General features: G+C 41.7%; 3 protein-coding genes across 6 annotated transcripts; 1 reads left to right on the forward strand and 2 right to left on the reverse strand.

Moving 5' to 3' along the window:
* Nucleotides 1-333: 333 nt before the first annotated feature.
* pum3 (pumilio RNA-binding family member 3) lies at nt 334-36,883 on the forward strand. Of its 3 annotated transcripts, none has more exons than XM_055632804.1 (18): nt 334-452; nt 7,487-7,609; nt 8,976-9,137; nt 12,208-12,343; nt 13,263-13,338; nt 14,053-14,146; nt 15,918-15,984; nt 17,625-17,799; nt 19,673-19,776; nt 21,263-21,341; nt 24,675-24,773; nt 27,455-27,508; nt 28,268-28,348; nt 30,378-30,520; nt 31,669-31,891; nt 33,201-33,288; nt 35,384-35,474; nt 36,661-36,883. In XM_055632804.1, the coding sequence occupies exons 2-18, from the start codon at nt 7,510-7,512 to the stop codon at nt 36,803-36,805; spliced, it is 1,917 nt and encodes a 638-aa protein (XP_055488779.1). In that variant the 5' UTR covers nt 334-452; nt 7,487-7,509; the 3' UTR covers nt 36,806-36,883. The 3 variants fall into 3 exon arrangements, with proteins under 3 accessions (XP_055488779.1, XP_055488778.1, XP_055488780.1); XM_055632803.1 differs by lacking the exon at nt 334-452 and adding an exon at nt 1,914-2,018; XM_055632805.1 differs by lacking the exon at nt 334-452 and adding an exon at nt 3,882-3,903.
* A 12,549-nt stretch (nt 36,884-49,432) lies between these two features.
* Nucleotides 49,433-57,395, reverse strand: kcnv2a (potassium channel, subfamily V, member 2a). Its single transcript, XM_055630666.1, has 2 exons — nt 55,898-57,395; nt 49,433-50,365 (listed from the first exon to the last, which is right to left on the reverse strand). Exons 1-2 carry the CDS (start codon nt 57,206-57,208, stop codon nt 50,090-50,092), a joined length of 1,587 nt encoding a protein of 528 aa, XP_055486641.1. The 5' UTR covers nt 57,209-57,395; the 3' UTR covers nt 49,433-50,089.
* A 17,224-nt stretch (nt 57,396-74,619) lies between these two features.
* vldlr (very low density lipoprotein receptor) lies at nt 74,620-101,263 on the reverse strand. 2 transcript variants are annotated; one of them, XM_055632806.1, is made up of 19 exons: nt 101,044-101,263; nt 91,010-91,129; nt 87,938-88,060; nt 86,722-86,844; nt 84,729-85,100; nt 83,788-83,910; nt 83,594-83,716; nt 82,467-82,586; nt 82,258-82,383; nt 80,831-81,002; nt 79,645-79,866; nt 79,403-79,521; nt 79,188-79,327; nt 78,605-78,746; nt 78,066-78,215; nt 77,262-77,360; nt 76,727-76,804; nt 76,298-76,467; nt 74,621-75,792 (listed from the first exon to the last, which is right to left on the reverse strand). In XM_055632806.1, exons 1-19 carry the CDS (start codon nt 101,108-101,110, stop codon nt 75,757-75,759), a joined length of 2,625 nt encoding a protein of 874 aa, XP_055488781.1. In that variant the 5' UTR covers nt 101,111-101,263; the 3' UTR covers nt 74,621-75,756. The 2 variants fall into 2 exon arrangements, with proteins under 2 accessions (XP_055488782.1, XP_055488781.1); XM_055632807.1 differs by lacking the exon at nt 77,262-77,360 and having other exon boundaries at nt 74,620-75,792.
* Nucleotides 101,264-144,179: the final 42,916 nt, after the last annotated feature.

Raw genomic sequence — 144,179 nt, forward strand, 5'->3', positions numbered from 1 at the left:
CGAACTAAAATTGTGATTGATTTGAAATTTGACGAAACGATTTGTTATTTTTATCGGATAATATTAAATGATAGAATAAATAGTTTGAGACGTGGTGGGTTTTATTCTCCGAATATAATAACATAATCGCCACCAGGTTTGAGACTCTGTGACAGGGAAGGGGGTTGTCAGCCGGGTACTCTGCCCGAGTTACCTGGAGCCAGTCGGACCATGAATCTGTAGCACCAATCCCGCCCTCGCGGGGGGGGGGGGGGCAGCGCTGGTTGGGGTTCATTTCAATGCGGACGTCGCCGCTCACGCGCGCCACCTGGCGACAGAGAGGGGGAGGGGCGGGGCGGGGCATGACGTCACGGCACGTCGCTGTGAGTCGCGACCCACACGTCGCCGGCGCGGGAGCAGCGTGCTGACGTCAGAAGGAGCGCGACGGTCGACGAGGCCGACACGCGGAGCGGGTGAGTGGTGGCGGTGGCACTGGGGGGGCCACGGGCACACACACACGGGCACACACACACACACACACACACACGGGGTTAGTGGACACGGACACACACGGGGACACACACACGGGGACACTATAGTGTAGACGCACACAGGGACATATTGTGTATATTATATAGTGGACACACACACAGTGTAGTCTAGTACAGTGTGGACACACAGGGTAGTCTATTATATAGTAGACACACACACACACACGGGGGGTGGATACATCCCACACACGCACACACGGGGACACACACACGGGGACACGGGGACACGCACACACACGGGGACACACACACACACACACGGGACACACACACACGGGGACACGGACACACACACACACGGACACGGGCACACACACAGGGGGGGGGGGCACACACACGGGGACACACACACGGGGACACACACACACACACACGGGCACACCACACACTTGGGACACGGGCACACACACACGCCTAGGGCACACACACGGACACTGGGGGGGGGGAGGCACACACGGGCACACACACACACACGGGGACACGGACACACGGGTACTAGGGGGGGACACACACACACACGGGGGGGACACACACGGGGACACGGGGGAGTTCACGTGGACTGGGGGGGGTGGACACGCGGGGGGGCACACGCACACGGGGGGACACACACGCCTAGACACGGGGGGGGGGGAGGAAGCAACAAATGGTAGAAGGGATGGTGTCAAGGGGGGGGGGGGACCAGTGGCGAGTTCGTGAGGGTCTGGGTGGGAGGGGAGGCGACAAGGGGGGGGGGGGGGTAGAGGGATCTAGAGAGAAGGGAGAGTACGGGGATCCAGACGGCGGGGGGAGTGAGGGACTGGAGGGAGGAAGGTGGTGGAAGGGGCCGAAGGGAGTGAGCTGGAGGATGGGAGATTGGAGGGGGGGAAGTGACAGGGACTGGAGGAACGGAAGGGGGTAGAGGGGACCCAAGATGATGGTGGTAGGTGTTGTAGAGAACCTCTGACACTCCTGCACTCAACCTCTGACAATCCAGAGAAAACAATACAAGTTTTGTCAACATTTTCTTATAACTAATACGCTCTAATCCTGGCAGCATTGTGGTGAATCGCTTCTGCACTCTCTCCATAGCCTCCGCATCCTTCCTGTAATGGGGTGACTAGAAATGCACAAAATACTCCAAATGCGAACTAACCAAAGTTTTATAAAACTGCAATATGACTTTCTGACTGTTATATTCACTGCCCTAACCGATAAAGGAAAGCCTACCATATGCTGCCTTTAGCTCTCTACTTGTGTTGCCATTTTCAGGGAGTTATGAACTTGGTCCATAAAATCCTTCTGCACATCGATGATGCTAGGGTCTTTTCAGCGTGAAAATGGGGCATTCGGCAAAACTGGCCCATGCCGAGCAAGATGCCAATCTAAACTAATCCATTTGCCTGTGTTTGTCCAGATTTTAGTATAGGGGGGTTGCATGGAAGGTCACTGGGTCATAGGGCTCGACGCACGGAGCCGCTAAATCCAACTGGAACACATCCGTCACTTCCGGTATATGATATTAATGCTAGAAATGCGTACTTTCCTACGTTAAAAACCGCCAAAATGTTGAATTTTTGCGCTGAAAAAAATTGTGGGAGTCGGGGTAAGTGTGAGAGACATGTACCCAACTTCAGAATTCCAAAAGTGAAGCGAAATGAAGGTATAGAGAAGCGAGAACTGAAGGGACTACAGCAGCTAAAGTGCTTGGTAAACATTGAAAATATTGGGAATTGTCACGTTTGCTCACTGCATTTCATCAAGTAAGGCATTATTAGTGTTTTTTCTTGATTCCTTTGGTATCTAAAAATTCTCAGAAGTGATAAATGTGGCTGTAAATTTTTCTTTAGATGCGTTTTCATTTTGTATGTAAAAACCCACGAGAATCACGGGCGATTTAAAAAAATTACAGCCAGATTTATCACTTCTGAAACTTTTTAGATGCCAAAGGAATCAAGAAAAAACACAAATAATGCCTTACTTGATGAAATGCAGTGAGCAAACGGCCAATGTTCGCCAAGCACTCTGGCTGTTGTTGTTCTCTTCAGCTCTCGTTTCAATCTACCGTCATTTCTCCTCACTTTTGGAATTCTGAAGTAGGTTAAATGTCTTTCATGCTTATCCCGATTTCCATAATTATTTACAGCGCAAATATTGACAATTTCAGCGGGTTTTAACGGGCTGCTACACTGGAAACAATGGTCAGTGCTTACCTGCAGTACGTCGCGTGTAATCCATTTGGAGTAGCGTAGCAACAGTACGGGTCATGGGTCGTGACCCGACTGCCGTGAAACCTCCCTATAGGAGCAGGGAGGTTTTACTGCAGTTGTACAGGGTCTTGGTGAGACCACACCTGGAGTATTGCGTACAGTTTTGGTCTCCTAATCTGAGGAAGGACATTCTTGCCATAGACGGAGTACAGAGAAGGTTCACCAGACTGATTCCTGGGATGTCAGGACTTTCATATGAAGAAAGACTGGATAGACTTGGCTTGTACTCGCTAGAATTTAGAAGATTGAGGGGGGATCTTATAGAAACGTACAAAATTCTTAAGGGGTTGGACAGGCTAGATGCAAGAAGATTGTTCCCGATGTTGGGGAAGTCCAGAACAAGGGGTCACAGTTTAAGGTTAAGGGGGAAATCTTTTAGGACCGAGATGAGAAAAACGTTTTTCACACAGTGGTGAATCTCTGAAATTCTCTGCCACAGAAGATAGTTGAAGCCAGTTCATTGGCTATATTTAAGAGGGAGTTAGATGTGGCCCTTGTGGCTAAAGGGATCAGGGGGTATGGAGAGAAGGCAGGTACAGGATACGAAGTTGGATGATCAGCCATGATCATATTGAATGGCAGTGCAGGCTCGAAGGGGACTACTCCTGCACCTATTTTCTATGTTTCTATCCTTCTGAACATTTTCTATTCATGCTCCTGTCCAAATATATTTTAAATGTCATGGAGCTCTACAGCACAGAACAGCAAAGATGGATTATCTTGCCCATACTGATCAATGTAGCATACTGGGCTAGTCCCATTTGCCAGTATTTCACCTATAACCCTCTAAACACTATACACAATCTAAATGAGATTAAAAAAAAATGTGATTGTATCTGATCTGATTGCTTCCATAACTTTACCTGACAACACATTCCAGATGCAAATGACACTCTGAGTGGAAAACATTGCCTCTGAGGTCCCTCTTAAATCTCCCTATTCATCTTAAGCCTCTGCCCTCTAGTTTTAGAATTATCTACCCTGTGTAAAAAAGACTGAATGGTCACTTTACTGATACCCTCGTGATCTTGCACATCTCTATTAGGTCACCCCTCAGCTTCTACACTCCAAAGAAAAAAGTTCCAGCCTATCCAACCCTTCCCAGTAACTCAAGCCCACAAGCTCAGGTAATATCCTGGTGAGCAAAACACAGAGTGCTGGAGTTGCTCTACAGGTCAGGTCGTATCTGTGGAAGGAATGGATTGGCAAAGTTATGGGCTGGGACCCGTGACTAGACCTGCTGGATTACTCCAGCACTTTGTGTTTTGCTTGAGATTCCAGCATCTGCAATTCCTTGTGTGCAACATCCTGGTTAATCTCTTCTGCACCCATTCCAACTTAATGATATCCTTTCTGTACCTGAGTGACCAGAACCTCACATAGTACTCCCACATGTGGCCACACTAACTACTTGTGGTGTGCCAACTTTTACGCCCAAAGTTTCTTCCCAATGAAAGCAAACATGCCAAATGCTGCATTCGCCACACCTGAGTTGCCACTTTCAGAGAACAATGACCCTGTACTCTCAAATCTCTCTGTCTGCAACACTCTCATGGGCATTTGCTGTGTGTCCTGACCCGGTTTGACATACTGAAGTGCAGCATCTCACACATGCCAGAGTTAAATTCCATTTGCCATTCCTTGGCCCACCTTCTGAACTGATTTGGATTCTGTTGTAAACTGAGATTCACTGTCCATTATACCACCAATTTTGGTGTTGTGAAAATTTACTATCAATGCCCACTGGGGTGCCCTGGTCTCATCAATCCTCATAGTGACCTCTTCAAAATATTCTTGCAAATTTGTGAGACGTGATTTGCCGCATGATCGGATTCTACTCGATCTGCCAATTCTCAGCCCATATCTATAACTGATGTATCTTTGGTAGCCTTCTGTTAAGGTCATTTGGGTAATGGTAATTTGCTTTTGCAGAATTCACAAATCATTCCAAAATTTGAGATACAGAATAAAATTAGTTCTTATGAAATTTATGTGGGGGGACATTCTTGATCACTGCATCAGTGAAAGAGGACCAGGTTAGGTTGCTGGGGTTAGAGATGCCTTTGAACTTGAAGCTGTCAACCATCTCTGCAGTAGCTTTGTGATGAGGACAGAGTATAACAACCAACTCTTCTTGCTGACGTTAAAGACTATATTGTTCTGATATCATAACACAAAGTTCTCAATCTTGTTGTTGATCCGGCTGACAACAGTGGTATGATCAGTGAACTCAAAATAGAGTTGTTGTACTTGGCCACATGGTCATGGGTGTACAGAGAGTAGAGCAAGGGACTGAGCATATGCATCCCTGAGAAGCCCGAGTGGTGATGGTCCAAATGGAGAAAGGTTACAGCCAATTCTACGCGACTTGTATCTGTGCTATCAATTCTTTCTTATTTCAAGTCCCCATGCATTCAGATAAGGAACCTTTATTTTGTCTTTCTGTTGTTTTTCTTCCATTGTGACTATTTCTCTAACCCATCCTGGCAGTTACCCATTCCAACACTGAACTAAAAACAGAAAATGCTGAAAATTCTCAACAGGTCAGGGAGCATCTGTGGAAATAGCATCAATGTTAATCTTCATTGGAAAGATCAATGGTTCAATGGTGCTATATTTGTGACATATGTAACTGCACAGTTAAATTCTTTTTGCATATTATACAGGCAGGCGCCGCCATGTTTTGCCGTAATTTCCAAAGTCCCGTCGGCCTGAGTGCTCTCAATGGCAGGAGCAGACAAAAGATCCAATACAGGATCTTCACCAAAAGCATTATCTCTTTCGACATGTCTGTACTGCCGTAGTTTTATGCCATAGAGTGATACAGTGGGGAAATAGGCCCTTCTACCCAACTTGCTCACACCAGCAAACATGTCCCAGCCACATGTCCCACCTGCCCGCATTTGTTTTGTATCCCTCCAAACCTGTCCTATCCATGTACCTGTCTAACGATTTCTTAAATGTTGGGTTAGTCCCAGCCTCAACTCTGGCAGTTTGTTCCATACATCCACCACCCTTTGTGTGAAAAGGTTACCCCTCAGATTCCTATAAAATCTTTTCCCTTTCACCTTAAACCTATGTCCTCTGGTTCTTGATTCACCTACTCTGGGCAAGAGACTGTGCATCTACCCAATCTATTCCTCTCATTATCTTGTACACCTCTATAAGTTCACCCCTCATCCTCCTGTGCTCCAAGAAATAAAGCCCCAGCCTACTTAACATCTGCTTATAACTCAGACCCTCTAGCCCTGGCATCAACCTCGTAAATCGTCTCTGCTCCCTTTCCAGCTTGACAACATCTTTCCTATAACACGGTGCCCAGAACTGAACACAATACTCTCAAAGCGGCCTCACCAACGTCATATACAACTGCAACGTGACCTACCAACCTCTATACTCAATACTCTGGCTGATGAAGGCCAATGTGCCAAAAGCCTTTTTGACCACCCAATCTACCTGCAACCACCTTCAAGGAACTATGCAACTGTACTCCGAGATCCTTCTGCTCTACAACACTATCCAGAGCCCTACCGACCTCTCTGTCCTGGGTCTCCTCCATTGCCAGAGTGAGCAACACCGGAAATTGGAGGAACAGCACCTCATATTCCGCTAAGGGAGTCTGCATCTTGTGGGCATGAACATTGAATTCTCCCAATTTTGTTAGCCCTTTCTGTCTCCTCCCCTTCCTCAGCCCTCGGGCTGTCTCCTCCCATCCCCCAGCCGTCGGGCTCCTCCTCCACCTTTTTCCTTCCTTCTCCCCGCCACCCCCTATCAGTCTGAAGAAGGGTTTTGGCCCGAAACGTTACCTATTTCCTTCGCTCCATAGATGCCGCTGCACCCGCTGAGTTTCTCCAGCATTTTTGTGTACCTACCATTCACTATGCAGGTTTGACTTCCCAAAATGCAACCCCTCACATTTCACTGTATTAAATTCCAACACCTGGCTAATCGATGAAGATCCTGCTGCAATTTTTCACAACCATCTTCACTATCTGCAAAACCACCCACTTTTGTATCATCTGCAAACTTGCTAATCTTGCCGTGTATGTTTTCATCCAAATCTTTGATTTAGATGACAAACAGTAATGGCCCCAGTACCAAACCCTGAGGCACATCACTAGTCTCAGGCCTCCAGTCCGAGAAGCAACCTTCCACCATCACCCTCTGCTTCCTTTCATGAAGCCAGTTTTCTATCCATTCAGCTAACTCTCCTTGAATCCCATGTGATCTAACCTTCCAGAGCAGTCTACCATGCGGAACCTTTGTCGAATGCTTTGCTGAAGTCTTATTTTAGATTTGCAGCAACTGCCCTTTTTTATTTTCTCTACCTTTCTTTGTACATAAAGTCAGTGTTACCTGCTTTAGTTTTAGAGCAGTTTTACAATCCAGCAGCACAGAAGCTCTAAGTAGTTTCCAATGTAGACTATATCTGGGGAATGTGTACAAACGTTGCTTTTACTCTACGGTTAGAGTTCCATGTTCATTTAATTTTGTTTGGTTTTGTTGCTAAAGCTGTTGTTGCTTCATTTAGTGCCAGGGAAGATTTCAAAATTAATTTTGGTTATTTTCAATTTTACAAGTATAATTGTGCCATTTTTGTGCATTTTTGCATTGATTGTATACTTTAAAAAATGTATTGTTATTTTATAATATTGCAAAGCTTTATGCTGAAGTATTAATTCAGTGCTGTTTTCCCCTTTGTTCTTTCAGGTTTCTGTGAGCTCAGTGACAGTATGGTGCTTAAAGGTAAAACGTTTTCTGGAAAAAGTGGAGGTGCCCCATCTAGGAAGGGCAAAGTTAAAAAGTTTGATGGATCTAAAAATGTTTCAGCAGGTAAGACCTTGATGTCACTAGAAACAAATAGGTGAATCAATCTATCCAGTTTTATTCCAGAAATCAAACGTATATGCTCCCACATTTAGAGCTAATCTTCAAAATAATATCTCTACACAGAAAAATGCCAGCTGTTTTCATGAACATAAAGTATCAAAAAAATGAAGTGTCCTGAAAAAGCCTCAATAGTTGCAGCAGTGGCACTAGAGGTCAGGAATACAAACACACAACGCCTTTTATTTTAAAGGCATATTCCCATTCTTCAACTACTATTGCCATTGTCTAGTTCTTCAATTACTCACCAGTTTCCTGCTCAAAATATACCTAATTCCTAAATCATCACATCATTCTCCGACATTTCCATGATCCCACCACTAGTCACATCTTTCCATTCTGCTTTTTATAGAGACCACTCCATCTGCAACTCCTTGGTTCACTCCATCTCACACAAACCAGCCCCTCCCCAGGTCCTTTTTACTCCAACAGTAGGAGATGTTATACCTGTCATCATACCTACTCCTTCACATCCATCCAGGGACCTCAGCTGTCCTTCCAGTTGAGACAGAGGTTCACTTGCACCTCAGATAGATACAAAATTCTGGAGTAACTCAGCGGGTCAGGCAGCATCTCTGAAGAAAATCGATGGGTGCTGTCTGAGGAAGGGTCCCAATCTGAAACGTCACCTATCCATTTTGCTGCCTGACCACCTGAGTTACTCCAGCATTTTGTCTACCTGTGGTATAAACCAGCATCTGCAGTTCCTTTTTATTTCACGTGCACCACATCTAACTCGTCTACTGCATCCAGTGTTCCCAATGTAGCCTCCTGTACATTGGTGAAACTCTGTGACTGTTTCATGATACATCAAGCATACGGCATTTCCTGGTTGCTCTCTAAGGCCCAGCATTGAAGTCAGTATGGGAATGGGGAGAGAAGTTAAACTTTTAATTCTGGGTGTCCTCCATTGCCAGAATGAGGCCACACGCAAACTGGTTGAACAGCGTCCTTGTATTCCGCTTGGGTAACGTACAACCCAAAAGAAAACATTGCATTCTCCAATTTTAGATAACCCGCAACACCCTTCTTTGGGCCATGTCAGAGCTTGCGCTTCTCATGAGCCTCTTTCCTTGCTTCATCCTATCCAATGAGTATTATCAGGTTTTTTTTTAATGCACCTTCACTTTGCTATAATCTTGTATAGATGACATGTTGTAATAACTGGCCACAATAATTCATAGATTGAGATAAATCAGTCGTTAATGCTTTATTTCAAAAAATGTAATGTTGAAATTTGTAATTAGATTTTTTACAGCAATTACAGGCATCTGCATTAATGTCCTGTTATTTTGATTGGGTTTTGTCACAGATGAACCTGGGAAACACAATTCAAAGTTCAAATTTCAAAAGTTGGCGAACAAGGCAAAGTTTCATGGCAAGAATTTGGCAAACCCGTGTGGAAAGATGGAAACATTTAAGGGAGAAAAGCAAGCTGCAAGAAAAAGGAAACAATTCGGTGGAAATGAAGGTGGTACGTAGCTTTTAGTTTAAGAAAAATGTAAGCTTCATTTTTTCACATTTTAAGCAGTGTGCAAAAGTAATCATGGAAATTATTGCTTGGATTTCTGATAAATTTAAGCCATTTGTCTAATCTACATGTAATATGATCGTAGCTACAATTTATCATTAGGTAAGTCAAATTTTCTTCATCATTTTAGGCAATGTTTTAATATTCTATATCAATCCGTGCGGTGGCCGTGTTTCTAGAAAACAAGCTGTACAAGCTACAGGTTAAAACAAACATTTGTGTTGATTTATTTACTTTTCTTTCATACAAATTCCATGAGAGTGAATATTATTGTATCTCAAATTTCATGATAGTGATTTGTTAATTCTATAGAGGCGTATTTCTGTAACCCAAATGGCTATAATGGTTCATCTGCGATAAAATGTGAGAACAGATTCAGATTCATGAAATCTAATCATTTGGTTACAGTAAATTGCAATGTTTAATGCTGATTTGACATAAAGTAATCAGATTTTTGCCCTTTTGATTTTTTCAATATTTTGATGCATTTGGATTGATAGTTTTGCTTCAATATAGACAATAGACAATAGGTGCAAGAGTAAGCCATTTGGCCCTTCGAGCCAGCATCGCCATTCATTGTGATCATGGCTGATCATCCACATTCAGTACAGCGTTCCTGCCTTCTCACCATATCCCCTGACTCCGCTATCTTTAATAGCTCTATCTAACTCACTCATGAAAGCATCCAGAGAATTAGCCTCCACTGCCTTTTGAGGCAAAGAATTCCACAGATTCACAACTTTCTGGGTGAAAAGGTTTTTCCTCGTCTCTGTTCCAAATGGTCTACCCCTTATTCTTAAACTGTGGCCTCTGGATCTGGATCAACATCGGGATCATGTTTCCTGCCTCTAGCGTGTCCAATCACTTTAATAATCTTATATGTTTCAATAAGATCACCCCTCATTCTTCTTAATTCCATACAAGCCCAGCCGCTCCATTCTATCAACATATGACAGTCCCGCCATCCCGGGAATTAACCTTGTGAACCTACTCTGCACCCCAGCTATAGCAAGAATGTCCTTCCTCAAATTTGGAGACCAAAACTGCACACAATACTCCAGTTGTGGTCTCACTAGGGCCCTGTACAACTGCAGAAGGACCTCTTTGCTCTTGTACTCAACTCCTCTTGAAGGCTAACATGCCATTAGCTTTCTTCACTGCCTGCTGTACCTGCATGCTTACTTTCATTGAGTGATGAAGACGGACCTCCAGATCTCTTTGTACTTCCCCTTTTCCCAACCTGACACCATTCAGTTAATAATCTGCCTAACTGTTTTTGCCACCAAAGTGGATAACCTCACATTTATCTACATTAAACTGCATCTGCTATGCATCCGCCCACTCGCCCAACCTTTCCAAGTCACTCTGCATCCTCATAGCATCCTCCTCGCAGTTCACACTGCCACCCAGCTTGGTGTCATCTGCAAATTTGCTAATGTTACTTTTAATCCCTTCATCTAAATCATTGATGTATATTGTAAATAGCTGCGGTCCCAGCACCGAGCCTTGCGGTACCCCAATAGTCACTGCCTGCCATTCTGAAAGGGACCCGATAATCCCTACTCTTTGTTTCCTGTCTGCCAGCCAATTTTCTATCCATGTCAGTATCCTACTCCCAATACCGTGCTCTAATTGTGCCCACTAATCTCCTATGTGGGACCTTATCCACTGGCTCTCACTTGTACATTTTCCTAGTTACATCCTCAAAAAATGCTGAGCCTTGCTCCTGCATTGTTTTTTTTGTGGAGGGAAATGAAAACTGGAAGGAAAATTTAATAGAAAATAGTTCCAGGTCACTCCTGGTAAAAAAAATATTTTGGATTTGGTTGTTACTATGTGTTTAAGCTGGCTTATTTATTCATTTAATATTAGCATTAATCCTTTTTCTTAAAACATTTTTATTTTTTCCTCTTAAAATTGCTGTCTTTATCAATCAATCAATTAATCAGTTTTATTCGTCACTTGCACATAAAGTGCAAATGAAATGAATTTGTCAGCAGCAGTACAATGAAAAAGAACACACAAAAACGCAGCAAAAAAATTTAACACAAACATCCACCACAGCATTCATCACTATGGTGGAAGGCACAAAATTTGGCCAGTCCTCCTCCATTTTCCCCCGTGGTCGGGACCTCAACCCTCCGCAGCCGCCGCTGCGGGTGTCCAGATGAGTAGACACGGCAAAAGTCCAAGTAAGTCCGGAATCGGTGCCTCCCCACCGGAGACCGCGGCTTCAGGTTGGTGTAGGCCGCAGGCCGGCGGTCGGAGATTTAAAGTTCCCGCCATGCCGCAGCCAGAAGCACCGCGGACCGCAGGGCCAGAGGTCGAAGCTCCCCTCCAGGGGTCCCCGGCGGGGGACCCCGCTCCTGATGGTAAGTCCCTGCCCCGCCGGCGGGCCGGCAGTCGGAGCTCTTCTCCCGAGTCCCCAACAAGGGATCCCAGGCCCAGGACGTGGCGCCGGCTGGAGCTCTGCAGAACTCGGCTTCAGGCTGCCGCGGGCAAGCGAACGGAGAGCTCCACGACGAGAGTCCACGCTGCACCCGCAGCTGAAGCCCCGGGCGCGCCTCCAGGAAAGGCTGCACCAATCCTCGATGTTAGGCCACGGGGGAGGCGACATGGAAAACGTCGCCTCTCCGTGGAGGAGGCGACCAAAACGGTTTCCCCCTTATCCCCCCATACAAGACACACAAAGAAACATCATTGGAATTAAAGACTTTGGACATCGTCATTAGTTGTTTCGGCAATCCCATTCCCCCACTTATTTTCTCGTAACATATTCCTATCATAATCCCATAAACCCCACTCTGATTTTGTTCCTACTCACCTATACTGCTGAGCCACAGGATCACCCAGTAGATTATAGATTGAGCGTGTTAATGACATGGTATGGTGTATGGTGCACCATCCGTCGATTTTTAAGTTAATGTGATAATCAGTGCGTGGTATTTTAATATATTGAAGCTGTTATTTCTGACGGACATCATATGAAACTAACATGATTTTGTCATCTCAGGCACCATGAGTAAGAAACCTAAGTGGGATGATTTCAAAAAAGAAAAGAAAGAACTAAAACTGAACAGACAACAGGACAAGAAAAGTAATTATGATGTAGTAATACGATCAAAGCAGATCTGGGAAAGTGTAAGAAGGTATTTTCAACAAAGTTCAAATCAAATTTATTTCTTAAACCTGCAATAGTTGAATGTGCACTTACAAAAGCAATGTAGCCTTACAGAAAGCAGTCTTAATGGCAGGTTGAATACTACATTCCTCATTTCACTTTAATTCAAATAGGTTTTATACCGTAGATCCATTTTTCGTCACTTTTTGAGATATCATTCCTGAATATCTGAATCAATTCAAGTCCACCTATGATTTTATCCTCAATGAATAAGCACATGAAGGAAAAAAAGGTACGGGCGGCACGATGGTTCAGCGATAGGGCTACTGGCTTACAGCGCTAGAGACCCAGGTTCAATCCTGACTACGGATGCTTGTCTACGGAGTTTGTACGTTCTCCCTGTGAACTATGTAGGTTTTCTCTGAGATCTTTGGTTTCCTCCCACAATCCAAAGACGTACAGGTTTGTAGGTTAATTGGCTTGGTGTAAATGTAAATTGTCCCTAGAGTGTGTAGGATTGTGTTGGTGTGCAGGGCTCGCTGGTTGGTGCGGACTCAGAGGGCTGAAGGGCCTGTTTACACGCTGTATCTCTAATCTAAACTAAAACAAAACCAAATATCAGCTTTGTGGATTCAGCTCCAACTCCCTCAGTAGATTATAATTTTTTCCATGGTTGCTGCTTTTATTGAGGATCATTATTCGTATATTCGCTGGATCAACATGCAATTTAAATGCAATAGGACAAATAAAAATCTGTCAAATATAATAATAATTTTAAACTAGCAATATCATCTGGTTTTGATGAAGATTCATCGCCTAAATTCATCACTGCACCTCACTTCTCAGCTTCTATCTAACTGAGTATTTCAAATGTTTTCTGTTGTATAATTTTAAGTGACATTTAAATTGATTTCTAACACTTAAAAAAAATGTTTCTATTCTTTCAGAAAAGACTGCAGTAAAGAAAAGAAAGCAGAACTTATGAAAGAATTACAGAAGCTTGTCCATGGAAATATTAAAAATGTATGCTTTGTTTACTTTTAACCTTTCATTTCTTGACAATTAGTTAAGATCATATCTGTAGTGTTGAACACATCTCAGATCTCTTGTACCATACGTAGTATCAAAGTATAATTATCTTTACAATTTTTAAACTGCAGTTTGACGTGTATCATTACAGTAGTTTTTCCACCAATTATAGGCCAAATACATGGTGTACCCTAAAAATAACATTCCCTACATTTCATCACCGATTAATACAATGGGGCAAAATTTACACAAAGTCCACGACAAATGGATATCTTCTTAATAAGACAGGTCTTAAGTGGAGGCTATGGGGTAGTGCCCCATGCAGCAGGAGCTGCAGGATTTGGACTCCTCGTGAAGTCTAACAGGGCATTGTGAATCACCTCAGATTTCAGATCACTCTAAGTGGAACAATGCTTGCTGAGGTCCTGCCAGGTTAATTTGGTGCAGGTATAGCAGGAAGTAGATTGCTGTCACAAGAAACCCATTGGCCAATGTGATTCCCAAAAGTACTTTACAAATTGCATTATGTTGGGAAGAAAATGCAATTGAAAGTGCAGCATTGGTTCCCTTTTTGAATCTTACTGGGAAATGTATGTTGACATCTTATTCATTCATAATAATCCACCTTCAATAAATAAGAAATTCTGCTATAATTATGTGGCTGGAGATTTTTTTTTTAACATAAATGACTCCTATTATCTTTTCCAGATTGCATTTTCACACGATTCTGCCAGAGTAATCCAGTGTTACCTTCAGTTTGGTAATGAAGAACAAAGGCAAGAAGTCTTTGTGGAATTAAAAGGTACTTTAAAGCTTTGTGTGTTCTTCAATAACCTACTCTTTGACAATAATTTAAGAAGGAACTGCAGATGCTGGGAAATCGAAGGTAGACAAAAATGCTGGAGAAACTCAGCGGGTGAGGGCAGCATCTATGGAGCGAAGGAAATAGGCAACGTTTCGAGTCGAGACCCTTCTTCAGACTGATGTGAGGGTGGGGGGGGGGGGGGGGGGGAGACGGGAGACGAAAGGAAGAGGTGGAGACAGTGGAGGTGCAGAGGTTCACCTGTACCTCCCCTAACCTCATCTATTGCATCCGCTGCTCTAGGTGTGAACTGCTCCACATCGGTGAGACCAAGCATATGCTTGCCGATAGCTACGTCCAACACCTCCGCTCGGTTCGCAATAACCAACCAAATCTCCCGGTGGCTCGGCACTTCAACTCCCCCTCCCATTCCAAATCCGACCTTTCTGTCCTGGGCCTCCTCCATGGCCAGAGTGAGGACCACCGCAAATTGGAGGAGCAGCACCTCATATTTCACTTGGGCAGTTTACACCGCAGCGGTATGAACATTGACTTCTCCAATTTCAGGTAGTCCCTGCTTTCTCCTCCCCTTCTCAGCTCTCCCTCAGCCCACTGTCTCCGCCTCTTCCTTTCTTCTTCCCCCCCCCCCCCCCCCCCCCACCCTCACATCAGTCTGAAGAAGGGTCTCGACCCGAAACGTTGCCTATTTCCTTCGCTCCATAGATGCTGCCTCACCCGCTGAGTTTCTCCAGCATTTTTGTCTACCATTGACAATTTGCCAGGACCACTTGGTTCCAGACATGCAGTCTGGGTCCATATATTGATCAGAGAACTGAATTGCAGTGGTGATGTGTAAATGTGTACCCTTGACACAAGGCAACCTTTGCCCTAGTGGGGCATCAGGCTGCCCTGATAAAAGGCGTTAATCTTGGTCCATTGTCCGAACCCCAATCTTCTTTGCTTCATCAGAGCCATGTGGAGATGCTAATGATTCCACTAAATTTAGTTCCATTCGCACCTCCTTAGCAAATGAAGTTGCTTCTGTCTGCATTCAGCAAGATCTAGACAATGTTCAGAAACGTGTTGATAACCAGCAAGCAAAATTCTTTCCACAAAAGCACTGGGGAATGGCAATGTCTATTAAGAGATAGCCTAAGTACCTTTCAAACCCAGAGCGTCTTACTACCAAGAAGGACATGGGCAGTAGTTGCATGGGAACTGCAGGGCAGCACAATGATGCCGTAGTAGAGTTGCTGCCTTACCAGCGCCAGAGACCCGGGTTCGATCCTGACGGTGCTGTCTGTACGGAGTTCGTACATTCTCCCTGTGACTGCTTGATTTTTCTCCCGATGCTGCGGTTTCCTCCCACATTCCAAAGTCGTAGGTTAATTGGCTTCTGCAAATTGTCCTTACTGTGTAAGATACAACTAGTGTATGGGTGATTGTTGGTTGGCGCGGACTCGGTGGGCCAAGGAGCCTGTTTCCACACTGTATTTCTAAAACTAAAACCTGCGTCAACCTGACTTGGATATGTATTAGTGGTCCTTCATTGTCGCTGTGTCTAAATCTTGGAACTGTGGCCAGCAGCACTGTGCAAGTACCTTCAATAGAAGGACTGTAGAGGTTCTAGATTATGGTTTCCCATCTTCTCCTCAAGATCATTTAGGATTGGGCAATGAATCCTGGCCTAACCAGCAATGTCCAGATCCCAGAAATGAATATGAAAAAAAAATTCCTCTTGGGTTAATTTCACCTGATCATTTCATTTCAGAGCATCTGGTTGAGTTGAGCAAATCCAAGTATGGCAGGCATATTGTGAAGAAAATTCTAATGTATGGGTAAGTACAGTGTTGGAGATCAATTGCGAGGTAGTAGCAAAACATTTGCAGTTGGTTGTTTCTGCGGGTGCAGGATATATTTGTGTTCTTTGGTTTTAAAACACTGCATTAAATTGTGCTACAGACATGCTCTATCCAGATACTTCCCGACTTATGTAAGAGTCACGTTCCTTAAACCCTTATGCGTCGGATTTTAAGCAAGTCGGAATCACCTTAAAACTGGGTAGAAACAAAGAACTGCAGATGCTGGTTAATACGCAAAACGACTGAAGAAGGGTCCCAAACCAAAATGTTGTCTATCCATGTTCTCCAGAAATGTTGCCTGACCTGCTTGAGTTACTCCAGCACTTTGTGTAGTTTCACCTTAAACCTAGGTTCCAATTACCCTGGTCAGCTCCAGCGAGACCTTCTTCACCAGCAGCAGTAGTGTGTGGTTGACGCAGCTGTTGTTGCGACTCACTGGTTGACCCAGGCCGACAGCGCTTTCTTCGACAGGACGCGCTCAGTCACTGTGGGACTCCCTAACCGCCCACCAGCTACTGTTTCTTCCTGTCGGCCGTCGCTTTGTCCGCACTCCCCTCCACTGCCACCTCCACCTTGTCCTCCGGTGCCCAAGGTGGAAGATGTCAGTGACTCCGGGGAAGGAGGGGAGCGGCGGAGTGGACAAAGCGACAGCCGATAGGATGAGGCAGCAGCTGATGAGGGGAGGGAGTCCCACGGTGACCGAGCGCGTCCTGTTGTTGGCGGTGGCCTGAAGAAAGTGCTGTTGCCTAGAGTCTACACTGTGAGCCGCAAGAACAGCAGCATTAACTGGACGATGCAGCAGCTGATGAAGAAGGGATCACTGGTGCACCTTGTGGAAGCTGCCGACGATTCGGCTGGAGTTGCTCTGCACCGCCTCCCTCCTTCTCACTCACCCTACTCAGTATTGCTGGAAGAGCCGCGAGACCGGCGATACTTTTATATCTATGAAGCTGATGGGAAGCCCTTGCCATCTTCCCGTTGCAATGACACAGATCATTCAGGAAACGGGGCCATCTATTGTGAATTGTTTACGTAGGTCGTCGATCACATACGTCGGGGAGTGCCTGTACTTGAAGGTACACAAAAAAGCTGGAGAAACTCAGCGGGTGCAGCAGCATCTATGGAGGGAAGGAAATAGGCAACGTTTCGGGCCGAAACCCTTCTTCAGCCTGTACTTGAGTTGTGTTTGGGCCGTAACCGCAAGCTATTACTCTTGGTTAGGTGCTAACTTGCTGAATTATGGAGAATGGGAATGGTCTCTACCAGTGATTATTAGATTATAAGCATTTTTTAAATCACACCAGCAAGTTATACTCCTGAGAACCTAGGACCAATAGTTCAGATGCAAGTGAAGCAACTATGTTAGAAAGTCATTTGAAAGTACGACCTAGGCTAACAAATAGCATTTACATTTTCGTATTGTCAGAATTAGACAACTGTTATCCACGTTTGTTACTTTCAACTTAATCTTTATTCATTTCTGCCAAGTATATTTTTTCAAAGTTGATTTTAATTCATTTTTAACTATTTAGAACTGTGAAATTATGAAAGAAAATATGTTGTTGCTATGTGATTATAACATAAGCCTAGATTTCAAGTGCAATTTATTTTGCTAGAAATAAGCAACAAGTAGCAGAGGTAATTAAAAGTTTCAAAGGTGAAGTGAAGAAGTTACTGCGACATTCGGAGGCATCGGGAATTGTGGAGTACGCTTACAATGACAAAGCAATATTGGAACAGAGGAACATGCTGACAGAAGAGCTATATGGAAATATGTTCATGATATGCAAGGTACGTTTTAATACATTTGAAGTTGTCAGTCCAGAAAAAAAAATGTCCATTGTTTAATTCTAACTTGTTTCTAAACGTTAGCCAATTAGATTTTCTCCAAACTTGATTTTTTTTTTTCCTGAGTTATCATAGTTAAATATTTTGATCTATGTTATTGACCTGTGCAACCAACACCCATATTGGAGCAATTAACCCAAGCTAGTGCAGAAGATTTTTTTGCAGGATATCTGGATAAGAAAATCATAGAAATTTATGAGGGCCACTCTAATACATGTCTCAGGAAAAGCAGCATGTGACCTGGAAAGGGCTTGAATTTGTACGGTCCAGTCACTATTAAGTATAGAATGAATAAGCTAGTGAGGACTCACTGAAGCAAGTTACATGCCATGAACCACAGTCACTGAGCCTCCTCTGGATTGAACCATTAGAAGGGGGAAAAAATATTCTCCTGAGCATTCTTGCAGATTTTGTGAATTGGTCTACATTTTACACAAAGTGGGTGGAATCTGCAGGCTATTGTGCTTCTTTAGTTCAATTTAGATTGGCTACAGTCATAAATGTGACCAGTACAAAGATTAATTTTCCACATTGTACATGGAAAGGTTATAGTTTGTTGCAGATCATGATTATCACAATAGTGCCGCTTATTCTCATGGCGCTTAAATAACATTGTGTTTTTAAATGTGACATTGTCTGGTTGCAGTATGTGTATTCTCCTTATGATCAAAATTGGAAAATTGGCATCGGTAAGGAATTTTTGTTTATATAGTCATACAACATGGAAACAGGACCTTTAATCCCACTCGCCCTTGCCGACCATGATCCCTATCTAAGCTGGTCTCATTTACCCCATGTCCTTTTATACCTTTCCTATCGAAACCTGGACCTCATCTACTGTATTTGTTGTTTTTGGTGTGGACTTCTAAATATAGGTGAGACCAGGCGCAGACAGGGTGATCGATTCACTGAACACCTATGCTCGGTCTACCTTGACCCATGTGATCTCCCGGATGCCAAATATTTTAACTCCGCTTCCCATTCCGATACTGACCTTTCTGTCCTGGGCCTCCTCAATTGTCAGAATGAGACCACACGCAAATTGGAAAGCAACTTATATTTCGCTTGGGTTGCTCTCAACCCAACGGTGTTAATATTGATATCTCTAATTTCAAGTAACCATTGCATTCTTTCTCTCTCTCTCTGACTCTCTGCCCCTCCCCGTCCTAGTCATCCTGCTAGTTCCACTGTTTGCATCCATATATCCCTTCATTATCACCTCTTGCACACCCAACAACGGACCAATGTGGGCTCCATCTTTCCTCGCTCATTGGTGCTGGCTGATTTGTTCGGTACCTTTTCATACCTCTAGTTTCCCTCTCCCCTGACTGTCTGAAGAAGGGTCTTGACCCGAAACATTGCCTATTCCTTTGCTCCAGGGATGCTATCTGACCCGCTGAGTTACTCCAGCATATGGTGTCTATCTTAAAACTTTAACATTTGGACCAGCCATCTTCTCCATAAGAAGGCTCACCTATTGACACCAGTCACTTACCCTGCCCAGTTCTCTAAAAGTAGATCAAACTTGCTCTCACTTATATAGTTCGCTACATATTGCCTGAAGAAATGTTCCTTTATTGACAAATTCCACCACAATAGGCCCTTGGCACTATGGCAGTCCCAGTGTGACCTGGGCTCTTTTATCTCTGTGTATTTAATGGTCTCCTTGATCTGGCTATATTGCATTGAACAACAGCAAGTTTCCCTGCAGGAAGGAGAAAATAATAACTTCTATATTCAGTTTTATTCTGAATCTGATTAAGAAATATATATTTTGGTCCGTTTTATTACAACATTGTGATTTTATCTTTATTAGTCTTCTTTTTGTCCAACATTGGAAAAAGTTCTTGAGTCTAATCCTGATAAGCGAGAAGGAATAATGGGAGAAATTAAAGAGATCCTCACACCTATGGTACAAAAGTAAGATGACTATTAATGATTTTACATTATTATGTTATTTAAATGTCATTGAAATCAGTGACCCATCTGTATTGCTTTGCAAAATAATATTGTAACATATTAACGATGCAAGTGAAATTACTTACTGACATTTGCTGATTTAATCCTGTTGACCAGCTGATCCAATTTTACCTTGTCTGGTGTGAAGGTTAAAAAATATCTAGCTAATAGGGTCATAAGTGATAGGAGCAGAACGGGGCCATTCGGCCCATCAAGTCTACTCCGCCATTCAATCATGGCTGGTCTATCTCTCCCTCCTAAGTCCACGCTCCCTTCTCCTGCCTTTAATCCTGCCTTCTTTCCTTAACCCTTGACCCCCGTACTAATCAAGAATCTATCTCTGCGTTAAAAATATCCTTTGACTTGGCCTCCACAGCCTTCTGTGGCAAAGAATTCCACAGATTCACCACCCTCTGACTAAAGAAATTCCTCCTCATCTCCTTCCTAAAGGAACATCCTTTAATTTTGAGGCTATGATCTCTGGTGGAAACATCCTCTCCACATCCATTCTATCCAAGCATAATGTCCTTTGGACATAAAAAGGTTAAGGAAAAGGGAAATCCAGGAGTGCTCATTTCTATAACGTTTGGCTCTTCTGTATGTTGTAACCATCTATTTTTAGAGTTCTATTTCATGCTTTATTAAGCTAATAAGGAAATATGGCAATATAAGCCTATAAGTAAAATAAATCTGACCAGTCATTTTGTTTTCCAATTTTTTCAGTTTGCTAATGTGGCCAGTAATCGGACACACTCTATCACCTTGAAAATATCGTGTCAAAATAATCGTAAAGTTGTAGAAGTTTATGACATAGAAGGGAGCTATTCAGCCATTTGTATCCGTGGTGGCCAAAATACCTTAATGCACTTTCCAACTCCTTGAACACAGGAAGTGCTTAGCTAAGTGTTTTACTTGGTGTTGTGTATGTGACATCTTTGTAAGTGTCTTTTGCAAAATGTGATTTCTCAGTTCTTTTCCTGATACAAATTCATTTGTATTTTACTTATTTGCTATTTTACCAGCTCCCTGTTATTTACACACACACACACACACACACACACACACACACACACACACACACACACACACACACACACACACACACACACACACACACACACACACACACACACACACACACACACACACACACTATAGAGAGAGAGATCTCTCTCTCAACCCGAAACGCCACCCATTCCTTCTCTCCAGAGATGTTGCCTGTTCTGCTGAGTTACTCCAGTTTTTTGTGTCTATCTTCGGTTTAGACCAGCATGTGCTGTTCCTTCTTACACATAACCTTTCCCCTGATTGGTTAACAGGCAACAAAAAGCATTTCATTGTACACCGGTAAACATGACAATAAACTAAACTAAATGTGCCCAATATTCCATCCAAATTAGTGGCGCAGGTGTGGTTTAACCAAATCATTCTTTTTGGTGATTTCTAGAGAGGCAGTAATAAAGCACACATTGGTACACAAGGCATTTTTGGATTTCTTCACGTACAGCTCTGATAAAATGAGACTGGTAAGTGTTTTTTGCCTAACTAATCATGCAATTTTTTACGGTTACTCTGAATTTACATTTAATCTGGAAAGAGTGACCAAATTTGTTTAACATGCAATTTAAATGTGTTTTATATGACAACGTTCAATGACCCTTTGGTTTAATTTTATACAAATAAAATAATTTCAGATTGTGTTGGATTGGTTTTAATGATTTTGAAGCATCCCCCCCCCCCCCCAACCCCCCTCTGTTTCCATCCTGAAACAGAGCACCCTGCCGTATTAAACAGTCTATGGATATATAAATAATAGAAATTCTGAGTAAATAATAGACATGTTTTAATTGTGAACTGTTCCTTAAGTAGTGTTCAGTGATGTAATATTTATGGTTGTCTTTCTATGTTACACTTTTAAAATATTTGTGTGGCAAGTGAACGTCGACCATCCCTAAAGGTGCCTGAGGAGGTGCTGTTGAGCTGTATTCTTGAATCCCTGCAGTCTTTTTGAGGATATACAACACTTAAGTTGGGAGTTCCAGTATCTTGATCCAGTGACCATGAATGATCAGTGTTGTATTTCATTCAATATTACGTGCGATTAGCGAGTGCCTGCCACATTTGTCCTGGGCAGGAGAAGCATCGTGTGCAAAGAATCCTTGCATTTGTTTGGATGATGTCTCCTTCGCCCTTTCAGAACGTCCCAAAGTGCTTTACAGCCATTAAACAATACTTACTGTTGCAAGGAAATAAATACAGCCAGCGACTTAGATGAAATAAACTCTCACAGGCAGTAATGTACATAAAATCTTTTGTTTTAAGGACCATTAATTGTGATTTAATTTTTTTGTCCAAAAAATAGTGCCTTCAATGTGCTGCACTGGATTGTCAGCTGAGGCCTTTGTATTAAAATCTCTGAAGTGAAACTGTAATGAGAATATTCCTATATTATAATAGTGACTGCGCTTAAAGGGTCATTGTTATAAAGAAAGGCAAGTCCCTCGGGACATACTGATAGGGATATGAACGGCACAATATTAATGCAAAGTTGTCTTTTCTACCTGGGCGAGTGCCAGCTGTCACACCACAAGTTTGCAGAGTTGCTGCAATGGATATTGTCAATAATAGCCAACTATAGCCCTTTTCAAATAGAGACTGTTTCATTACACTCGTGGTTTGTACCCAGTACATTGTGAAAAGCTTTGAGGAGTGAGACAAGTTACTCATCACACAATACTTAGTCAACTGATGTGGGTGAGGGATGCGATACCGATTATACTTTTGAATGTTTGAAGAATGTGGTTGGACTCTTGGGGAATGGACTATAGCCAGCACGTGCCAGATATTAGTCCAAGTCTATCCTTGCTGCCTTATAGGCACTGACTACTGATAAGCTACTTCTTTGAGGAATAGTGAATCTCCTGGTCTGCACTGCTTGACCTCTGTGAACCATACTCTTGTTTCTTTGTTCCTTAATTTACCTCAGCTGCCGCAGAGTCTTCCTTTAGATTCCAAATGGCAGTTTAGTCAGGCTGTTTAATGTCAATATAGCCAAATAGTACCTTGACATCAACAGCAGTTATTTTAATCTCATCTTTGAAATTCAATGCTTTAGTCCAGTTTTACATTGGGATCCGATGCAAGTAGTCCAACTAAAATCCAAAGGGAACAATCAAGATTCAAGAGACATTTATTGTCACATGCGCCAATTGGTACAGTGAAATTTGGGGTCACCATACAGCCATAGGAATACACGTTTTTGTGACCTGCATGATATATTGTTTGTCAGCACCATCATCGCATTAGTGATTGAAAATAGTGATAGTGCTGTATGTAATTTGCTGGTTTTGATTTGATTGCTTTGGCCGTGCAATGAGCATTGAACAACACATCCAATCTTTCGCAATAATTTAAAACTTCGTCTGAGTCAATCCCTGCTTTGGCATATCTACTGCAGAAGCCCTCAACAATATCTCTTGTTGTGTCTAGTCTGGACTATTCAATCTTACTGGCAAACTTAGCTTGTTCTGATCTCCATAACATGAGGTTTAAAGCTCTACTAGTATTCTAATTCACAATCATCCATCATCCCTTGCGTTCTGAATTGCATTGTCTTTTAGTTAGACAGTGCCATAATTTCAAAATTATCATTCTTGTTTTGCATTCTGTACATGGTTACCCCTTTATAACATATATTTTTTATAAGAAAAGCAATATACTGCAAGGCAGTAAATCATTTAAACATTTTGGTTGCTTGGCAAGCTATGAATAAATCTAAAGTAGTCTCAAATGGTCATTTGATGAAAATGCAGTCTTAAATACTCAGAAATCCATTCTGAGCTTTATTTTGCAAATATTTTGTGTGTTTAGAAACATAGAACATAGGTGCAGGAGTAGGCCATTCGGCCCTTCGAGCCATTCAATATGATCATCCAACTCAGTATCCTGTACCTGCCTTCTCTCCATACCCCCTGATCCCTTTAGCTACAAGGGCCACATCTAACTCCCTCTTAAATATAGCCAATGAACTGGCCTCAACTACCTTCTGTGGCAGAGAATTCCAGAGATTCACCACTCTCTGTGTGAAAAATGTTTTCCTCATCTCGGTCCTAAAAGATTTCCCCCCTTATCCTTAAACTGTGACCCCTTGTTCTGGATTTCCCCAACATCGGGAACAATCTTCCTGCATCTAGCTTGTCCAACCCCTTAAGAATTTTGTAAGTTTCTATAAGATCCCCCCTCAATCTTCTAAATTCTAGCGAGTGCAAGCCGAGTCTATCCAGTCTTTCTTCATATGAAAGTCCTGACATCCCAGGAATCAGTCTGGTGAACCTTCTCTGTACTCCCTCTATGGCAAGAATGTCTTTCCTGAGATTAGGAGACAAATACTGTGCGCAATAATCCAGGTGTGGTCTCACCAAGACCCTGAACAACTACAGTAGAACCTCCCTGCTCCTATACTCAAATACTTTTGCTATGAATGCTAACATACCATTCGCTTTCTTCACTGCCTGCTGCACCTGCATGCCTACTTTTAATGACTGGTGTACCATGACACCCAGATCTCGTTGCATCTCCCCTTTTCCTAATCGGCCACCATTCAGATAATAGTCTACTTTCCTGTTTTTGTCACCAAAGTGGATAACCTCACATTTATCCACATTATACTGCATCTGCCATGCATTTGCCCACTCACCCAGCCTATCCAAGTCACCTTGCAGCCTCCTAGCATCCTCCTCACAGCTAACACTGCCCCCAGCTTCGTGTGCACAGTGGCATGCATAATGATATCCAGCGTAAAGTATTTATAATTGTAATGTCATTATTATATCAATTTGTAATGTATTTTCTGATTTTAGGAAATGATTGAATCAGTGAGAGAAGCAGTCATCTACATGGCGCACACACATGACGGGAGCAGAGTAGCCATGCAGTGCTTGTGGCATGGCACCCCTAAAGTAAGTCAAGCACATACAATCTTTTGGCATTTACTGTTTCAGCCCTTTTGGACTTGGGAAGCAATTAATTATTCTATAGAAGAATCTCATTGCGTCCAAGGATTAAAAAAATCAGAGGATTGTTCAAAAGGTGCTGAGTGCTCAAGAAAATATTATTATTTTTATATATTATTATAAATATATTTGATAAGGACCCAACATAGGAGATTAGTGGGCAAAATTAGGGCACATGGTATTGGGGGTAGAGTGCTGACATGGATAGAGAAGTGGTTGGCAGACAGGAAACAAAGAGTAGGGATTAACGGGTCCCTTTCAGAATGGCAGGCAGTGACTAGTGGGGTACCGCAAGGCTCGGTGCTGGGACCGCAGCTATTTACAATATACATCAATGATTTGGATGAAGGGATTCAAAGTAACATTAGCAAATTTGCAGATGACACAAAGCTGGGTGGCAGTGTGAACTGCGAGGAGGATGCTATGGAAATGCAGGGTGACTTGGACAGGTTGGGAGAGTGGGTAGATGCATGGCAGATAAAGTTTAATGCAGATAAATGTGAGGTTATCCACTTTGGTAGCAAAAACAGGAAGACAGATTACTATCTAAATGGCGTCAAGTTGGGAAAAGGGGATGTACAACGGGATCTGGGGGTCCTTGTACATCAGTCTATGAAAGTAAGCATGCAGGTACAGCAGGCAGTGAAGAAAGCGAATGGCATGTTGGCCTTTATAACAAGAGGAATCGAATATAGGAGCAAAGAGGTCCTTCTGCAGTTGTACAGAGCCCTAGTGAGACCACACATAGAGTATTGTGTGCAGTTTTGGTCCCCTAACTTGAGGAAGGACATTCTTGTTATTGAGGGAGTGCAGCGTAGATTTACAAGGTTAATTCCCGGGATGGTGGGCCTATCATATGCTGAGAGAATGGAGCAGCTGGGCTTGTACACTCTGGAGTTTAGAAGGATGAGAGGGGTTCTCATTGAAACATGTAAGATTGTTATGGGCTTGGACACACTAGAGGCAGGAAACATGTTCCCGATGTTGGGGGAGTCCAGAACTAGGGGCCACAGTTAAAGAATAAGGAGTAAGCCATGTAGAACAGAGATGAGGAAACACTTTTTCTCACAGAGAGTGGTTAGTCTGTGGAATTCTCTGTCTCAGAGGGCGGTGGAGGCAGGTTCTCTGGATGCTTTCAAGAGAGTGCTAGATAGGGCTCTTAAAAATAGCGAAGTCAGGGGATATGGGGAGAAGGCAGGAACGGGGTACTGATTGGGGATGATCAGCCATGATCACATTGAATGGCGGTGCTGGCTCGAAGGGCTGAATGGCCTACTTCTGCACCTAATGTCTATAGTCTATTTAACAGTTTACCTGCTTTAATTCTTCATTTAACATTTATTTACATATTTTGGATTGCATTTTTCGAATTTAAATTTTAAATTTCTTGTGCAAGGAAGAATAATACATTTTTATTTGCAACGTGTAACTGGGTAATAATCTGAGGAAATGATGAAGACCCTCCTGAAGGCTCAGTTGCGCCCCACTTTATTTAGAGCAGTAAAATTCTATGTTCAATTCCCAGTTTCTGTTAAGATAGTTATCTTTCAAGATGATGGTGAGCATGTGGAGATGGTGGTAGATCATCATAATTTACCTCTGATGCCTTGTTAAAGGTAGAATCAATGGCTTTCATTGGATTTAGATATCTGTGGAGTTACAGCGCCCTCCATAATCTTTGGGACAAAGACCCATCATTTATTTATTTGCCTCTGTATTCTGCAATTTGAGATTTGTAATAGAAAAAAATCGTATGTAGTTAAAGTGCACATTGTCAGATTTTATTAAAGGCCATTTTTACACATTTTGGTTTCACCATTGTCCCGTTCAACTCCCCTACCTCCCCCGCCCCCTCCCCCCAAGAGTGTTTCTGATCTGTCGGATAGGTGTTTGGGGATTTTTCTTTGTTATAGAGAGAATTCTTCTGTCATCCGCAGCGGAGGTCTTCCTTGGCCTGCCAGCCCCTCCGCGATTAGTAAGCACACCAGTGCTCTCTTTCCTCTTAATGATGTTCTAAACAGTTGATTTTGGTTGGTAGGCCTAAGGTTTGGCTGGTGTATCTAAAAGTTTTATTCTTGTTTCTCAGTCTCATAATGGCTTCTTTGACTTTAATTGGCACAACTTTGGTCTTCATGTTGATAAACAGCAATAAAAGTCGCCAAAGGTGATGGACTAGGTGCTGCGGGCAATCTTATTAAGGAGGCAATTAAACACACCTCAGCAATTACAAACACCTGTGAAGCCATGTATCCCAAACATTATGGTGCCCTGAAATGGGGGGACTATGTATAAACACAGCTGTAATTTCTACATGGTGAAATAAATGATGGGTCTTTGTCCCAAACATTATGGAGGGCACTGTGCATGTATGGGAATGTCTGGCAGCAACTCTTGATGAAATGCCTATTATCTTGTTTCAGTGTGGCCACTTGGGGTCATTGGCGATGCCATTCACATCATAGTGAATTCAGAAGGGGGGGCGAGGGGATCAAGAAGGTAGAATAATGTAGAACTGGAATAAAATCATATCACAAAATCTTGGGGGTGGGGGTTATGATTAATTAAATTGATCACTGATCAAAGTTGATTTACTGTTCTTTATAAAATGTTGCTTTCCCCCCCCTCAGGATAGAAAGGTTATCGTGAAAACAATGAAGACCTTCATTGAGAAGACTGCTACTGTAAGATGTGAATCTATTTGACTTTATAAGCCAAGAGTTCAAACCTTTTTTTAAATTTAGTTTCAAATTTTGAGGTGAAGTAGGAAAAAGTAAACATTGGTCAATTGCAGGATGATATCTTTATTACCCGTTATTTTATCAAAAATTACCCCATTGGTAATTAACTGTCTGAAATGTTAAATATTAAATAATAATGGGCCATATTTGTTTGTTGTGCTGAAAAATACTGGAAGATATAGTTTGCCTCTTATCTGTGAGAGATTAAGCATGACAGATCCTTGCCAATACTAATTTAAAATTAGTTGCCAAGATTGAGTATGAGAATCTGCTAAAATAATTTTCTACCCATGAGAATTTTCGCCCTCTTTGTTGTAGATTGAAAATATAGAATATGAGAAATTTTAACTCTAGATTTCAGGTCTTTTACTATTACAAGGCAAATAATATTTCATTCTGCCCTGCATTTTTATTTTTACTGCTTTTGTGGTAATTTTAGGGTTTGTTTTTAAGCATTAATATTTATTAGAGTACTAATTGGGTTACTCTTTCGGTGTTATTACAAATGGTGAGTCGAGTTAAGGAATTAACACATGCTTGAGGTGGGGTTGCAATTTTTATTAGCTTTTGTTTTGAGTTCTTGGCTTAAATCCAAATATATAATTTTGTAATTAATGTCAAAGTGGTTTGGAAGTAGATAATTATACATGTTATTAACTTCTGAAAATCTGGTCTACCATGCTGTTTTAAATTGCTTTACAGGGTGAATTCTCACATTTGGTTCTCACAGCGGCATTTGACTGTATAGATGACACAAAACTAGTAAAACAAATAATACTGTCGGTAAGTACTTGAATTTATTTCTGTGTGGGATAGAAATACGTTTTTTTAAATGCATCTCCCTTTGTAGAGGAAGAAAACCTTGTGTATTGATTTCATTTATCTTGGTGGAAATGAGACCTTCAGATAGAATTCAGTCTCACTATGGTCACATCGAAAAAGCAATTTGTAGCGAGTACCATGAGGCCACATGGAATTTGGAGGAACAGCAACTCATATTTTGCTTGGGTAGCTTACACCCAGTGATATGAACATTGAATTGTCTAATTTTAAGTAATTTATACCTATACTTCCCTCCCCTACCCTTTTTGCCCATTCCTCCACCCTACTCGTTTAACCACATTTAACCACTTGAGATCACACCTTTTCTAGCCAACAATGGGCCTACCAGGACCCCACGCTGCCCAACCTAATCGGTCCTGGTCTTTTCTCACCTCCGGCTCTTCACCCTCCCAACCCCTACTTTCCATCTGAAGAAGGATCCCGACCTGAACTGTCACCTATTTACCTCCAGAAATGCTGCCTGACCCGCTGAGTTGCTCCACACTTTGTGTCCACCATTTACAACTAGATTGCTTCCATTCCAACTGCTTGATTGCCAGTAGGTTGACTTCAAAATGTGCAGCTGCCCAACCAGAGGAATTTCTACCATATTAGTATTAGATTAGATTAATATTAGATTCCTTTATTGTCATTCAGACCTTTCGGTCTGAACGAAATTATGTTGCCTGCAGTCATACACAGAACGAATAAAAACAAAACATACAATAAACACAAATTAAACATCCACCACAGTGAGTTCACCAAGCACATCCTCACTGTGATGGAGGCAAAGTCTTAGTCTCCATCTCTTCCCTCCTTGTTCTCCCTCTGCGCTGAGGCGATCGATCCAGGCCGGAGATGCCGCCCTCCAGTCCAGCGGACCTCCGTGGTGATGTCGCTGCCGCCGAAAGCCGGAACGCCGTCTACGCTTTGAAAATATTTGAAAAATATATATACAGTAGATAATCTGCACACATTGAGGCAATGTAGCCCATCTTGTTTGTGCTGATGGAAGTAGTAGTTCCCAACCTCTTCCTCCTTTTAGCACTGGATCCATATGGTTTATGGCTCTCCAAGTGCACATTGTTATACTTCTAAAATGTGATGAGGGTTTCTGCCACCATTACCCTTTCAGGCAGTGAATTCCAGACCCCTGTCACATTGTGGGTTAAAAACATTATCCTTGTCTCTCCATGGAACTAGTGTAGATGGGACATGTTGGCTGGCGAGGGCTAGTTGCGCCAAAGGGTTTGTTTCCATTCTGTATGTCTTTATGATTATCCACGAATTACTTTAAACACCTAATCTGTTTTTGATTCCTCAGCCAAGGGAATTACATGCTTCCTACCTATTCTACCCATTCTACTTAATGCCTTAATACTTCTGGAAGATTTATGGAGGTCTATGGCAAAATGTCTTTAAAAACAGCTTTCAATGTAAAAGTCTTTGAATTTGTCCAAATTGACTGATTTAGACCTCCTTTCTGTCTTTCGATCATTAAATACTTGTGGGAATTTGCTGCACGTCAATGAGAACCATCAACATTTCAATATTTTGGTTGAAATACCCTTTCATGACATCTAAACGTGCCTGTTTTCTAGTGGGAGCATCATTGGGAACAAGGGATCTGGTAGTCACAGTCACCCAATTCACCGTCAACCCAGTCTTATATCTTGCAAAACACTACTAAATTAATTAGCTGCTGATTTCACGAAAACGTAATTCCAAATCTGTTAATGTCCCTGGGCTGTACTTTAAGGCACCATTTCATATTTATGGAGCAGTTTGGGAGCTATCAGCAGTGAATCTAGTGTGACATATTGTAAACAGGAAAAATATAAAATGAAGGATAAATTAAACGGGATGACTGAAATAATGCAGCAATTTAGTGACTAGGTTTGTTTTCTGTTACATTGTTTAAATGTAATGCTTGCAATATAAATCTGAATCATTTAGTGCCATTTGGTGTCCTAAAACTGTCAATTTACAGGAGATCGTCAGTTCCTTGCCTAACCTGATCAACAATAAATATGGCAAGAAGGTGCTGCTTTATCTGCTAAGCCCAAGGGACCCTGCACATAGCGTGCCAGAAATTATCAAGCTTCTACAACAAGGAGATGGCAATGTTCACAGGTTAGAAATATTTACATATTTAAATGACAGCACCTACTGTGACGTGGAAACCTTTTTGATCTGTTGTTTTTAAATGAAAACATAAGAAGCATTCCTGGAGAACATGAATAAGACCCTTTTTCAGATTGATTGTGGGTGAGAGGAAAAAAAGCTAGAAGTGTCAACATCTGCAGTTCCTTGTTTCGACAATCAAAATCTAGGGTTTAGATTTATTGGAAAGTTGTGAGAGTGAATGAGCAGCTCAAAATGTAAGCAAGCGCAAGATCAGGGAGTCATACAGCACAATGCTGGCCTTTCAGCTAACCAAGATTGCACTGGCCATCACACACCCATTTACATTAATCCCACTCTCTCTACCACCATCATCAATAGACTGTGCATGTAAGGAGGGGGTGAAGGCAAAGAGGTCAGGTGTGGGAAAGATAGTAACTAAGGCTGGACATGATGAATGGTGGATATAAAGGGGGCAAATAGTGCAATCTGGTTAAAAAGGAAGACGGGAAGTGAAATATAGAACCAAAGACAGGGATGGTAGGTAGTAGGGTACAGCGGAGAGGAGAGGAAAAAGATGGGGAACCTGGAGGTGGGTGATGAGCTGCTAGAAGAGGGCAACGGAATTGAGTGATGAGGCAGGGAAAAGTTGAATGTAAAGTGTGCGCAGAGACATGCTGGGCAGATAAGGAGACGGAAAGGTGGGGGGGGGGTATCCGAAATTGGAGAGAATTCAGTGATCATGTCATTGGGTTGCCGACTATCCGAGCAGAGTATGAGATGCTGTTCTTCCAGTTTGCGTGTTGCTACACTCTGACAGTGGAAGAAGCTGAGAGAAACAAGGTTGGGAGGGGAATTAAAATGGCTCATAACTGGGAGCTCCGCCTGACTGGCTGACAGATAATCGTAATGGGCAGATTCATATTCGCTGCTTCAGTTCTTCAAAACATTTTTTCCCTATTTTCTGTAAATGTAATTTAAAAGAGAGGTCAATGAGACTGTCTGAATAATCTGTAATTGAGTATGAAATATGAAAAATAAGAGAGAGGGAGAGAGAGAGAGAGGTGTATGCTAGAGTTAATTAAATGTTCTGTAACTTGCTGTTTGATGCCTTTAAAATGTTTTGTAACAAAGTAGTCACTCTTTTATCATACAAGTAAGAAAGATACAAACATTCGTCATCGTGAGCTGCTGGAGGCCATCTCGCCACATTTGCTGCAATATTTGCAGGAGAATGCTCGTGAAATGGTGATGAACAAAGCAACAAGTGTCATTGTGGCGGATATTCTTGGCTGTGCCATTGGTGACGTGCAGCCTTCCATGAATGCTATAGCTAATGTCGCTACGGAATCATTTGAACCTGGAGGCAGCAATGGTGAGGTACGGTACAAATATGCAACATTTGTTTCTAACTTCAGTGTGTGTGGAAACAAGCATTCAATGTGTAGAGTCATTGGGGCTGTAGTGTTTTCCCCAAAGAATAATAAGAGAGTCACAAAATGCTGGGGGAACTCAGCGGGTCAGACAGCTCTGGAGAGAAGGAATGGGTGATGTTTCGGGTCGAGACCCTTCCGATTCTAATTTGTGACGTTTCAAGATCAATTGATGCACCTTAAAGGACCTTAGAGCTGTTCTATATCTTATGAAGGATATTTTAACTGGTAATGCAGTTATTGCTTTTCAATGTTAGAGAGAGATAATTGCTTTTTAACCTTGAGTAAATTTCACATTTGTTCTGCCATTAATCTTTTTACAATGCTCAATCAAGTGCAGCAAAACTCTTTTCATGCAATGAGCAATGGATTAAATGATCAAAATTGCACTGACAACCAAAAGATTGTTCTTCCATTTTTTTCTGTCTAAAATAACGGAATACTTTTCAAAATAGTGCCCAGAATAATTCCTGTGTAATTATTTAGCAGATTATGTTTTTAGATAGAGTGGATCATTGAGATTCATTTCCCTTTTAAGAAATAATTGCACTATATGTGGATCATGTCATATAAGGCATTTAAAGGAGACACACGGCTGCAGATGCTGCAATCTGTAACAAAAAATAAATTGGAAGGACACAGCGGATTGAATGGGGGTGGGAAAAGAGTCATCAATGTTTCTGGTTGAGGTCCTGCTACTGGGTCTCGATCTTAAACAGTGACCTTTCCCACCTACAGATGTTACTTGACCTGCTGAGTTCCTCCAGCAGTTTGCTTTTTGCACTGCTTTTAAAAGCTTCTGATTGGCAAATGCATTTAGCTGATTAAGCAGCTGGTTTCATTTAATGTGAATTATGCAAATGACCTTGGAGTCCACACTCATCACTTGTGATAGCCTAATTGATTCTTGCCTATTAGTATTGTAGTAAATTTATGTTTGATGGGGGTAAACTAGGCCTGATAAATGATACTACTAATGAACTACAAGTTGTCAAGAGTTTGAGTACAATTGAAAAGATTACTTAATGGGGCATGGCATACTTTATTCTTGTGTTGGCATTTGTCAACAGTTCCAAGATAATTATAATGGCCGGTTATTCCAATACTATTTTAAAAGTTCATGCCCTTGGTTCAAATGTTAAATATCTCTTTTATCACTTTTCAATTCATGGTTATAGTTGAAAACTGTTAGTGTCTAGGAAGATTGTTAATTGGCATACTGAAATATGACTGGTTTCCCTTTTTGTCATTTTTAGCTCCACATGGCAGAGCACCCAGCAGGCCACCTGGTTCTTAAATGGTTAATAGAGCAGGATGTAAAAATGAAAGAACTTGGAAAGACAGGTAGGGGAAATCACATTGATTTTAATGTATGCTGTCTGGAACTTGTTGAATCATTTTTGCACCAAACTGAAATGTTATTATTTTGGACAGTTCATTTTCCCATTGAAAACATTTTGGATGGTGACAGATGGGAAAGGGCATTTCAAAGGATTTGTCTATAACCTTGAAGCAAGAGAGAAATTAAGTGGTAGCTATGTTCCTTCTGATCCTGTTTTACTACATATGTTGCCATCAGCTTATGTAATGAAGCTGTTTTTATTTCCTCTGTTCGCAATGTGTATCCCACAACAAATGAACTCCTGCATTCCAGCCCGAGAAAGTGAAATTAACTTTAAAGCTATACAGCATTTATTTTTCAATGTAACACAGCTCAGTTGCAGCTATTGGGGTTTTGCCAATATAAACCACAATTCCCCAACTGCTGCATGAAGTCCAACTCCCTTAACTTATCAAGAATCCAGTACTTCCATACCCCTGAAATGTATTAATGTTCCTTCATTTTCATGAGGTTAAAATTCCTGAAACTTCCCATCTTCATCAGAACATCTGCATGAATTCAATAAGGCAGCTTACTGCTACTTTATTTAAGGGCATTTAGGGATGGTTAACAAATGCTGGCCATGCACGTGGCATACTAATCCCATAAATTGTTAAAGGAAATCCTAATAAAACATGGGTTTGGTCAAATGATCCCAAAATACTTCTAAAACATGTATGACAGTATATTAGAGAAATATTTAGTTTGGCCAATTCAGTCCAAGATTTTGTTTAATGTCTGTCTTAATGCCTATCCATTCTTGTCTAAATTAAGATGGTGTGAATATGGTGCATGTGTGTGATTACTCAGTACCAAGAAAAAGTTGGTAACATATGAGCATAACGGAATACTATTTTGTAACATTAGCTGCTGCAGTATTGGATATTTTGCCTTCATTTTGAATGTTTGATTAATCTTAGGATTGCATTGTATTTACAGTTGTAATAGACTGAGTCGTACAACACAGAAACAAGCTCATTTTTGGCTCAACTCATCCATACCTGCCATATTGCCCCTTCTTTGCTAATCCCATTAGGCCCTTTATGCCTTTTTATCCACGTACTGCCCAAATGTATTTTAAAAGGAGAGATATGGGAGGGTGGGGGGCATCGTAGACAGCTTGGACAAGGAACCGGGCACGCTGGAGGTCTCTGCCTGCATGATGTTTGACCAGGTAATCCTGCACTGCGGCATGCTCTCCCACCTCGTCCACGCTCCCTGCTACCTGAACCCCACCGTCCTGCTCACATGCTCTTCCTCCACACCTGCTCGGACCTCTTCCTGGATTAGATGGTGTCTCTCCTTGCCCTGGGTCTTGCCAACCCTTGTCTTAGGGAAGTATCCCAAACCCACTCTGCCAGTTGCCATGACTCCCACCAATGCCTTTTGCCTTAGGCGTGACTCCACTGCTTTCTCCGCCCTCCGTTTCCTGACTGACATTCATAATTTTTTGGGACATTAATTCCATCAGCCCTTTAGTCTGTTGTGCTGATATGCATAATTTATCATAACTGCAATGGGTACTATTCTCCTATTGCAGATAGAAAACTGATAGAAGACCTATGTTGGTGCAAATCGTGTTGCATTATATTGGACAGTGGTCTCGTTTGAAATTGTTAGCACACGATCACCCTTACTTTAATCTTTTAGATATGTATTTTGGAATTGGATCTAAGTATTGAAATGATAAATTTATATTAAACTCACATCAAAGGTCCATTGCTTTCCGGCAAAGCGTAGATATTTATTCTTAGTATGAAGGCAGATTTAATTGACATATCAGTGATGTAAAGATTTAAATTGTGCACAATGATATTTTGACACTTTTAGATACCTTCAGATTTCAGCCAAAATCAAATCAATTGGTTCTCTTTTGAATTGGCATTATAAAAATGTTGTTCAAGTTTTTAATTATGTGAAGGCCTGTTGATGTTGTGCCCTTATAATTGTTTGAGGATCTGTTGTAATAAGATGTAACATTCTTTACAGCAACTGAAATGTAACTGATCTAGAATTATATCAAATTTAAAAAACTAAAGTATTGAATGTTACTTACAGAATGTTTTGCAGAAACATTAGTGGAACTTGTTGGCATTGAGAATCTACAAACATGGGCACAAGTAAACCGTGGAGCAATGGTACTTTGCAGGTAATAAGAAATACAAGTAATTGTTTCAGTACAATTAATTGTACTTTTAAGAGCATTGATAATTTATACCGTTTTCATAAAAAAGAATTGTGTACTGATTTGACTGTGATTTGACTCTTACATCATTTTGGCTAAAGATGTGCTTAGCCACAACATGCCTAGTGTCGTTCACATTAATTGCATTCTAGGAAGCAATCGATAGTGAGTATATGTGCTTAAGAAGGAACTGCAGATGCTGGAAAATCGAAGGTACACATAAATGCTGGAGAAACTCAGCGGGTGCAGCAGCATCTATGGAGCGAAATGGGCAACGTTTCGGGCCGAAACCCTTCTTCAGTAAACAGATTGAAAATTAGAGAAGTGGTCAAGGGTAGTAAAAATGCATTTATAGAAGATGTTCTCAAGGAAATTACTGAAGGATTGGAGGAATGTTGGAAGACTTGAAGTTTATAAATGCAGTTTATTGATCTGAAAGCTGTAATCTCATTGTTCTGGTCATGATGATTGATTCTCCTGTGGTCACTGCACCAAACACTGGTTAACAATGTGATGGCAAAACCATTAACAATTTAAAAGCCACAGCTTTAGGGGACGTGAGATAATAGGTATCCTATAGCAAGAAAGCTGCCATATGACCCCACATTTATTACATCGAACAAGTGAGAAGTGTGATAGAAACTGCGTCTTGTTTGATTAAGTATGCTTGTTGCAACAATTGAGTGAGACGCCATCAAGAAATGCAGTTCATTAATTAGCACTGAACTGAATCATTTATCAGCCCTCCCCTTGGCTCTCTATAACAGCTGTGTATGTTATTTACATTTTTTGTCTCATCTGCAATTCTAAAGCTAGTCATCTCCACATTTGCTTGATAATATCATAAAAATTCCTTCGTCAATTTTCAGATCCTAGGTTAAATTGTAACATTCATTTTAACCCAAAGACTACATCGTTATTTAATCACGGCACCTCACTATGTTAAGTGAATATTTGTGTAGATAGTGAATCATGTATTTCAAAAAGTTGTGTTTCTTTAAATCGTTTGCTGTATACTTAGTTTCAATCTGCAGGGATTCTGTTATTCAATTCTATTGGGGAGAAGCATTTTTTTATTTCCTCTGAGAGCAGCCTCTATTTGATATATTGCATAAGTATTTAAGATCTAATATGTATTTCATTTTTTAAGTCTTCTTCAAAGTAACAATGAGGACGTCGCCCTCAAAGTGAAAAAAGGTTTAAAGAAGCTCATACCCAAGTTCAAGAAGATGAAAAACGTGAAAGGCGTGGAAATGCTGTTAGAAAAATTGGCTGCAAGCAATGTCAAACCCTGAGTAATACCAGCTCAGAATGATCTTGTAAAACGTGGATGAAAACAAATTGACTGTTAAAATAAAGTTTTGTATATAGAGAAGGGAATGACTATTTTCTACATCCTAATGCTCCAAAATGTTTGTTTTCTCAGGCAATCTGCATTCCATTAGGCACCATATTTCACTGAACAGTGTATATAGTGTTTTTAAGAAGGAATTTGGAAATGGCTACCACTGCCACTGAGAGGTTGTTGTTAGAGCAATGAAACTTATTGAAGTTGCAATACATTGCCATTTATCATTTATAGATTTATGAATTAAGGCAAATAATGCTGAATTTTGGCATTAATCATTTATTTTAAATATAAACTACTTTGGAAGCCTCGATACTACAAAAAGGGGACAGCTGCCGACCGTATTATTGACCGTTATATTAATCACCAGTGCTCGCTTTCTTCTTAATGATGTTCCAAACAGTTGATTTTGGTAAGCCTAAGGTATGGCTGATGTCTCTAACAGTTTTAGTCTTGTTTCTCAGTCTCATAATTGGATCTTTGACTTTCATTGGCACAACTTTGGTCCTCATGTTGATAAACAGCAATAATATTTTCCAAAAGGTGATGGAAAGACTAGGTAATGAGAGCTCTCTTATACCCGCATTAAGGGGGCAATTATTATGCACCTGAGGAATTACAAACACCTGTGAAGCCATGTGTCCCAAACATTATGTTGCCCTGAAATGGGGGGGGGACTACGTATAAACACAGCTGTAATTTCTACATAGTGAAACCAAAATGTATAAAAATATCCTTTAATAAAATCTGACAGTGTGCACTTTAAACACATGTGATTTTTTTTTCTATTACAAATATCAAATTGTGGAGTACGGAGGCAAATAAATAAATGATGGGGCTCTGTCCCAAACATTATGGAGAGCATTGTAGCTCTGGCAGATAATATTAAGAATAATCCCAAGAGATTTTGTAAGTACGTTAAGGGAAAATGAGTAGGCAGAGAGAGAATGGGGCTCCTCAGGGACCAAAGTGTTGAGCCACAGGAGATGGGCAAGGTCCTCAATGAGTATTATTCCTCTTTTTACCATGGAGAAAAAATTATGGATTGGGAACTTGGGGCAGTCAATGGAAGTGTCTTGAAGGAAGTGGATGTCGAGGAAATACTGAAGGTGCTAACACATATAAAGGTAAACTGATCTCCTGGCCCTGATGGGATATATCCAGACACTGGGAAGCTAGAGAGGAGATTGCAGGTGCCCTTAAATACAGGTGAGAGTGGCAAATGTACCTCTATTTAAGAAGGGCTGCAGGGAAAAGCCTGGGAACTATAGCCCAATGACTAACATCTGTGGTCGGAAAGTTACTAGAGTATTTTGAGGAATAAGATATACGTGCATTTCGATGGATAATGGCTGGTTATGGGTAGTCAGCATGTTTTGTACATGAGATATCGTGTCCTAGATTTGAGTTTTTTTGAAGGCTGAGCTGTAGACGTTTATATGGATTTCAGCAAGGCATTTGACAAAGTTCTGCTTGGAAGGCTGCTCTGGAAGGTTAGATCGCATGGGATCTAAGGAGAGATGGTCGACTGGATAGAAAATTGGCTTCATGGAAGGAAGCAAAGCGTAATGTTGGAAGGTTGTTTACCGGACTGGAGGCCTGCAACACACTAGTAGTGTGTTGCAGGTTTTGGTGCCGGCCCATAGCTGTTTGTCATCTGTACCAATGATTTGGATGAGAACATGCAAGGCACGATTAGCAAGTTTGCAGTTGACATTAAAGTGGGTGGTATTGCAGATTTGTGAAGATGGTTGTCAAAATTTGCAGCGGGGTCTTGATCAAAACTGCATATTACACATGCTCTCACCAAAACTCTAAAGGTAAACAAGACATCTAAAGCAAGACATCAAGCCCTGTACACAAATCCTCTTGCAATAATAGCCAATATTCTATTTGCCCCCTGAACTACTTGTTTACTTTGCACATTTAATTAGAATGATGTGTGGATAGGGTCTTCTTATTTCCTTTGAACATTATTATTAAGTCTGCATCATTTACAAAATGCTGTCTTGTGCACCAAATTTGATTTCCAATTTTTTACTGAAACTAATTGCTTTCAGCTTCTAAATACTGTCTGCTCTCACACTGGACAAAAAGCTATTTGTTTAATTTTTCTGTTATCTCTTCACAATTTTCCCAACTCTAATTTTTGTGATTGTTTTCAGGGAAATGGAATATGTGGTATTCAAAAAATGAAAGAAAAATACAAGAGACTTTTTAAATTCTATCTTGCTGTTATTTTTCAAGTTAAGACAAAACTTAAATGATTCGTTTGCTTTGATATTATTTTGCTTCATAGTTTTCTCACAAACTTAGATTTGGCAAAGAGTATTGATTCAAGATTTTTTCTTGCTAATGCTGGAAATTACAGGTTCTATTACCATTATAACCATATAACAATTACAGCACGGAAACAGGCCATCTCGACCCTTCTAGTCCGTGCCGAACACGTATTCTCCCTTAGTCCCATATACCTGCGCTCAGACCATAACCCTCCATTCCTTTCTCGTCCATATAACTATCCAATTTATTTTTAAATGATAAAAACGAACCTGCCTCCACCACCTTCACTGGAAGCTCATTCCACACAGCCACCACTCTCTGAGTAAAGAAGTTCCCCCTCATGTTACCCCTAAACTTCTGTCCCTTACCACCCTTTCTTTACCACCCTATCTACATGAGATTCCACTTTCAGGGAACTGTGCATTATCTTCCAGCACCTGCTGTCCAAGACATTCTGTGCACTAGTTAACGTGATGTTTCTGTGCTGAGTTCAAGACAAATACAATGACCTTCCTTGAGCTTGCTATATATATTGTGAAACCAAATTTGGAGGCTGTAGCTGGTTTTGAGACTTAAACTAACAACAATCCAAAATTCTGAGTTTTTGATTAATAAACAGGTTTCCAGCAAAACAATCATTTAATTTGCTAGGGGTTATTTAACCTGGAGAACCTTATATTTTGCCCAGTAAATAGAATACGAATAGATTAACTTTCCATCAGGATGATTTTGGAATCCTGTGTGATAAGGAAGAAATCAGATGGGAAGCAAATGGGTAGATTCTGCATTCTATACTTTTCAAGGCGAATGTATGAGGGGGAAGAAGTTGGTGATGGAACAATAAATTAAGGTGGAATGAATCATCCCTTAACTATATCGCAAAAGTTAGTTGAGTTTGGTGATGTCATTATGGTGGAGATGGCAAAGGCCGATTTGCTGATTCATGATTCTGGTAGGGTGAAAGGTGAGGTCAGAACAAATTCCCCCACCTTATTAATGGGAGAGGTGAGCCTAATAAATGGGAAGATGATGGTCCTGTCACTTAATCTGGAGGAAATCACATGAGGAAAAATACCACATTCTGAATGTATAAAGTGATATTGTCTAGTATATTTATGCTTTCATCCTTCTAAAACTGATGCAAAATATTTTATGCAACTTTGTCATTTCTTCAGAACTGCAAAATTTAATTCATTCTCCACGATTAAGATTTGTTTTATTGACAATCCTTTTATTATTTTTATAACAGGGTTTACCATTTCCTTCTTTTTTAGTTGATTTTTTTTGTATATGTCTCAGCATCATTGGTGATGTTTTTCCTTTCTAAATGTTCATTTTCTGCATTGATCTGCATTTATCATGTCTGCACTTAAGCAAGGAATCCCTGCCTTAGATGTATGCCCTTAAGAAAATGTCTAAGTTGCCATCTGTTGTACTGTGGGATTTCTGTGCTATCTTTTAGAACAGATAATAACTGGAGGGTCTGACTACATACTGTATTCTCAGATGGGCAAAAAAATATCATCACTATGGCATTCCTTTGAAGATGAGCAGGGAAGATAATTGAAGTGCTCGTTTTATTAATTCCATCTGAGTATTTTGCATTCAATTTTGAGCTTCTTATGCAGAAGTTGGCATTAAATTTGTGTATGTTTTGAATGTTTCATTGGCATTGCAGATCTGTGGGGTGTCTTGAGATTGCACCCATTTTATTATGTTTTTGCCCTTCGCTCTGTTTTTCATGAGATCTTGGCAAATGATTGCTAACAATACAAACTGCAGAAGAATGAGCGATCTTGGCTGAGATGAGATTTTGCAATATCAGTCCAGTAGCACACATCCTAACATTCATTGGATTCTTGGGAACTGCACATAAAGTGAAACTATTAGTTAGAGGGTAAGATTCATAATAGATGCAGCTTTTGAAGATCTGTTGCTCATGTTTAATGGGACACAAAAGCACGTACATGGGAGTAGATCCTATGGGCTTTCGGGGTGGGAGAAAGAAAATTGGAAAGAGATTCATAATTTGAAAAGGCACCTCATAGAGAGTCAAAGTGTCATACAACATGAAAACAAAAGTCCTGTGGTCCAATCTGCCTACGCTGTCCAGTTTTTTAATATCTGAACTAGCCCCATTTGCTTGTGTTTGGCTGATACCCCTCTGAACGTTTACTATCTTGTCTAAATATATATTTTGAATGTTGCCATTGTACCAACCTCCATAGCTTCCTCTGGCAGGTCACTCTACACACACAGTCCCCAGTGTGAAGAAATTGCCTCTTGGGTCTCTTAAATCTTTCTCCACTCACCTTAAACCTATGTCCTGTAGTTGTGAACTCTACCCTGGATAAAGGACTGTGACCATTCACTTAATTATGTCTTTCATAGATATTGTACCCTCCACCTTGTCTATCTTGTGTCCACTTTTTCACCTCCTGATTACTCCTACATTTATATTCCTCAAGGGATTTGCTAGATCCCAGCTGTCTGACATATTTCCCTTTAGTTTTTTTCTTGACTGGAGCTCAATATACCTCATCATCTCAGGTTCACTAAATCTTCTAGCCTTGCTCTTCACTATAACAGGAACATGTGGGTTATAATCTGTGATAGCTCAGGACACTCAGCACTCGTGGTGGCATAGTGACACAGCTAGTAGAATCACAGCACCAGTGAGTTAGGGGGGGGGGGGGGGGGGTGGAGAGTGAAAAGAAAAAGGGGAAATAAAAAATAAGATTAATGTGGTATTAGTGTAAAATGGGTAACTGATGATCAGTACAAACTAAATGGGCTAAAAGACCTGATTATGTCTTTTTTATGACTATAATTACTTGGCATAGGATCCAACTGATACAGCGTTGAGTGCACTTGGAAGAAGACTCTAAAAGAAACACTCAGGAATCATTCCAAAGCAAAACTAGCCATTTTGTTACTTTCAGCAGATGGGCAAATCATTCAGTCCACCAACTGTTTCCTGTCACCTTATTACACCCTGATGGTTACACACTAAGCTCTGAAGGCAGATTTTAAGCTTCATTTGATTGACCAGACTGCAGCTGTGCAGTTTATTAGACATTGAAAACTTCAAAGGTTTTCATCGTCACCTTTTCATTCCCACAAATTTATGAGCCGTTCTGGTTTCCAGTCTCTGCTCGCTTCCCGCTTCTCGGCCTAAGCCAGTGATTGTAGAACAAGATGTTTGCTCGTGCTGTGTCTACAATTTGTATGTTTCTCTCCACAGATATGAATTCTTAAAAATAGGTGAGAAGAAAATATACAATAATAGTACAGCAGTTATCGATGATGCAAGCGGAAATCATATCAAACATGATATACCATGGCTCCAACAGTGCCTGAGACAAATCGATTTACTGCTGGGAGTGATGTTTTATTACTCTGTTTTAGTACAGATTATTAGTCAATCCCAAAGGCAAATATTATTTCACATTATTGATCTTTCAGTGAAAGTCGAATGAGAGTTAGCTTACACTAAAGTTACAGAGTGTCCCATATTGGGACCATGCTATGTAAGCAAATTGAAAAACACTTTAATTTTATTGTTTGTATTTAAAAAGTGATTACCTTGGTGTGGTTTAATGTACAAATTAAGGTAGGGACAAGGGATTTGAATCTTTCTGCTTCGCATTACTGTCGTCTGATTCAATAACAAAAAATACCATATCAGTTTTCCCAAATACTTTTCCTTTATCTGTCTAATACAAAGAATATGCAGCAGCATCAGATTCACATGTAAACATAATTGATTTGCATTTCAGTACTTTGAATTGCATTCATGTGTCACAACTAGGATTGTAGATACTGTGAAGATACTCTGGAAGAACCACCTTCTAATTTCTTTTATGTTGTTTTTGAGGTCGGAATCCTATTAGCGTGATGTCATAATAGATAATAGGTGCAGGAGTAGGCCATTCGGCCCTACGAGCCAGCATCGCCATTCATTGTGATCATGGCGGATCATCCATATTCAGTACCCCGTTCCTGCCTTCTCTCCATATGCTGATAATAATATTTTGGAGGGTTGATTAAAATGGAATCTTGCTATCAATTTATTAACATTAGAGATATGGGCGTTTCAGTAAATAAGGGTACCAACCTGTGACACGGGTGGCCAAAAGTTGAAAGTTATTAAAGCCTATTGAAATACCACAGCATTAAAAATGGACCTAATTATGATCCTTTTAAGTTAGTTTGTGATTAAAAATAGACCAAAATTTGAGCAAAATGTAATACTTTCAAAATTGGGGAAAAATGAGAAAAAAAATTATGTTTTTTTTTAATACATAAATGAGAAAGAATATAATAATCTTTCATAAAATTCAATGTTAATTTACTAGAAATGTGCCTGGAAACGAGCATAAATATATATATATTCTTGCATGCCCATTTGAGACAAGGGGTCAGCTATTTTTAAGGTAGACAAAAGTGCTGGAGAAACTCAGCGGGTACGGCAGCATCTATGGAGCGAAGGAAATAGGCGACGTTTCGGGCCGAAACCGCTAATCAGATGTCAACTGGAAACCAGGCCAAATATGATTTCAAACAGATGATAGCTTGAATCATATAGCACTGCAGACACTACTTAATGGGATTCTCAATGAGTCTTAGAGTAATATAACATGGAGTAGTGCCCTTCGACCCAACTCATCCATGCTGACCAAGATGCCCCACCTCAGGTAGTTGTACACTTTTTAATGGACTGGCCAAGTGTTTATTTCCAAGTATTGTATATGAAGCGGAACAATTTTTATGCTTAGTTGTAAGGGATTACATTGTGCACTTGGTGATCTTTCCCTACGTCCTAGGCCCATTCTATTTCAAGATGGCTGCCCCAACTGGGCGCGCCTTGTACACCATGGGCAGCCATTGTTTACTGGATGCTGATCAACCCTCTCCTGAGGAACACTGGAGTAGTTTTTGCAGAACACAGGGTGCATTTTACTTATCCTTTCCCTCTCCCTTCTCTGTAATTCCACAACTGCATTCAATAGGTAATCTTGAAAAGAATAGTTCGAATAAATGGCAGTGTCAAATATTTATTGTCTCCTTGTTGAAGAAATTTGTTGGTTGAAATTTACATTGAATTGTGTAATATAGACAGCAAAAATAGCTATTTTACAGAACTCATGTATGCCAGGCCGCTACAATAGAATACATCTCTACAGGTCCTACACATTTTTTTGTCTTTTATTAGAAGTAAGTACAGTCATATGGCACCAAAGTGCCTAATATATATTTTCATAATACATTTTATGTACAACTTCTTTTTTTTTTGTTACATTGAAAAAAGATTAGAATAAGAAAAATAAGTTAGATAGTAAAGGATAGAAAGATGTGAAATATATAGTGTGTGAAGAAAGAAAACGAGTAAATGAAGAAAGTTGAGAAAGAGAAAATAGAAAAAAGAAAATAAAATTAAAGAAAAAAAGGAGATAATTATTTATAATCTTGACCAACCCTCGTCCAGTCCTGAAACAGTTATTTTTTACAATTGTGTTGCACTATATGATTCCAAAAAAACGACGAATGGGGACCAACTCATTATGAATTGGTCTGATTTATCCATTAGGAGGAATCGCATTTCCTCAAGATGAGCGGTGTCCAACATACTTGCAATACACATTTTAAGCGTTGGTATTGATGTACCCTTCCAAAATTTAAGTATTAATTTTTTTGCTATTATTAAACCATAGTTAAAGAATAGATTTTGAGATGTGTTCAATTTATTCCCATCTTCCATTACACCAAATATAATCATTTCAGTATTAGGTTCCATTCTTGTCTTGAATAATTTTGTAAATATTTCAAAAATATCATTCCAAAATCTATAAAGTTTTATGCAGGAAACTAAGGAGTGTGTTATAGTTGCATTTTGGGCTAGACATTTATCACAAGTGGCGGATATATTTGGATAAAATTTGTTCAATCTTGTTTTTGAATAATATAATCTATGTACAATTTTAAATTGAATTAGATTATGTCTTACATTAATTGAACATTTGTGAATATATATCAAGTATTTTTCCCATGTAACCTTCGTGATTTTTATCATTAGTTCCCGTTCCCACTCTTCTCTAAGTACCTCTGTCGATGGTAGGTCTATATTTAGAATACTATTATATAAATATGATATTAATTTTTGTGAGTCAGCTTCAATATTCATTGCTTCTTCCAATACTTCAGAGGTTATTTTTTGATATCCTTGTATATATTTTTTCATGAAATCGCAAATCTGAAGATATTTAAAATATTGGTTGTTTTTCAATTTAAATTTTAATTGTAATTGTTGGAATGATAGTAGGTTTCCCATTTCGTACATATCCCCGATCCTTCTAATTCCGAGACTTTCCCATTGGTTATATGTCTTATCAATAAGAGATGGTTTAAATAAAGGGTTATTCGCAATTGGCATTAACAATGATAGATTTCTTAATTTTAAAGATAATTTTATTTGTTTCCAAATTCTTATTGTACCATATATAATTGGGTTCTTCTTATATATTGTGTTATTCAGTTTTTTTGGGGGAGAAGAGGATCGTTCCTATATTACAAGGATGGCAATCCTCCTTCTCCATTTTTATCCATTCTGTCTGTTGGGTAGAACTATCCAACCAATAAATCATATTTTTAATATGCACTGCCCAGTAATAATACATAAAATTCGGAAGTGAAAGTCCCCCGACCTCTTTTGGTTTACATAAGTGTTTTTTTGTGATTCTATGTGATCTATAATCCCAAATATAATTAGTAATATTAGAGTCTAATTTAAAAAATATATATTTTGGTATATATACCGGTATAGACTGAAATAGGTATAGTAATTGTGGTAGGAAGATCATTTTTATTGCATTTATTCTACCTAATCATAATAAGGGAAGTGTTTTCCAAAATTTAATCAGCGTATTAAGTTTATTTAATTAAGGTATGAAATTAGCGTTGAATAATGCTTTATATTTTCTAGTAATCTGAATACCCAAATATTTAAATGTTTCTCTTGCGATTTTAAAGGGGAACTTCAATAAATGTGTAGGTTCTTGAGGTTTTAATGTCATGATTTCACTTTTATTCCAGTTTATTCTATATCCAGAAAAATACCCAAATTCCTCTATTAAGTTTAATAAATGAGGTATGCTCGTTTGTGACTTTGTAATATATAAAAGTATATCGTCTGCATATAATGAGATTTTATTCTTTGAGTCCCTGGTATTATAGCCCTGAATATTCGGATGAATTCTTATACTTTCAGCCAGGGGTTCTATAATAAGGGCATATAGCAGGGGTGATAATGCACATCCCTGCCTATTACCTCTTGATAGTTGAATTTTTTGAGATAACATGTTATTAGTTAAAATTCTTGCCATCGGTTTATCATATAATAATTTTACCCATGTTATAAAATTCTCTCCCATATTAAATTTTTGTAGTACTTTATATAAGTATTGCCACTCTACCTGATCAAATGCTTTCTCTGCATCCAAAGAAATAATTGATATATCTTCTTCCTCTACTTTATGCGAGTACATTATATTAAACAGGCGTCTCAGATTATTAAATGAGTATCTTTTGGGTATAAACCCCGTTTGATCAGGGTTTATCAATTTACTAATATATTTGCTTAATCTTCTTGCTAAAATCTTTGCTAAAATTTTCTGATCTGTATTTAAAAGTGATATAGCTCTGTATGAGCCCGGATCTTCTAAATCTTTATCTTTTTTTGGAATAAGCGTAATAGTTGATTCTGTTAGTGTTTCAGGTAGTTTGTTTTCTTTAAAAGCATGGGAGTATAAATTAAATAAATAAGGGGTCGTTATCTCATGAAATTTTTTATAAAATTCATTATTAAAACCATCTGGTCCCGGTGTCTTACCATTTTTCAGCGATTTTATTGTTTCACCTATTTCTTTGATTGTAATTTGAGCTCCTAGTTCCTCTTGTTCCAAAAGGTCCAGTATTGGAAGATTACAGTTATCTAGAAAAAAAATTATTTTACTATCTTCTATTTTAATTTTAGATGTATATAAGTTTTGGTAAAATTGAGCAAATCTATTATTAATATCTTTAGGTAGTATTAGTAATTCACCTTTCTCTGATTTAATTTTGGTTATAGTATTTTCCTTTTCTTGTTTTTTCAATTGGCGAGCTAAAAGCTTATGTAGTTTGTCACCAAACTCAAAATGTTCCTGTTTTGTAATTTGGAATAGTCTTATTACTCTTGCCGATAAAATTCGATTAAGTTTAAATTTCAGTAATATTATCTTATTGTGTTTATCTGTCATGGAATCTTTGGCATTATCTAACTCTAACTGTCTGATTTCTTGTTCTAACAACATTTGTTCTGTCTTATTCTTTTTATTTTGAAAACTTTGATATGAAATTATAATTCCTCTCATAAATGCCTTGTAAGTTTCCCATAATAAAGACGGCAAAGTACCTGGTATATCATTTGTATCGAAAAAAAGTTTCATTTGTTGTTTTAAATATTGAGGTCCTACACATTCAATTATCTAAGTTTAACATTTATATAATAGTTAATGTATAGAAATACCTCCTATATTTGCTATTATATTTATTTAATGCTCCTTTGTTCATACACAATCCCACAAATGGGAACTATTTTCTGAATTCTCATTCTTGAAACATTATGGAATCTTTGTATTTCATCCATATCTATCTATATAACTAAAAGTTTCATCTTGACCACTTCCTGTCTGCCTGTATATTGATTTTAGAAAAAACGCTACGATATATCGCTATGATTTTTGGCCATCTTACTCACAGTCCTCCTCCGCCGACGCAGCCCTGAGGATTTTTCCGATCGATGAAAAATAGAAAAGTTATGAGTGTTTAAATAAAATCTTAAGATTAGCTGATTGGTCCTCTCGCCTGTCAATCACCACGATGAAGGTAACGCCCCACATTAAATTGAATGTGGTGGCCTGCAGGCTGCCTGAATGGTATGAAATTGAATGTGGTGGCCTGCACTCTGCCTGAAATGCTTTGAAATTGAATGTGGTGGCCTACAGTCTGCTTGAAATGGAATTTCAAGGAAAAGCCGTGAATGAACTGCCAGCCCACCAGCCCTGAGTGACTGAGCTGCCAGCCCACCAGGCCTGAGTGACTGAGCTGCCAGCCCAATAATCCATTTGGCCCACAAATACTAGCCCTCTGGAAAGCAGTCCCTACGGCCATACTAGCACTCCAGAAAGCCCCCCCGCCCATTGGCCACCAATATTGGAATTGGTGGAGAGGAGGAATATTGCTTTGGGGGACCAGCCCTTCCTTGTGAACATAGGACCCAACGGGTCCCACTTAGTCTAGTTCCCTATTAAAACTCTGATCTTGAACATGCGTGTGTATAATCACATCTTCTCGAAAAAGTGACGTGCTAACAGGAAAATGTTTCCATATTCTGGTAGATCTTGTCCCGTGGAGTCCAAAATTGCCTAATCTGAAAAATTAATGCTTTATTTCTCAAGTTATTAATGAAAATGTTCAAAAATCTGAAAACAACTTTGGGAAAAAATAACGTCTGTCTTTTGCTGATGATGTCACAATGGGTCTGCGTGCTGCCGTCTTGAATCTGCGCGTTGCGAGTGATGTCCCCAACCACCTCTCCTCTCCCCGTTATTCAAAAGACGCAGCCCTCGCGCCCCCCCCCCCCCCTCCTCCCCCTCCTCTTCCCACTCCTCTCTTCCCCCCCCTCTCCCCCCCCCCCCCCTCCCCCCCCCCCCCCCCCCCCCCCGTTATTCAAAAGATACTCGGGGGTTACTTTCTCTTGGATCGGTCAGCTCTTCTATTCCCCCCCCTCTATATTCCCCCCCACCCTCTATCCCCCCTCTATCCCCCCCCCCCCCCTCTATCCTCCCCCCTCTATCTCTATCCCCCCCCTCTCTCCCCCCCCCCCCTTCCCCCCCCCTATCCTCCCCCCCCATCCCCCACTATCTCTCTTTGTCTCTGCCCCTTCTCTCTCTGTGCCCTCTCTCACTACCCCCCCTCTGTCTCTACCCACCCCTCTCTCCACCCCTCCACCCCCCCCCCCCCCCCTTCCCTCTCTAGACGCGCCTGCGAGTTGGGGGCTATGCGTGAGTGGTTCGGGCGGGGATGGGGTAAAAGGAGCAAATGGATGATATTAATATAATATCAAGGGGGGGGTGGTTAGTGTGTGTCTGTGTGGGGGGGGGGGGGGGTAGCGTGGGGGACGCAGCAGGCCGACAATCATCCTCCTCCCTACTAAAATGAGTCGATTAAAATCTAATAATATTTAATTTAATTTCCTATTTGCAGCTCAGCAAGCTTGTTAGTATTCTTACATTTCCAAATAATTAACTATAGGCCCTATTTGATATTATCTGCCAATTTCCATGTCTCCCATTCCAAAATCCAGTGGTCTCAGTGCAAATCCAAACCGCTTCTCTTTTCCTGACAGTCCTCAAAACCTTCCTTTGTTCTAACCCTACATTAGAGTTTTAAAAAAAGGACACACAACAGTGCTTGATAACTCAGTGAGTCAGACAGCATCTCTGGAGAATGTGGATAGATGACATTTCGGGTCGGGACCCTTCTTCATGCTCTCTCCTCTTCTTTCTACATTCGAGTACTTTTCAATCTAATCTCCGAATACGCATTCCCTGATTTACACCATGAATCTCATTTATCGTGCCTTTACGTTTACAAAATGATGCTTTACCCATGTGGTGCTGCAGAATAAATGTTTCATCCAGCCAGTGCTTTGTGGATGGAAAAACAAGTCCATAAAAAATTGAGAATAGTTTCACAATACCTCCAGTTGTATTTTATCCTTCACTATTCTGAGAATGTTTTAATTTGCTCCCTGCATTGTGGCGGTGAAATATTTCTTCTAACCTATGTTAATCTTCTAAAGAGAGAGAAGGAAAGCAGATGTCACAGTGGGGCTGCTTTCCGCAATTTATTGCTCTCTGGGCAAGTGGTGGTGCGAGACCCCTACGCAGCACTGCGCCATCCTCCGTGCTCTTCCCGAAAAATTAATTTCCCCTCTCTGCTTTGATGGAGTTGCATATTCATAATTTTTGATTTGTGAATAATAGTCTGAGAATTTATTGTAGAGGATGGAGATCGGCATACCATTTAAAATGATCCCAAAAGCAATGCAGCCGAAACCGAAAGTCTTTCCGAGCGCTGTCTCTGGGACCACATCTCCGTAGCCCACCGTGGAAATGCTGACCTGTAATCAAATTAAATCCTCATTTATAATCGGCATTGACAATGGTTATTTTTAACACACTTGTGCCTGAAGAGAATTATATTCTGTGACAAGAGATAGACAGCTTGCTTTGAATTTACATGAAACAACGAAAGAGACAAGAAGGTAAAAGTGCAACGTCCAGGTTCAGGAATAGCTACTTCCCCACAGCCATCAGGCTATTAAACGCAACTCAAACAAAACTCTGAACATTAATAGCCCATTATCTGTTTATTTGCACTTTATCTGTTTAATTATTCATGTGTGTATATATTTATATAATGATATATGGACACACTATTCTGTTCTGTATTCATGCCTACCATATTCTGTTATGCTGAAGCAAAGCAAGAATTTAATTGTCCTATCTGGGACACATGACAATAAACTATCTTGAATCTTGAAGAGACAAGAAGGTAAAAGTGCCTGAGGTAGCATTAAAAAAGAGCAGCATGCAAGAAGGCCATTCTATGTTCGCTTTTGCATTGAGCTAGCCCAGTGGTTCCCAACGTGGGGCGTACGCCCCACAGGGGGGCAATTTGATTTTTAAGGGGGGCAATTGAGCGCGACTGAGGAGGTCTGGGTCCAAATTTTCGATTTTTTTTTTTTTGGATTTTCCATCAGGTAAACATATGCAGTTTATTTTGGGGTAAAAAAGGTCTTTATTGTGTAGTTATTACATAATCACCGCGCCATCGCTCTTCATGCACGTCGCACGAAGCGCACGAGGTCATGGGAGAACCTTATTGAATTGGATTTAGAAGTTCACTTTTTAAATGATAAGAATTATATATCACCACATGGGGAGGGGGGCATCAGGATTTTAGAGGTGATTAGGTGGGGCATGGCCAAAAAAAGGTTGGGAACCACTGAGCTAGCCAATTAGTCCTAGGACACACTTTACCTCCAGCCTCTATTTACTTCCCTTCAATAGACATCTTGTTGAAATTCTCTATTGAATTGGCTTTCAAGTTGTGAATTACAGATGACAAAAATTGCTGAGTAATATAATATTTATGTTCCAACTGTTTTGTTTTACCAATCACTTTAAAGTTACCAGCCCTTTAATCACTAAAAAATATTATTTTCACAATCAAAATAATTCATGATATAGAACACCTTTATAAAGCCTCTATTCAAATCTTCTCTGCTCTGAGACCAACCCTAGCTCTTCATGCAGTTTGACAATAGACAATACGTGCAGGAGTAGGCCATTCAGCCCTTCGAGCCAGCACCGCCATTCAATGTGATCATGGCTGATCATTCACAATCAGTACCGCTTTCCTGCCTTCTCCCCATATCCCCTGACTCTGCTATCTTTAAGAGCCCTATCAAGCTCTCTCTTGAAAGTATCCAGAGAACTGGCCTCCACTGGCCTGAGGCAGAGAATTCCACAGACTCATAACTCTCTGTGTGAAAAAGTGTTTCCTCATCTCCGTTCTAAATGCCTTACCCCTTATTCTTAAACTGTGGCCCCTGGTTCTGGACTCCCCCAACATCGGGAACATGTTTCCTGCCTCTACCGTGTCCAAACCCTTAATAATCTTATATGTTGCATTAAGATCCCCTCTCATCCTAAATTCCAGAGTATACAGGCCCAGCCGCTCCATTCTATCAACATATGACAGTCCCGCCATCCTGGAAATTAACCTTGTGAACCTACACTGCACTCCCTCTATAGCAAGAATGTCCTTCCTCAAATTGACAAGCCCAGTCGCTCCATTCTCTCAGCATTTGGAGAGGATGAGAGGCACGGGAAAGATTGTGGTGGTTTCAGGTTTTTCTCCTTTTGTTATGCTAGGCTAAGCAATGACAGAAAGGATACAGATTAAAGCAGTAACATATTAGAACATAGAGCCGCACAGCACAGGAACAGGCTCTTCGGCCCATAATGTTTGTGCCGAACATGATGCCAAGTTAAATTGATCTCATCAGCCTGTACATGATTCATATCCCGCTATTCCCTGCATTTCCCTGTGCCTATCCAAAAGCCTATCATATCTGCTTCCACCACCACCCCAGGCAATGTGTTCCAGGACCCACCACACTCTGTGTAAGATAAACTTGCCCTGTGCATCTCCATTAAACTTTCCCCCTCTCACCATATAGTGTTGGACATTTCTACCCTGGGAAAAAGGTTCTGACTGTCTACCCCATCTATGCCTCGCGTCATTTTATTTACATCTATCAAGTCTCCCCACAACCTCCGATGTTCCACAGAAAACAATCCAAGTCTATCCAACTTCCCCCTGTAGCTGAAACTCTCGAATCCAGGCAGCGTTCTGGTAAACTTCCTTTGCAGCCTCTCCAAAGCCTCCACATCTTTACTGCAATGGGGCGCCCAGAACTGCACACAAAACTCCAAATGTGGCCTAACCAAAATCCTGTAGAGCTGTTTATAATATTAATATATTGTGATAATATCAAAAATACCATTTGATTACATTTGGACCAGCTGAGTGGGTTACTTTAGTCCTGCCATGATATGCTTGGTTGAGCCAGAAGTGAGCACAGTTTAGTTCAATGAATAGACATTATACAGGGGATATGGAAGATATGCCTATTTTCTGTATCACGGGTCAGGGGTGAGCTTAAGTTTAAAAAGACGTGGGATTTCACAGTGGGATTCCTAGACAAATGGAGCCTGGTGTTTAGGTGTGTGGAAAATACCTGGGAGCTAGGACACTTATTTTGTGATTTCTTTGTTACTGCCGCAACATGCCAGAATCTGACTGCACATGGGCAGCTGGGCTTAAAAATATAGGTTACTGGTGAAATAGTGCTGAGAGAATTAAACAGGAGTGAAAGACAAGTGGGAACATTGAGTGCAAAATGATTAATATATAAATAGGAACTGCAGAGGCAGACTTGTGCTAATCCTGGGTAATGAAAGCAAGGAAAACCCCAAACAGGACCTGGTGGAGAATCATTTTGCAATAAAGATAAAACAGAGTGAGATAAAAAATGAACTGGATAAAAATAAACAAAACCGATATAAAACAATGGAACCTAAGTAGAAAATGGAAATACATCTGCTATTAAGGATTGTAGAATGAAAAGTGGAATTGAAAATAAAGAAAAATAGATTCAGCTATTTGGTAAATCAATACAATTTAGCCAAAAGAGATCAAAGCATGACATTTCTCCATTTCCAGCATATTTCTGCAGATATCAGCAAAACTGGTGCAGAAGATAACAATTTTAAACACAATTTTCCCTCGCCACAATTGAATTTTCCTAATCTTTTGTGCTGGTGTTAAAACATGAAAGCAGGCCAAGCCATCAAACTAGCTCGGCACTGAAGGTGAATTATCACCCTTGGGAGATTCTACAAATTATACTTTACAATCCTTCCAGAATGTTCCAAAATGTCTGAGGGCCAAGGGCATTGATATTAAAATGCCTTATTTTGGGTTATGAAAATTCTGATTGTAGCATCGCAATATGTTTGGAAAATACGCTTGTATATTTTACAATGATTTTAAGCAATTTAAAATCAGGTTACCCAGTCAGTGGAATGAAAATCTGATTTGTGATGCAGTTTTCTAAAATTAGCCAATTCTCAGCAGTATTAATCAAACTACAAAAATATCAACTTTAAATAACTTAATATGATGTATTTTAACATTATCTGTTTGTTTTCATTTTTGATATACCTGGCTGATGAAGATATAGATCTGAGGGGAAACTCTCCGTGGGGGTGAGGGAATATTTTTCAAAGTGAGATCAATCTGACGAGTATTTTCTCACAGAATGACTGATTGGAACTTAACCAGAAACTCAGTCCATGGATTTTTTTTTAGCTAAGTAAGCGTTTATTCAAATTAAGAACTTAACTGCTCTGGAATGACATAGATGATTTGTTACATTATAGGAAACTTTAACTACATTGCAGTGAATCATGAGATGAAGGTTGCTGATGATCCTTGTTTTCGGCCTTCAGGTCAAGAAATGCAATGTAATCAACTTTAATGTAGTTTAAGGATGCAGCAGGGAAACAGGCCCTTCTGCCCACATAGTCCTTGCTAACCATCAATCACACTAGTTCAATGTTATCCCACTTTCTCATCCACTCCCTACACACTTGGGGCAATTTACAGAGACCATTTAACCTACAGAGTTGCATATCTTTGGGATGTGGGAGGAAACTGGAGAACATGCAAACTCAACAGGTGCTGTCTGCACCCAAGATCAGGATTAAACCCGGGTCTCCAGTGCTGTGAGGCAGCAGCTTTACATGCTTTCTAAAGTTCTCTTTAAAAAGGTTTCTGTTTTAAAGTATGTAAGAAACTATGCTTTGGTAAGTGAGGAGATAGCTTTTGAAAGACAGAATCTTAAATGTGTGGGGGATTTGATGTAGTGCAAGTGGGAGCTGTCGGGCAGCCAATCCAAATCATCTATTACACATTAAAAATCTTTAAAACAAGATTAAAACTTTGATTTGACTCCTTTCAAATTGCTGTGTTCAGATTTGGTCCTTTTAGACAACGATTGATGTAGAGTCATTGGAATAGATTTAGAGATAGTTTACAAGAACAAAACCTGAACTAGGGTGAAAAAAAAATGAATATATTCATTTCAAAGATGTGGAGAAAATGGTCAAACTGAGTAAGATTACCAAGAGTTTATATCATGACAGATTATTTCAAGTGGAATATAGGGAGTTTATTTGTATAAAACTCACATCATAACAAAACTAAATTAAAAATAATTACGCAGTCTTTTTCAGTATTCATTTTTCATAATTTCTCTTATTCGCTGGTTTGCTTCCCTTGCCATTGTAGTCTTCACATGTTGTGGACTAATGGTGACAGCCCCTCTCACTACCGTTAACAAGGACATGGCTGAAAACAATCCAAATGTTGGACTGTTTCATCATTTCAAAACGGAATAGTATCAAATTTAAATTCACTCCAAGTTGTTGGTGCAGATCAAGGGTGTACCAAGGGGAAAGGTCACACTTGGTTCAACGTAATCCATATTAGCTTAAGAAGGGTCAGATCTGCGTACTCATTGCTTATAAAACACTCATATTTTGAGGGCATTACAGAGGTGCCATTGACCCAATCACAGTTGGTTCATAAAGGATACTTTTACCCCTCGTTCTTACAATGATACCTCTTCCTCATAACACCCCTCACACTAACCTTGAAGTCTGAGTATAAACACTATGAAATGAAATGATGAAATGATTCAATTTATTGTCATTGTCAGTGTACAGTACAGAGACAACGAAATGCATTTTTAGCATCTCCCTTGAAAGGGAGACACAGGGCGTCGCGGTGTGCCCACGCCTGCCGCCGTACATTCCATCACAGGCAAAGGTGGGTGAAGTGTCTTGCCCAAGGACACAACGACAGTATGCACTCCAAGCGGGATTTGAACCGGCTACCTTCCGGTTGCCAGCCGAACTCTTAGCCCATTGTGCTATCTGTCGCCCTGTGCTATCTGTCGCCCATACTATGCAAACAAATGACTGTAGTCCAGTCATTTAAGATGTTCATGTCAACTCACCGCAGCCCACCACCAAGCGTGGGGTATGGATGTGAAGTTAGTTCCGGGAACATCATGTTCAACAGAAAAGACCAGAGCAGAAAAGGAAAATATGCCCATTGCTATAAAGAGGAAAAGGCAGCCAACCTGCTGGTAACATTGCTTCAACGTGAAGCCAAATGCCCTCAGTCCAGTCGAATGGCGGGCCAGCTTTAAAATGCGGAAAATTCTCATAAGCCTCATGATCCTCAGCACTTGGCCAACTTTGCCCACTCTGCCCACCCTCTCTATATCCTGATCATGCTTCACGTAGTCATCATCCTCAAAACATTCCAGGGTGATCTGGAGATAGAAGGGGAGGATCGCAATGAGGTCAACGCCGTTGAGAGTACTTCGTGCAAATTTCTTAATGTCAGGAGTGGTCAATACTCTGAGGACATACTCTGCAGTGAAGAAGATGATGCAAATGGTTTCCACATGCTCCATGTAGGTGTGCCCACTCAGCTGGCCAGCTGGACTTTTGTACTGCATTTCTTCAACTGTGTTCAAGGCCATGGCTACGATAGAGACTAACACAAAAATACTGGAAGTCACTGCCATCAGTTTGGCTATAACTGAAGAGAAAGGGTTTTCCACTAAGTTCCAGATGACTCTTCTCTGGCGACCATACATCAAGTCCCTGAAATGTTCTTCATCTTCTTCCACTTCCAGTTCAGCCTGGAGATCTCGCTGCACCTTTAGCTGCTCATTTAACTCATCTTGCCTCTCCTCAAAGGAGATTCTGCAGCACCTGTTGCTATATTTGATCCGTATTCCCCAATAGTGGATCTCTTCAAGAAAGTTTCTGGGGCAGAGCTCATTTTTAATCCACAGGACTCCTGTCTTGTAGAAGTTAAAGATATGGTGAAAGATCGCAGGATCCCGATCGAAGAAATATTCATTGTCTTTGACACTGTAGTCATCGCACAGATCCAGTTTCCTCGTGGGATCGGTGTAAGTAGCCAATCTTCCAATTCTGGTCTTTGGAAATCGAGCAGCAGCGCGGTAGTTGATCTGGAACATTCTGCCTCCAACGTTAATATTCAAATTATAGTCTTTAAAGGGAGAGCGTAGTTTGGACTGAGGGACAGTTGGTAACTCTTGATCAGAGTCTGATTCGTCATCATATTTAATTTCATAATCACACCCAAGGTCCTGCATGGAACTCCATTGTTTTAAAGCTCTTTCTTTCACTAGTGCAAAATCACTCTGCGGGTGCTGCAATGCATTTAAACTCTGCCTTTGTTTGTAGTTTGCAAACAGACTCTGACGTCGTAGCTTGAATTTTAACATTTCTGCCTGCTGTTCCTGCTTAATAAAGAACCTGCCTGTTCAATCAAAGCGACGAGTGAATTGAACTGCATTGTTTATTAAACTAAGGAGTGTTAAAGTCGTGCTTGAGAATTGCTGCTGACCCCTTTAATATGCTGACTGTGAGGATCTAAGAGCTTAGGTGGCTATTTAGATATTATCCCATTTCATCTGCTTCCACCCACTGACACTGACGTCTTTCTTGGCTGTTCACTGACAAATCTAATTATTTTGTAACGCGGGAGGTGGGAGGCAGAGGGAGGTTGTGAATAGGGAAAGAATGTTTTAGAATCAATAATCTTCCAAATGATGTTTCTCATCCTTGACCTGTTATCAACTGCACCATCATTAGGTATTTTAGAACACCTTATGCTATTAACTTGAACACAAGATTCAAGAACATTTTAGGATTATTGATAAAAGTTTAATAAAAGATGCTGTGAGAACACCACAGCAAAGGGCTGATCATCCAATAACCTGGATTGTTCAAATAGGCTTTCTGCAATACTTTCAGGGTAAATATGACGCCTTGTCAGAACAATCCTGAAATTAGGTCATTTAGTACAAATAACACAAGAAGAAGCTATGGTTACAAAATCATAAAAGCAGTGACTGTCCTTTTTTCCTCACTCAACCGGTTAGAAATAGTATCTGCATTGTGCCATCTGTACAAACTAAGGATGATGAGGACTGCTATTGAAACTTGATCCTGTTTTCCGCCTGCCCTGTAGTCATATAATATATTGAATTCTTATGCATTACTGTTGTGAGGCAAATGAAAAATTCTAAATTACTTAAAATTTAAGCTTTAAGCAACTCATTTCTGTAATACACATCTTCAAAGCGCATGGAAATGATCACTGATTCCGCAGGCTTCGATGGCCCGAGGCCCCGCACATGCGCACACTTCATTCTTCCCTCCTATTTATAAGTTGAGATGGTCAGGAGGTTTAGTACGTCTTGATGACCGTCGCAGCATTGGAGCTTCAGGAGATAATGGTGTTTCAATAGCTGCTGGTACATATATTGCTTGGTCATCAACTTCACTCGTATTGTTATTCAGATTTACAATTTTAGAATTTCTTATAGAAGTTTCCATAGGGGATGATGGGAGTGTTGGAGGAAGTTCTCGATTAATATTATCAAGGAGTGACGGAGCTGATGGAGAAGACGACGGACATGGTGCAAGGTCACGAAGTGAGACAGTTGACCAACGTCCATCCTGATACTTGATAGTTGCATAAGAAGGGTTGACATTAGTCAGTTCAACTTCCTCAACAAAGGGCTCATTCTTAATTGATCAGACATACTGACGAAGCAACACAGGCCCAGGGCTCGTCAACCATGATGGCAGAGGCCCCGTACATGCGCACACTTCATTTACATTTTGTGCTTTTGCAGCATGTTGTTGCTTGAGTTCATTGCAAACCAGTCTTGTGCCCACTGATAATAATTGGGGCTCGGAATACACTGCATTTATGATGGTGAAACTGTCAGCAAGTTAGTACATTTGCAGTGTTTCCTTAAGCAGGGAACATTCTCTGTATTTGCATTACGCTCCTGTGAGATAACAGTTACATGACATGCCTGCTTCACAACAGCATAACAATTTCACAGATAGTCGGCAACATTCAGTTTGCACCAATGGTTAAAGGCCTTATCACATGAATGATTAATCTGATGTCCTATCTATGAAATACAGTCCCTTTACCTGTACATGCTATGTCCTTGAAGACATTTGAGTACCTATGTGGCTTAATGCAGAAATCTCTAAGATGTGCTTTTCTACAAACTATGCTTCTTCTAACCTTCATCATCAAAATCTAGTGAAATCATAAAAGAGTTCCCTAGCAGCTGTCTGGTCCATTTTAAAGAATGGCTCGATTGTAATCATGTATTGTCTTTCTGCTGACTGGCTTGCACGCAACAAAAGCTTTTCACTGTACCTCAGTACACGTGACAATAAACAAAACTGTAACTGTGACTGTAACAATGGGTTTGTGGTCCTTTAACAGGTGTCAAACAGGTTCCCCAATGTAAGAGACTTCAGTGGAGTGCAGAGATGCTGCCAGCAGCAATCAGGAAAGCAAATGTCTGGGACTTCACACTTCAATCAATCAATCAATCAATCAAGCAATCAATCAATCAATCAATCAATCAATCAATCAATCAATCAATCAGTTCAATCAATCAATCCGTTTTATTTTTGTCACATTGCACATAAAGTGCAAGTGAAATTAATTTGCCGGCAGCGGTACAATGATAAAGAACACACAAAAAATTTAACACAAACATCCACCACAGCATTCATCACTGCGGTGGAAGGCACAAAATTTGGCCAGTCCTCCTCCATTTTCCCCCGTGGTCAGGACCTCAACCCTCCGCAGTCGCAGCTGCGGGCGTCCAGATGTACAGACAGGTAAATGTCCAGGTAAGTCCAGAATCGGCTCTTCCCCATGCTTGTGGGCAGTTACAAACCTTGCAAAAGTAAACAGAGAATTTGTATTGGAAGACTTGACTATAGCCATTTTTTTTGCATTGTCACTTGCCAAAATCCTAAAATTCACCACTAAACAGCAGTTTAAGAAGCAAACTCACCTCTTCATTTCATCTGTAAATATTTCATCTGCGCAGAGATTGCTGTGCTGTCATCTTGAGAGGTTGCCGGAGTTGCTTGGCATTATACTGCCCTTTCACCTTACGCCAGCAGTCATTGATCCGGTTGATCAGCAGAGACAGCTAGAGGGGCTTTTGTCTGCATCCTCCACGTGGATCAATTGGGAGAAATGTTCCAAACTCTTGGTTGGTCAGAGGTGGTTAGATTCCTTGCTTGTGGAAATTGGTCCATTTACGTGGAGCACCATGCACCAACTCCATCTGGGCCAAGAACTGAAAATGTAGGAGATACTCAAAATGTCAGGGTGCATCCATGGAAAGAGCAACAGTGTTAAGATTTTGATTTCCCTAAAATGCTGAGCAGCAAGACATGCCCAATGGGTCAGCTTAGGTGAGTCCTCCATTTCTGGTTCCCCAATGAGCAACCCCCTACGTTCTTTTGTCTATGTTCTCACTCTTATTACTCCCATTCACTCATTGATGAGAGAACCCAGTTACACTCTCTCCCCATGGGCACCCCTAGTTTTACCCTCTTTGAGACATTTCTCTCAACCCCACTTTCCCCACAGATCAACAAATGTTCCTTTCTCTCCTTCCCTGTTCTTAGTTTAGCATTTAAGAAATGATATCTAGTTTCAAACAGAGATAATTAATTTTAATTGAGGTTAATCACTGGCAATATTAGCCCTCTGATTGTGCCCCCAGCCATTAATGAGAGATGCGTTGGGAGATTTAACAGGATGTGGATTGCTGGCATACATTAATGTCAGTGCAGGATTCAGCAGAATAATAACGAAGGCAGGAGTTTTTTTTTTTAATTACAGAGGAAGTGGTAAATTGGAAGGAGAAAGACTGGGGGAGCTGCACTAACATAAAAAAAAAATAGCAGCAAGAGTGCGGTCAAAAACCAGAGCCACACTGGAGGTTGAAGGGAAGAGGACCTGCAATCAAAAGCAAATGGACCAGATTCGTATTGATGTGGCCTGATGCCATGCTCAGCCCCACACTATTGGGGCAGCACGGCAGCACAGCAGTAATGTTGCTGCCTTACAGCGCCGAACACCTAGGATCGACCCGGTGCTGTCTGTATGGAGTTTGTACAATCTCCTTGTGACCACGGGTTTTCTCCCTCACTCCAAAGACGTACAAGTTTGTAAGTTAATTGCTTTGGTATAAGTGCAAATTGTCCCGTGTGTGTAGGATAGTGTAAATGTGCGGGTATTGCTGGTCGGTGCGGACTCAGTGGGCCGAAGGGCCTGTTTCCACACTGTATCTCTAAACTAAACTAAACTAAACTAAACTATAAGATAGACACAAAAAGCTGCGTAACTCAGCGGGACAGGCAGCATAGGAAGGAATGAGTGATGTTTCGGGTTGAGACCCTTCTTCCTTCCTATAAACTATACTATTCTTACAACTGCCCTCCTGGAGGGTACAGTCGAATGTGGGAGGGACCTTAGGCTTCACGTGCTGGATCCGGAGGCACCTTTTTTAAACAGTCCTAAAAGCTCATGGAGGTCTCCAGTTATCAGAGGTATCCCAGAACAGGTCATTAAAAATAAATCCAAAATGAATACATTAGCTTAAGTCACGCTTGAGTGCCAGAAACTAATGCAAAATGTAAATAATATTAAAAGGATATTCCCTGATGTAAAGCTGAGGGATTGGATGCGGTCAGGTGCCCTGGCATCTCATGTAGATTTGTGTTGCTATTTTCAGGCACAGGCATGAGAAACGCGCAGTCCCTCGGACAGTCACAAGAAGGTGGTTCTCTGCAGAGGCTGTGATGGAAGAGCAGCAGCACACAGCTCACTGGGACCAAAGCTGGTGGCATTCAGCAGCTGAAGTCCCCATGTGCTTGCTGGGCTTCACCATACAGCTTGACAGAGGTTATCAACCCTCTCTCCCCTCTCCTGTATCCACCTATCACTTGCCAGACTTTGTCCTGCCCCCACCTCTTCAGGAACTAAGGAGCAAACTAACAATGAAGATTGTAAGGGCAAAAAGGGGCCAGGAGATAGCTCTGGCGGGAAGTATAAAAGCCAATTCCTAAAGATTTTATAAATCCATAAGGGGGAAAAGGGTAACTAGAGAGAGAGTGGGACCTCTCAAGAATAAAAGCGGTCACCTCTGTGTGGAGCCACAGGAGATGGGCAAGGTCCTCAATGAGTATTTTCCTCTGTTTTTACCGAGGAGAAAGACAGTAGGACGGAGGAAATTGGAGCAGTCACTGGAAGGTACTGAGAGCAGTCAGGGTTACCGTCGAGGAAGTACTGAAGGTGCTGTCGTGTTTGAAGGTAGACAAATCTCCGGGGCCTGATCAGATATATCCAAGGACATTGCGGGAAACTAGAGAGGAAATTTATGAGTCATCCTTAAATATAGGAGAGGTGCCAGAGGATTGGAGGGTGGCAAATATTATGCCTCTTTTCAAGAAGGGCTACAGGGAAAATGCTGGGAACTATAGGCGAGTAAGCTTAATATCAGTACTTGGTAAGTTCCTGGAGAGTATTCTGAGGGATAGGATGTACAGGCATTTGGATGGGCAAGGGCTGATTAGGGACAGCCAGCATGGTTTTGTATGTGGGAGGTGAGAGGGGAGAGGGAGAGGGAGAGGGAGAGGGAGATTGTCTCTGTGTGTTGTAGTTCTAAATTTAATCCAAAACAATTTGCAGAAGAGGAATGCAATATGAATGCTAATGAGATTTCTGAGCTCCTATTATTAATCCTGATACTAATGAGTGTATTGTCATAATATGAACCACAGAAGTGTTTTTATATATGGATCATACGGGAATTTTGCAACTGATCAGCAATTGATTTTAATTCGTTGCTTACAAAGCTTGATCTGCACCTCATAATTATCATCATATTTGAACAATTTTACATGAAAGTAAATGGTGAAAATGAAAGGTGTGTTGTACTTTTGTAAAGGTAAACAACTGTAATCAGAATTTTATTCTGTTGTTTTGCTAAATGATTAGAATTTCAATGGATTTCCAATTTGAATGTTAAAAATAGAAGCTAAATCCCAAGACTACAAAAGTTAAACCTCTTATTGTTTGACAGATCTGTGCAGAAATAAATTGGTGCCCCAGGGGAGAGTGATTTGTAAAAGCTGCTTTCCTGTGACTTAAAATGGTTAGAGCTAGAGTAGGAAGCATTCTGCTTCAATGAGTGAATTTAATGAGATAGACCACAGATCCGGCCAAACTCATTTAGTTGTGGGGCCTTGAATTAGAATGTATTTGGTTCACTGTCTCCAGGCACAATGGATAACACACAGATAGACATTCAGTATGTTGACTGAACGTTGGAACGTTCTGTGTGACATTGATGCATCATAAAAGTGGCCTGTATCCTTCACGGAACTGGGTCGATATTTTGGAGAAAGACAATAGATGTGGACGGGAGGCCATTTGTCCTATTGTGCTTGTGCCAGACAAAGAATATAGTACAGCACAGGAACTTCAGCCCACAATGTTCATGTCAAACATAATGCCAAGATAAATCCCTCCCATTTGCCTACATGTGACCCATATCCTTCCATTTCCTGCACAGCCATGTGCCTTTCTGAACGCTTCTTAAACACCACTGTCACCTCTGCCTCCATCACCACCCCTGGCAGCACGTTCCAGGCACCAACCATCCTCTGTGTTAAAAACTTGTGCTGCACATCTCCTTTAAACTTTGTTCCTCTCACCTTAAAAGAGACGAAGACCCATGTTGACTATTCCCACATCCTGCTTTCTGTCCGAGTTTCTAAACAGGATGAAGGTCCTCGTCTCCATGACCTTTTAGGCAGGGCGTTCCTGACCTCCATCGCAACTTTGCTGAATTATTGCATTTAATGTCCCCTCTTGTTGGTCATATGTTGGTCGTATTCAATATTGCATTCTCCTTTCTTTGCATCAAGCCCCTCTTTCACTTATGAAAGTGAATGCAAAGCATTTATTTAGAACTGCACCCAATTCCTCTGACTTTACTCAGATTACCTTTACGCTATCTGCTGTTCTTTTGTAATTCTCTCTCCCTTTAGATAATTTGTTTTAATATTAGGTTTCCGTTGCTGATGCCAGCTTGTACTTTTGTTTCATGCATTGTGGTTTTACAATTTCCTTTAATTTGGTGTTGTAAGATCTACAAGCGTACACAAAAAAAACACAAAGTAATTGTGGATAGGAAACCATTGCCACGAATTCCCAGTATATAGAATTTATATCACTGAAAATGATAATCAGCTCAACTGGTCTCAACCCCCCTCCCCTCCCCTGTACTTCAAATAATCTTGCCAAAAAATCTATTGTTTTCTCCCCATTTATTTATTTAGTTTCCTATATATAAAATAATCAACATTGACAGGTTGGAAAAGGGTTTTATATGCTGGGATATGGAATATTTAAACAAGGTGACGGGAACAAATTTTAAAGTAGATGTGCGAGGCACATATTTTTACAGAGAGTAGTGGGGGGGGGGGAATTTGGAACGTGCTCCCAAGTGTGGTGGTGGACGTCAAATACGATAGTGGCCTTTTACAGGCTTTTAGATAGACGCATGGTTAAAACATAGAAACATAGAAAAATAAGTGCAGGAGTAGGCCATTCGGCCCTTCGAGTCAGCACTGCCATTCAATATGATCACAGCTGATCATCTAAAATCAGTACTCCTTTCCGGCTTTTTCCCCATATCCCTTGATTCCTTTGGCCCTAAGAGCTAAATCGAACTCCCTCTTGAAAACATCCAGTGAATTGGCCTCCACTGCCTCCTGCAGAAAAGAATTCCACAGATTCACAACTCTCTGGGTGAAAATGTTTTTCCTCATCTCAGTCCTAAACGGCCCATCCCTTATTCTTAAACTGTGACCCCTGGTTCTGGTCTCCCCCAACCTCGGGAACATTTTTTCCTTTCATCTATTTGCGGTACTGTGGCGCAATGGTAGAGTTGCTGCCTTGCAGCGAATCCAGCGCCACAGACATGGGTTCGATCTTGTACACACTCCCCGTGACCTGCGTGGGTTTTCTCTGTGATCTTCGGTTTCCTCCCACACTCCAAAGACGTACAGGTATGCAGGTTAATTGGCTTGGTAAATGTGTGTGTGTAGGATAGTGTAAATATGGGGGGATTGCAGGTCGGCGCGGACCCGGTGGGCCGAAGGGCTTGTTTCTGCTCTGTTTCTCCAAACTAAACAATCCTTTCAGAATTTTAAATATTCCTAAATAAGATCCCCTCTCATCCTTCTTGCTATTGAGGGAGTGCAGCGTAGGTTAATTCCCGGGATGGCGGGACTGTCATATGTTGATAGAATGGAGCGGCTGGGTTTGTATACTCTGGAATTTAGAAGGATGAGAGGGTATCTTATATAAGAATATTAAGGGATTGAAGATGCAGGAAACATGTTTCCGATGTTGGGGGAGTCCAGGACCAGGGGCCACAGTTTAAGAATAAGGGGTAGACCATTTAGAATGGAGATGAGGAAAAACAATTTTACCCATAGTTGTGAATCTGTGGAATTCTGCCTCAGAAGGCAGTGGAGGCCAATTTTCTGGATCCTTTCAAAAGAAAGTTAGATAGAACTCTTGAAGATAGCGGAGTCAGGGGGCAATAGACAATAGGTGCAGGAGTGGGCCATTTGGCCCTTCGAGCCAGCACCGCCATTCAATGTGATCATGGCTGATCATCCCCAATCAGTATCCCGTTCCTGCCTTCTCCCCATATCCTGCCATCTCCCAATGACTACTATCTTTAAGTGCCCTATCTAGCTCTCTCTTGAAAGTATCCAGAGAACCGGCCTCAACCACCCTCAGAGGCAGAGAATTCAATACTCACAACTCTCTGTGTGAAAAAGACAGGAACGGGGTACTGAATGTGAAGGATCAGCCATGATCATAGTGAATGGCGGTGCTGGCTCGAATGGCCTACTCCTGCACCTATTGTCTATTCTAAATTCCAGTGAATACAAACCCAGTTGACCCATTCTTTCACCATGTCTTTCCTGCAATCCCAGGAATTAACCTGGTGAATTTACGCTGTACTCCCTCAATAGTAATAAAGTCCTTCCTCAAATTAGGAAACCTGGGTGCTCCGCCCACAAGTAACAGCTGATCCAGACTCCAAAATCTGATTCATTCACCACTGACTTCCCCAGTGACATATGTTGCCAGTGAGTACACAGGATGTACAGAATATTTGGAGGTATGTGGCCTTATGTTTTGTATTCTAAATCTTAACCTTTCCAAATCATTTTCCCTTCTTAAATGCAAAACGAGAAATATTGCCCCATCGCCCTTATCTTCACCACAAGGTGTGAACAATTGTACAAAGGCCCAGCAAAATACACAAAACATCCCCTTTCTCAAATCAGATTAAATCAGTGAAATACTTGCACAAGAATGATTTTTTATATCAGATACAATTCAATTTATCTGCAGCTATTCAATTTCCTTCCAGTCAATTTTGATGAAAAATTGCCTTTTGTGGACTTGCTATTTTTGATTTTTAATCAACAAGGAGGAAGCTGCTGAAGCGGCTAAAAGGTCTTATTTCATTTTTCCCGATTTACTTTTTAAAATGTTATTTCCATCGCTTGGGTGAACTGTGGTTTTAAATTACCTTGTTCCTATCAGCTAGACATCGTGCAGCTGGAGATTTACCTCTGGTAGCCAGAGATCAGAACGGCACTGTTGATTCATTCATGGCGCTGCAGTCAATGAATAGACAGGGTTGCAGGTTCACACCAAAGAATCTGGATGAACTTTAAGCATGGAGTGGGAGCTTCCCCAAAGTAGTGCTGGAATAAAACAAATAGTGCTGGGGGCATGGCATGGGAACTCCAAAGCATGTTTTCTTATACAAGCAGGAATATAGACAGAGAAGATATAGTGACTCAGCAAAGAATAAAGTTGGATAGGACATAGAATATAGAGCATGAACTGGTCCTTTGGCCCATATTGCCCATGCCGAACTGGATGCCGACCAAATCCTATCTCCCTGCATATAGAGTCATAGCGTGGAAACAAGCCCTTTGGCCCAACATGCCCCATCTAAACTAGTCCCACCTGCCTGCATTTGGCTCATATCCCTCTAAACCTACCCTATCCACGTATCTGTCTAAATGTTTCTTAAATGTTGCCCTAGTTCCCGCCTTAGCTAACTCCTCTGGTAGCTTGTTCTATACACCCACCTCCACTTAAACCCATGTTCTTTGGTTCTCGATTCCCCGACTCTGGTTTACCCGATCTATTCCTCTCATGATTTTGTACACCATTATAAGATCACCCCTCATCCACCTGCACTCCAAGGAATAAAGCCATAGCCTGCTCAACATCTCCCTATAGCTCAGTCCCACGAGTCCTGGCAACATCCTGGTAAATCTCTTTAAATTTTGATGAAACATCCTGGTAAATCCTTTCAAGCTTGACATCTTTCCTATAACATGTTGCCTAAAACTGAACACAATACTCCAAATGTGGCCTCATCAATGTCTTGTATAACTGCAAAATGACCTATACTCATATCCCATATCCTTCTATTCCCTTGCAAGTTGAAAATCAAGGAGAATGCAGATTAAAATGATCATGATTTTGAATAAGAGGAACTTTTAATTCTAATGTGTTCATTACAGTTACCCCCAGTGTCACAAAGGGAATATTATATATTTTGGCACAGACATTGTGGCCAAAGGGCCTGTTCCTGCACTGTACTGTTCTATATTCTATGTAAACTACCTGCTGTGCATGTGCATAGATTGTATTTATGTATAGTATAATTTGATTTGTGTATGAAGGAAATGCAGGTTTAAACCAAAGATAGACACAAAATGCCGGAGCCACTCAGCAGGACAGGCAGCATCACTGGAGAGAAGGAACGGGCGACGTTTCGGGTCGAGACCCATCCTCGGACTGAGGAAGGAACTCAGTTAGGAACTCTCAGCTGTTCCCAATGTTGGGCGAGTCCAGAACCAGGGGCCACAGTCTTAGAATAAAGGGGAGGCCATTTAAGACTGAGGCGAGAAAAAACATTTTCACCCAGAGAGTTGTGAATTTGTGGAATTCCCTGCCACAGAGGGCAGTGGAGGCCAAGTCACTGGATGGATTTAAGAGAGAGTTAGATAGAGCTCTAGGGGCTAGTGGAATCAAGGGATATGGGGACAAGGCAGGCACAGGTTATTGATTGGGGACGATCAGCCATGGCGGTGCTGGATCGAAGGGCCGAATGGCCTCCTCCTGTCCCTATGTTTCTATGATCTTTTGTTTGAATTTATTTGAAATTGTATTATTTGATTTGACTATAGCACGCAAACAAAAGGTTTTCACTGCATCTTGGTATGCGTGACAATAATAAACCAATAGCATTCAACTTGGACATGACATCACGACCGCCACTCCTAACCTCTTCACTCATTCAGAGGGGCCGTGGTTTTCGCCCGACAAGTAGTTCAGATACAAAGAAATTGCAATGTATTGGAAAGAATAAAGCAATTGTCTTGCCTTGTTCTAGTTCTGTGACACTCACCAAATCTGAGGAAGGACATTATTGCCAGAGGGAGTGCAGAGACGGTTCACCAGACTGATTCCTGGGATGTCAGGACTGTCTTATGAAGAAAGACTGGATAGACTTGGTTTATACTCTCTAGAATTTAGGAGATTGAGAGGGGATCTTATAGAAACTTACAAAATTCTTAAGGGGTTGGACAGGCTAGATGCAGGAAGATTGTTCCCGATGATAGGGAAGTCCAGGACAAGGGGTCACAGCTTAAGGATAAGGGGGAAATCCTTTAAAACCGAGATGAGAATAACTTTTTTCACACAGAGAGTGGTGAATCTATGGAACTCTCTGCCACAGAGGGTAGTTGAGGCCAGTTCATTGGCTATATTTAAGAGGGAGTTAGATGTGGCCCTTGTGGCTAAAGGGATCAGGGGGTATGGAGAGAAGGCAGGTACAGGATACCGAGTTGGATGATCAGCCATGATCATATTGTATGGCGGTGCAGGCTCGAAGGGCCGAATGGCCTACTCCTGCACCTAATTTCTATGTTTCGATCCCTGCCGGATCTCAGTTAGGGACTCTCAGGTGTGCCTTTATTATCCAAGTGCCTTGACTATTGTATTCTTTTGCTAATCACCTAGATTACACAACAGCAACAATTGAATACAACTAACATTATTGTTCATCTTTGAAACTGGATCAGCATCCCGATATCAAAATTCATAACCACGATTCTCACTCTGTATTCATAGTCCAGGACATCTGCACTACATCAATGGTCCTTTATTGTCACGTGTATTATTTAAGGTACAGTGAAATGTGATTTACCACAGTCATACCAGAAAAAAAGCCACAAGGCACACAACTACATAAAAGTTAACATAACATCCACCGCAGCAGGTTCCAGATTTTAATCGCAACAAATTCAGTGAACCCCTCAGCTACCTATGATTCAAGCTTCCAAATCCTTTCTTGTAACAAAATATAAACAGATATCAAGGATTTGGATCATTGAATGGAAAGAGAACATTGGTTTACAAATATCAATTTTTATTATTGTAAAACACAGGAAAATCATTAAGGGAACAATTCTCATGCCATCTGCACATCAGCGATTTCTGCCTGCCATGGCTGGTTTAGAGAACTCGAATAGACTGGAGCTGACATGCATCACGGACCAAGTTAGTCTCTCTATCTTCCTCCCCCCCCCACCGAAGGTGAAGTTCACATAAACTTGCTTGAAGCATATTCAATAAGCATGCGCTTTTATTCTAATCTACAAAACAAAAGTTAACTATGAAATTTTAAAACTAGCTGTTCTTCTTAGTCAAAATAAAAAGGCTATTTATTAAATCAATCACTGAGCTAGTCTCAAATGAACTGTTTATCTTATCTGTATTACTGGTGACCTTGCAGGTGGCCCCATAATTTACAGGTTCTTCTAATTGACCAAAGCATTTTCCCAAACATCTATTCGTTTTTCTAAAAGAGCTTGCTTGCTGGGCTTATGGTGATTTTAGCTGATAACTCCATTTTAGCTGAAAAACCTGTTTAACCTGTACATTACACATACTGAAACGTCTGTATTTATTTCCTTTAAAATGTTTCCATCCAACCCAATTATTGTCTCTTTGGAATTGAGTATCAAAGTTTAATAATATTCCCAAGGCATTTTGTTGCATTAAAATGCACTATTTTAATGTAGTTTACATTGAATGCATGCTGTTTTATTGCAAACGTATGATGATTTCCAAACAGCAAGTGAAAATAGCTTGGACAAAAAGTTGATTCTTAATTTTGAACAATTGAATTTATAATGCCAATCCAAAAGCTTCTTAAATATCGCAATCTGCCTCGATCACGGACCCTGGCAGTGCGTTCCAGGCACTCGCCACCCTGTGTAAAAAAAAAGTTGCCTCCCATACCTCCTTTAAACTTTGACCTCTCACTTTAAAGTAATGGGGCCTCTTGTGTTTGATTTTTCCATCCTGGGGAAAAGGTTCTGGCTTAGCTGTATTTATGCCTATTGCAATTATAGATATATATATATATTTTTTTAAATGTTAAGGCAGAGATGGATACTTCATTAGTGGGGGGGGGGGGGGGGGGGGGGGGGGGGGGGGGGGATCAGCTATCAGCTATGATTGAATTGCAGAGTAGATGATGGGCTGAATGGCCTAATTCTATTCCTATAACAAGACCTTGTTGGGCAGATTTCAAAAATGTTTGCACAGTCAATTTACAAGCCTTCCTACTACTCATTCAGCACCCGTTATTCAGTTCATTGAACAACTAAAGACAAGAATTCCTTCTGGCTGCATTATGGTTCACTTTGTTACAATCCTGCTCAAATCAAAAGTTCTGGTTTTAAGGGAGTCCACAAACTCAAATGCAAAGGATTAGGCCATCTCGTCTCTTTTAAGTGAAATATTAAAGCAAAGTGCTGCCTGGCCTTTCAGGTGAATGTAAAGGTCAGTATTTCATTGCTATTATAGGACCTGGTGATAATGTAATTTAACCTTTGAATTTTATTTTTATAACTGCGATTACATTTCAAAACACTTCATTTGTTTTAAAGTACTTCTGGACCTCGTGGGAATTGAAAGACACTGGAAAAACATTGACAGTCATTTTTAATACCTAGGCAATTATTTGTTTGTAAGGCAAGAACACCTACATTACACTTACTTTTCAGCCTTCCAAATCAATGGGTTCAGCTGCATTTAAAGACATCTGTTATGAACCACTAGAGGGTACAGTTCTCAAAAAATAACCAAGCTAACCTCTCTACAGCCAAACTTTTGATAATGATCCCAATGTCCATAAGTTTTAAAAGTTCCATTCTTCAATTTGTACACTTTTCAAACCATCATGTTCTCAAATTAGACCCCTTCCAAATTCCCTGGTCCCAACATTCAGCCATCCGTCCTCCTTGAGAAAACAAACTGTTAATCTTTAATCTGCAGTGTGGCAAGTATATTTAAAGTTAAAGTATTCTGCAACTTGCTAACAACGTATTCCTTTGACCAGCTGATTGTCTTTCAGAAGCTGTGGCAATAAAATCTCTAGTTGAGTCTGCCCAATATTTGTAGATAAGATTACTGACTCGTGCTGGCTCGAAGTGCCGAATGGCCTACTCCTGTACCTATTGTCTATTACCACTAATAAAATGACTACAAACTATTGTAACATTTGCAACATGATCTTGATAGTCACTGCCAATGATATGCGAATCGTCTGTCCGAATATCTATATAACTATACAACTAAATCTCTCATCTTGTTTGTTTCTATGACTGTGTACGTGCCTGCGATCTCCGATTCGGTGATGTCGTCAAATTACGCCAAAACTCTACATAACGCTGCAATTTTGGCCCACCCACCTTACTCACCATTGTCATGTGGTGTGGTGTATCAAAGTTTTGTTCCAATTGATGGTATATTTTACAAGTTATTGACATTTAAAATTTTACAAACCCCACTTTGAAATTTTTTCTTCCATCTGCCTGACAGTTAGCAACGTGTGACGTCGTATCCCATTGTGATGTCATAATGGGATCTCATTGACATAAACTGCCTGTCAGCAGCGTTCCACCCCACAATGAGATCTCATTTACATTTTTAAAAAATCCGTTTTAAAATACAGCAGCTTCCACCTCACAATGACATCAAGGGGAAAGGGAGGGAGGAGGAGAAGGGAAAAAAAGAGGGAGGGTGAAGAGGGGGAGGAAGTGCTGGGGATGAGGGGGAATGGAGGAGGATAGGGATAGGAAGAGGGATGACGAGGCGTACTTGGGGAGGGTTTTCGTGAATTGCTCCACAACGGGGGATCTCTGGTGGCATAGCGGGTACCTGTCAGCCGCATGGGGGAGCAGGGAGATAGAGGGAGAGGAGGGGAGGGGGTTATGAAGGGGAGTGACAGAGTAGGGGAAAGGAGAGGGGGAGGATGGGGAGGGGAGATGGGTAAGAAGAGGGAGGGTCAAGAGGGGAGGGAGTTCCGGGGAATAGGGGTAAGAAGAGGGATGGCGAGGCGCAGTTGGGAGGGGGTTGCCGTGACTCGAGTCACAACGGGAACCAGTCAGCCACGCCTGCACAGTTGGGGGATTTGGGCGACGGGTGGAATATTGGGTTCGGGGACCAGCCCTTCCATGTGGCAGGACCCAACGAGTCCCACTTGGTCTAGTGAAATCTAAAATGTCATTAGCGAGCGGTCCAAAATGTCTGCTATGTAAAAGCAATGGGCCAGAGCTCATTAGGGAAATGCAGAAGTATTCTGTGAATCTGCCAGCATTTCCTCAATTGTCAGAACACAAGGCCAGGACTGCGAGTCATCGTGGAACCAAGCAGTCAAGCACAGACTTGCAGGCCCAAATTATTCTGGGCAATCTTCTTGGAAATTTGCAAACTAGAACAGAAACCCCATTCATTTTAATGGAAGGGAACAGAGTCATGGAGGGATAGCAGATAAAGGTATTATGCTTGCATTTATAATGCAGGAATTGAAATGAAAACACAATTTCAAACTGTTTGAATAGCAGGAATTGTGTTTTGAGGGGAAGCTGCAAAAGGTACACCTGCCTGACATATCAAAGAACATGGATGGGATACTGTTGGCAGTAAATTCTTGGCAAGCAAGCTTTTACAAATCCTTGCTATGAACCACGTTTTAAATTTAAAGTTATCACACCTTTCTGGCACTAGCTCACTTTATAGTCAAATTGCCCTGCATCATTAAAGGATCACCTTGAACTGTATATAGTTAACACAAACCCAGTATCAAATAGACAAAAATTGGAATGTTCAATTTTATACAATTACAAAATATTCTATAGAATGAACATAAGAGTATATTAGCATAAATTACCCCATACCACAATTCCTCTGGACGTGCATAGCACACTAGTTGTGGCCTGTTCCCGCATATAAATGCTATCCTTGGGAGGGTACAAAACCAGTCTAATGTTGCAGATTTTGGTCTGGTCCAAGGGGCAAGAGAGAAGAGAAAAAAAAAAATGTGCTTGATAAAAATATTTCCAAGAGATGTTGTGGATATCTTGGTCCTTAATCCAGCGCAACCTTGATCTTGAAGGAATTGTTTGAATCTGCTCAAACCAGTGCCAGAGATTGAAGAAGCTTTAACCAATGGCTACTTGCTGACTAGGAGACAAGGGGATCATTGAGACTGAAACAGCGGGTGCAGCAAAATTGTACTCTTTCAATCCCTTCACAAATGACTGTATCAAACACAAACACTCAAGGTTAGATTTAAGGCTAAACCTCAAATTTTGGTAGAACTGGAAACACCAGATCCACACCAAGTCTGATCATTTCTACAATTAGCTGCTTTTGCATTTAAAAAAAATCAGGGATAAATAGCAGTGGATCCTCACACATTCAAGCTATTTATTTTTTACCATCGCAGCCAATTCTATGAGTGGTTAGGCGGAACCAGTTTAGTGGGAAAGGTTTCCAGTTTTACCATAATTGAAAATGTAACCTTTAAAATCTAAAGGTTTTTAATGCAGTTATGTGAAAGGATTGGAGGTACAATTTTGTTGCACCTTCAGTGGCTCAGTCCCATTTCAAATAGCCACTACATATCAGCTAAAAAAAAAAATCAAAAAAAAATCATGATTCCAGATGGCCTGTCCAAGCAAGTTTAACAGAGCACATTTACTTTATTGTTTGCTGTCTTAAGGGGCTGTACGACTGTGGCGACCTAATTGGCGAGTTTGGGAAAAAAAAAAAAAGGTTAGACCTCCTTTGACTATGTAGACTAGCTTCGGGAAAATTGGACACCGAATAGTGAAGAGTGAAGACAACCTCCTTCGACTATGTTGAAGACTAACTTCGACTAACCTTGATTACCTACAATAACATGCTGACCTAGGTCATACTACTTTAACTAAACCTACGAGTAAAAACAAATATCGATTTTTTTCCATGGCGACCTTTAACTTGCGGGCATTTTTCAACGTTGAAAAATAAGGCGCGACCTAGCCGAGGCCTCAAGTACGCAGGGACTGCGCTCGAGCATGAAGGAGAGTCACAAAGGCCTCCTTGGACCTCGTGTCGACCATGCTGCGAGTACGAGTCGAGGACAAAAACTCGCCAGAACTCGCGGATTAATGGGACAGCCTCTTTAAAGTTCAGCAAATGTACAAAACAGATGCCTGCCCTCCCGCCGCTCCATTACAAAAGGCTAATTTTTCTAAACATTATCCAATGGCTACTTACCGACATTGTGTAATATTAGAATCCCTTCCCAGGGTGAAGGATAGCCACCATCTTTGAATTCATAGTTTTAGTTAGGCACTTCAGACAAGCACCAAAAATCCGCTAATGAACCAGTGTTAATGCATGTCACTTTAAAATGCAAATAAGGTGCAGGCAAAGATTCAACACTCCAATTACAGAATAGGTGTCCAATTTTTGATTTAGCAAATCAGCATGGTTAAACAATACTGCCCAATTGGCAGAAAGATGGAGATTAGAGATTAAATGGAACAGCATTGCTAGCCTACAGACTTAGAGTAAGAAAGTTGATGCTAGTTTAAATGAATGTTGGAACATCTAAGACTAAGAAACAGCACAATTTGAATAATCCTTCACAGGATAACAACTGAACCAAAGCTGGAACCTGGTGTGACAATCTCCATGCAATTAGTTAAACAAAAGCTGCAAGCACAAAACCAGTGTAATGACAGACAAAGGCATTTAAAGCTTTGGGGTAAAGTTTTGAATAGTTGATCTTAAATTGGAGTTTCATGAGAATAGACATTAAGTATGGCCATGAAACAAAAGATCTAAGCATGGTCATGGGTTTAAATCGCTGGTAAATGCTCGTCAAAATAATCAATGTTATGCAGAGTTATGCCAGTTAGGCATAGAGCATGCTAAACTGGAAGTCTAAAGTAGGTTGGAGGACTGGCTTCAGCCACCATCTAGTTTAATATAGGGTCTGCTTATAGAAAATAGAAACAAGTGAGTAGTTCAGAGATAAGAAATCAGACAGCTTGAAGTCAAATGCAATTATGAAATTTATTGTATTTAGTATTGCTTTCCCCAAACATGGGTAATTCTGTAAACAATCCAGTCAAAAATTTACATTTGGCACAAAAATTCATACAAATCCTGGCAGTTGTGTTTATCTTGTCCTTCAACCATTTGAAAAAAAGTGTTACTGTATATTTGTTATTTACAGAGCTTTCAAATGACTTATTTACAGTTATACAAGCAATTTTAGATTATCTGCATTTTCATGGCCTTGTGCCATTACTTACATAGTTAATCTATATACCTCAAGATTGAGGAATTGTACCAAAATCTGTGACATTTTACCTTAAATAAATATTTACGTAGAAAACATTTGCAAACCACTATGTCACCGAGCTGGCAGCTGTTTGAAGGAATTAAAATAAATCTTGAAGATCAAGTTGCATCATCTTCTGTCTTGACAATTGAAATCTAAAAAGTAAAACTGTAGTTACAATGTGCTCCCAAAATAAACTACAAAACACCCAAAGATGAGCACGTTGCATATAACCATATAACAATTACAGCACGGAAACAGGCCATCTTGGCCTTTCATGTCCGTGCTGAACACTTATTTCCCCCTAGTCCCATCTACCTGCACTCAGACCATAACCCTCCATTCCTTTCCCATCCATATACCTATCCAATTTATTTTTAAATGATAAAATCGAACCTGCCTGCACCACCTCCACTGGAAGCTCATTCCACACAGCTACCACTCCGAGTAAAGAAGTTCCCCTCGTAATACCCCTAAACATCTGTCCCTTAATTCTCAAGTCATGTCCTCTTGTTTGAATCTTCCCCACTCTCAATGTTGGAAGGTAATGGCAAATTCCATTCATGTTACAGCATCAGACCAGCTTGCTTCAAAATGTAACCGATTCAATTGCTTGGATAAGGATTTGTCAAAAGGCATGCAAATTGAGAAAATACTTACTGCAGGATATGTATGGCCAACTGATTGACTTTGTCTGTTGACATCAATGTTCAAGTCATCTTCAGTTGTTTTCAAGTAGACTGGATTATCAAAGTTCATACTTTTGGTGTTCTTGTTCTGCCAGTTACGCAGTCCAATATATCCAGCAAGACCAGCTATTGCCAGAAGCACTGAAATTAAAGTGGTTCAAAATAAACAGTTTAACATTTGTTTCCAATGCACCAGACTACGCTGCTACACAATGTCTCCAAATTACCACACAAGTCCAATGACTTGTGATCTAATAATCCCAACTACAAATGAAGTCTAGAGGTAGAGGGGAAGAAAATTTGCTTAAAAATAGGCAACTTTAGACATTGAGCTATTGTCAGGCTAATTGCTTACAACTACCAAATATTTGCGATCTTGATTTTCAGAATAGGCACTTACAGATTGGAAGGATTATCCAAACAGCTGTTGATCCTTTTGCAAACTGGTTCAATAGGAGTGGAATGCTTTCATTTTTACCTGAAAGTACAAAAGGTTAATTCAAATCAACCAAGACTCATCCTTGGATTAGAAAAGCAAGCTTATAACATTATGAAAATTTAAAGACTCAAGTCAAAGTTCTTTGGAGTAACTACCATTTCAAAAGTTTTATATACATTTCAAATTTCCTGTAGGTGGAAATCACGTTGATATTGATGCACAAATTCTAAAGTTGCTCCAACTTTGTAAAATAAATTCAACTTTTGACGTTTGAAATGCTTAGTCTGTAAATTTTGAAACACTAGAGAAAAACGACTTGCAGATGCTGTTCCGATTACAAACGAGCACTGGAGTAACTCAGCAGGATGTTTCACGTTGGGAACCTTCAGAGTAGAAGAGTTCTGTTTGGCCTTCATTCCTGCTTGAAGTGACAACCCCAGAGCAAAAAAAGTTGAGCTAAATGTTATATTCAAGTGAACCACAAAATATAAATTACCTCTAGAGCCAGTCAAGAGTGTTGGTATTGTTACATGGGGAGAATATAGTGCCTGAGATGCAGAAGGATGAAAGCGAGCATTTCCAACAGTTTCAGTTCCTTTAAGAAAAGTACAATTTCAAGACACTCAAGGACATACAACACTTCAGCAATGCAATGTTAGAGTAAAGTAATGGCTACCAAGTGCCTACATTATGGGCAACAATTTAATCCCTCCCAAAAGTAGAGATTACAAGTTAGAGTTGTTCCAGGTATTCATAAGGGCACCAAAATAGCCCATCTCAAATCAGTAACTTGAACAACAAAAATTAAAAATAAATAAATTTAAAAAAAAAATCAGGTTGGTTTAAAGTCAAATACAAGTGTATTTAGACTTGATACAAGTATTCTGTTGACACTCAGGAATTTGACCTGTCACATATCAAGTTTATACTGATTTATTCCTATTCTTTCCCCATCCCCCCACCCAAATATTTCTAGTATCTTAATGTCAGTCTGAAATTCTCAGATTCGACACTAGAAAGTAATTTTAGTGATCAATTAACCCACCAACCTGCACGTCTTTGGGATGGAGCAGACAAGCACTGGTGACTTAGTTGGAGAGAGCATGCAAACCCCACCTTAATTAGGATTAATCTGGATTAATAAATGCAAGGCTGTAGTAAAAGGTATATTGCATTGGTGCAAAGTGCATGCAAGTCCTGCTCAAATACAAGCTGAAGTAGTCAAGTGTCAGGTCATTAGCTTTGCTTTCAAATCAAGACAAACGAGGGAAGGGCACGATTTGGCGCTAGTTATACTTACTCGTCTTGCATTGACGGCCATTTTGTGCTAGCTGCATTGCAGGTGGACACATGCATGTGTATTTTGGAGAGTGGCTGTTAATTTGAGGAGCAGGCAGACACATGTATTCACAACCTCCATTCGTCAGTTGCCCACTGCACCAGTTTTTCCCTGAAGATTTAAAGTTATGGCATTAGAGTCAATGGTCTGAAAAGTAATGTCACAAACCCATACTTCTGGGGCAGGGGCTCGAAAGTACAACCAAAATACAGTTAAACATTGGGTGCAAAGCTTCTAGTATACATTTTTATTGAGAAATTAGGAAATTGGCATTGCAAAAGGTGCAGGTGCGATATAGCTAACATTTGTTTTTTGTTTTTTAAATGTAGTACATGGTCAAGATGTAGTCAAATAATGAGCCAGTGGAGATAATGTCTAAAGTGTAGATTGTGATGCACTCATTGTTCATTGTAACAAGTCAACCATTGTTGGTATTGCAATGCACTAAAATGCAGTGTGCAGTTGCTAAAGGAACTGTGTGCCAAGATTAAAGTTCATACCTGAAGGCTGTACAAGTTCATGAAAGACTATGACGTCCTGAGGTTCATTGAGGTTTGAAGCCAATAGGACCACATCTACTCCTGTAAACTTGTTGGCTGCGTAAATAGCCTCATTCTCTCCATCAGTCCAGAATACACGGTCCTGAAAGGAGTTGCCAGAGTCACTTGCATCAGAACAATCCCTGAAAGTGGTCAGGTTATGCATCTTCCTTGGAGACAAGACTGCAGATGCTGCAATTTCAAGTAAAAACTGCTGGAGGAACTCAGTGGATCAGGAGCACCTGAAGGAAATGGACCCTTCAGGACCTTCAGTCTGAAGGATCCAAACCCAAAGTATTGCGTATCCACTTCCCTACACAGATGCTGTCCAATCTGCAGAGTATCTTCAGAATCTTGAATATACATCTTGTTTGTCCATTTTGACAAGCTATTAACAGACCAAGCTATACAAGCTGCTAATCAGTCAATTAAAAATTCAAGCAGCATTGACAGGCACAAATTAAACACTGTTCATTTGCTTGGATTAACACTCACATCTGTATCTCCAAATTTAAAGGAGGCCTTTAAAATACAAAATACTTACTTCAAATACAGCAACAGCAAAAGGATGAGCAAGGAATTCTGTTGACAAGAGCACTCTCCTTCTGTCTTGTCCACTTAGGTCTACACTGGACAAGGTGTGCATTTTTGAATCAACCCAATAGAGGCGTTTTTTCACAAGATCTGTGAACAGAGAGAAACAGTCAGGCTGGCTCCAAATGGCAAACAAAAGCTAAGGAAGAATGTTGCGATGCATACCAATTGCAATTCCATTTGGCCATTGAATATCTTTGGTAACCAAGAGCTGCCGATCAACACCATTCATTCCCGCTTTCTCTATCTTTGCTGGCTCACCCCAATCTGACCAATAGACAAATCTGCAGAGAAAGTTTTAGAAATATTTAGGTTGATGGCAGCTACACGTTTGGCAATACAGCAACTGTGTTCAATGTTTAAGATAGAGATCTATTGGATGTATCCAATAATATAAAATGAAGTACCCAGCAAGTGGATCAACAGCTATTGAAGCAGGTTCCTTTAGATCAGTGTCAAATAGTGTTATCCTTTTGGTTCCATTGAAGTTTGCCACAGAAAGAGTTTTGAAACCCAGATCCGTCCAGTAGAGGTTCTTGTAAATCCAGTCCACAGCAATTCCCACAGGGATTTGCACATCATTTATAATTCTGTAATAGCTAGACGAGCTTGGCTGGTCCATTAAAGTGCTGAAAGACAATTTGGTTTTAATCAATAGAGAACAAGAAATACAACCAAAACCCATCTAAACTGATTTATTATATTCACCATTTCAAACAAATATTGCCCAAATTAATGGACAGTGCCAGCCTAGCTAGCAATGGCTACCCAATCTCAGTTGTCTAATGAAGTTGATGTAGTGCTATTTAGGGCGTTAAATATTTAAGGCTTTAAGAGTTAAGCTTCGGATTAGTTGGTCAGGAGTCATCTTCATCCTTTGAGACTGCACAATCAACGTTACATATCAATTACTCCAGATATCAATTACTCCAGATGTCTAGCTGGGAGAGCGATCAGTTCAGGCCAAAAAGACTTGAACATTAAACACAATTTCCAAATACAACATTGTTCTGCAGCTATTGCGCTTTTCTGGTGTCAAAGGATACTATAATGTGCATCAAAAACTTAATGGTTCTCATTCAAAAGCTGACCATTGTCTTCAAATGCTTGTAGGACTATGTACACCTGGATTCTTACCATCAGGTTGGCAACCAGTTCCTTCCATCCTCAGCCCACTGGATGGGCTTGTTGCCCTAGTGCACGGCACTGCAATATCTTTGCCATTTTGGATGCTCCTACAAACATTTTGTATGTTTCCACATTTAATTTACACTTTTGCAAAATCCCTTTTAAATTGTCACTCACCAAGATATCACCACTCCTGCCCCACTTTTACAGATGCTCCCATGTTGGGATCTGGCATAATAGAGGCCTACATGGATGGAGAGAGCTAGATTGGTGGCTGAATGCTCACTGACCATGCTACTCGTTGTAGAATTGACAAAAAAAAGCTGATTATCCATTCACCTAGACTTGTTTATTCCCGTTTTAGTCTTGCAACTAAACTGAAAAGGCCACCTGAACCACTACTTTAACACATGAACATTGAGAATGTCAAGCTTACACAGGTTCATTCCAAAGAACCACAGTTACCTGAAGATGGCCCGCTGGCCCACATCAGCCCAGAAGAGTCTTTGTTCTGCAAAATCAGTGTCCAGCGCAATAACATTTCTCAGCTGTTCAGCTACTTGGGTATACTCTTTGTGTTCCAAACCTATTCTTCTGATGTCACGGCGATTAGTGAACATTAAATGAGGCTCTTTACCTAGGTTTAACATAATTTGCAATTAGCAATGAACTCAACATCCATTTTAAGGTAATTGCATGGCAACATAAAAAAAATGCTTCATTGACTGTAATTGATTCGAGTCTTAAACTTCTTAACTACTTTATTCACAATGCAATTTCAAACATCATTTGTTCAGATAGCAAGCACAGTCCACAGAATAGAACATGCACTTCAACCCACAATGTCTATGCCAAACAGGATGCCAAGTATAAACTCCACTTCCATGTGGACCATACCCATGTGCCAAGCTACAAATGCCAAAAGCTACTACTCTATCTGCAAACCCCAAGAATGTTTTAGGCACCCACCACTAAATAAAGTTTGTCCTGCACACCTTAAAACCTTGCCTTTGTAGGGATATAGACTTTAACTCATACCTTTAAATGTTGCCAAAAAATGGCTAGATACAGAACGGATCAATGTTGCTGGTATATTCAGTGCTAAAGGTTAGCTGAACTCAAATCAGGGAACGGGGATTCCCCTCCGCCACCATAGATGAAGCTCACACCAGGGTCTCATCCATACCCCATAACACTGCTCTCTCTCCCCATCCCCGCACTCGCAATAAGGGCAGAGTCCCTCTGGTCCTCACCTTTCACCCCACCAGCCACCAAATACAACACATAATCCTCCGCCATTTCCAACGTGACCCCACCACTCGCCACATCTTCCCATCTCCCCCCATGTCTGCCTTCCGCAAAGACCGCTCCCTCCGCAACTCCCTTGTCAATTCTTCCCTTCCCTCCCGCACCACCCCCTCCCTGGGCACTTTCCGTTGCAACCGCAAGAAATGCAACACCTGTCCCTTCACCTCCCCCCTCGACTCTATTCAAGGACCCAAGCAATCGTTCCAGGTGCGACAAAGGTTCACCGGCATCTCCTCCAACCTCATCTACTGCATCCACTGCTCTAGGCGTCAGCTGATTTACATCAGGGAGACTAAGCGTAGGTTGGGCGATCGTTTCTCCTCCTCCCCTTTTCCTTCCTTCTCTCCCCCCACCCCACATCAGTCTGAAGAAGGGTTTCGGCCCGAAACGTCACCTATTTCCTTCGCTCCATAGATGCTGCTGCACCCGCTGAGTTTCTCCAGCTATTGTGTGCCTTTTAGATGAACTCAAATGCTGGGCAGTCTGACAATTTAAAACATGATACTGAAATCTAACTTGGACCTTAGATTATACCTCCAATTGGAGAATGTTATTGGGAGGAAAAAAGCCTCCAAGTCTCTTACCTATTGCCTTGCAGACTCCATTAGCTGGATCCATTTGATAGCCATTATAACATTCACATTTATAGCCTCCTTTCAAATTAATACAGATTTGACTACATATCCCAGGGTTCTGGCATTCATCAACATCTGCAAGGGTGGGAAGGAGGGGACAAATTAGTGATAGACAGTAATAAGACTAATACGCTTTTACAAACAGAGTAGTCACTTACCACCACATGTTTTTTGGTCGACCAACATGAAGCCAGGAGGGCAATCGCATTCATAGTGAATTACAAGATCTCTACAGATATGAGAGCAGCCACCATTGTTCACCAAGCATTCATTCAAACCTAAGTAAAAGTGAAAACTCTTCATTACTTTAACAATCATGTATCTTAAATGTTAACATATGATTGATGATGGCAAGGGTGTTGTTGCTTCAAGAGTCTTAAAGCTATTAATGCGGTGAATCAACCAACAGGTTGCAACATGTTCAGTGTTTCAAAGGCCAAGTTAGAAATCAGACTTCTAAACACAGATCAGTTGAAAAAAAGATGGTTTCACTTAAAATATATTGCCATAGTTTAGCAAGTCAAATCTTGTGTCACAATTACCAGGTAGGTTTGACATAAGTAGTGCCACTGCAAAATTCAAATAGCAAGTCAAAATGAGGCAGCAGTGGCAAACCTGTGGAATTCTCTGCCACAGAAGATAGTTGAGGCCAGTTCATTAGCTATATTTAAGAGAGAGTTAGATGTGGCCCTTGTGGCTAAAGGGAACAGGGGGTATGGAGAGAAGGCAGGTACAGGACACCGAGTTCGATGATTAGCCATGATCCTATTGAATGGCAGTGCAGGCTCGAATGGCCTACTCCTGCATGTTTCTATGTGCTAGTAGGCCAGTTTAATGGATGTAGTCTTTCAGGAAAATCCAACTGACCTAAAGTGGAGTCACTTGTTCATTTAGTGCAGGGGTTCCCAACCTTTAGTAGCACATAACAATGTTATTTCACTTATTTATGAACTAATGATGAACAGGTACCAATATACAAGAACCAAGCAGTCAGTCAATGAGTAAAATGAGAAAAATCAACAAATTTACCCCCTGGGTAGGTGACATTTATCCCCGGGTTACCCCTGCTTGATTTAGTGGATACAACACAAGAATTGCAAGAACATTTATGGATTTGTTCAAGTTATTGTACCATGGTTTTTCATAGTTTGAAATAAAAGCATGGTGACCCAATGAGATTGAAGCCCACAATAACAAGGATCTGCAATAGACATTGAAGAATGACAATATCCAGCTCAAAGTAAACAGCCGTGTGAGGATCGGTTAGATCTTTGGCGTTACTTACCACATTCTTTCAGGGGTTCATCACTCCAGTCTATGCAATTCTGCTGTTGATTACACACTTGAATCATGTCAATGCATTCTCCACTGTGGCACTTGAAATTGGTGGGGCCTGTACAATCTGAAACTGTAATGGCAAATATTAAGCTTATTACATTTGCCAAATTGGTATTGTAGTCAAATAATTCAATTACTTACCATTCCTGCAGTTAAGCTCATCAGTGCCATCAGGACAGTCTCTGAACCCATTACATTGTCTGCTTCCATGGATACAGTTGCCATCACCACATCTGAAGTTGTCTGGTCTGCAAGTGTGAGGAGCTGTAAAACCAAAGTGTACATTGGAGGCAAGAGCACCATTTGCTATTAATGGTTCGGTTGAAGCAAACTGGAAGTTGCTTTAATATTTATAAGTTACAACTAGGGTGCTGTCTGTACAGAGTTTGTATGTTCTCCCATGCCTGTGTGTGTTTTCCCCTGGGTGCTCTGATTTCCCCCACTCCCGAGATGCAAAGGTTTGTAACTTAATTGTAGGTTTATCTACAAAAGCCAAGCCCGAAATGTAGCAGTGCAGTGGTGGAGTTGCTGCCTTGGAGTGCCAGAGACCTGGGTTTGATCTAGACTATGGGTGCTGTCTGTTTCGAGTTTGTATGTTCACCAGGTGCTCTGGTTCCTTCTACCCTCCAAAGACATACAGGTTTGTAGGTTAATTGGCAACGGTAAAATTGTAACTGATAGTTCCTAGTGCATGGGGTGATTGCAGGCTGGCATGGACATGGGCTAAAGGGCCCGTTTCTATGCAGTATCTCTAAACTGAACAAGTGTGGCTAATCTGGGAATATTTAGGGGAGAAAGAAGGTCTTTTGCAAGGTTTTTTTACGTATAACTATTCCTGCAACATGGAAAAGTCTGGATTTGGTGGGTGGGGAAGAGAAATAGATTGGCCTAATATCAGGACAGGCATCCAGGCAGGTATGGAGTCTTTAGTCAACTTTGATGTAACCTATTTAAGCAAATTCAAGTAACCAAAGGGAGGGGGATGAATCCAAGCTGCAGCCCAATGTGAAGTTTCGTACAATTAGATGTTCTTGGAATTGGTGAAATTATAATTCAAATGCCAATTCTAAAATTATACTCACGGCAGTCGGTTTCATCGCTTCCATCCCTGCAGTCAGCATCACCATCACAGTACCACCTGCGGTGAATGCATTCACCAGAGTCACACTGGATTTCGGCAGCGGAGCATTTCACGAGGGGAGGAAGAGTATGGCCGCAGCGTTCTGTCGATTCATCAGAGTGATCAGCACAGTCAACATCACTGTCACAAACCCACTGGAAGGGGATACATTCGGAACTATTGCACTGAAACTCATGCGAGCCACAGGTAGGTGGAGCACAATCCCTTTCATCACTTCCATCACCACAGTCATCTTCACCATTGCACACAAACGTCTTGGAAATGCATCGACCACTGGAGCAAGTAAATTCCTGGACACTGCAAGTCAGAGCGCCTGAAAAAGAGTTAGAATATTAAACCATCAAAAGATTGTTTTCAAGTCATGGTCGTCATATAGTAACTTTAAATATGTATTATTTCAAGCAGTATGAAGCGCAAGGATAAAGGGGAAATCCTTTAGGACCGAGATGAGAAAAAAAAAATGTTCACAGAAAGTAGTCGAGGCCAGTTCATTAGCTATATTTAAGAGGGAGTTAGACGTGGCCCTTGTGGCTAAAGGGATCAGGGGGTATGGAGAGAAGGCAGGTACAGGATACCAAGTTGGATGATCAGCCATGATCATATTGAATGGCGGTGCAGGCTCGAAGGGCCGAATGGCCTACTCCTGCACCTATTTTCTATGTTTCTATGTGAACACCAAGATTAGAGACCAAATTCTTCATGACAATTTAATTTAGACTGCTGTATTTTGTGGATTAGGATCAATTCAATTAACCCTTGTGAAAGTTGATCTTTCTGAACAATTAAAAGTTCCATAGTAACAAGCTTTGCTGCAGTATAATAGGAGAAACAAGGCTTCCCTTCAACTCCTCTCCCTCCACCACCCCTACTTGATGCAACACATCCAAAACTATCAAATGAATGGCTGATACAAGCAATTCTTGCTGCCCAAACTCGAGCTACATTTGAAAGGCCCATTTCACAAGCCTTTGAATCAATGACAAGCCCAATGATATCTGGGTTTTGGGCAACAATAGAAGCCTTCTACTTCAAACGTTTGCCTAATACATTGAGCGTTATCATTAATGAAAAGACCTGGATCATATTTCAAGTGGAAGATTCCATCTCTGACAAACATCATCCCTTTTAACTTTATAGGTAAACAAAAGTAAAAAATGTCATTAGACAATCCAAGAAATAGCCAGTAGAATCCATACATTTGTCCAAGATGTTAACCTGGTACATAGAAGCTGGTAAAAGCTTCAAATGAAATGCATAGAATAGACATTTGCATCTGGCTTGTGTCAGTATCACCACAAGGCACCAATTGGTCAGTACCAACATAACAGAGATCTCAGACCTTGTTGTGTCCCAAGGGATCCAACCCATTTCCTAGGATTCTGCAACTTATTCTCACATACCTATCAACTCTTCAATTGCATTTGCCGTTAAGGGTAGGTTACAGTAGCCAATTAATCTACAAGACTGGAGCATGGGTGAAATGCCACATGGCCAGATGGGATGTGGAACCTCGACACAAGCATCTGGATCAGGATGACTCCCATTGCTTTGTTTTTCAGCTTTAGTTTGAGATCAGCACAGAAACATGTCCTTTGGCCCACTGAGTCCACGCCAACTAGCGATCCCTGCATATTAATACTATCCTACACACTAGGGATAATTTAACTAAAGCCAATTAATCTACAAACCTGCAAGTCTTGAGTGTGGGAGGAAATCTGAGCTTCTGGAGAAAATCCACATAGGTTACACGAGATCGTACAAACACTGCACTGATAGCTCCCATAGTCAGAATTGAACCTGAATCTCTGGCACTGCGAGGCAGAATCTCTACTGCTGCACCACCATACTGCCCTGTGGAGCAGCAAGGCAACAGCACAAGTTGCTCCACCACCTCAGGCATTTTGACCAAGTGGGCCAATGGTAACTTAACCTACCACAGTTTTCCTCATCTCCACCATTATCACAGTCACGTTCACCATCACATCTCCAGGTCACAGGGATGCACTGAGTAGATGCAGGGCTGCAGCTGACTTCATTGACACGGCAGGTTCTCATGTCTGGAGGATAAAAAGACAAGTTAAGACATTTAATGGGAAAGAAAAAATATTAATGCACTACAACAGAATTCTCATTAAAAAAAAATCTCATTAAAAAAATTCTCATTAAAAAAATCTGAACATTGTCAGGTATAATTAAAGGATTTTTGTCATCTCAGGTACAGGATCCTATAGAGCCCATTACAGTTGTCAGCCCATGTCTATCATCAGGCAGGCATTTCTATACTAATCCTACTTCACATCATTCTCCACACATTACTATTCTCTCCCTGGGCTGTACACTTGTATACACAGCACAGGAATTCATTGCCACTGACAGCTGTGGAGGCTATTCAAGGTGGATATTAACAGATTCTTGATTAGTATGGATGTCAGGGGTTATGGGGATGAGGCAGGAGACCGAGTTTGAGAGGGAGAGGTAGATTAGCCATGATTGAATGGCAGAGTAGACTTGATGGGCTGAATGGCCCAATTCTGTTCCCGACATGAACAATTTAGTGAATAATTAAACTCCCAAATCATATTGAGATCAAGGGAGAAATGTAATCACATGGTTGTGAAAACTCTGCAGAGGTCTGACTGATCACTGGTTGATAGTTGTGCCACCATCTGATCTGAAAAGTTAATGTCCCATGCTGCTTGATCTGTTCAGTTTGCAGCTGCTACGTTTCTATTTTAATTGGCAGTGCTGAAAGTTTTCAGGACTGCAATACAGGGCATTTCCCCCATCCTGTGGGTGGAAGTAATTTAATGAGATCTGGGTAATTTAAAAATCTCAGGATAATAGTATACAGAAGCCAGCCATTAGCCTTGCTGCAGAAGCCCACTTATCCAACTGCAAGTTCCCATAAAGATAGATGTGCAAGTAGAAGACACTGCATTGTCAAAACACAGGCTACTGCAACCAACCAATTCCAATTGAGAATTCCCAATTAGCATTTAAACTAATCTTCAACTTGAAGCAGAAATGTCATCTGATGCAGTTCAGGTTTCAAAACAAATAGTATGTTGAGCCAACAACAGCTTTGGATTTGACTATGAATACATCCAGCTATATCTTAATAACATTGAGCTCAAACTTAATGATACTTACGACACACTTCTGGGCTTTCGTCTGAAGCATCTTCACAGTCAGCATCTCCATCACATTGCCACCTTCCAGGCACACAATGACCATCATGGCAAGTAAAGTCAGTATCACCACATGTTTTTTGAGCTGAGAAAATAAGTACCAATTTATTAGATTAGTGCAACACTCTGGGTAGATTAAAATGGCAATTTTTCTTCAAGCAATAAAGTCAAGTTATGCCACAGTCACTTAGATGTGTACACTAGAAAATCTATTGAAGCTTGGTCAAACTCAATTCTTCAGGTTTGCAAGAAGTTAAAATCATAAATGTGCTCCAGTTAATCTTTTGTGATTTATATTGACCTGTCCATTTATAAATGCACAAACATCTTCACTAGGAGCATTTCATTAGGTTCCCCTACACAATGTGGAAAGGAGAACTGTGAAGACCAGTAGATAGCTTGAAATTATTTCACTGCAGTCAATTTCCACATTTAAAAACTCCGCTCACTACAGCCCCATGTGGTAACAATAGGTGACATTCCACCAAAGTATCTCGACTAAGTAAGGAACAAGAAATGTAGCTGTGTAGGAAAGAACTGCAGATGCAGGTTTAAATCGAAGATAGACACAAAAAGCTGGAGTAACTCAGCAGGACAGGCAGCCTCTCTGGAGAGAAGGAATGGGTGATGTTTTGAGTCGAGACCAGACTGTCAGGGGAGGGGGCAGTAGAGATAAAAGTAGTTGGATACAGCAAGACTGGTCAGAGAACTGGGAAGGGGATGGAGAGGGAGGGAAAGCAAGGGCTACTTGATGTTAGAGAAGTCAACATTCATACCATTGGGGTGTAAGCTACCCAAGCAAAATATGAGGTGCTGTTCCTCCACAGAGAGGTCAGTGTGGGAATGGGAGGGGGAGTTAGTGTTTAACAACCGGGAGATCAGGTAGGTAGGTTTAGAATGACTGAGCAGAGGTGTTCAGCAAAACGATCGCCGAGCCTGCGCTTGGTCTCGCCAATATACAGGAGTCCACACCTGGCACAGTGGATACAGTAGAGGTTGGAGGAGGTGCAAGTGAACCTCAACCTCACCTGAAAAGAATGTTGGGGTCCTTGGAGTTGGGGGGGGGGGGGGGGGGGGGGGGGGGGGGGGGGGGGGGGGGGACAGGTGCTGCATCTCCTGCAGTCTGTTGCAGTTGGGGAAGTTCCTGGGGAGGGGTGGGTTTGAGTGGAAATGGACAAGTTGACCAGGTAGTTGCGGAGGGAATGGTCTCAGTGGAAAGCGGTCGAGATGGGAAGATGTGGCTAGTAGTGGGTTCCCGTCAGAGATGGTGAAAATGTTGGAGGATTATGTGCTGTATGCGATGGCTGATGGGGTGGAAGACGAGGACAAGGGGAACTCTGTCCTTGTTATGAAGGGAAGGGGGGGGGGGGGGGGGGGAAAGAAAGAGGGGGAGCATAGCAGAGCTGCAGAATAGCAAGGAGACCCTAGCTAGAGGGTCTCTCACTAGGATCTCATTGCCTAAAGAATAAGGACATCTCCAAACAGGCTGGTATGGAACTCCTCATCTTGGGTGCTGATGTGGTACAGATGAAGAAATTGGGAGTTGGTGGGGGGAAATAGTCTTTACAGGAAGCAAAGGGGGGGGGGGGGGGGGGGGGGGGGGGGGGAAGAAGTGTAGTCTAGATAGATATGGGAGTCAGTGGGTTCAAAATAGATGTCAGTTGACAGTCTGTCTCCTGTGATGGAGATGGTGACATCTCTAGAAATAATAAGATGTCAGAGTTGTTCCAAGTGAATTTGCATGCAGGGGTGGAAATTAGTCATGAAGTTAATGGTCAGTGAAATCTGCACGTGTGCAGGAGGTAGCACTGATGCAGTCGTTAACATAGCAGAGGCAGAGTTAGAGGATAGGGCCAGTGTATGCCTGGAACAGTGATTCTTTGACGTACCCTACAAAGAGGCAGGCACAGCTGGGACCCATAGCTATGCCTTGGATTTGGGGGAAGTGAGAGGTCGAAAGAGAAGTTAAGAGAAAGTAAAAAGTTAAAGAAAAGTAAACTAATCATTTAGATCTTATCCAAATATGATGTCAGCTCACTACAACCACATTTAAGGAGAGTTAGTTTCCAATGCAATACAGTTAACCATCTACAAGTGTCTTAATGAACTGCATCCATCACAAGGCATTAGTGTTTGGCCAGAAAAATATGCATTGATTTTGGGTCATTACAACCCAAGTTTAACAGATGAATACTAGCACTCATGTTGTAGTCTGCAATCAAATCATTAATTCTAAATAATCATGGCTGCATTCATGAGATTAAAGATAAAGTTCTGAAAAGATTTGTGATAGATTGGATATCTAATCCTGGTCATTTTTTTCAAACTCAGCAAGTGAAATGAAGCATGGAGAAGTTAAACTAGTTAACATTAAGTTTTAGTTCTGCTATACTGGGCAGAGGTAAACTTGGACATACAGATGGGGCTGTTATAGTAACAGGCATGGTCATCTACTTGAAACAAACCAATTTGCTCTCCCCGGTCAACAAACATGGGTCATTTGATCAGTTTATCACATTTCATGCTATAAAACAATTTCTACTACTTCATATTATCCTTCACTGTAACAAGTTAGCGTTATCATTGTTTATTTTTTATATTTTGAACTTTGTTTATGGTGTTGACAGAACTATGCTTATTACAGTTGTGCTGCTGCAAGTGGAAATTTCATGATGTTTCAGTACATATGGCAATAAAACACTCTTGACTCCATTAGCTTTAGAGCCACCTTCAGTTCTGGTTGAAATTCACTAACTCCTGGCTGCAGAACCTACATTTTTAATTGATCAATTCAGCAATTAGTGCAACCAACCACGAGGTTTAAAATCAACATTAAGCAATCTGCAGTACAATCCCATTTGGGTTCTGCAAGCAGTTTGTTAAGGAAGTATTACAGTAATGGTTTACACTTTATTCCATGGGTAAAAAGGACACAAAAGCGATTAAATGAGCTTCAAATAATACAAGTTAACTACTGAAATGTGCAACACTACTGCCAGTACTAAACAGTGAACCACTTGCTCAAAAGACTTACCACAGGAACTTTCATCACTTCCATCAGAACAATCATCATCACCATCACATTTCCACAAAGTTGGGATGCAACGGCCATTTCTGCACTGAAATTGCGACGCCTCACAAGATACCCTAGAGCCTTGGAAGAAAGAAATTAAGTTAAATTAATAACCAAAGTTGAAAAGTGCTGATCTTGGCATTAATTTGTGTAGCATTCCATTTGATAGCTTCTTTAACTTTCTCAGTCTCCAAGATTGGTTCATAACAAGCAGGTTTATTTGCAAGGTTGTGGGTACAAATCTTGTTCCAAGAGTTCATTCCCATTTGGGCATACTGAAGCAAACTATTCAAATGCAAGCAGAGAAAACAAAACAAGTCCCATGAAATACAGTATAGGCATATGGATGAGAAGGGAATGGAAGGTTATGGTACGAGTGCAGGCAGGTGGGACTAAGGGAAAATTCGGTAGGCGGCGCGACTCTCGTCAGCAGCGGCCTCTGCAGCCCGTCCGCGTTTTTATTATTTTGTTGTCTATGTTTCTATGTAGTTTTTGTTATTTTTGTTGGGGTGTGTGTGTGTGTGGGGAGGGAGGGAGGGGGTAACTTTTAAATCTCTCCCTGCACGGGAGACCCGACCTTTTCTTGTCGGGTCTCCGTTGTTGTTGGGGCTGCAACGAGGAGCGGCCTCCAACAGGAGAAGACCTGGGACTCTGGTGCCGACGACTCACCGTCACGGAGCTGGCCGAGTCCAGAGCGGGTGGAGGGGTGGTGGAAGCGCTGCTGCGGCCCGACCTCCGGAGATTCGGAGGCTGCAACTGCGGGTCTGGCGGACGGCGGCACCGGGAGCCCGCGGGTCCATGGAGGGAGACCGCTTTTCAGGGCTCTCGCAACGGCGACTTCTCCCGCCCGAGTTGCGGGGTCGAAGAGCTCCTGGAGCGGGGCCTACAGCACCGCCCCGCGTGGCTTGGAATGGCCGCGGGACCCTGCGAGCGCACGCCGGGGGCTCTAACACCAAGACCCGGTGTGCGACCTTGCACCACCCGGCGTGGCTTTAATGGCCGCGGGACAATCGCCATCGCCAGCCAGGGGCTTTGACTTTGACATCGGGGGGGGGGGGGGGGGGGGGGGGGGGGGGGGGGGGGGGGGGGGGGTGCAGTGGAGAGCAAAACTCCATTGTGTTACAACCGGTAGGCGGCGCGGCTCTGGCCAGCAGCGGCCTCTGCAGTCTGTCCGCGTTTTATTATTTTCTGTCTGTGTTTTAATGTAGTTTTTGTTATTTTTTGTTGTTGGGGTGTGTGTGTGTGGGGGGGGGGGGGGGTGGGGTGGGGGTGGGGGGGGGGGGGGGGGGGAAACTTTTTAAATCTCTCCCTGCACTGGAGACCCGACCTTTTTCTCGTCGGGTTTCCATCGTCGTTGAGGCCGCAACAAGGAGCGGCCTCCAACAGGAAGAAGCCGGGGACTGTGGTGCTACTCACCGTCGCGGGGCTGGCCGAGTCCGGAGCGGTTGGAGCGGTGGAGGAGCGTTGCCGCTGCCGCTGCTGCTGCTGCTGAGTCGGAGGCTGCTGCTGCGGGTCTGCGGACAGCGGCGCCAGGAGCCCGCGGATCCCTGGAGAGAGACCGCTTTTCGGGGCTCCTGCAACGGCGAATTCTCCCGCCCGTGCTGCGGGGTTGAAGAGCTCCTGGAGCGGGGCCTGACACCACTGCCCCGCGCGGCTGGAATGGTCGCGGGACTTTGCGAGCGCACACCGGGGGCTCCAACACCAAGACCCGGTGTGCGACCTCGCACCACCCGGCGTGGCTTCAATGGCCGCGGGACAATCGCCATCGCCAGCCGGGGGCTTTGACTTTGACTCTGACATCGGGGGGGGGGGGAGTGCAGTGGAGAGATAAGTTTTTTTTGGCCTTCCATCACAGCTATGTGATGGATGTTTATGTAAAATGTAATTATGTTGTGTCTGGGTCTATTTGTGTGTAATGTATGGCTGCAGAAACGGCATTTCGTTTGGACCTCTAGGGGTCCAAATGACAATTAAATTGACTCTTGACTCTTGAGATAAGTTTTTTTGGCCTTCCATCACAGCGATGTGATGGATGTTTATGTAAATTATGTTGTGTCTTGGGTCTATTTGTTTGTAATGTATGGCTGCAGAAACGGCATTTCGTTTGGACCTCAAGGGGTCCAAATGACAATTAAATTGAATCTTGAATCTTGAATCTCTTGAAAAAAAGTTGTTCGGCATGGACTTGTAGGGCCGAGATGGCCTGTTTCCGTGCTGTAATTGTTATATGGTTATATAGTAGCTATGTACAAATGGGCAATGTAGATCAACTGGAGTTTTGATTAAGATGGAGCCAGAACATGCCGACAGCTAATAGCCTCAGTTACTGAGTGCACATATTACACCAGTTATTCAATACATCCAAACTTCAGATCTGCCAATGGATTTGGCATCAGTTCAGTACACCAAGGGTATAGCAACACTTGCACTCCATTCTGTACCCTGCAGGTCATCCATGATCCATGTCATTAGCAGAGTCTCCATTTGAATGAATTCAACTTTAAAGCCATTTTAACAAGTAGTAATGAATTTAATTTTAAACCAGGTTCTACTTGTTCCTAATAGCATTGATGTCCTGCATGGGTTAGTGTTAAATCCACTGTTTGTCAACTCAATTGTTACTAACGTTTATCAGAAAATAAATTGTACCAAAATATTTGATATAATCTGCAGTGGACAGTGCGTACAGATATCCAAGTATACAACAGGAGCTAGATAATTTAGGAAAACAAGTTGAGGTATGGCAAATGGCTTCACCTCTGACTAGAGTTGTTGCACATCGATATGTCAAGCAAGGGCACCACTTAGTGAATGGTAGAGCCTTGGAGATTGTTGCAGAACAGATCCAAGTACAGCAAGCCTGGTTGACAGGGTTGCAAAGACGACATTTGGCATGTGCAAAACTTGGAACATCATGATGCAGCTGTACAAGTTGTTGGTGAGTCCACACTTGGAGTGCTACGTGCTGCTCTAGTTTCCCAACTATAGGACAGATGTCAAGGTGGAAAGGTACAAAAGAGATTCATCAGGATGTTAACTTGACTTGTGGGCTCAAGTCAGAGAGAAGCACAATACACTGAGACGTTAGTGCAGGAGGCATGAGGGCATGGATAAAGAAAGTTATTTTTTCCTATGGTACAGAATTAAGACTATGCGGCAAAAGCACAAGGCAAGGGGAGAAATTTAAGTGGGACCTCAGGGGCAACAATTTCTACTTGGAAGATAATCTGTAGCTACAATGAGCCAGAGGAAACTAGAGTTAGAACTCACCAACCTCTACAGATACACTGTAGAAAGCATTTTTTCAGGATGCATCATAATATTATTTGTGAGCTGCTCCATCCAAGACCATAAGAAATTGTAGGGAACTATGAAACGCCAAATTACAAAAGGGAAATCATGCTATACTAATCTTCTGGAATTTTTTGAAGATGCAACTAGGTTTATACTCTCTAGAATTTAGGAGATTGAGAGGGGATCTTACATAGAAACATAGAAATTAGGTGCAGGAGTAGGCCATTCGGCCCTTCGAGCCTGCACCGCCATTTAATATGATCATGGCTGATCATCCAACTCAGTATCCCGTACCTGCCTTTTCTCCATACCCTCTGATCCCCTTGGCCACAAGGGCCACATCTAACTCCCTCTTAAATATAGCCAATGAACTGGCCTCAACTACACTCTGTGGCAGAGAGTTCCAGAGATTCACCACTCTCTGTGTGAAAAAAGTTCTCCTCATCTCGGTTTTAAAGGACTTCCCCCTTATCCTTAAGCTGTGACCCCTTGTACTGGACTTCCCCAACATCGGAAACAATCTTCCTGCATCTAGCCTGTCCAACCCCTTAAGAATTTTGTAAGTTTCTATAAGATCCCCTCTCAATCTCCTAAACTCTAGAGAGTATAAACCAAGTCTATCCAGTCTTTCTTCATAAGACAGTCCTGACATCCCAGGAATCAGTCTGGTGAACCTTCTCTGCACTCCCTCTATGGCAATAATGTCCTTCCTCAGATTTGGAGACCAAAACTGCACGCAATACTCCAGGTGTGGTCTCACCAAGACCCTATACAACTGCAGTAGAACCTCCCTGCTCCTATACTCAAATCCTCTTGCTATGAAAGCCAACATGCCATTCGCTTTCTTTACTGCCTGCTGCACCTGCATGCCTACCTTCAATGACTGGTGTACCATGACACCCAGGTCTCGCTGCATCTCCCCCTTTCCCAATCGGCCACCGTTTAGATAATAATCTGCTTTCCCATTTTTGCCACCAAAATCTTATAGAAACTTACAAAATTCTTAAGGGGTTGGACAGGCTAGATGCAGGAAGATTGTTCCCGATGTTAGGGAAGTCCAGGACAAGGGGTCACAGCTTAAGGATAAGGGGGAAACCCTTTTAAACCGAGATGAGAAGAACTTTTTTCACACAGAGAGTGGTGAATCTCTGGAACTCTCTGCCACAGAGGGTAGTTGAGGCCAGTTCATTGGCTATATTTAAGAGGGAGTTAGATGTGGCCCTTGTGGCTAAGGGAATCAGGGGGTATGGAGAGAAGGCAGGTACGGGATACTGAGTTGGATGATCAGCCATGATCATATTGAATGGCAGTGCAGGCTCGAAGGGCCGAATGGCCTACTCCTGCACCTAATTTCTATGTTTCTATGAAAATGGACAAGGGAGAGCCAGTCGTTGTAGTATACCTGGACTTACAGAACATATTTAATTAGGTCCCACATAGGAGATTAGTGGGCAAAATTAGAGCACATTGTATTGGGGGTAGGGTATTGACATGGATAGAAAATTGGTTGCCAGATGGAAAACAGAGTAGGGATTAACGGGTCCCTTTCAGAATGGCAGGCAGTGACTAGTGGGGTACTGCACAGCTCGGTACTAGGACCACAGCTATTTGCAAAATACATTAATGATTTAGATGAAAGGATTAAAAGTATAATTAGCAAATTTGCAGATGACACAAAGTTGGGTGGCAATGTGAACTGTGAGGAGGATGCTACAACGATGCAGGGTGACTTGGACAGGTTGCGCAATGCAGTTTAATGTGGATAAATGTGAGATTATCCACTTTAGTGGCAAAAACAGGAAGGCAGGTTATTATCTGAATAGTGTCAAGCTGGGAAAAAGGGAAGTACAATGAGATTTAGGGGTCCTTGTACATCAGTCACTGAAAGTAAGCATGCAGTTACAGCAGGCAGTTAAGAATGCTGATGGCATGTTAGCCTTCATAACAAGAGAAGTTCAGTATAGGAGCAAAGAGGTCCTTCTACTGTTGTACAGGGCCCTAGTGAGACCACAGCTGTAGTATTGTGTGCAGTTTGTCTCCAAATTTGAGGAAGGACATTCTTGCTATTGAGGGAGTGCAGTGTAGGTTCACGAGGTTAATTCCCAGGATGGCGGGACTGTCATATGTTGGTAGAATGGAGCGGCTGGGCCTGTATACTCTGGAATTTAGGATGAGGGGATCTTATTGAAACACAAGATTAAGGGTTTGGACACGCTAGAAACATGTTTCCGATGTTGGGGGAGTCCAAAACCAGGGGTCGCAGTTTAAGAATAAGGTGCAAGCCATTTAGAACGGAGATGAGGAAAAACGTTTTCCACAGAGCGTTGTGAATCTGTGGAATTCTCAGCCTCTGAAGGCAGTGGAGGCCAATTCTCTGCATGCTTTGAAGAGTTGGATAGAGCTCTTAAAGATAGCAGAGTCAGGGGATATGGGGGGAAAAAGGCAGGAACAGGGTATGGAGCGTGGATGATTAGCCATGATCTCAGTGATGGCAGTGCTGGCTCAAAAGGCCAAATGGCCTACTCCTGCACATTGTCTATAGACTGTCACGCAAACAAACCTTCCTTCCATTGACATCTACACTTCACACTGTCTTGGCAAGGCCAACAGCACAGAAGTTTGAAAATGCACACCATCAGATTCAGAGTTTCTTCCCAGCTGTTATAAGAAAACTGAACCATGCCATCACTAACTACAGAACTACCCTGACCTACCGTCTCTTGTCATTGGAGACCCTTGGGCTATATTTTATCAGACCATCTTGCAATAAATGTTATTTCCTTTTTCCTGCTTCTGTACCCTCTGGACAGCTTGATTGTAATCATTTATAGTCTTTCTGCTGACAATGATAACTTGCAAAAAGCTCTTCACTGCACTTCAGTATGTGACAATAACAAACTAAACGGATACAATTACAACTTTCAAAAGACATTTGGACAGATATGGATAGGGAGAAACGAGAGATGTGACCTAAATGGGACTAGACTAGAATGCCAACTTGGCAAGCATAGAGAAGGCAGACCAGAAGGCCAGTTTCCATGCTGTATAGCTCTGACAATCAAGACAAATAATGGAAATAGCAAGCCATCAGGACAGTGGGGTTAGTTTGCCATCATTACCAGCTTGGTCATAGCTCGCTAGTTACTTGATTTCAAAATTGCTGTACGAGCAAGACTGACAGGGCTTTGCAGCTAGCAGCTCCCAAAGTGTGCCACTGCCAGCATCCTGCAAAAACAAACCATGGCAACAGCCAAGCCCCACATGACCAGGCCAGGCTGCAAATAGGTGCCCCGGGTTCAAGCCCTTTACGCTGATGGAAGGAAAATGAATTAGTAGATTGTTGCTGATTAGTGAAGGTTGTATCAATTATCAAGAGCTACAAAAGAACTGGAACAGAGATAAAACATAGATGGAAGTCAGAAATTAACACTAGATACTTATAGCAGAGACCAGAGTTCGATACAGACTTCATGTGCTGTCTGTAGGAAGTTTGTACGTTTTCACTATAACTGTGGGTTTATTTCCTGGAAGATCTGGTTTCCTCCCACATTCCAAAGACATGCAGGTTTGTAGATAAATTGGCTTCCAAACTGTTCCTGGTGTGTAGGATAGAACGAGTGTACAGGTGATCATTGGTCAGTGTGGAAAAGGGACCCTTCAGCCCACTATCTCTAAACTAGAAACTATTGCCCCTATCCCAACATTACATGGGACCATTACCTATACAACTTTTGGCTCACATTGCCATCTTCAACACTCACATCTCCTACTGTCACTCCCACTGCAACATGGAATCTACCCTTTTACACCTGGGGATGGAAAAGATTTCTGGCAGGTGAACCAGCATCTCACTTGTATTCCAATATAGTACATGGAAAATCAGATCCTACAAAGTTATTACCCATTTTATCCACAAGCAAGGAAAAGCATCCAGTTATATTTCGCTAATCCTTATCCCATTGTCATTGAGCTGTTGGCACGGTTCCAGTAAAAGCAACGTTTTTGAACAGTCATTAGGATTTAATTCAGTTTCAAATAGCCAGGTTTTGTCTGTTGTCGATCACAACGGAATCTGGTTAATGCCACAAGATGACCACCAATAAAACACAAGTGGCCTGGGTCAAATACCTACTCCTCATAACAAGCACTGAACTAGGAATGAATGACGTACTTTACCTCGACTCAACTATGGGCCATTGTATTTTGCAACAAAACTGTACAAGATTTGTACTAAAAATGCAAGTATGTTAGAGGGTGATTAACCATCATTACAATGCAACATTTCCAAGTGTGGTTTGACTGAAGGAGGCATATGACTAATGGTGTGCCTCAGGGATAATGCTGGGCCCATTGCTGTTTAACATCTATATCAGTTTGGATGAGGTTATACAAGGCATGTTTAGTAAGTTTGCAAGTGGCAATAAAGTAGGTGGTAGAATAGACAGTGAAAATGGTTATCAGGAATTAGTGGGACCTTAGTCAGCTACGAGTGAGATATGGCAAATAGGGTTTAAATTAGACATGTGCAAGGTAATGCATTCTGGGGAGGTCAAACAGTGGCAGGACCTACATGGACAGTAGAACATGGGAGGGTTGTAGAGTACAGGGATCTACAAGTACATCGTGTCAAAGATAAATAAGGTAGTGGATGGGTGTTGGCACACTAGCCTTCAGTCATGGAACAGAGTATAAATGTTGGGAAGTTGTTACAGATGCACAGGCATTGGCAAGACTGCAGTATTGTAAACAATTTAGGTCACCTTGCAACAGGAAATATGCCATTAAGCTGCCTAGAGTGCAGAAGACTCAAGAACCCTATTTGTACAGGGATGATGAACAGGCTATGATATTATTTCTTGAACAAGTCTGATGGTGGTTTTAGGGTTGTACAAAATCATGAGGGTGAATGCAGGGGGTAGGGTAGGATTAAATAATTAGAGGGTGTACATTCCTGGGGGGGGGGGGGGGGGTTTTAACATGAACCCAAGGGGTAAGATATTTTTTCCCCCAGAGGGTGGTGGTAGATGGAACAAGCTGCCAGAGGAGGTAGTTGAGGCAGGTGCAATAACATTTAAGACAGTTGAACTGGCACACGGATAGGGAATGTGTTGAGGGACGCGGATCAAAATGAGCAAGGGAGATTAAGCATAGATGGTGCATCCTGGTCAGCGTGAACAAGGGAGGGCAAAGGGCCCGTGTCCGTGCTGTGCATTTCACATGAAAGGCGAAAAATGGTAACGCATATCCGAAATTAATGCATAGGAAAGACTGCAGATGCTGGTTTAAATCGTGTCAGCCCCCGACTAGTCTGAAAAAGGGTCGCGACCCGAAAGCATCACCTCTCCAGAGAGGCTGTCCGACCGGCGGAGTTACTCCAGCTTTGCGTCTATCTGAAGTTAATGCACTGATCACAATACAATAAGACTCCCTGGAGGAAGCGCGGCGACGAGGGTTGGCATTGGAGAGTTGGTACAAGCCTCTGGCCAATCTCTTGCCGAGGCGGGTCCGTGATTCAAGGTATCAAATAACAGGAGCAGGACACGAGTCCAACGCTGTAACCTTCACGGTGCAGCGAGCGCTGCCGCCGCCGCTGACTGGGACAACACAACACAGCACAGCCGCCGCTCCCGCCTCCAGCCTTGCGGGCGATGCCATGTTGACCCACATTCAACAAATGCGCACAAGCCAACAAATGTGGGGCCTCGACCCTTTTAAATAGATAGACCCCGCGGACTTGAAACTACCATGCCAAGGTCAAATACAAGATAAGCTCCAAATTCTGGACAAATGGTTAAAGTCTAACACCCCAATTGTGCCATTTCCCAAGTCCAGCTACAATCAGAAGTGGCCGAATCGAGGCAAATAGAGGGCCTAATTAACTTTAAAATAAATCAATTAATTTATTTGCCCCCTATGTTGCATGCAAATTTGAAACTTGACTACTAGGAACACTTGCATCAAGTTCACTGTCCTTCGAACATGTGGACTGATTCATTCACGTCTTATACCTGCGACTAATTCGGAACCCAATCTATTCATTGGTCATCGCAACGCTGCCGAGGACTTGCATCACGCTGCTCAGTTAATGGAGCAGACACACCTCAGGAGCTGAATGAGTTTCCTGAATTACCAGGATACACAATCCTAGCCCAAATTAAAAGAGAAAATCAAAAGCCAACTGCATACTGCTGACAAGTGCACATTTAAATTCGGGCATCTTAAAATTCGCTGACTTCCAGCATTCACTAAAGAGCAATGAGTTTTACAAGTTTGTAAAAATAAACATTTAATATTGGTTTTTCCACTGCCTATTTTAATAGGGCAGTTTTAAACGGAAGGGTTTAGACCCCCCCCCCCCCCCCCCTTACACACACACAATTAATTGCAGCTTCAGAAAGTATCAGCCGACTGCTTGCCAAGATCGAACGATCACAAGGAAATGAGTACAAGCCCTCAAGATTGTCACAACAAAGCCCATTTCAGACATGCAGTCCGGCACGAATCACAGATCACTCAACGTTACAGCGTCTAAAGGGAGAATAAAACAAAAATAGCAGGAAACAGCAGCGGCTCAAAGTCACTCGCTTCATGCCAATTTCTAAAGATTGCATTCTTCCCTTCGTCTGTAGATCTTACATTGCCACCTGCTTTTTTACAGTAACCATCAGCTCCGCTCAAGATAATGGAGTCACATTACTAACCATTTACATGTCTGCCACGATAGAAACATGCTGCTAGCAGCAACAAGATCACACGGATAGGACTCATCTCGCCGCCTTCCCGCTGGCGAAAGCTAATCCTTGTTCTCGTATCGTAAGGGGAAAATATTAGGTGGGCTTTTTTTTTTTCCTCTGCCCTTGCTCGCTCTCTCCCTCTCTCGCTCTCAGCAAACCGAAGATAGACGGACACGCCAGAATGACGCAGGGACGTGCTCTTTTATCAGCCCGAATGCATTCCCTCTCCTCAGTGGAACAACTGGTTGGTCGGTGTGTGCCTCCTAATCTAATTACATTGTTAAATAACTGCATGGCAAATCCAAACCTGTCGATACTGCTGCCTGGAAACCGACTAATTATGATTGATTTCGCCGAACACTCCCCCCTTGTTGGTTAATCGCTCTTACTGCCAATTTGTACTGTATTTGCGAAGGAGTTTCAATGTACAGTTTTACCTCGCGGTTCTGATTTTCCATAGCGGGCAGGTAGGTGCAAGTGAAAACTTAATTCGTATTCCAATATTTATAGGTTAGACCAAGAGGAACCCGCCTCTTTATAATAAGTCAAGAGTTACCCAGGGTGTATCCACCATGAACAAAGCAGTATTGTGTTGTCCATTGCCCATAGTGCGGGTGGCAGGGGTCATGGGGAGAAGGCAGGAGAATGGGGTTGAGAAGGAGAGATAGATTAGCCATGATTGAATGGCGGAGTAGACTTGATGGGCCGAATGGCCTAGTTCTACTCCTATCACTTATGAACATTATATTGATGAGGAGGGAGGGGGAGGAAGGATGTGGACCTCTTGATCTGCTGCAGTGTGTGTGTGTGTGATGATGGCCATTCCATAGCAAAAGTCCTGTATTTTGAAACACTGATGATGGAGGAACAGCAATGAATTTCTAAGTCACGAATGTGTTTTACTCAGAAGGGATGTATGAACAAGCTAGAGACTGAAATTATGAAGTTCTGTTCCTCTTCAGTTTGAGTTTAGCTTATTGCCACGTGCATCGAGGTACGGTGAAAAGCATTTGTTAGGTGCTAACCAGTCAGTGGAAGGACAATATATGTTCACAATCGAGCCATCCACAGTGTGCAGATACATGATAAAGGGAATAACGTAAATAATGTTTAGTGCAAGATAAAGTCCAGTAAAGTTTGATCAAAGATAGTCCGAGGATCTCCAATGAGGTAGATAGTAGCTCGGGACTGCTCTCTAGATGTTGGTAGAATGGTTCAGGTGCCTGATAAAGTTGTGAAGAAACTGCCCCTGAATCTGGAGGTGTGGGGTTTCACACTTGTATATGTTTTGCCCAATGGGAGAGGGGAGAAAAGGGTGTCGCCCTCTTATTCTGGCCCAGGTGGTAGAACATGTGGGTTATGTGAAGAAACATTAGTGAGTTGTTGGAGACATAAGGAACTGCCGATGCTGGAATTTGGTGATGAACGCAAAGTGCTGGAGTAACTCAGCAGGACAAGCAGCTTCTCTAAAGGACAACTCTGAAGGACATCGTAACATCGCCTATCCATGGCCTCCATGTGTTTTGTGTTCTACATTGCTGAGTATTTGTAGTGTGTCTTACAGTATGAATGCTATAGACTGCAATCACTGCTCGTCAGTGATGGTCAATTTCGGTAGGAAAACTACTCGGAACAGACTCCTGCATTTAACAAGCAGAATGTGGAAAGTATCAGCATCTCCAAAGTACACATGTTTGCACAAAGTGCAATTGAAAATCATGCATGATCAGCACAAGAAGAAATTGGCAAAGATCCCCCAAACAATGCCATTTTGATGCATGCTTTTAATGTCTACCGAAGTTCTGGGGTGTAACTTCTATAAAATCTGGTGTAATACACTTAATTTTGAAGACCTGACAAAAAACCCTTCACGAAGAGACATAAAACCTCAAGACTGTAATAAATAATTTATAATTTGTTATGGTAGCCGTTCTTCAGCCATAATTAATGATATTTGGATATATCTTGCATGCTGTGATTGTTGATGTAGTGAAGAAATACTTCATGGCACCATCCTTAAATATACTTCACTTGCCCATTGTGTATTTGCTTGTTTTTTTTGTCTTTACCTAGAAATATTCCAAATTTACTTTATCCACTCTCTTGAAGATCTCATGGATCTCATAATATCAGCCATCTCCTTTCCAAAAAGAAAGGCTTAGGTTTTGATAATATTTCTTAAAAACCACACATCATGAATACAGCATTGTGACTTCTGTTCATATTACCTTCCATGCTCAAATGTGCCCGCAATTACTGTAGCGTGACACATTTCTATGTATGTTTATCTCGGTTTCCGTTAAATTGCAACTGAAATGCACAAGAAATTACAGGTGCTGGATATCTGAACTAAAAGCACCAAATGCTGGAAATACTCAGCAGGTCAGGTGTTGTCCGTGGAGAGAGAAATGGAGTTAACCTCTCATGTTGATGGATTCAACATATTTCAAGAGAAATATGTTTTAAATTCCAAATTGAGGGAGGGTAAAGGGAACACAAGAAATGTCTCTGACGTGATGTGGACCAGGCGAGATAGAATAATGTACACAGTGGTAGTCGTGGCTGAGAGAGGGTAGATGCATAGTCTTTTGCCCAGAGGAGGGAAATCGATGACCAGAGAACATAGGTTCAAGTTGAAGGGGAAAAGATTTAATTGGAATCCGAGGAGTAATTTTTTCACACTAAGGGTGGTGGGTGTATGGAACAAGCTGCCAGTGGAGGTAGTTGAGGCTGGGACTATCCCATCATTTAAGAAACAGTTAGTCAGGTACATGGATAGGACAGGTTTGGAGGGATATGGACCAAACGCAGGCAAGTGGGACTAGGGTAGCTGAGACATTGTTGGCCATTGTGGGTGAGTTTTGGTACAATTAAGGACCTGTTTCCACACTGTATGACTATATTAAAGGTGAATAATATAAGATCAATTAGAAATTTAAAATTAGGGGGAAGAGTTTTAGGGGTGATGTGAGGTGTAAAAAGGAGCATTATCCACATTTCAATATGTTCTGGACTCTCAGAAAGTCATCATTATCGCCTCTTTATTCACATTCACTCACGGGTAAGTTTTAAACTGTCTTTATAATGATCGTCGAGAGATGTTTGTATCACTGGATATCAGCACCAAAGGTCTAACGCATACAGGACAAGTCCCAGTGTAAACTTGCTAAATTCATTTGGACTGATTTCACAGAAGGTCAATGATAACGCAGCTTTGAATCCAATTCAAGGTTAGTATTGGCATTGCACTGCGTACATAAAATGCAAGTTCATTTGTCAGTAGAGGCAACAGGAGGATCAACAGCAACCAGTGGAGATGTCTTGGCCAAGTCTTCCAGTTGTTGAGTTTACTTTGTCAGATATCGCATGCTTATTGTAAATTGTCTGAACTACTTCTTTCTGGGTATTTGGTACTTAAATCAACAGAAACAAAAATTGGAAAGAAAAACCAAAGAATGGCTGAAAGCATAGTCAATTTAACACCAACACTTTTACCTCTCGGCTTCAGATTTGTTCTTGAGATTTCTGAATGGGTGCGTAATTGTATCATAAGCCTGTCCTCTACGCGGCATTCTATTATGAGAGCATCATGTGAATAATCCCGCAGCTATGCTTAAGTTAGAACAGAGCACATTCCTACAGGCCCACAAATAGCAAACAAAGCTGTCCATCCTAACTTTTTTGCGATCATTTGTCTCAATATTTGAGGTGTATGTTGGGCTGTGGCCTTTTATTTAGGCATTGGGTCAATTTGTTTCATGTTCAGTTCAGTTTAGTTTATTGTCATGTGTACCGAGGTACAGTGAAAAGCTTTTGTTGAATGCTAACCAGTCAGCAGAAAGACAATACATGATTACAATCGAGCCATTTACAGGGTATAAATGCATGATAAGGGAATAACGTTTAGTGCAAGGTAAAGCCATCAATGTCCGATCAAGGATAGTCCGAGGGTCACCAAAGAGGTGCTCTCAGTATGTTGTAGGATGATTCAGCTGTCCCTGAATCTGGATGTGTGGGGTTGAACATTTCTATACCTTTTGCCTGATGAGAGAGGGGAGAAGAGGGAGTGGCCAGGGGGCAACTCATCCTTGATTATGCCGCTGGCCTTGCCTAGGCAGCGTGAGGTATAAATGGTTTTGACCTTGATCTTCATGTTCCAATGAACTCGCTTGCCAGAGGCTGTGCCCTTTAACAGAACGCTTTAACATCTCAGTAGAGAATCTTGCAGTTACATCAGTGCTGTAGAAGCTTGCAACCCACAAGGAATGCTATCCAGCTCTGAGGAACTGCTTCTTCATAACTATATTTGTCGACAGGAAAGTCGGCACCCACAACCTGTTTGCTCTGACCACAGGATGCATGTCACTCTATTGATATGAAAGTTTCTTCTTAAAGCAAATGTGAACCTCAGAAAGAAGAAGCGAGTGGTTAAAAATGTTTGTGGTGTGGTGGTCCCTGGGGATTAGGCCACTCCTTTGGTCATTCCCCTCGGCTCTTGAGGGACAGGGACGATTGTCTGCCATGGGGGTTTCCTGGTAGCTACCAAGGGGCGTTCTGTATGTTTGCCTGGATTCATTAAACTACTTCTGAACCTGCCTGGCGTCTGGCCTTTACCTGACCTCGCCCAGGCCACTACAACTGGTGACCCCGTCGTTCATCGTGCATCGTGATGGAAAACAACGCCATTGCGCTGAAGCTCCCGACTTTGTGGACCGAAGAGCCTGATCTGGTTCCAGCAGGCAGAGGCACAGTTTGCTCTGTGAGGGGTGATGGTCGATGAAACTAAGTATTTTTACGTGGTCAGCGCTCTTGACCAAGCGACTGCGAGGTGAGTTAAACCTTACCTCAGCGCCCCCCCGGCAGCTAACCAATATGAGGGCCTCAAGACCCTGCTCGTCAGGCGATTTGGCCTTAGCGAGTCTGAGCGGGCAGCTCGGATTCTCTGAATGGACAGCCTTGGTGGCCATCGGCCCTCCTGTCCATTTCGTGCCTCCCGCTCTTGGGGGGAGCTGTGGTGGTCCCTGGGGATTAGGCCACTCCTTTGGTCATTCCCCTCGGCTCTTGAGGGACAGGGACGATTGTCTGCCCACAGGGTTTCCCGGTAGCTACCAAGGGTCGTTCTATCTGTTTGCGTGGATTCGTTAAACAACTTCTGAACCTGCCTGGCGTCTGGCCTTTTCCTGACCTCGTCCAGGCCACTACAGTGGATACCACAGCCAGCTGGTCCACACAGGTCATGAGAACACGGCCTGCAACTCCATCCGGACCAGTTACTTTCCACAGGTTCTCAGGAAGGCCGATCTGACATCTGCAACAGTAACTGTTGGTATAGGCCCACCGGATGCTGAGGGAGCTTCCATTTTGGGAGCACTAATGAGGCTAGGACATGCACCACGAATGAGAGAGATAATGGGTTGGATAATGGGAAAGCTTTCAAAACCAAACTATCCTCATATTTTGACTCGGGTTGTAATAACTTTTAAACTGGGTGGAAGAAAAGGATACCGAGTTGGACTGAATAAACAGAGGAAATGCAGCGATGGTTTCGGTATAGTAGCAGCGCTTGTGAATCAGGTGCTGTCATGGCAGCAGACGTGGATGTGTGGGGGAGGCTGGTGGTAACGTAGCAAGTAATACTTATACCATAAGCTAGCAATAAATTTCAGGGAGAGGGTTGCTCTGTCAGCCAGACAGAAACTGTGCATCAAGAATATCACCAGTCTATTTATATTTATATGGACTTCTGAGACTAAAGTATTGATAAATGGATAGAAAATCTGGCACCACATGCCTGTATTTTCTTACTAGTCCAAATGCCCATTTAGCATAAACCTGACAGGCAAAACCTAATTTGCACCTCTCAATGTGATTGCCTTCTTTAAACTCAAGAATGTTTCAGCCCAGTTTGCATCATTTCTCTTTATTCAACAAAGTCACCATCCCAGGACATAATCTTGCAAATCCTTGCTGCGGCCTCTCTCCCATCAGTAGACCACAGCCTTGGGGATTTAGGGAGTTGGTCATCGAGGGATCAAGACTCCAAGAGATCAGATGGTGGGAGCCATTGGGGAATCATTAACACCAATAGCTCGGACAAAACTCTGATTATTAATAACTCATTATCTGTTATTTGCACTTTATCAGTTTATTTATTCATGTGTGTATATATTTATATTATGGTTTATGGACACACTGATCTGTTTTGTAGTCAATGCCTACTATGTTCTGTGTGCTGAAGCAAAGCAAGAATCTCATTGGCCTATCAGGAACACATGACAATAAACTCACTTGAACTTGATTAGGGAGTGAGATTATCTGCATATCTGATAGGGATCTTAGGGCAATCTGAGAGTGGTGCCCCCTTCAGGAAATTGGTGGGTGAAATTCAGGGATTCTGAATTTATGGCAATTTGGAGAATTCGAGAATTTGATCCTAAGGGAACTGGAGGGTGATGATGAGGAAAGGATTAGAGATGGGTGCCATCTATTGGAGAGTGGGACTTTCAGCGACCTGAATAATGGGAGATGTGAGATAGGATCTATCATAACTGTACGTGCAAACAAGACTTCCAGTTGTTTCATAGCCATGTAATTTGTTATTGTTATCTGACCACCGGAAAGAACTGAGCAGTAGAATCAACACTACCCTTGAAGTGACTGGGCTGATCATGGCTAAGTCAAATAACAATACACAACTGTGGAAGGAGAAGAATCTTAAACCCTTTGGGCTATAATGCTCTGAAGAATTGATTGTGTAGCCAATTTGTTTAGTAATATTGCATCAATTAATAGGTGGGAGCTGCTTGCTATTTGCAGGATTATGAAGACTATGTATGAAATAGTTATACATGGGTATGAAAGAGGTAATAATAATAATATTAATACATTTTATTTATGGGTGCCTTTCAAGAGTCTCAAGGACACCTTACAAAAATTTAGCAGGTAGAGGAAAAACATGTAAGGGGAATGAAATAAATAGTAGAGACATGACTAGTACACAAAGTAAAGACAGAATACAATTCAAAACACAATATGAGGCAATTAATGCACAGATGAAAAGGGAGGGGGACGTGGGGCTAAGGATAGGCAGAGGTGAAGAGATGGGTCTTGAGGCGGGACTGGAAGATGGTGAGGGACACGGAATTGCGGATCAGTTGGGGGAGGGAGTTCCAGAGCCTGGGAGCTGCCCTAGAGAAGGCTCTGTCCCCAAAACTGCGGAGGTTGGACTTGTGGATGGAGAGGAGACCGGCTGGTGGATCTGAGGGACCATGAGGGTTGGTAGGGGGAGAGGAGGTAACAGGAATTAGCAAGTCTTAGGGCATTTGAGACAGAAGTCAAATACATTAGCAAATGGAAAAATCAGTTTAAAGTAATAAATTATGGCATGGAGAGTTTGACAAGGTAAATTGTAGGGCAAATAAAAGTGAGGATTACATGAAGGGTAGTAAAGGAATCAATAAGAAGAATAATGATGAATATGACACTGCCTATGTTCCAGTGTATTAAATGTTGGAATACGTGAATGGGTTTCATTAATATAGATGTCCATAAGTCCGATTTTATCCTGTAGTTGGAAAATGGTCTTGGGGATTGACAAAAATCATTCAATATGGTAATAATACTTGCACATTTTTGTAATGAATGGCATCAACATCACATGTGATAAGAAGGAGCAGTTACTATCAGAAGAAACTAGCTCTGCTGTTCATAGGAACTAATGTGTACATGTAGCAGATCTTTGAATCTAATAATATTGTGAGAGGTTATTCATATTTAGAGGTTTCCATGGAAGGTGTATATAACTCAGAAACAAGCTGACAATCTAGGATTCTGTCTAAACCATAACCGTGCAGAACCGAGAACCATAGTAGAACTGAGAGCATGATTCCAGCAGCGCTTGCAGCTTGGAATTAGTATCCTTGGCATCATTAGATTTGGCTCCCAAAATGTACATACATTGTAAAAGAGCCAGAGCCCCCCCCCCCCCCCCCCCCCCCCCCCCCCCCCCCCCCCTTAGGTCCACATGTCTGCTGCTGTACTCAATTGAGCATGGTAAGCTGGCACTGCTCAATACATTCATAGCAGAATGAGTGGGAGCGGTGGGAGCACTCATGGAAGCTCGCCAGCCCTGCCTTCTTCTGTCAGAGTCGAAGAGACATCATCAACACTTGGCACAGCTCCAATGTGGATGACGAAGAGTCAATGTGGATAGAACTGAGACATTGTAAAGGCAAAAAGACCCTAATGGGAGTTATCTACAGGCTCCCAAACAGTAGCTTGCATATAGGGTGCAAGTTGAATCGGATGTTAAAATTTGCATGTAACAAAGGTAATGCTACGGTGGTTAAAATGGCAGGTAGACTGGGACAATCAGGTTGGTAATGGACCCCAAGAAAGAGAGTTTGTAGAGGGCCTCCGAGATGGATTCTTAGAGCAGCTTATACTGGAGCCTACCAGGGGAAGGCAATTCTGGATTTAGTGTTGTGTAATGAACTGGATTTGATAAGGGAACTCATGGTAAAGGAACCATTAGGAGGTAGTGACTATAATATGATGTTGTAATCTGTAATTTGAGAGGGAGAAGATAAAATCAGAAGTGTCAGTATTGCAGTTCAACAAAGGGGACTATGGAGGCATGAGGGAAGAGCTGGCCAAAGTTAACTGGAAAGGGACCCTATCAGGGATGATGATGGAGCAACAATGTCAGGAATTTCTGGGAATAATCCAGAAGATGCAGGATCATTTCGTTCCAAAAATGAGGATTAATTCTAAGTGAAGTAATAGGCATGTATGGATTACAAGGGAAGTCAAGGATGGTATAAAACTAAAAGAGAAGAAATACAGCGTAGCAAAGATGAGCGGGAAGCCAGAGGATTGGGAAAGAACAACGGAAGGTAGCGAAAAAGGCAAATCAGAATCGGAATCAGAATCACACTTTATTTGCCAAGTATGTTTTGCAAAATATGAGGAATTTCATTGGCCAGGTCAGGCATACAATTAAAAGCAACAAATCACTCAGAAACAAATTTTAACATGAACATCCACCACAGTGACTCCTACACATTCCTCACTGTGATGGAATGCGAAATAAAGTTCAAGTCCTTCCTTTTGTTCTTCCTCGGTCGGGGGCCTTGAGCCCTCCGTTGACGGGACGGTCTTGACTCCCATAGCCGGCAGCATTCGTGCCCTCCGCATCGAGGCGATCTGCTCCCGCATCAGGGGGTTGTCAGCTCCCCCGCACCAGGTGATCGAACCTCGTGTCGGGATGGTGGTCGAGCCTACTTTGATGTTGGAGCTCCCGACTAGCCTCTCCCGAGACTGCGAGCCCTAGATGGTAAGTCCACGGTGGTCGCGGTGGGAGCGATCCCAGGCAATGGATTCGCTCCGATGTTAAGTCCACGCCCCATGGTGGGGCTCACAACAGTCCGAGGAGGCTTCCAGCTCCATCGATGGTAGGCTGCAGAGCCCGGAGAATGTGATCCGAAAAATAATCACATCTCCGGCAAGGTAAGAACTTGAAATAAAAAAGTTTCCCCCGATCCCCCCCCACATAAAACTTACCGAAGAACATTCAAACAAACTTTTAACGAACTAAAAATTGCCAGCAGGGCTGCCATCTTCCTGGCCCTGGTGGTCTTGGGGAGAAAAGATGAAGTACGAAGGTAAGTTAGCCAAGAATATAAAGGAGGATAGTAAAAGCTTCTTTAGGCATGTGAAAATAAAAAGTTTAGTTAAGACAAATGTGGGTCCTTTGAAGACAGAAACAGGTGAATTTATTATGGGGAACAAGGAAATGGCAGATGAATTGAAGAGGTACTTTGGTTCTGTCTTCTCTGAGGAAGGCAGAAATAATCTCCCAGATGTACTAGGGGATGTAGGATGATGTAGAACTGAAGAAAATTCACGTTAGTTAGTCAATGGTGGACGCATTAGTGATCATTTTCCAATGTTCTATAAGTTCTGGATCAGTTCCTGTGGATTGGAGGGTAGCTAATGTTATCCCACTTTTTAAGAAACGAGGGAGAGAGAAAGCAAGGAATCATAGACCAGTTAGCCTGACATTGGTGGTGGGGAAGATGCTGGAGTCAATTGTTAAACATGTAATAGTGGAGCATTTGGATAGCAGTAACAGGATCGGTCCAAGTCAGCATGGATTTACGAAAGGGAAATTTTGCTTGACAAACCTTCTGGAATTTTTTGAGGATGTAACAAGTAAAATGGATAAGGGAGAGCCAGTGGACGTGTATCTGGACTTTCAGAAAGCCTTTGACAAGGTCCCACACATGAGATAATTGGACAAAATTAGAGCACATGGTATTGGGGGTAGGGCATTGACATGGATAGGAAATTGGTTGGCAGACAGGAAACGAGGAGTAGGAATTAACGGGTTCCTTTCAGAATGGCAGGAAGTGACTAGTGGGATGCCGCAAGGCTCTGTGCTGGGACTGCAGCTATTTACAATATAAATTATTTAGATGAAGGTATTAAAAGTAACATTAGCAAATTTGCAGATGACATAAAGCTGGGTGGCAGTGTGAACTGTGAAGAGGATGCTTTGAGGATGCAGGGTGACTTGGATAGGCTGGGTGTGTGGACAGATGCAGGGAAGATCCAGTATAATGTGGATAAATGTGAGGTTATCCACTTTGGTGGCAAGAACAGGAGAGCAGATTATTATCTGAATGGTGTCAGGTTAGGTAAAGGGGAAGTGCAACAGGATCTGGGTGTCCTTGTACATCAGTCACTGAAAGTAAGCATGCAGGTACAACAGGCAGTAAAGAAAGCTAATGGCATGTTGGCCTTCATAACAAGAGGATATGAGTATAGGAGTAAAGAGGTCCTTCTGCAGTTGTACGGGGCCCTGGTGAGACCACATCTGGAGTAATTTGTGCAGTTTTTGTCCCCTAATTTGAGGAAGGACTTTCTTGTTATTGAGGCAGTGCAGCGTAAGTTAACGAGGTTAATTCCCGGGATGGTGGGACTGTCAAATGATAAAAGAATGGAATGACTGGACTTGTATTCACTGGAATTTAGAAGGATGAGAGGGAATCTTATAGAAACATGTAACATTATTAAGGGATTGGACATGGTAGAAGCAGGAAACATGTTCCCGATGTTGGGAGAGTCTAGAACCAGTGGCCACAGTTTAAGAATAAATGATAGGCCATTTAGAACTGAGATAAGGAAAAACGTTTTCACACAGAGATTTGTGAATTTGTGGAATTCTCTGCTTCACTGGATGCATTTAAAAGAGAGTTAGATAGAGCTCTTAGGGCTAGCGAAATGAAGGGATAAGGGGAGAAGGCAGGAACGGGGTGATTGTGCATGATCAGCCATGATCGTATTGAATGGCAGTGCTAGCTCGAAGGGTTGAATGGCCTGCTCGTATACCGATTTTCTATGTATCTATGGATCAACTACCTCTGTAAACAACAAAGCAAATAATACAATTTTGCATTTACATAGATCCTTCAATGTTAGAAAATATCCTGCACATGACCAAATCCACTGCCCCATCCACTCCACTCTCCTGCCCCCGCCCCCCCCTCCCCCCTCCCCCTCCCCCCTCCCTCTCTGCTCCTTCACACAGGCCAAGAAACACGTGGTCATGTGGATTGGCAATACCTAGTTCCGTAAAAGTTTCACTGCATCTTTTGTCCCTTTTATCCACATGCGTACTAAATGAAGATGTTAAAGACATTTAGCAACTAGAAGAATAAATAATGCTGAACCAAGACAATAAATGCATCCTCGTTATTATGGACCTCTTTACAATGGATCTCGGTTATAGCAGATGGACCTATCGACCACTGGCCTACGATGGCCTGCACTTCCACCCCGGCTGCTTCCAGGCCCTGCCTGCCATCACCATCCCCGACCTTTACCTGCACTCCGGCTGCCCGTGGGCAGCAACCAGTGAGTGCCCGATCCTCACCTCTCCCCCGGGCTAACAGCAGGCCGGGGCCGTCAACTGATCTGGATTCCAGCCCCAGTTATGGACCAAGAGTCTGAAAAAAGGTCATGAACAGGAACGGCACCTATCCATGGTCTGCTGCCTGACCTGCTGAGTTACTCCAGCACTTTGTGTCCTTTTGTGTATTAACCAGCATCTGCATTTCTTTATTTCCACTACTTATACAATGATACTCTATTACTCGGTAATCCCTCACACGGTTACAGCGGGCAATCAGCAATAATGGATACTATTTCCCCTCCTTCCCCCAATGGTCATTTATAACAAGGGTTTACTGTCTTAAATGAGCATGTTTAGTGCTACTGTACAAGATAACAATTAAAAAAATAGAACTACATTTGAGGAAATCCTTTTACTAATATAACTTTGTACTGATTATTTGCGTTATGTTATTTTCCACTAGATTTAAGGTCTGATGATCATGGACCATCCCAATAATATAGCCACTTGATACTGAGTTGCATTTAAAGAGATGTTGTGTTTAAAGATTTCTTTTAGTGAACTTAAGTGTTTCGCCTCAGATCCTGGTGGCAGCAATGATATCAACTGGAACAACCTTTTATCTGCTGGCTGTGAACTTGTTGGACCATGGACAAAGAATAAGGAGAGAAGTCCTAATTTATTGGTCCCAACAAAGAACTCTCACGGGCGTAATGGACTGAATTTCCCACTTTGCTGATTGATTCAATGATTTTATGACATGCAATTGAATGCCAGATCACTCACTGGAAACCAGCCAGAAAATGCCATGTGTTAGATAAACAGCTGTTTCTTTTATTATTTAGATTGAGCATACAACCATCAGACCAATTTACTGGTGTTTAGTTTAGTTTATTATTATCTCGTGTACAGAGGTGCAGTAAAAAGAGTTTCCAGTCAGAGGGAAGAACATACATGAATACAATCAAGCCGTCCACAGTGCAAAGGGTATAACATTCAGTGCAACGTTCAAATATAGTTCAAAGGTCTCCAGTGAGGTAGATGGGAGGGCAGGACCGCACTCTGGCTAATGAGAGTACTTCAGTTGCTTGCTAACAGCTGGGAAGAAACTGTTCCTGAATCTGGAGGTATGCGTTTTCAAACTTCTGTAGCAACTTTGATGCTCACATGTTTGCACATAAGTTACCAGGATATCATTTTCCTCTCACTTGACAGAGCAACAACTGGCATGGAAAATTCTTGCTATCTCATCAGAACACTAAAACATTATCATTACATTATTAATTACAAATACGTTATCAAAAGATAGAACTTTGTAGCAAGTGAAGTAATGACCAACATGCTTTTGTTCCCATGCCTGCTAGTCACCTCACACAGTTGCTTAGAAGTTCGATTACACAGCACCATGTTTTTGTGTGCTATGTGACCCACTTTAAATAAAAAGTAAAACATTAATGGAAATCAAGGACTTACTGGTGAGATTGTGAAGTTAGCAAATATTTTTCTAGGGCCCTCCATGCATCCTATAAATAAATCATGGAGGATCCCAGGCATGTCGACTGACTTCCAATGATAGGCAGTCTGTGCCTGGATACCATCTGTGGGTTTGTTGCAGTAAGTATGTGAGTAGCATGAATCACAGGTCACTTGTATAGAAGCAAGATTTCCAGTGTCTGCTACTGTGCAAGTTAAAGCAGACCTCCCTGAAAAGGTGCCAATACAGCGGTGGCAACCTGATTCAGGAGAGGACCCCTTTTGGCAGTTTGATTCCCTGACTCTCCTTTGGGAACCTAACCCAAAGCCCAGTTCTCTGCAGTAGTCAGCCAGAAACCCCAAAGCACACAAATCAGATCTGACCACCCATCCGCCAACCCGCACATTTTCTGAACCAATCTAGTCCATGCCTCTTTTAACCTCTAAGTGGCCAAGTTTCCCACAATCCCTTTAAAATCATTAGGGCCCCTTTCCTGTGTTACCTTAAAACGTACCCGCCCACTGTTTCCAACATTCACCTGAGACTTATCAGTGCCCATGTTCTCATTCTTCCTTTAAACTGACTGGGTTCACTGGAACATTTACTACACAACAGTACAATTTCTTTTAAAAACAAAGATCCCAGGTGTGTTGGGATTTTAATTTCCAATAATCCTTAAAATGTACCAGTCTGGCACCTTCAAAGTCATGCAATTGCTGCTGCAACAGTGTTTTACTATGGGTACATTAATACAATGTGTTCTGTCTCTGCCATTCTTTCCATTGAAGGCAATAGAATTGACTTACAGTTAAAGTTCAGTGCATTGACATTATTACATTAGCATGTTTAGTGCTACGGACTGGAGATTAATTTCTGGGTAGTTAGCTTTTATAATTAGGACCTTACAATCCAAAAGCAAAAACTAATGATGAATCCATACAAAACATTGGTTAGTATAGTAATGGGCCTGTCCCACTTGGGTGACTTTTTAGGCAACTACAGGAGACTGCGGTCGCCACGTGTTCGCGGGTGGTTGATGGGGAGTCGCCTTCATGGTCGTGAATAGTTCCCGTATTCTCGGAACTAGTCACGGCTTCATTCTGGTCACCGCTAATTTTTCAACATGTTGCTAAATTAGCGGCGACCAGAATGAAGCCGCCATGGAGAGTAGCGAGAATTCTCGTGTCGCAGGTGCAGAGGTAGTGAGTCGCCAGGAGGTCGTAGGTTCTCGTAGGTTGTCGCCGTTGCTGATCGGTGAATTTCATTGGCTCATTGGGAAAATAAACGTCAGCAGTAGTTTTCAGAACCAAGGATAACCGACAAATAATGTTAATGTCCGCCGAGCTTCACAGGCGTGTATCTCTGGCTTCTTAAAAGTCGTCTTCACTCCTTCTCCCCACCCCATCTCCCCCTTCTCCCCCCTCTCCCCCCTCTCTTTTAAAGAACTTAAGTGACCCTTCCCGTACACTGTGCTTTCACCATCTTAATTGCAGTGCCAACCTTCCTGTTCCTCGTGGTGTGTGTCTGTATCACATTGACTTTGCACCATGTGAATTTCCTCCCGCTTGCCCTGTTTCCCGCCTGCATAATGGGCTGGTGAAGGAAGCGATGTGTGTGTGTGTTCCACTCTGACAGTAGCCGTTCCATTCACCTGAAAAATCGCCTAAGTGGGACAAGCCCATAAGGGTTTGTGTTGTGGCATTTTATTACAGGAAATAAATGAAAGCCTTAAGGAGTTTCAGTTTTAGGTTCACAAAGTTGTCACTCAGGATAATTGCAAGAGATGCTTGAGATATTGGGACTATTACAAAGGCTATAGAGAGTTAATGGAGTTGGCGGATGTTAAACTGGGAAAGATTTGATAGAGTGATGAAGGAAATACTATTTCCTCTGGCTGAGGAATTTGAAATGATTAGTTATTATTAATTTAAAACATTCACCTGGACAGTGAGGAGACTTTTTGGATGCATTTTCTTTACCCAGAAGAATGCTTACTTTGCTTCAGGGAATGGGTGAGGAAGAGGTCACAACAGAGAACAAATTAGGAGAAAAACAATCCAATGTCTCATTAAAAATGTAACAGCCTTGGAAGATAAAATACACCCAGTGAAAGGTGATTTATTCTTTCGGTTTGATTGTCATTGGTATTTAATAACAGTGTGTGAAAAGAGTTGTTACAATTTCTGTCATAGGTCATTTGAACGTATTGTGTAAACTAGTGGAAAGCATTCCCATCAGTTAAACAACTATGATATTCTCATATTCTCAGCTGACCAGCCCTAAAAATAACAATCGCCAGTCAAGTCACATAACCCCACGTTTGTAAAAGGTTTGTTTTAAAATGAATGTTTGACTTGGGCAAATAAAAGCCATTCCTGAAGATGGGTAACTTCAGCTCTTTGTGCAACAGCCCATTCACTTTCTTAGAATTGGAACCTACGATCTGAAAACTCAACTGTTGTTTTCAAAAGCCAAATAATACAAATATGTTCTCAATATTTTATTTAACAGTTTCATCATTGAGTGCAGCACTGTATTGGATACAGTCTGTCATTTTTTTCAGTTATTGCAGTTGTTGCCATTCTAAAAGTTATCCTTATTGATATTATTTGATGATGTTCACTATAATGGTGTGTAACTTTACATGACAGCATCTAAAGTGTTAAATCTTGTCAGAGTGATAGCATGGTTGTTCTGCAAAGCTGAGTTGTTTACTGTAGCCTGGACCTTTGAAGTTGGTATTTAGTTGGTATTAATAGTTCCTGATTTTATTTATCCTCGTGAATCCTTTGGTCTGCAGGCTTTTGTTAGTTACATACTGCTGTTCAGACTCAAGCCAGCCCATGATCATTTCTTTAAATTATTTTTTTTAGGAAGAATTTAAAAACTAATATATTATATACGAGTGCCGGAAACTCTACTTTCTTTTGACATTGAATTTGGGTATTAGAACTTATAGCACAGTCCAGTGACATTTATTAATCCCTTATCCTGATCAATAATAAGACCTAATTTCAATATCACAAAAGTATTCTGTATTGCAATAATATGACTTTTTAGCCTGGAATTATGTTTAGTATAACAGTAAAACATCAGTATTTTTCATCTTGCAAGTGGCAGCACATTTGACATTTTCGCAGACACATTTACCATGGAAGTTGGGTAGTTTCTGTGTGATTCACATGCGACTATAAACCACACTACAACCAGGCATTCCCCTGGTTACGAAAGGTTTTCTGGTGACACAGTAACACATCTGGTAGATCTGCTGCCTCATAGTGCTACAAATTCGTGTTCAACCTTGAACTTGGATTCTGTCTCCCTGTAACCATGCGGGTTTCCTCCGGCTGCTCTGGTCTCCTCCCACATTCCAAAGACGTGTGGGTTTGTGGGTTAATTGTCCTCTGTAAGTTGTGCAAGGAGCGGATGCAAAAGTTGGATAAGATAGAACTATTGTGAACGGGTGTCGAAGGTCGGTGTGGATTCGGTGGGCTGAGAATCTGTTCCCATATTGTATCTTTCAATCAATCTAACTGTTTATAACCTGAATTTATCATATCAGGTGAACAAAAACAATGCGTGCAGGGGAATCGCAGAGCCCTTGTGACTGGAGAGCAAGCAGGCATGGGAAGAGTCAGTGAGTGAGCGAGTGGGTCTGCTCAGCGCTCCCAGCTCTGCTCAGCTAGACCCAGCCTTCGATAGTTGTGTAGGAAGGAAAGGCAGATGCTGGTTTACATGGAAGATAGATACAAAAATGCTGGAGTGACTCAGCGGGTCAGGCAGCATCTCTGGAGAAAAACAATAGGTGACATTTAGGGTCGAAACCTTTCTTCAGACTGACTGTCTGGGAATGGGAATGGGAAGGGGATCCCATACTGATCATTCTGACCTCCATCCCCACCACTGTCAGGGTGAAGCCACACGCAACTTGGAGCACGGCATCTCATATTTCGCAGGGGCAGCTTACCTGGTATGCCTGTTGATTTCTCTAATTTCAAATGACCCTTGCATTCCCCCTCTTTCTGTCCCTTCCCCATCCTAGTCATCCTGCCAGTTCCACTGTTCGCATCCATATATCCCTTCTGAACCTTTCCATACCTCAAGTTTCCCTCCCCCCTGACTTTCAGTCTGAAGAAGGGTTTCAACCCGAAATGTCACCTATTCCTTTTCTCCAGAGATGCTGCCTGACTCACTAAGTTACTCCAGCATTTTGTGCCTTTCTCTGATTGTTGTGGCTTGATCATAAGTAGGGTGTTTGCAACTTGGGAAGGCATGTATTTAAAAACTACGTAAAATAACTTCAGAATGCTACATTTGTATGTGGCGCGGTGGTAGAGTTGCTGCCTTACAGTGCTAGGGACATGGGTTTGATCCTGCTTACGGGTGCCGTTTGTACGGAGTTTGTGCGTTCTCCCTGTGACTGCGTGGGTTTTTTCCAGGTACTCCGATTTTCTCCCACATTCCAAAGATGTACAGGCTTGTAGGTTAATTAGCTTTGGTAAATTGTCCATAATGTGTAGGATAGTACTAATGTATCAATAATAGTGATCAATAATAGTGATTATTGGTCATTGTGGATTTGGAGTGCCAAAAGGCCTGTTTCCAGGTGGTATCTCTAAACTAATCTAAAAGGTACAGGTGCAGATTTTAATAGTATCATAATCACTGCTGTGTAAATGTTTTGGCCTTAAATCTTTTTATAAATGTGTTTAGATCCTGATTCACATTTTAATGTTTAATTTTGATATTTCAATTTCGACCTTAACCTGTTCACTGCCAAGTTTGCTTTGACTATTGCCCATGACCTGAGTATACTCGAGGATGGCAGAGAACAGGTTGATCATAGAGCAGTTGGTTGAGCTGCTGCCTCACGACGCCAGAGACCCGAGTTCGATCCTGAACTCATGTGCAGTTTGTGGGAACTTTGCACGTGACTGGCGGCACGGTGACACAACAGTAGAGTTGTTGCCTTACAGCGCTTGCAGCGCCGGAGACCAGTGTTCGATCCTGACTACGGGTGCTGTCTGTACGGAGTTTTTGTACGTTCTCCCTGTGTGGGTTTTACCCCAAGATCTTTGGTTTCCTCCCACACTCCAAAGACGTACAGGTTTGTAGGTTAATTGGCTTGGTAAATGTAAAAAATGTCCCTCTTGTGTGTAGGATAGTGTTAATGTGCGGGGATCGCTGGTCGACGTGGACCAGTGGCTGAAGGGCCTGTTTCCGCGCTGTATCTCTAAACTAAACTAGACTGCGAGGGTTTCTTCCTGGTGTTTTATTTTGCACTCTGCAACATGTATAAAATATTAGCTAAAAATTGTGCTTTCCCCTTGATCTGCTCTCTGACTATCTTTGAATATGATACGGTGCTCAGGTAGCTGATGTCATCACTGTGGCTGGCTGCTGAGGATCCCATTGAACTGCCATCAGAAAAGAGGAAAACCCACCCGAGTCCTCTTGCTAGTTTCACCGTTTGTATTCCTTTGTTATCACCTCATCTCAATCCAACAATGGGCTCCACCTTTCCTGAGTCATCGATGCAGGCTCAGCTTTATTCTGTACCTTCCCTTACTTTTAGTTTGCCCTCCCTGACTTTCAATCTGACGAAGGGTCTCGACCTGAAATATCACCTATTCCTTTTTTCCAGAGATGCTGCCTGACCCTCTGAGTTTACTCCAGCATTTTGTGCCTTATTTTCCAGGGGAAATTAATTACAGATACCTCTGAATGCTCTTGTACAATTTATTTTCAAGGTTAATGATGTGTGTGCTCACTTGAAACTCCCCTCACAATACAGAAATACGAAATACAATTTTTTACTCATTTCATGCAATCATGTTCCCCATAAACTCTTTGGGTGAGATAATTGAGGATGTCACATTTCTTGAAGGAGACTTTGACCGTATTCTTGTAACTGATCTTCAGGAACTTATTATTGAGCAAATCTCACAGGAAATAAATAGAACAAATGCAGAAAGGCCTTTCAAGGACTAAGTAGTGTTTTCAAGCCTTAGTTTTCCTATCCAGATGGTTCTTCTGGATATGATAGGTATCCTTTTGCCATTATTCTCTTGATGAATGAATTGAAAGGTACAGCATGGAAACGGACTCTTTGGCTCACCAAGTCCAAGCCATCCATCGATCACCCGTTTGCACTAGTCTTATGTTATCCCACTTTTGCATTCACTCCTTGCACACTAGGGGCAATTTTCAAAGGCTAATTCATCTACAAACCCACACGTCTTTAGAATGTGGGGGGAAACTAAAGCACCCGGAGAAAACCCTTGGGTCACAGGGAGAACGTGCAAACTCCACACAGATTGCGGCCGAGGTCAGGATCGAACGTAGGTTTCTGACTCTGTCAGGCAGCAGCTCAACCAATCTGCGCCACTGTGCACCCTCTTGTGTAATTTGCTGAACAAGGTCACCCTCTTGTGTAATTTGCTGAACTAGGTCACACCAGCATTACGTTAGTATGCGCAGGACACATAGTGTACTGAGCCAAATGGGAAGGTATTATTCATGGAAAAGGTGTTGTCATGAACAAGTTTGATTGCAGCCAAGGATGTCAGTGCAGTCTTCCACAGAAAGAGCAAGGGTTGCAATGGGCTTGTTCAGATTCAGATTAGTTTTATGCCTTATACACCAGGATGAAATAAAATTACTTGATCACACAAAGCTCACAGAGTAAACAGTACACATGCAGTAATAATAAATATAATAATAAATACAATGACAAGTGCAAAAACTGCAGATTGTAGTCAAAATCAGAGTAGTGAAAGAAACGTTATAGTACCATCATGGAATTGTGTGTGTGTGTGTGTGTGTGTGTGTGTGTGTGTGTATAGTACGGAGTACTTCGTAACTTTGTCGCCGCCCTTGGCGACTATTACTCACCTTGGGTTTGCAAAACAAAGAATTTCACTGAGACCTGTCACATGTGAGAAAGTATTCAATTCAAATCGATTCAATTCAATCACATGCAGCATAATCTTCTGGATCTGCCAACCATGAGGGACAACATGCTCATCAATCTCCATCATTAACTTCTCAAATAACTCAATCAAGTTAGTAGCGCACGGTGGCGTAGCGGTAGAATTACTGGCTTACAGCACTTGCAGCGCCAGAGATCCGGGTTCGACCCCGACTACGGGTGCTGTCTGTAGGGAGTTTGTGCGTTGTCCCCGTGGGTTTTCTCCGAGATCTTCGGTTTCCTCCCACACTCCAAAGATGTACTGGTTTGTAGGTTAATTGGCTTGGGTTTGTATACTTGGTATAAGTGGAAATTGTTCCTAGTGTGTGTGTGTAGGGTAATGTTAATGTGCGGGGATCGCTCATCGGTGCGGGGGCCGAAGGGCCTGTTTCCGCGCTGTATCTCTAAAATAAATTAACTTAAAGTAGAGCATGACTGACTGTGGGCAAAATAATTCTAACATTATTTTCCAATTGTGAGAAAATCCTAGCCCCAAGAATCCTCTTCAGTATTTTATTTGGTGAGCGTGAGGCTCACCGGCCTATAATTCCCTGGATTATCTCTGCTTCCCCTCTTAACTAAGCAACAATAGACAATTCACTATAGACAATAGGTGCAGGAGTAGGCCATTCGGCCCTTCGAGCCAACACCGCCATTCAATATGATCATGGCTGATCATCCACAATCATATCCCCTGACTCGCTATCTTTAAAAGCTCTATCTAACTCTCTCTTGAAAGCATCCCGAGAATTGGCCTCCACTGTCTTCTGAGGCAGAGAATTCCACAGATTCACAACTCTGTGGGTGAAAATGTTTTTCCTCATCTCAGTTCCAAATGGCCTACCCCTTATTCTTAAACTGTGGCCCCTGGATCTGGACTCCCCCAACATCGGGAATGTCCTCCAGGACCTCGCCAATGGCTAGAGTGGACGCAAAGTTCTTTGTCATGGCCCCTGCAATCGCCTCTCTTGTCTCTCAACAAACTAGCATGGATCCCATCAGGCCCTAAGGATTTATCCACCTTTGGGGAAGGACAGTGATACAGTGGTAGAGTTGCAGCCTTATAGTACCAGAGGCCCTGGTGCAATCCTGACCACAGATGCTATCTGTATGGAGTTTGCACATTCTCCCTGTGCCCATGTTGGTTTTCTCCGGGTACTCTGATTTCCTACCACATTCTAAAGATGTGCCGGTTTGTAGGTTATTTGGCTTCTGCAAATGATCTTTAGTGTGTACGATAGTATGAACAGGTGTTTGCTGGTCGGTATGGACGGTAGGGCAAAGGGCCTGTTTCCACGCTGTATCTTTAACCTAACCCTTGGTGCTTTTCAAGAGACTCAATACCATCTCCTTTTTGATCTCAAAATGCATATTTGTTTACGCCACAATGATCTCACTGTCCTTCACATCCTTCTCGTGGTGAATACAGATGCAAAGTACTCATTTTGTACCTTGCCTACATCTTTTAACTCGAAGCATAACTTCCCTCCAAAAATGTTCCCGTTAGCACGTTGTTTTTTCGAGTAGATGTGATCACACACACACACACACACACACAAACACACACACACACACACACACACACACACACACACACACACACACACACACACTCACGCACACACACACACACACACTCTCACACACACACACACACACACATGCGCACACACACTCACACACACACACACACACACACACACTCACACACACACACACACTCTCAAACACACACGCGCACACACTCACTCACACACACACACACACAGCAAGTTTTATAGTTATAAGGATAAATGAAAAGTCTTGGGATTTTCTTTAATTTGATTTGTCAATGACATTTCATAGCTACTTTTGTCTGGATCAGTCTAGTTCAGTTCTTTCTTGCTTACTTTATATTCCTCTTAGTCCCTTTCTGATTTCATCTTCCTGAGCCTTACATATACGGCTATTTTCTTTTTGACCAAATTTACAACTACTCTGATTGTCATTTGTCCAGTGCTATCCAGGACATTTTGGAAATTAGCTCCCAGTGGGCATCGAATCGAATGAAAAGGGTGGTGAGAAAGAGGTTAATGAGGAAATCTAATTTGTTGCTTGAACGGGGTATTGAATAGTGCACCGGCTTTAAAAAGGCACCATGAATGTCAGACCATTTAGAACATGCATTGAGAGACAAATACAAAATGAGATCAAAGAAATGAATGTCAGGCTGATTGATATAAACTACTGTGGAGCATTGAGCAACTGTGCTAACATATAAAGGTTGGTCAAAGCATGGCTTCCATAAACCACACTTATTAAATTCAAACAGTTCGCTGTGCACTTTAAAACACTGCTGGTATGTAAATATTTCAGGAACTGCATAGACCCAATGCTAATAGTGAAGGACTGTGTTAAATGCACCAGAATTTCCTATTACCTAACCTAGATCAACCATCTCTGTTAGACTGTCAGAGATAGTTACTGCCTGCAAGTTTATAATGATTTCTTTACATATTTTCATGGAAACTAAGTGTGATTATCCCAATAAAAAATGTCTTCCCAAGCTTTCTTTCGTCTCTGCTGCAAAAATAACCCTCATATTTTTATGCAGCTCCAAAAGTGATATTTGTATTCATTATGATATCAGCATGTTGTCCTAGCTGCATGAACTGGGAATAATCACTTTGCAATTGTTATAGTGGTAATTATCTGCATATCATGCTAGTCTATTGATCAAGTCAGCAAGATGAAAGATTTTCTAAAGAACATACCAAAGTATCAAAGGTATCAAAGGTATTTTATTGGTCACATTCACATACACCTAGGTGTAGTGAAGTGAAAAGCTTCTTGCCATTTTGCAGCACATAAAGAAGGAATACAAACATAACATTAATAAGAGTTTTAAACATAAAGAACATCCCCCCATAATGGTTCCCATTATGAGGGAAGGCACAAAGTCCAGTCCCCAACCCCAGTTCACCCATAGTCGGGCCCATTGAGGCCTCCACAGTTGCCTCTACGGAGGCCCGATGTTCCAGGCCGTTCTCGCTGGGTGATGTTGCTCCAGCGCCAGGAGAGTCCTCTCAGCGGCTTAGGAACCCTGGAACGGCCGCTTCCGTACTGGAGGCCGCGGCTTCCAAAGCCAACAAGGCCGCGCCGGTTGGAGCTCCACAAATGGCGATCTCATCTAGAGATCCCAGGCTCCCGGTGTAAAGTCAGCACCGCTGCCCGCAGCTGGTCGCTCCACAGTCCCGCAGCTCCGCGATGTTTTCCTCAGCGATCTTCAGCTCACCGGAGCTCCAGCGCGGTGACCCGGGCAAGGCATCGCCCGCTCCGCTCCACGATAGCGCTCCAGCTCTGTGCCGCTGCCGAAGCCGAGTTTCTGGGCGGTCCCCGACAGGAAACGCCGCTCCAGGCCCGCTGGTAGGTCGCGAGGACGGGTCGAAGCTGCAGCCCGGAGAAAAGCTGCCTCTCCGACCAGGTAGGGACCCTGAAAGGTAGTTTCCCCCCCCCTCTCCCCACCCCCCACATAAAAAAAGTCTAGACCGCCAAACAAAACACTTAACTAACTAAACTAAAAAATAAAAAGATGAAAAGACAGGCAGCTGCTGGCTGGGCAGCCATGTACAGGACAGCGCCCCCCATGTATGCACATTCAATATTGAACCACATGGACCAGTTAAAGGATTTGGAGAGGAATTTTAAAGAATTCAGTTTTCTTTATTCATAATTTGTTTAGTTTCTTTTACCTTCCTTGACAGATCGGCATAGTGGCACAGCGGTAGAGTTGCCGCTTCACAGCGCCAGAGACCCGGTTTCGATCCTAACTACAGGTGTTGTCTGTACAGAGTTTACACATTCTCCCTTGGGTTTTCTCCATGTGCTCTGGTTTCCTCCTGCATTCCAAAGATGTGCACTTTTGTAGGTTAATTGGCTTCTGTAAATTGTCCCTAGGGTGTAGGATAGAACTAGTGCATGTGTGTTGCTGGTTGTCGTGGACTAGGTGGGCCGAGAGGTCTGTTTCCATGCTCTACCTCTAAAACTAAAAACTAAACGAAATACTAAAGTCACATGTCTGTGACCAAAGAATGAAGTGAAGCTACATGGAGAAAGGAGGAACCCAGGCATCAAGATGCCCAGATATGATCTCAGACAGGCTTGATGGCCCAGGTAACCCTTTTTTCACGGTTACTTCTGTAGGTGCAGAAGTTACATTGTAAAATTGTTTATTCGTGTGGTCCTCTGGTCTCCCTTGCCAGGGACTCGTTTCCTCCGCCTGCTGGATTGATTGAGTTAAATTAAATCCTATTTTTATACATTGGAATTCACAATTCTGCCTGTTAGGTGCGCTTTTGTTCTGCATTTTTGCACCATGGTGAGCTATGAAATTCAGGCAAATGTGTTAAAATTGCTCCCATATTTCTACACAGCTCCAAAATTCAGAAGAGAAGAGAAAGTCCGAAGAAAGGTCTCGACCCGAATCGTCACCCATTCCTTCTCTCCAGAGATGTTGCTTGTCCCGCTGAAATGCTCCAGCAATTTGTGTCTATAGTGGAATTTTGAAAAAGGTGTGAGCACTCTCTTACAGGGAGTAGACACCTCCTTTAATGTCTGATGAAGGGTCTTGACCCGACCCGATGAAGGGTCTGACCCCTTGAGTTGCTCCAGCATTTTGTGTCTATCTTCATTATAAACAAGCATCTGCAGTTCCTTCTTACGCCTCCTTTAATGTAACTGACTAAAGGTCCAAGAAAGACTTGGCTTCACTTACTTTGCCATTTTCCCTCCATCTTGTTAGGTTACTATTCAGCGTAGTTAAAATAATTTGGGATTGCTCACTTGATAAGTGTCCATCTTTGCACAATGGGACATTTGCAGAGCAGAGCCAGGCCTCCTGAGGACAGGAATACATTCTCCAGCTGTTCATTACATTCCTGATCTTGTAGAAGTTATATAATTGGTTTGCCATTTGCCAAAAATAACCTATTTTGTGCACTACGTCATTGATAATGAGTTTTGTTGGTAACATGACATTAGCTTCTGCTTACAACTTATGTTAGACATTTCAACTGATGATAGCAATGCTCCAATGTTAACGTGACTACGGTGTATGTGGTACATCTGGTTGTTTCCAGATGTTTGTTTCTAAATTATAGTTTACAAAAAAAATATATATATATATGGATTATGTCATACTTATTTTCAAATGAAGTCAACTTGTACTTAGAAATACAGCAGGGATAAAGGCCCTTCAGCCAACCAAGTCCACCCTGACCATCGATCACCTGTTCACACTAGTTCTATATTATCCCACTTTCGCATCCACTTGTTACACACCCAGGGCAATTTACAGAAGCCAATCAACCTACAAATTCGTTCATCTTTGGGATGTGGGAGGAAACCGGAGCACCAAGGGAATCCCATGCGGTCACAGGGAGAACTTGCAAACTCCACACCTGAGATCAGGATAGAACCCGGGTCTCCACCACTGTGTGACAGCAGCACTGTCAGCTGCACCTCTATGCTGCCTTTAAAGATGTGCTGAAAGATATAATGTGTTTTCTAAACAGTCCACAAGTGAGCGATGCCCTGCAATAATTTCAAAGAATATAATCACCTAGATCACATAGGTTGGTGAAGAAGCTGACCGTCATCAGCCAGAAAATCAGTATGGCAATTGGTACATTTTGTTACAGTTGTACAAGACATTGGTGAGGGGTGCACTTAGAGTATTTGGTCACCCAGTTTTAGGAAAGATGCCATAAAGTTGGAAAGAGTGCGGAGAAGATTTACGGGGATATTACCAGGACTCAAGGGCTTGAGTCATAGGGAGACATTTTGTAGGCTACGACTTTAAGAGTGCAGGAGGGTGACGGGTGATCGTATGAGGATGAATAAAATCATGAGAAGAAAATACATTAATTCTGTTTCTCTGGGTATTCCCAGCATTTTGGGTTTACATTTCAAAAAATTTGGGCTTGATATTATGGCAGGCATGGAACAGTGAGAATGCCCCTCAATGGTGGCAGATTTTACATCCCCCAGGCTGGCACTGAATATAGAGCAGTACAAGCCAGCATGCAGTGCTGCACCCGGTGCATACCAGAGTGCTGCTCCAGCACCTCTGTAAAAAAAAGCTAGAATTTTAACTAGCGGGTGTGTGATCGGGGTAACCTGGTTGAAAGAGTGGGAAGGGGAAGACCTATCACTACTGAGGTTCCCTGTAGGAGGGGGGGAGCAGTAGGACCCAGCAGTGTCAGACCACGTGCCGTCTGCATAGTGGAGGTTGTGGGTCTGGTGCTGAGCCAGACCCACAAATAGAATACCTTTTATATTAATCTTATTCATTCCAAATGACAATGCAACGTGTTGTATTTGAGCTCTGTGTGATGCACAGGAGAGATCGTTGCATTTTTATTATTAACTTTTACTTTTACATCAACTGCCTGAAAATTGCAATCACCACAAAAAACTCAAAATTAAGAGGCTGCAATGCTGGGATTTGAAGTTTATGAAGTAAAACCATTTGATGACAGAACCTTTTTATATATATATCTAGCCTCTACGGTTGGCTAGCCACTCACTGTAGTCAACAGCACATGAAATCTACTGGTTGAGGTATAAAAATAATAGTGTGTAAGCTGCTTTTGAAGAGCTATAATTTAGTCTTGGGAGGGTGACGGGAAGTTAACTGAACCACTCGACCTTCAGCCATCCATTACCAGTGTTGAAATGAAACTGGCTATTTTTAACTGGAGCAGTAAATGAAGGGAATATAACAAAGATTCACCAAGATGGAAGCATACACTATTCGTAGAAGTGTAGCCTTCTTGTCCTTCTGGTGGTTTAGTTTAGTTGTGCTCGAAAACATGTAATTAAAAATGGAAAATGAAGTATTGTCTAAGCACTGTGTGTTTTTTTTTTTAAAGCAGACCAAACTAAAATTGGCAGTTAGCCAAAGTGCTCAGAGTCAGGTTCAGACTTTAGGATCAGGCTTATCTTTGTCGTGAATTGCCCAGTTACGTACAAAACCACCTTGACTGTAATGGTTATAAGAAAACTGAGGTAAAGGTCAAATATAATTTGACTTGTTAAAAGATTGATATGCCTTTTCACAATAATGTGATTTAAAAAAATGATTTCGAGATCCATACCATGTCATTCAAAACAGAAGCTCAGATCAGATCTGAGTGAAGTGAACAATTTCTACTCCTGTCACCTGTACTTTACTAATATACTAAACAAACGTGCCACGTTTGATTTTATGTTTTCCATAACCTTATTATGCCAACTATCGATTTCTGATACTAATATGATAGAACTGGTACAGTGTTAGTTTCGTAGTGTGTTAACAGTGTTTTAAACATAGCTTTCCAAACTCTGTAATGCATGCTAGGACTTTGATGCTACCTCTATTAAGAACCAGGCACCAGTCGGTTTTGCAACTGTGTGATTTAATGGAATACCCATCATCTATTGCACTTTACCTTCTACTGCAGAGATATTACATCCCTTCTGATTCAAGAACCAGTATAGCTCAGTTAAAATATATAAATACGCAGATGACACAACCATCATAGGTCTCATCTCGAACAACAACGAAACAGAATACCGTACTCAAACACACAAAGCAGTCACTTGGTGCACAGATAATAACCTCCTACTCAACACATCAAAAACACACAAACTTATCATTGATCTCAGACGTAAGGCACAACCCAAGACCCCACCTACTCATCTCAGGCGAACCCATATCCACCACTGACTCATTCAAATTTCTTGGCACTCACATAAGCAATAACCTCAAATGGAAAATCAATTCAGATCACATTTATAAAAAGGCCAACCAAAGACTTTTCTTTCTCCATCAGCTCAAGAAGTTCAGAGTGAGGAAACATTTCCTAATCCGATTTTACACAGCCATCATCCAAAGCATGCTCACTTCATCAATAACAGCCTGGTACAGCAGTTTAGACACTCACTCTTGTAATAAACTACAGCGCATTGTTAACAAAGCATCCAAAATCATCAGCACCCCCCTCCCATCAACAGAATCACTCAATCTCAAACGGTCCGTGTCAAGGGTGAAGAAAATCATTTCCAATCCCTCCCACCCAGCTCACCACATCTTCCACCTGCTGCCATCAGGAAGGCGCTACAGCTCACTGCCTGCCAAAACATCACGATTTAAAAACAGTTTCTACCCACATGCAATTCGAATTCTGAATACTCTATGACAACATCACATAGCCACCTCGTGCATGTACTGTATACTGTATGTTGTTGTGTTTTATGTTATGTTTGACGGGAATCAGCCTATTGTGTAATCCTGTACTGAACCTGAATTCCCCCAGCTTGACTGTGTGGTCATTAAATAATCTGAATCTGAATATGCTGTCTAATTTGTTCCTTGTCCATACATATATTTTGTTGCAGATTTTACAATAAACAGCTGCATTATCATGCCTGAAAGGTACTTTAAATCACTTTTTTTCCTACTGAAATAAAACTAGAACATTTTCCAAATTCTGCAAACACATAGCTATGTGAAGAGCAACACTTAGTGATGTTTTAGTCAACCAATCTTTCTTTATTATGGATGCTGCCAACTCATCTTCAGTGTATTTTCAGTTTTTTCTGTTCGGCTTTCAGATTTTGAGCATATTTTCTGTGCATTTGTATTACAAAAAGAACATACTGTGCCCATTAGACCATTCTAATGATAGGCCATCAACCAAATAGATGAACTTTCTTATTTTATCTCCATAAACGCTGCTTGCATTTTCATAGACATAAACCTCAGAGGACCTCGAAGTATTAGTAACCCTAACATAGATCTCTTTAAATCGTAATTGTTGATGTATACAGAGTAAAAGGCAAATGCTGGATGAACTCAGCTGGGCAAGTAGCTCCTGTGGATGGAAAAGGACAGTCCATATTTCTGGTTGAGAGCCTTTCTAAGTCCAGAAGAAGGGTCTCGACCTGAAACGTCGACTACATTTCCCTCCATAGATACTGACTGACCTGCTGAGTTCCTCCAGCAGTTTGTTTTTTGCTCCAGATGACAGCATTTGCAGTCATCAAAGACTATGCATGTCGGGTAACAGAACCAGTTGTTCCTGATTCAAGCTTTCAGAAGGCTTTCGGCAAGGTCCCACATAAGAGATTAGTATACAAACTTAAAGCACACGGTATTGGGGGTTCAGTATTGATGTGGATAGAGAACTGGCTGGCAGACAGGAAGCAAAGAGTAGGAGTAAACGGGTCCTTTTCACAATGGCAGGCAGTGACTAGTGGGGTACCGCAAGGTTCAGTGCTGGGACCCCAGCTATTTACAATATATATTAATCATTTGGACGAGGGAATTGAATGCAACATCTACAAGTTTGCGGATGACACGAAGCTGGGGGACAGTGTTAGCTGTGAGGAGAATGCTAGGAGGCTGCAAGGTGACTTGGATAAGCTGGGTGAGTGGGCAAATGCATGGCAGATGCAGTATAATGTGGATAAATGTGAGGTTATCCACTTTGGTGGCAAAAACAGGAAAGTAGACTATTATCTGAATGGTGGCCAATTAGGAAAAGGGGAGATGTAACGAGACCTGGGTGTCATGGTACACCAGTCATTGAAAGTAGGCATGCAGGTGCAGCAGGCAGTGAAGAAAGCAAATGGTATGTTAGCATTCATAGCAAAAGGATTTGAGTATAGGAGCAGGGAGGTTCTACTGCAGTTGTACAGGGTCTTGGTGAGACCACACCTGGAGTATTGCGTACAGTTTTGGTCTCCTAATCTGAGGAAGGACATTCTTGCCATAGAGGGAGTACAGAGAAGGTTCACCAGACTGATTCCTGGGATGTCAGGACTTTCATATGAAGAAAGACTGGATAGACTCGGCTTGTACTTGCTAGAATTTAGAAGATTGAGGGGGGTTCTTATAGAAACTTTCAAAATTCTTAAGGGGTTGGACAGGCTAGATGCAGGAAGATTGTTCCCGATGTTGGGGAAGTCCAGAACAAGGGTCACAGTTTAAGGATAAAGGGGAAATCTTTTAGGACCGAGATGAGAAAAAAAAAATTCACACAGAGAGTGGTGAATCTTTGGAATTCTCTGTCACAGAATATAGTTGAGGCCAGTTCATTGGCTATATTTAAGAGGGAGTTAGATGTGGCCCTTGTGGCTAAAGGGATCAGGGGGTATGGAGAGAAGGCAGGTACAAGATACTGAGTTGGATGATCAGCCATGATCATATTGAATGGCGGTGCAGGCTCGAAGGGCCGAATGGCCTACTCCTGCACCTATTTTCTATGTTTCTAAGCAGGTTTACATTTTCTTCCATATTCAGCGAGAAAGATTATAAAATCAGAGACAAGGGACAGAGAGAGAGAGTTTTTATTCATTTCAGGAGAAGTGATGTGCACTCATGCATATCCTTACTTCAAGCCAGAATGTTGTTGGTGATATAAGAATAAATCAGCAGAGGAGCAGATATTCGGATTTTATAAACAGGATGCTTAGCTGTTACTGGAATCAAGTGTCAACAGCTACCAAGGAGCTGGAAAATATGTGTATTTCTAGCATACAACTTTTAGCTCTTGTCATTTATGGAAGTTATTAGTTGTAATTAACCAGGTGACACTAAGAACTGTAATTAGTTGAATGACACATGATCTGGCTCATCATTGATATTCAGAGGATGGGGAATAAATGGCGAACAATACTGGTAGCTTTATTATTCCCCGAAGTATTGATTTTGCCTGTTCATTTTGTCTTTTTATTTAATACATTTGCAGCATGTTAAATGGAGATGATGTGTCTGTGAACTTATGTTTAACTTTTAATTTATGGGCAGATGTGGAGTGAATCATGAGTTGGACAAATGAAATACAATTATTAAAAATGATTGGAAATTGGAGGCTATGAAAACATATTTGGAATCCAAGTAATTTGTAACGCTGCATACTAAAACTACTAATGCGATGCACATGATATATGATTAGACATCTGAAGTTTCCAGGTAAATACTTTATCCTTCAGTATAGCGGAATCCATACAAAACTATCTTTGAGACAAGTTTTCTTTGGTGATTTTGGAGGATGACGGGTTTAAAGTGAGTAGTACTGTTAAAGCAATAGCCTCATCAAACTCACCGTGTTTCACTGCAGAATACTGGGCTGTGTGTAAACAACACCCTCAGGAGAAGCATATTGGAAATTATGTTAATGACTGCTAAAGCAATACGACAAATTTATTGTCTTAACCTATCGACCATGGGTTTCACAGTCTTATGTTGCTGGATAGCTGATGCTGGATAGCAAAAACATGGATATATTCTAGACCGATTGACTGGATTAATCGATCACAGGGAAATAGCAACAAAGTATTGACAATTGATACACATAACTGGGAAAGAATATTTGTAGAGAATTTTGCTGATGGTTGACTTTTCACATCCAGGAGATGTGATCTATCAGAGATGAATCCTTACATAATAAGGTGCTGGAGTCGGAAGTGTCTGAAGAAGGGCCACTACCCAAAACATCACCTATCCTTTCTCTCTGCCTGACCTGCTAAGTTATTCCAGTACATTGTGTCTATCTTTGGTATAAACCAACATCTGCAGTTCTTTGTTTCGACATGTGATCTATCTGTTCAGTTTGATCACTTTGTATATACCTCCATTGAGGACGTAAATATCCAGGAACTAAAGACCTGAAGCGATGAGATAGAGCAACAGATGGCAGGGAGAAAGAGGGATGAGAAGGGAGAAGCAGAGTGACAGGAAATCAGAGGTTTACCAGCTTGTTGAATGTGTCAAGATTGTACAGTGCCTCTAGCTCGGCCCATCTCATGGTTTGGTGTAGACCAGCGGCAAGGTTTAACGCAGGTGTGGTGGGGCAAGTATTTTTACACCGAGGGAGGTGAGTGCCTGGAACGTGCTGCCAGGCAGGATGGCAGGCAGACAAGAGTTGGTCTTGGCATCATCTTCGGCACAGATGTGGGTGAAGGGCCTATTCCTGGGCTGATCTATGTTCATGAAACTCTGTTGGAACAAGACCAGCTGCCATTCAGCACTTCAACTCCCCCTCCCATTCTGAATCTGACCTTTCTGTCCTGGGCCTCCTCCAATGCCAGAGTGAGCACCACCGGAAACTGGAGGAGCAGCACCTCATATTCCGCTTGGGCAGTCTGCATCCCAGTGGCCTGAACATTAACTTCTCCAATTTCCGGTAGCCCTTGCTGTCTCCTCCCCTTCTCAGCTCACCCTCAGCCCTCTGGCTCCACCTTTTCCTTTCATGAGAAGGGACATCCAGGACTAGTCCAACCTAATCATATCAGTACCAGTCCTGTGACATTGAACTTGCTGAAGGTGCTTTTCTGACGGTGATGAGCAGGTGTGGTGCACATATGACCTAAGACATATCTTCAATATACACTACAGTCAGAGTTCAGACTCTGTGTGTTGTGTTGTACATCATTGAATAGCTGTGAGGTTAATCCCAGCAAGAGAAACAAATTATAGCTCAGCACCTCATTTATCTCCATTCATTTACACCTCCTGCAGATGGACATTAACAAGCCTTCATCACTTTCTCTCAACTGGCACCAGCACCGATCATATCATCAGTTTTTCCTGGTCTTCACAGACATTCCCTTTGCTCTCTCCACCCTGCCTGAGTTTTCTGCAACTTGCCTTCTAACATTTCCTAGTTCCGATGAAAGGTTGTTAACTTAAATATTACTCTATTTCTCTTTCCACACTTAGAAACATAGAAACATAGAAAATAGGTGCAGGAGTAGGCCATTCGGCCCTTCGAGCCTGCACCGCCATTCAATATGATCATGGCTGATCATCCAACTCAATATCCTGTACTTGCCTTCTCTCCATACCTCCTGATCCCTTTAGCCACAAGGGCCACATCTAACTCCCCCTTAAATATAGCCAATGAACTGGCCTCAACTACCTTCTGCGGCAGAGAATTCCAGATATCAATAGTCAATAGTCAATAGTCAATCAATAGTCTATTTAATTGTCATTTGGACCCCTGGAGGTCCAAATGAAATGCCGTTTCTGCAGCCATACATTACACACAAATAGACCCCAGACACAACATAATTTACATTTTACATAAACATCCATCACATAGCTGTGATGGAAGGCCAAAAAAACTAGTCAATAGTGATATTCACCACTCTCTGTGTGAAAAATGTTTTCCTCATCTCGGTCCTAAAAGATTTCCCCCTTATCCTTAAACTGTGACCCCTTGTTCTGGACTTCCCCAACATCGGGAACAATCTTCCTGCATCTAGCCTATCCAACCCCTTAAGAATTTTGTAAGTTTCTATTAGTTTCTTATAAGTTCTATAAGTTTCTATTGAGCCTGATCCATTGCGCAATTCCTGATTTTCACAGATATTCTTGAGCAAATCCTTGTGAACCCACAAAACTCTTCAAACACAAACTATTGCAGTTATTGGGATTAATCAACAGTTCAGGCAGTACTTGTGGAGAGAGAAACACAATGAGATTTCAGGTTTAATTTTGATGAAAGCTTTTTGAGCTGAAAACTGTTTCTCTCATCACAGATGCTCAGTTTTATTACAACATCTTTCTCTCCCATCTTGTCCTATATTAACTGGACAAGAGGGTATTGGCAAGGGTTCTAAAGGAGGACTGTATAGTGTCAAAAGGGGAAGTGCTTTGAACTGTTGAGGAAAATGTCTTCTGTCACCTTTACAGCCCATGGAAAGTGAGAAATAATAATAATAATACATTTTATTTATGGGCGCCTTTCAAGAGTCTCAAGGACACCTTACAAAAATGTTGCAGATAGAGGAAAAACATGTAAGGGGAATGAAATAAATAGTAGAGACATGACTAGTACACAAAGTAAAGACAGAATTCAAAACAAAACACAATAATAAGGCAATTAATGCACAGATGAAAAGGGAGGGGGGCGTGGGGCATTGGCTTGGCTCACATTGTTTTAACTTCTCATTATGCATAGGATAATTGTTCTGTCAGCATAATTGAAAGATATCCAACAATGAGTTGATATTCAATTGTGCAATCAGGTAGGTCTAACAAAAAAAAAATTCTATCCTCGTGCATTATATTTGGAGAATCAGTTTGCTAAACGGTAACAATGGCACACTGATCCATTAAAAATCCACTTGGACCTCTTGCTAAAATTCATAGCATACTCAAGGTGTCTGAAATTACCTTATGTTCACACCAGTGCAATCGATTTTTTTGTATCCATTAGAAATGGCTGCAAATAACACAGCCTGGGGAAGTGTTACAGGGACTTCGATTAACCCCATGTACGCACAAAAATTCCTTAGATTTAGTTAGTGTCATAACAGCTTTGCTATCATTTCTACTGCAAAAATATGTGGCTTTAATATTTGGGAAATAGCAGAACAGGTCTGGTTGTCAAAATATTTACCTAGCTACTTAAATGAACCGTACGATTTTAATTAGATTTATTGAATAAATCAGCAAACTAATGGTCCACAAGGACCATTCTGTAATAATCACAGTGGTTAGTCAACAAATTATATTTTACCATTGATTTTATTAGCAGCCAGAATTTTGATAATTAGTTTTCAATTTTCTCAACATCAGGTTCTGCATAGCAATGCAATATCTCTGTAATGTGTGAATTGACAAATGTAATGGCATGTTTTAATTCTGCACAGTGATAAGATTAGTGTAGAGATACAGTACGGACAGGCTCTTTGGCCCACTAAGTCCATGCTGACCATCGATCACCTGTTCACACCATTCCTATGTTATCCCACCTTCTCATTCAGTCCCTACACATTTTGGGGCAAGTTTTACTGAGGCCGATCAACCTAGAAACCCGCACATCTTTGGGATGAGGGAGGAAACCCATGCGGTCACAGGGAGAAGATGAAAACTCAGACAGCACTCAAAAGTCGGGATTCGATCTGGGTTTCTGGTGCTGTGAGGAACTATGTCCACTAGCTACGCCACTCTGCGCTATCCCCAACCATTCTTCATTCATTTTCTGTTAAAAAACAATATTTGTCCATTACTACATTACATTTTGCCCACACCAGTGCTGTGTACATGTCCAGTTTGCACCCGGCCTTCATTGTAACATTGAGTTCATCCTAACCTCCACAGCCATTTCCCAATGTGAAACAATTTCCATTCCCCGCATCATCCTTGGTCACTGATCTAACTTGGTTCCCACTCCAGGAGTGAATTAACTTCAAAATCATTGTCCTGCCTTACAAATCCTCCCAGGGAATAGAAGAAACGAAGAGTTATAATAATAAGAGAACTTTGAATTATATTTGGAATTAAGGGGGAAGAACGAAGCATCTCCAGTTCAGCTCAGCTCCATAATCAAGCTTCACCCAGAAACAACAATTTGACTTTAGATGTGCGCTGGCACAGAAGGTCAACTAATCCCAGGAAGAAAAACATGCCATGTTTTTCTACTAATTCCAAAAAACACGAGGAACAAAACCTACCATTTCATAAGAAATAGGAGAAACAGGGTTTAAAACCAAATTTTGGATTCAAGTTACAAACTTATACGAAAGGTTGAAATGTAAGAGTTAATCAGAGAGTGTCAGTTCCATTTTATGCAGACATGGAGTTGTCAGCTAAATTAACAGCACCACATGTCAAGTCTTAGCTGGGAAAACAATTAGATGTTTTGGAAGGATGCTTAGGCTAACTTAGAAGGACCAGCAAACCATGAGACCTCTTGCAAGGTCACCAAGATATTTTTTTTTCCTTTCCCAAAATCATCAGAGATTAGCTCGGCATTTGATATGACAAATAAATCATGATTTTGGCACAAAGGAGGATAGAGCATAGTCACGTATTAAGCATTGTTCTTAGATTACGGTAAAAATCAAAGCGTATTTTGTGATGTAAGTGCATGCTTTGACCGAGCTGTTTGGAACTTCACCTTCAGGGAGAGAGAAAGAAGGACCTCACCTTTGGAGAGAGAGAGAGAGGGGAGAAAACTTGGTGTGTGTCAGTGTCAGGACTCTCGAGGTCTTCAGGCCAGCCATCACATTCTGGAGTTTCGGATGTGCAAAGGGCCGTGAGATTTGTTACTTTATAATTTTCCAGTATTTTGTTTTAATAAATATAGTTGTTTGTACTGCTCAATATGTTCATTCTCCAGTCAATGATCCGAATCCTTGAAACCTACTTATATTTTGTTACATTTTGACATAGCCAACAGGATTCGGTGAAAACATGGAGAAAGAGGATTGAAGATACATAACCCGAGACCTTTTGGTTGCTGGGATGGATAGATAATTCTGAAGCTTACGGTAGTTTGGCCAATGTGCTAACTGAATGGGGACTTCCTAAGTATTGGGAGAGAGAGTTAAAGGATAAACCAGCAAAACTACCGTACTTGATTATTAAATGTTTGGAGAGAATAGATTTGCCCAAAAGGAAAGAGGATCTCCCAAAATTGGAATGGCAGCAGAGTGTCATTATTGGAAAAATATGAAATTGGAACTGAAAGATTAAGGAAAGAGTTATTTGCCTTGGAAAGACATTGCTTGACCTTGACTGAGTCAGCAAAGGCTGCACAGGAACGGGCAGAAACGGTGGAATTGAAACAAATTGATACCACCAGTAAATTAGCTATGGTTAATCAGCAAAATCAATTAAATAAGGAGTGGTGGGTGGGAGCAGCAAAAGTGCATGTTGTGTTATCCCAAGATGACTGGGACCCTGACAACAGGGGTGGGGATGTATGGCACTTAGATGAATAACACAGAGAATGGACAGAGGGGGAAGAAGAGGACAATACATTGATAGTATGAGTCAGATCCCCAGTCCAAACCAAAGTTAAGGCTGAATGGAGGGAAAATAAGCAACTGGATCCAGAGGTTGAAACCACATTAGCTACTGTCGGGAATTATAGTGCCACAGAATTACAAATGTTCGGAGCCAGGATGAAACAGCAACCCAGTGAGCATCTGGCTACTTGGCTCACCCGGCTGTGGGATCAGGTTGTTGGCCAGATGAATTTAAAAGAGACTGCAATAAGATGCATGGGTACATGAAGTACAGATCCATTTATTGTGGCAGCAATGCGTGCCGGTGCAGGGCCACATTATCTCTCATACTGGATCACCCAGGCCCTGAAAGACCGCTATCCCATGGACTGGGAATCAGAACCCCAGCCCTGGCGCATAGCTCGATGTTACAGGACATGGCTTCTCAAAGGGCAGCATTTTGAAGGTCCTGAGGCTTAAATGTTCACCAGCGGCATGTGTAGCCGTCTGATTGGAACAGGGCCTGCCCATCTGCGTGGCATTTTGTTGGTTATGCTTGGGCTGGCAAAAAGGAAGACTGTAGCAGAGGTTGCTAGTATGCTTGCAGAACTGGAGGAAGTAGAGGTGAAGCAGGTTAAAACAAAAGCAGCCGAGGTAAATCTGGGACAACACGTGACTGCAAGTAAAGGAAACATGGGGACAAAGAAGAATAAGCAGAGGCTTACTAGGAAAGAAATGTTTACCTCTTTGTTAAAAGCCGGGATGGAAAGAAACGAGATTGATTGTCTTCCCATTGTGGTACTCTATGACCTTTGGAGACAGCATTATATAGCATGATCCAGCATGATCCTGACCTGGAACAGCTTCTTCCATCATGGTGTCTCAGCCACCCATTAGACTGGGGGTGGGGGTGGGGTGGTCTTGGGCTCCAGAGCTCAATTACAAGGAGCAACCCCCAGAGTATCACCTGGAGACCCGAGGCTGCATGAACCGGTAACCTCATCGGAAAGGGGGAAATGTTCAGAGGGAAATGGCATTGATAGATACAAGGGAAGAAGCCCTTGGGGGGGGGTGGGCGATTCATGCAGTATGGACAGTTATTAGATTGTCAATTGGTAACAGTGCTTCACAGACTGTCTCTGTTTTAATGTCAGATGTACCTGAAAACATTCTGGGCTTGGATCTGTTAAAGGGATCACTATCTAGACCACATTGGGAAAATTCTCTTGTGGAATATGGAGTGTGACAGTGGTGGTGGGCAATGCTAAACGTGAACATGTCCTGGTCCCAACTCACATTGTGTCATGTGTTTAAAGCAATATTCCACACTGAGTGGTCAGAACAAAATAGGAGAAACTGCTGACTGACTTCTAGAGGCAGGGATTATCTAACCTGTTGTTTCTGCGGTAATAGCCCAGTCTGAGCAGTTCAGAAATCCGAGTCGATTGTCATTCACCAACTACTATCGGCAGTTGAATAAGCAAGCACCATTTTTAACAGCTGCAGTGCCTGATGTTGTTAAATAGAAATGGTACATTGCTGAAAGACCTGCCCAAGGCATGAACGGTGTCAGCAAATGACATGAGCTGGTTTCTGAAACTGCCTACCTTGCCAGTTTTGCCTATTACATTGGGAGTGCTACAGAGCAGACTATCGAATGCTCAGCAAGGACATGCATGCTTCATGCATTTCTCTGCTGTGTACAAGAGCAGAAGGCAATGCTGGAAGGCAGCAGCTTTAAACCCTGATACTCAGACTATTATACAGCAAAAGGGCTCTTAAGGAACCAGCCAATGTGCAGAAATGTCCGCTGTCCAACTGGTACTGGAAGGAGATGCTCATATCTACACTGATGTCTGGGCTGTTGCCAAGACCATTGGCTGTTTGGTTAGCGAAGTGGAAGGAGAATGACATGAACATCGCAGGAAAGCCCATTCGGGGCAAAACCATCAATGAAGAACAGACCCCCCTCCCCCTCCCTTATTGTGGAAGGGCAGATACACATCCAGACATTTAGGAATTCAAGATACGGTAGAATGGGCTAAACACCACTCTCTTTTGCCAGATTTAAAGTGTGTGTGCCATTTGTGGCCACAAATGAGTGTTTGTGTATTTAAATGACATCTGGCACACATTAAGCGAGGGAGCAGCCCTGCACAGTTTTGCAAGATTGACTACATTGGTCCACTTCTCCTGCAGCAAAATAACCAATATCTTTTAACGATGGTCGCCACTTACTGGGCTTTTGATGGTTATTTCTTTTGTCAAGACTGACCAGGACAATAGAGCAGCTTTTATCTGACCAGGAGAGACCCTCTTGAAATAGTGTGATAACAGATCCCACTTGTCAAGACAGAGGGTGTGAGGATGGGGTCTGGCAATGGTGTGCATTGGCTGTTACAGATCCCCTACTAACCCCAAGCATCAGGCTTGATTAAGAGGGTGAATGACCTGATTAAGGAACAGATTCAGCTTCTTACGCCTACGCTACCTATACATTAGAACGATGACTGTTTTGCCTCAGGCTTGTTTACAACCTGAACAATCGCCCTGATGGGCGAATCAATGATACAGAAGATGATGAACACCAACACAAACAACTTCACGCCTACTCCTGCTCATGCCCCAGCTTCCAAAATGTCAAGGGGTGTGATGTTTTGGGTACACTACCCAAATTACCCTCCGCAAATTGCTGACATTTGTATATAGGGTCAGTCAGTATCAGTATCAGTTTGTTTAGAATCGGGAAAACATACACAACGCAAGTAAAAGATGTTTTACTGAGTATAAGAGCAGTTGTTACTTTGTTTTACAGATAAACCATGGATGTTAGACTGTGGACATCAGAGTGAAGAAGGGTCTCGAACCGAAACATCGCCCATTAATTCTATCCAGAGATGGTGCCTGTCCCGCTGAGTTACTCCAGCATTTTGTGTCTATCTTTGGTTTAAACCAGTATCTGCAGTTCCTTCCTACACATGTTTGTGACTGTTCTGGAGTGGCAACCGAATCAGATGACTGAACCAGGACAAGATTGTAATGAATGCGAAGAGAGAAGATCAACACACAAAGAATGTCAATCTTCTGGAATGGACATACTTCTCTGTCAACTATGGGAATTTTGATGGGTTTGTACTGAACTTTCGACTATTCCTGCTTGTACTTGAATACTCAGTAAAACATGTCACTAGACAAAAGCTTTAGACTGACAACTTCAAGGGGTGGAATAATAATGTAAGGGTTAAACAGACCGTGGCAGCTAAAATGAGTTGCCAGCTAAATTAACAGCACCACTTGTCAAGCCTTAGCTAGGAAAACAATTAGATGTTTTGGAAAGATGCTTAGGCTAACTTAGGACCGGTCAATCATGAGGCCACCTGCAAGATAAGATTTGCCTTCTCAGAGACTAGCTCGGCATGTGATACGACAATTAACTTACTTTATTGCCACCAAGGAAGATAGCTAGTTTGAAAACATAATCACTTATTTTTCTTAGATTAAGGTAGAAACGCAAGCTTCTGCTATTATATAAGTGCATGCTTCAACCGAGCTGTTTGGAACTTTACCTTTGGGGATAATCTTTCAGTATTTTGACAATAAATATAGTTGGTTGTTTGTACTCTTAAATCTTGTTTCTCCAGTCATTCATCCAAATCCTTGAAACTTGCTTATATTTCGTAACAAAAGTAATATAACAGATGACGTTTAGCAGGGTGATCCATCCAAATTTGGATCTAGATTTAGGCTGTCACATACTACCTTAATTAGTCAGGTTTATCATTTATACTGTATGCTTTTAGTTTCAGGTTAATTCAGAGTCTTGAAACTAAACCTAATGGATTGATTCAAAATTATTCCTGTGAAACAGACAAAACAAACTAGATGCCCAGCCTGATAAACATGACTTCATATCACCTTAGTTTTGAACCATGACAACTTATTCAATTCAGTTCAATTAACATAATAGATATTAGGATATATTGGGTGGAGATGAGCAAAAGCTTGAGGAGAGCTAGCTTTAAAACATAGTCACCTATTTTTCATAGATTAAGTTCATATTGTTTTAGTCTTTTGTACAGATGTATTTTTAGTATTTTTGCACAGATATATTAAAGCAGGAAGGAAAGATAGTGAGGAGGAGAGGTTTAGGGAAAGAGTTCAGAACTTTGGGCATTGACATTTGAAGGCAGTGGTTTTAATCTAAGATTCATCTTCATTCTAATTTGAGCAATAATGTAAGCTACAATTATGTCACAAGGGGGAAAAAGATTTTCCAATTTGTTCACATGAAATGATTTGATTTTTAAAAATGGAATAATGAAATTCCACCTCAGTGTTTTGTTCTGAACGGAATAAAACTTTTCCCAGTAGACACAGGTCTCAATTAGGCAAGAACCATATCCTATAGAATCTGGACTGTGTCAGGCCAACTCTGGGGCTTAGAACAAAGTTGAATCTTGTTTAGTTTCCTTTATTGTCAAAGAGAATATTATCACGTATTGCTTACATTGGCATCTTGTTTGGCATGGACAAGTTGCACCAAAGGGCACGTTTCCGTACTGTATAACTGAGTATTTACACAAAAAATCGATTACGGGATGAACAGCCTCCTTCAATAACAATTCTCTTTCTCAAACAGTCGGATCTAAATTTAAATGTAATGAAAAATGGGGCTGAGGGGTGCGGAAGGCTATATTACAAATCTATATCGGATAGGAACAGTTTGACAAGTGAAAGATTATGAGATAACTAGACTTTATGCTAAATGTAATTAAATGATTAAATAACATAATCATGTTCAGCATTATCAAAATTACTGTTCTAACATACTGAATCTGTGCAATGTGCAACATTGGACTACAGTATATTAGAAGGTCTCCAAAGTTCGGTTAGAAACAAAGGAGAGAAAATTTTTAAATTGACCTGTATATTGCTCCAATACATCATGGAAACAGACGCATAGAAAAATAGGTGCAGGAGTAGGCCATTCTGCCCCATCGAGCCAGCACATCCATTCAATATGACCATGGCTGATCATCTAAAATTAGTACCACGTTCCTGCTTTTCCCCCCATATCCCTTGATTCCTTTAGCCCTAAGAGCTAAAGCTAACTCTCTCTTGAAACATTACCTTTTATAAATTTGAAAGATGCCCAAGAAAACTATAAATTTATGTTATGCATAAGTACCGTTGTCATAGAATACCAACTCGACATTTGAAAACTGAATGCTCTGCCTGAATCAACAAAGAGAACAAATGATAGCACTTTGTTTCTGATAAACCTTTCTAACAAGTTTAAGCCTTAAAAGTAATTCATTTTATCCATCATTATTACCCTCTGCCTTTGCCCATGGCTCTGACAGCACTGAGACCACGATCAGTACTCCACTTTGTAAATCAAACTAAGAATTTAATGTTGGCAAGTTAAAATACATTGGGTACAAGTAACTCTGCACCAAGCATTGATGGGGCCTGGGTATTTGTTATAGATTACTATATAAATCCACCATAACTATAGCCAGTAATTATTTTAAATATTCAAAAATACGCTTCCTTGATAAAGCTTTGTTGATGATTAAGCACTTTGAATGGTCATATGATATACAGTACACATGATCCACCAATTATTGATGAAACATTTCAATTCTACTTATATATTTAGTTAGTTTTTGGGATGTGTGAATTACTGGCAAGGCCAATATTTATTCCTGCCCCTGATCATCCTTGCTAAAGCAATGGCAAGCCACATGTTTCAACCACTGCAATCCTACTGTGAATATATCCCTACTACATTGGGTTGGGACCACTCAAAGTCAGAGCCAGCCATGAAGAAAGAACAACAAAATGTATCTCCAATACTGGATTATGTGCAAATTGGGGAGGGCCCACAGATGGTGATGATGTCCTAATACAGCTGCTGTTCTTGCACACCTAATGAAAATTGTGGGATAGGACAGAGTTGAGAGAGTAACTTAAGGCAT

This window comes from Leucoraja erinacea, chromosome 3 (genome assembly GCF_028641065.1).
Source record: "Leucoraja erinacea ecotype New England chromosome 3, Leri_hhj_1, whole genome shotgun sequence".
Classification (NCBI taxonomy): Eukaryota; Metazoa; Chordata; class Chondrichthyes; order Rajiformes; family Rajidae; genus Leucoraja; species Leucoraja erinaceus.

Coding starts and splice junctions, on each gene's coding strand:
- pum3 (XM_055632804.1), top strand. CDS start 7,510: ATGGTGCTTAAAGGTAAAACGTTTTCTGGAAAAAGTGGAGGTGCCCCA. Junction 12,344..13,262: donor ATCTGGGAAAGTGTAAGAAG/GTATTTTCAACA, acceptor CTATTCTTTCAG/AAAAGACTGCAGTAAAGAAA. Junction 28,349..30,377: donor TAAAACAAATAATACTGTCG/GTAAGTACTTGA, acceptor GTCAATTTACAG/GAGATCGTCAGTTCCTTGCC.
- kcnv2a (XM_055630666.1), bottom strand. CDS start 57,208: ATGTTAAAATTCAAGCTACGACGTCAGAGTCTGTTTGCAAACTACAAA. Junction 50,366..55,897: donor ACGCTTGGTGGTGGGCTGCG/GTGAGTTGACAT, acceptor ATTTGATTACAG/GTCAGCATTTCCACGGTGGG.
- vldlr (XM_055632806.1), bottom strand. CDS start 101,110: ATGAGTCCTATCCGTGTGATCTTGTTGCTGCTAGCAGCATGTTTCTAT. Junction 88,061..91,009: donor AAGTGATGAAAGTTCCTGTG/GTAAGTCTTTTG, acceptor TTATTTTCTCAG/CTCAAAAAACATGTGGTGAT. Junction 79,522..79,644: donor GCTGTTGATCCACTTGCTGG/GTACTTCATTTT, acceptor CTTTCTCTGCAG/ATTTGTCTATTGGTCAGATT.